We start from the raw sequence: 123869 nt of genomic DNA, 5'->3' as shown, positions 1-123869 counted from the left end.
ATCGGGACGGTGTTTTTTTCCCTGTGCTGTAACAGAATGTTAACGATGATACATACTGGTCTTAGGTTTTGAATACGTAACTGTCAAATATATAAATTAAATAATAAAATTTATCTCTTCTAATCAGCTCAATCTTTTAAGATAAGTGATGATTTTATATAATATAATATCAAAACATAGATCTTAAATTTAAATTCTGACTCTATACTTCATCTAATTTAATTAAATATTTGTTGAGCTACTAATTGAAAGAGAGTTTGCCCACATGTGAGGAGAATTATTAAGATATAAATTAAATAATAAAATTTATTCTTTTAATTTAAATTTTTTTATACAATTGGTGATTTTACATGAACTTAAAAATTGAGAAAGAGGGAGGGAACACAGAGAGAGATGATTTTTTTTTTTTTTTTCACAACATTTGGCCGTTTATGATGGCGAAAGAAGTTTGTTGAGTCGACTAAAAGCTAAAAAAGAATCAACTCCTTCGAGTAATTTGTTGAGTCGACTAAACGAGTAATGATGGTGACAACATGGTCATCGTATTAGGCCATTTGGCAGCCGCAAGGCTCGTCTTATTCTTTTTCTGCCAACTGAAGCTCTGCATGCCAGGTAAAAGATTGAGGCTCTAGTTGTTAATGTCTAATATCGTATAATACATTGGAACGGAGGAAATAATCATTATTGGCTCAAGATAGTAATTTAGATTTTGATATAATACTCTTCACGTTTATTTATAAAATAATAATAAATAAGTAAATAAAAATAAATAAAAAGAAACATATAGATTTACATAGTTTGATATAAAAATTTACGTACATGGGTCGTTTAAGGGAAAAATTTACTATAATTAGTGATTTTACAATCTTTTATGGCCTCACATATTGCTCAATAAAATGAAAAAATTTAGTCTAGGCATAGAGAAGTCATCCCCGGCCTGTGGAGAGTCCCCTCCTTATATAGAGGTTTATTTCCTTGGAGTGATCGAGTCTAACTTGTATTGTGAAGCCTTTTCCTTTTTGAAGTATATGTACAGAACCGGACCGAACTGGACTGATTACACTCCTACTTGACTGCGTAACTCTAGAGATGCAAGTGTAGTGGGAGGATGCCTCTACCGACCGTGTAACTCTAGGGATGCGAGTGTAGCGGGAATATGCCTCGATCACATAACTCTAGTGATGAGAGTGTAGCGGGAAGATGTCTCGACCGCGTAACTTTGGTGATACGAGTGTAGCTGGAGGATGCCTCAACCGCAAAACTTATGGCGACACGAGTGTAGCAGGAGGATGCCTCGACCTTGTGGTGGGAGACAAACCGCTACCACACTTTGTGGCGGGAGCTAGAGCTCGATCGTACCAAAATAAAAACCAATAGGTTAGATTAAATAATCCAAATTACAAGTTTGAGATTTGCAAACCTGAGTCATCTTGCTTGAGTGTGGTGAAGGCTGGTGACACATGAGTGATGCCCGTTGGCGGCTAGGTTTTGGCAACAAAGGAGACACAAGATGCCCGCGACACTGAACGGTCTGTTTTTATGGGATCTAGTGCATTAATGCTGGTATGATAACGAATTAATATGTCCGAGTGGTGCTTGAGAAAGGCATTGCAATTGGTATTTTGCGCCATGCAGGTGATCTCTAGCGAAGTATATTCTTGGGGCATATTGCCACTAGGTTTTTCATTGAACCTTGAGGAGTTTTGCAGGAGAAAATCTTCCAAAAATCAAATTTGTTAGTAAAAATAAAATAGCAAGTTTGAGAAAGACGAACTAGAGCCATTTAGCCGGTGCTCTTGATCCCTCATTGACTAAGATTTTTTATTTTTTATTTTTATGAAATGGAATTCCTGGTTGATATGCGATCAAGTTGCACTGTTCATCAACTCTTCTATCTTCACATTTCTAGTTGTTGGCTCGATGCCCACCATGCTCCATCAGATAATAAATCTCGCATCTGAATTCTTTCTCGCCAAGGTTGGTTGCTCACCACCTTTGCTTGCCATGCAACTAGTGATCTATCCGTGTACATGTCTACATGTGTGTTGTTGCTTGCCACCTTTGCTCTCCATTTGCGTGGTCTCGCCATCTTTGCTCGCTAGGTCGGTTGCTCGCCTTGGAGTTGCTGCTTGAGGTTGTCTCTGTGGGTGATGAAGCATTCATAATATACAAGGTTAGTGAGGGTGGCAATGAAGCATCCAGGATGTGCAAAGTTTTCACGGTGTTAGTGAAAAGCTTCTCCAGTGGGTAAAGTGTCCATGTTGATGGCGAGGGACATCATCATGGTCGGGAACCACCATGCCGGGCAGGAAACTCCGGTGGGTCAGGTAGTGGCTGTCGGCGACTTCATCGACCCAATGTTGTCGTTGGAGGTGCAGAATCTTGAATACCTCCAGCAATGGCACCTAAGTCCTCCGGCGACGAGAAACTGGCCAGCAACTCCTCCGTGGCCTAGGATCTTCTTTGCCGGTGAGGCAAGTGGTGGCTTTTGGTGGTCTTGCTGGAGCACGAACACCTCGCTTATGGGCCTTTGACAACGTGCATGGTGCGATTGAGCTCAACGGCTCCTTGTGGAGTGTCACAACGAGCAGAGCTACCATGGCGAGGATCACTGTGCAGAAAAATCCGATGGGCATGGTCGTGGCTAGTGGTGGTCTTTCAAGGTGCCCAGCAACACGCATCGATCCTCTGCCTGCAGTGTTGTGGCCGACTTGATCGGCTTCCATGGTCAACAAACTACCCTGCCAGCGAAAGAAATTAGCAACAGTTATGGTGGTTGCCGGTGGTGCCCCTACCAACTCACAGACACCTGTGCGTGGGCCTTCGACAGCTTGTTGCTCTTTGCCCACACTTTGCAATGCGTGCACAACACTTTGATTTGATGAGTTGCTGGCGAGAGTCTTCGCTGTGTAGGTTCTGCACGATGAAGGAAGTAGGTGCACACTGTGCACCCCTTCCTTATGTATGCAGTGCATGGCACATGCGCAATGTGTCTGTTTCTTGTGTTCTTCCTCTCTCTCTCTCTATATATATATATTAAATTATTCGTTGTAGTATTAGAGCATAAACAACAAGAAAAATAGCAAAGTTGAGGAGATATTATCTGATTTTTCGGTATGAAAGATTAGTCAATCCCATAGACGATGCCAATTTTTAATACCTAAATTTGCATAATAGACCGGAATAGAGGAAATAATTATCTCCGGCCCACGATGGTGATTCAGGCTTCAATTCGATACAGTACTCTTCACATTCATTCATAAAATAATAATAAATAAGCAAATAGAAATAAATAAAGAAAGACATAGAAGTTTACGTGGTTCGGTATGAAAATCTACATCCACAAGTTGTGGGCCTAAAATCCATTATGATTGGTGATTTTACTATCTCTCATAACCTCACATATCGCTCAATATAATGAAGGAATTTAGTCTAGGTGTAAAGAAATCGTCCCCAGCCTGTGGATAGTCTCTTCATTATATAGAGATCTATTTTCTTGAAGTGATTTAGGGCTGAGCACCGACAATGTCGAAGTCGGAGTGCCTTACCTCCGACTCCGACTCCGACTCCGATTCACATAGCCTCCAATTCGACTCCAGCTTGTCAGAGCAGAGTCGGATTTGAGACTTTTTATTGGATTTTTTTTTCTTAGCCCATTTGAAATTTTAATTCAACAATCTTGGACTCTCACTAATCGGATTTTGGCTTCCAAATTTCATGTTTTTTTAAAAAAAATATTTTTTCAATTTCAATTTTATTAAAACATAACCAAAATTAAAAAAAATAAATCATTGTACAAATTATTATTATTATACATGTACATTAATATTATATATTATTATATGTTAATGTTTATACATTAGTATTACATGTTATTATAAATTTATATATTAGTGTTTATACATAATATATTAGTATTTAATGTTATTATACATTTGTTATTATATAATTAGTATTACATGTTATTATACATTATTTTTTATACATTAGTTGTTATTATACATTAGTGTTACATAGTAATAATAGTTAATAGTATGGTGTTTACATATATTAAACTATTATTAGTGAATTTAATCTATTTATATTATAGTATAAGCATATTATTTTATAATAATTTGCTCATACTAGTATATTATTGAATTTAATTAACTATATAAGTTATAGATATATATAATATATATGATTAATATATAAAAAATACATATATTTTTATAAAATATGTACAATATTGGATTCGGAGCCGGAGTCAATACATCGCCACCTCCGACTCCGTCTCCGACTTTTTTAGTTAAAAAAACTCCGACTCAAGCTTATCTAAGCTGGTGCGGAGTCAAATTTTCACTCAGCTTTAGAGTGATTGAATCCAACTTATCTTGTCAAACATTTTTCTTTTTGGAATATGAGTCAACTTCTTTTTGTTTATCTCTTCCTTAGCTTATATTTTTCATACCTTATATTTTGGATTTATCTATTCTCTTATTATTAGTGATAGGTTTTTAATAGATTGGACCCAGTAGTCCCTAACACTAGTAGTAAGATCGAGCAATGTCATTACATGCTTTAAAAAATGAGTTCTGGTACATACAGTCACTTTTACATATTTCAAGCGCACTCCACTAATGTGATTGACCAAAACAGTTATTTTATATTTTAAAAAAAATGACACAATCAATCACATTAGTAGAGTGCGTAAAAGAGTACGTAAAAGTGACTGCACATAAAATTTTTGTTAAAAAATAAAGTATGTGAAAATATATATGCAATTCTTTGGATAATTAATTATCAGAATGAAACTAACGTATAGATAATAAAGCATAGAATCATTTAAATTTGCGAGGAAAATCTGAAGAGTTTAGTTAGACATCATGGCTTCTGTGGGATATCCATTTTCACTTGAAATAAATAGTTTGCTTTTAATGTAAAATATAAAATATGTTAATTATTGAGTTTCTAAATTGACAAGTGAAATAATTAAAATAATGAATATTATAACTTTCAGGTCTCTGGCATCTGAAATTGAAGTTAATTCTGACAAAAAATAAAGAAGAAAGGAAAATGAAAACAATGGCACGATGCATGAGTCCCATTTTGAATGAACATAATAGAAGTCATTGAATGTCAAGTTCTATATTAGATCCTTTTTAAATAAAACTGAACTTCATAATGATTCTAACTTGCTGAATAAATAGTGAATTGAGATGAAAATAAAATAAAATAATATTAAAATAATATTTTTTAATATTTGAAAAAATTAAATTATTTATTATATTTTGTGTAGAAATTTAAAAAAATTATAATTATGTAATGTGATGAGATGAAATATTTTTACTATTCAAACAGAACCTAAGAAAAACTTTCAGAAACCTATTTTTGGAATGATTACATGTATTGCTTTAATTTTGGAGTTGCCGAATCCGCTAAATGTTGCTCAAATTCCACCCAAGAAAAAGAAAAGAAATGGATCCTATGATATTTGCTGAGAATATTGTAAGAAAAGAGTCTACCTGATTCATGTGTCTGTCTTTCCTCTTTCTTCGAGATTCTCACCGTCGAATAAGAATTAGAAGAAATCTTGATTTGCAGAAAAGAGAGCAATTAATAGTAATGGATGTAAACAACAATGCCGTGATAACCCAAATATTCTCTAAATAAAACAAATATTTGAAAGAATTCACACACTAACAAGAAGCTGAAGACTATCAGAGGAAATTGACTAAGCATGTCATTGCAGAACCTCGGTGCTTAAACGTCATGATAAAGCAAATATCTAACACTAGGCAAGAAGTTCATGATGGGAAGTGGAGATTTTTTTTTTCCCCTGCCTCCAGCTTTATTCATACTATAACTATACAGACAGTCGAGAAAAACGCAATGACACTGGAAAGGGCCCAAAATAAGAGGATTAAAGCAGCTTCTTCCATAGTCTAAATGACGAACACGATATTCCTATAATCTGTACAAGCTGAGTATGTGCAATCAAAAACCCTTCGCAACCCCAAATGCAAAGATGTAACTAATATCACCAAGTACCAAAGCTGCAGCCTACATGTTCTTGGGTGATGACGTGTAGGCGATCTTGCATGATGGCCATAGATGGATATGGTGGGAAACACAGCCGGTAAAAGCATGTGTGGGATGAAGGCAGGTGATCCTGAGGCTCTGTGGACTTGTAGATGTAAAGCCGAGAAGCCAATCCACGGAAACCTTCCACCGGTAAATACTTCACTGAGGTCCAAAAAAAGAGAAGAACCTTTCTCTGCTCTGCCGACATTGCGCCAACGATCTGCAAGTTCCTTAACCATGAGAAAATTCAAACTGGCAATAAATAAATGCTAATGCCTTGTCATCAGGTAGGTTAATTTTTTAATGGTGGAGCATGTAAGTTAGGCTGTCGGTGATTATATGTCCCAGTGGAACTAGACAGCAAAAAAAAGTACAAGATCAGACAACTGTCTACGCAAATTCAAAGTACGCTTATAGGTATTCAAATCAGAGTGGAAGGTAATGCCATGAATTCAAGGCGTATTGGGTGCCTTGTAAATTAGCAATCAAAAACTATTGCTGCACTTATGATTTTTATCTATGGCCATAATTTTTTTTTATTGGCATTGGGTGCCCGAGAACAGCATCTTGACTAATCTCGAGAGTGCACAGGCCCTCGACAAGGAGTTATCTATGGCCATAATTTAATATGGTATTCTAAGCATCCAAAAGAATGCATTAATTCTATAGCACTTATGTCTGTTTAAGTTCGATCATCACATATACCCTGACAAGGCCTTAGGCTTGTGGTATGCTCCCTCCAAGGTCTAAGTATTAAATCCTCTTATGTGCAAACAATCTTTAAGGGCCATCCGACTTGAAGATTTCCCCTTTGAATTAACCCGATGTGCACTTACGGAAAACTCCTTATTGAGAGCTTGTGCACCGCCAGGCCCCAACATTAGTCAGAATGCTGCTCTCGGACACCCAGTGCCAAAAAACTTAATTCTACACCACGTGAAAGCCTTTATTTCACTACTTGCATCAATTCGCAAAATATTAGCATAATGAAAAGGACTTATCTCACACAAATGTACAAAAGAAGCCAGCTTTGTCAATTCCCAACGCGTTCCCATGTCTGTCCTATGTCGATTCCTTATAACTTTCCTCTTTGACCTTTTTTTTTTTTTTTTGTATATATATAAGAATAATTTATTAATCCACATAATTAGGCAAAGACCCAATACACAGGAGGTACAGAAGAGAAAAACCTAATTACAAGCTAAGTAACTTTCTTCTTGACTTGTTAATGTGTACGTTGGTCAAATATGTCATTAGCCACTTAAAAGTAATTCTCGACCTCATGAATCATGTCATTCTTCTATCACATAAATAAAGTATGATCTATATAAGAATGTTGTATTTAAATTAATTTCAAAAGTAACTATCAACCTCAACAGAGGCGCTCTCCCTTGGAAGAGCTACGGTGTCTAGAGGACGAGGAGGCAAGAACTCTCTCTGAATTTGAGAGAACTCGCAAGAGTCATGTAGTCACAGAACTCAAAAGAGTGACATTGATGGAGGAGATCTCTTGGAGACAAAAATCAAGGGTGCTATGGCTCAAGGAGAGAGACAAGTGCATGAAGTTATTCCATCGGGTGGCTAATTCACATAACAACGCTATTGAGATGATGATTGTAGACGGAAAAGTTTCCTCGGATAAGTTAGTCATCAAGAACCACATTGTACAATTCTACGAGCACCTCCTCTCCGAACAATACACATGGAGACTGAAAGTGGATGGATTAACTTTTGCATCATTAGACCAATAAATCATAGGGTGGCTAGTGACAAGGCTCTAGGCCCTAATGGTTTTACCATGGGTTTTTTCCAAGTTTGTTGGGAAGTGATCAAGGATGACCTTATGAGGGTATTTTAAGAATTTCATGCTAATGACATGTTTGAAAAAAATCTAAATGCTGCTTTTTTAGCCCTAATTTCCAAAAACATGGGGTCTGTGGATGTTAGAGACTATCGCCCCACCAATAATCATAGGCTATTGGCTGAGCCTAAACAAGACAAGATGCAATGTCTTGTGAATGGAGTTTACAAGATACTTTCTAAAGTTCTAGCGAATATATTGAGTACAGTGATGGAGAAGTTAATTTTGAAGCCTCAAAATGCATTTGTCAAAGGTAGACAAATTCTAGATTCAGTATTAATTGCAAATGAAGTCTCGAACGGGTGACTCAAATCTAGAGAACCTGGGTTACTTGGCAACTTAGAGATGAAGAAAGCTTATAATCCCGTCAATTGGAATTTCCTATTTTATCTACTTGCAAGAAGTGGCTTTGGGGCGAAATGGTATGCTTGGGAAGCATATTTCTATAGTTTGCTTTTCTATCTTGTTGAATGGTTCATTGTTGGGTTTCTTCTACTCCTCCCGTGGTTTGAGACACGGGGACCCGCTTTCTCCACTAATTTTCATAATCGTCATGGAAACTCTCAGTAGGACGATTTTGGGCCTTGTGGAAGGTGGCTTTCTATATGGCTTCTCGGTGGGGAATGGTGATTATGGCTCTATTGATATTTCTCATTTGCTTTTTGCTAACGATACTCTCATCTTCTATGGAGGAAATCTTGGGCATATACAATCTTTGAGGGCTCTCCTTTGTTTTGAAGTTGTCTCGGATTTGAGAGTTAATCTCTCAAAGTCTGAATTGGTGCCAGTGGAGGTTGTCCCCGATGAGGTGAATCTAGCCTCTCTCTTGGGATGCAAGGTATCTTCTTTACCCAATAAGTATCTTGGCTCACCGTTGGGTAATTCCTTCAAATTTGAGAGGATTTGGAATGTTGTAGTTGAAAATGTGGGGCAAATATTAGCTTCTTGGAAGAGGTTGTACTTGTCTAAAAGGGGTAGGCTCACTTTGATTAAATATACTCTTTCTAATCTATCCACTTATTTTTTGTCCTTGTTCCTGCTCCCCATAAAGGTTGCCAACCATATTAAGAAGCTACAATAAGAAGCTTCAAGTGTTTGTACACCAATTTCTAGGGGTGGATTGGGGATCTATAACTTGATGAAGTTCAACCAAACTCTTTTGGGTAAATAGTTGTGGCGGTACCAACACGAAAGGAGAGCCCTATGGAAGCACGTCATACATTTGAAGTTTGGAGATGATGGTGCTCGAATGATGTTCGCGGTGTATATAGAGTGGGTCTGTGGAAAAACATTAGAAAGGGTTGGGAGATCTTCCTCAGACATGCACGTATGGTGGTGGGTGACAGTTCTCGTGTCAAAGTTTGGTATGACAAATGGTGTGGTGAACAAAACCTCCAAGACACATTCCCTACCATTTTTGAGCTTGTACGAGCGAAGGATGCAGCGATAGCTGATCTCTTGGTCTTCACTAGTAGCTCCCCTCAATGGAATGTAGACTTCATTAGGGTAGCTCAAGATTGGGAGTTGGAGGTTGTCACCGAGTTCTTTGATTTACTGTATTCTATAAGAATGACTAAGGGTACCATAGAAAAGATGAACCAGAGCCCCTCCAAGAAAGGTAGATTGACAGTCAGATCGTTCCACCAAGTTCTAACGAGCCCGGGTATGACCTCCTTTCAATGGAAGAACATATGGCAGACGAAAGCCCCTCTAAAAGCAGTTTTTTTTTTTTAAAAAATTTGGATAGCCTCCTTGGGTAAGATTCTTACCACAGATAATCTGAAGAAACGTTGGGTAATGGTGTTGGACTGGTGTTGCCCGTGTAAGAAGAACGAGATGATTTTTTACATTGCGAGGTGGCCAAGATCCTGTGGGATGATTTTTTTGCGGGACTTGGATTATCATGGGCCATGCCTCTTAGGCTAGTGGATTTCCTAAAAAGCTGGAGAGGACTCCTAGGTAATCCACAAGTGGCAGCAATCTAGAGAATGACTCATATGTATGTGTTGCTGTATTTGGTGGGAGAGAAGTGATAGAAGCTTCAAGAATAGTGAGAGAATAATGGATGAGCTTAAAATCTTGTTCTTTTTTTTTTTTTTTAATAAGTAAAACATTGTTCTTATAAGCAAAGGGTCATTGATTTTAATGGAATAAATGTCCACGATTTTCTATTTTTTGTTGTAAACCCTAGTTAGGTACTTCTCATGTATATTTCCGTACTTGGGCTATGCCTTCTCTTATGAATAAAACTTCCTGTGTACTTTTTGTTGTATACTTCCACTAGAAATGTCTATCTACAGAAAGATCAATCTTATTCCTGGAATAAGAGCAGAACTAATTCACCATTAGCTCTTTTCCAGTGGAAAACTTGCTAGATGGTCTACACCAAAAACTCATGGTGCACCACAGCAAGATTTGCTAAGAAATAGGACATGCATTTTTACTCCACAATAGGATCACATTCTTCAAGTACTCGATGATTATCATCTTCAAAAATTAGTAAATATTGCTAAGCCATAATTGCCCATAACCATTGAGAACTTGACTGAATCCATTATGCCCAGTACTTTAATCCCTATATTTACCCTCACCAAACTCTAACCCCATTTTTAAAGACCATGCAAAGTATTGATGATATTCACATACATTTATCTTCCAACTGTCATTATGCAGCCTTGTAAGTATAAGCATGTTTACACAAGAAAACTCTTTTCTCCTTTCTTCTATTACCAAAAACAAACACACCCTGCCTTGGGTAAGCCATTTGAATAGTCAGAAGGTATTAGAGGCATTCAAAGGTGCCCAGCATACAAAAACTAATTTTTTTAAATTAAGCAAATAATGGAGCAACCAGCCCCCATTCAACATCTCTTATAACGTGTTCTACGCTTTGAAAGCAAGATAAAAAAAAAAATCACATCAATTAAAATTATGGTGAGAATTTTCTATAAGTAACATTATAGTGAGAATTAGCGAAGAGGGAAAAGGATGAGCTAAATAGAACTTTGGAAAAAAAGATATCTAGAAAGGCACAAGAAGGCATGTAGCATACCCAAAAATGAAGACTTCACCCACAAGGCAACCCATATTATAAGACATAGGAAGCGATCTTAAATTTTCCAACAGGAAAAAAAACAGAAAATAAGATAATAAAAAAAGGAAATAACAGAAAATATGGAACTGCAAGAGAAGATACTAATCAGAGCTAGAGAGAATAATAAAAGTAAAATCCTGCAAGCACTTACCTTCCAGAACCAGAATATCTGAGGATCAGTTTCTTTGTAGCCATTGTACTCAGTATGTGCCTTCCAATCATTCACGCAGATGGTAGTTTCACTTCCATAAAGCATCGAATCGAGATCTTCAAGCTCTAAACTTTGGAAAAAGAACTTCTGGAGCCCGGTGTTACAAAGAATATGACCAAAACCTTGAGCAAAATGTGATACCTGTTCTAAGATAGATTTCACAAACTGATGGTCTATGAGAAGTTTAACATATTCCTCCCTGTTCTTGCTATTCACAACAATGCTTTTCCCACCAGGGTAAAGTTCGACGACTTTCCTGGTTCCTAACTCCTCAACTTCTCTAACAAACGTTAGTCCTAAAGCATCTGAATCAATAAAATCAGAATCCATCTCCAGAATCTGCTTGCAGCTACTATACAAGCATGGATCTGCATCCCTTATGTCTTCCAGAGAAATGTCCCTTCCAGCCAATTGTAAGAAAAATACACGATCAAAGACAATGCCTACTTGCACTTTATGCATCAAAGCTAAAGCAATTACCCGGCCAGAGAAGTTGAAATATTCAAGGTGCAAGGGATCCACCTTAGATGCTGCATGCAGAAGAAAATGAATAAATTGATCATGATTGTCTTTGAAAAATGTTTTTTTCTCCATAGAACATTTACTATAACAGAAAATAATTCAGAATGCGGAAGCAGGGAAACTCTGCATGATGATACAACTCCCAAAAGAATGAGGGAAACCCAAAACAGGCTCCAGGCAGCTTCTCTGAAATTGGACTAATATTACAACCTAACACCAAACAATTGTTCCAGAAATAATTCTTTTGTAACTTGAGGAAAGGAGGAAATACCACCTCATTCCTGGAAAATGATTCAGTACTTGGGTTGTTCCAGGCATCTAGGTTATCCACGCCATTGTGATTCTGAAATTGCACGAGAAGTTTCGGTACTTATGTTGAGAAGGAACTGCTCAAGGTGATTATGAGGACCTTCCATTCTACATAGGTTTTCAATTTTTTTTAGGCACCACAATCCAACTTGGTCTGGCCCCCGGTCTTCCCTTTTATATCTATGCATATATCTTAGGTTGGTTTCATGTCACCTATTGTTTATAGATATGTGCATCGAAATATGTCTTCTAGTTTTTTATTGGACTTTTGATGCGTCAGATTTGTATATTACTTCTGATGGATCAGATTTTGTATTGATTACGTCTCGTCTAGCCCAAGTTCACATTAACCATATTCCAGAACCAGAACATGCCATCGCCACTACAGACTGAGAACCACTCTGTCTGTATTATACAAGGAAAGAAGATTTCCACAAGGATCACTTTTCTACGATCTCTACCCTCCACATAATTCTAATCATGCATAGACCTCAACAAATGAAAAATCTAGACCGTAAGGCTCAACAGATCACAAACACACTCGAGTGTAGTGGCTGCAGTACCAGTCATATTCCGACTTCTACATTATGTCAAACATGTATTAACGGAAATCAAGTCATAATGCTCCTAAAATATCGTATAACACTTGAAAAACTATTCTGTTCCTAGTAGGTACCAGTGAGCTAGATGAAGACAGATATTGTGTGCGACTACATTCAGATATTAATAACCCACGCTACAAACTCACAGTTGCATGTACAAATGTTAACTTTGGAAGTCAAACAGTTAACAACGCTACAAACTCACAGTTACGTGTACAAATGTTAATTTTGGGAGTTACAGATTGTAGAAGAACAGATTAATATGACCACAGAAAAACACTCCTCTATTTCAGGAGTTCAACTTACCACAACACACTCCTTGCCTACAGGATTTTCAGAATCAAGATAGTTGGATATGTAATCTATTTGAATTTTGAATCTTACAATATATAGGCTATAAAGTAGGATAGCTGTTATTTTCATACTCTATTTAAAGTCCTTGTCTTACACAACTCAATATATAGAAAATTCAAAGTTTAGCCTTTTCTACATGGTATCACAGAGCCAAACAAAGACCAACGTCTGATCCCAAATGGCCTCCTCCTTCTCATCCACTTCTAATACAGTAGCTGCCCCGCCCACCCTTCCGTCCCTCTCAAATTTGCCACTGTCTATCAAACTAAATAATTCCAACTATCTCGTTTGGAAAGCTCAAGCCCTACCCTACTTCCGTGGCCAAGCTGTTTTTGGCTATCTCGATGGCCCTGTAAAGCCCCCTCCCAAAGAAATCGATGCCCCTCATCCCACCTCAGGTGCTATTGTTAAAATTCCAAACCCTCAATATGACCAGTGGCTTCGTCAGGATTCCTTAATACTTGCCACCATCAACGCTTCTCTCACTGAGGATGTTCTCACTCAAGTCATGACATTTACCACTTCTCGTGATGTATGGCTTGCTCTTGAAAGAAATTTCTCCTCTTTCCCGTGCCAAAGCTATTCAAATTCGCACTCAACTTGCTAATGTGCGGAAAGGCGCTATGTCTGCCAATGATTACTTTCTTTCCATCAAGCACATGGCTGATGAACTTGCACTCGCTGGCCAACCACTCAGTGGTGATGACGTTATCACTTACGTTCTTGCTGGCCTTGGCCAAGAGTATGATTCCTTGGCTTCAACAGTTACCTCTTGGTCTGATGTTGTCACCTTGGAGGAGATGTATTCATTGCTCCTTATCAGTGAGTCGCGGATCAACTAGCATCATCAAACTCTCCAGATTGCTGCTTCCATGAATATGGCCACTAAACAACCTCAGCAACACTATCAGTTTTAGTCTCGGCCTGCTACCAACTTTCAACCCTCAAACCGTGGTCGTGGTGGTGGCTATCGCGGCAGGGGTCGTGGTGGCCTGAAACCAGGTCATAATGCACGTAAGTGCTTTCATCGTTTTGATTTATCTTTCCAGGATCAACAGCCCCAAAATCGCCAGCATCGAGCTTTAGTTGCTGCGAATCATGCACATGTTGATACTGAGTGGCATCCCCACACAGGAGCTACCCATCATCTCACCAATGATCTGAACAACATTCATCTTTGGAATGAGGACTATGATGGTCAAGATCATATTCAGGTGGCAAATGGTGCAGGTTTGAAAATCGTCCAAAGTGGCACTTCCACTCTCTCTTCTACATCAAAATCTTTTGTTCTTAACCAAATCCTACTCATTCCTGATATTCAAAAAAATCTTCTTTCTGTTCAGCATTTCTGTCTTGATAATAACGTCTTTTTTGAGTTTCGCGCTTCTTTCTTCCTTGTGAAGGATTACTTGGGGAACGTCCTGCATCGCGGACCACTTAGTAACGGCTTTTACACATTTTCAGCATTGCTTGCTCATCTTCAGCCGCAAGCTCTCTCTAGTGTTCGAGTCTCTACCAATGTTTGGCATCGACGCCTTGGCCATGTTTCATTTCCTGTTATTAATAATGCACATTCCTTTCCTGTTAAGAATAATGCATGTTCTGTTTGTCCTGAATGTCAGCTGGCCAAGAGCCACACTTTACCCTTCAAAAGTTTGCATGTTTCGGTTTCGAAACCATTGGAATTATTATATTCGGATGTTTGGGGGCCAACTCCCATTCTATCCACTATTGGTGCAAGTTATTACATCAGTTTTTTAGATGATTCCACCAAATTCTTATGTCTCTTCTCATTAAAACTTAAATCTGATGCGTTACAAGTTTTTATAAAATTTCAAGCTACAGTTGAACATCAATTTAACACAAAAATTAAGGCCCTCCAAACCGACTGGAGTGATGAATACCGCAGCCTGAATCAATATCTACAAACTCAAGGTATTACTCACCGTATAACTTGTCCTTATACGCATCAACAAAGCTAGAGCCATTGAAAGGCGCCACCGCCAAATTGTTGAGGTCGGTCTTGCCTTACTTTCACACTCTAATCTACCAAAAGTTTTTTGGGAAGATGCCTTCTTGACCGCTGTTTACACAACAAATCGTTTACCATCTCCTGTCTTAACAGCATATATCACCTTATGAAATGGTTAATCATTCCAAACCTAATTTTTATTTTTTACGTGTGTCTGGATGCACTTGCTCGCCCTATTTATGCCCATATAATAAACATAAAATGGATTTTCGATCCAAAAATTGCATTTTTATCGGGTACAGTGCTGGTCATCGAGATTATAAGTGTTTAGATGTCTCCACTGGCAAAGTTTTTGTCCCTCGTCATGTAGTCTTCGATGAGTCTCTCTTTCCATATAAAACATCACAGTCTAATGATCCTCCTAATCATGAAACTCCTGTTATTCTTCCTGCTAATCTCAAACTGTCACCTGCTAGTTCCACTCCTTCAACAGTTTCTAATTTTCAAATTGCAGCACCACCTCCACAGGATATGCTCAGACTGATCATGCTCTTGCTTTGGAACCTCCTGTCAGGGATATCACTTTGAATCTGCATGAACATAATCCAACGCCTCCCCTTCCACCCCCCTTACCTCAACTGCAACCTTAGAATATCCACTCAATGACTACTCACAGCAAAAACAATATCCATAGGCCTAAATTACCCTCAGACTCACACATCAGATATCCTCTTCCCAAAGCTCTCATGGCCACAATCACAAATACTGATCAGGAAACAACGTGTTATTCGGAAGCAGTCAAACATCACAGTTGGCAAGAGGCTATGAACAAGGAGTTCGATGCCTTAATGACCAATGGTGCTGATCTTGATTCAATTAACCGAGTGATAAATCTGCTGCAGAATGACTTTGTAGTCAAAGACCTTGGTAAACTTAGGCTATGTTTGGCAAGTGAGAGTACCCTCACTTGCCAAACACTCTCACTTACTATTCTTTATTTTATTATTATTTTTTACCTACTTTTCTACTATTCATTACTTTTCACGTACTTTTTACTACTATTCAATATTTTATTATTACTTTTTCATTACTTTTTTACTACTATTCACAAATATTCTCAACACTTCTCACTACCCAAACGTACCCTAAGCTTCTTCCTCGGCATAGAAGCTATCAAAAGTGACAAGGGCCTCTATTTGTCTCAACGCCGTTATATACTCGATCTTCTTCTTCACAGCCACATGGATAAATCTCAGCCTTGTGTTACACCTATGTCTACATCCCAGCCATTGTCAAAATCTGATGGTGCCTCATTTTATGATCCACATCTGTACATAAGTATTGTTGGTGGGCTGCAATATATTTCTTTTACTCAGCCAGAGCTTGCGTTTGCCATACATAAAGTTAGCAAATATATGCACGATCCCAAAGAGCCTCATTGGGCAGCAGTCAAACGAATTTTGAAGTACTTGAAGAATACTATCTCCCATGCTCTACTGATCCAACCTAATAAAAATCGTCAACTTCAGACATTTAGTGATGCAGATTGGGCATCAGATCGTGAAGATAGGCGCTCAATTGGTGCTTATTGTGACTATCTGGGCAAAAATTTGATTTCCTAGAGCTGCAAACAGCAGCCGACTGTTGCTCACAGTAGCACCGAAGCAGAATACAAGTCTCTTGCAAATGTAGCTGCTGAAATTCAGTGGATCAAATCAGTGCTCTCAGATCTTCATGTCTCAGTTGTGCACCCTCCAATTCTTTGGTGTGACAACATTGGAGCAACTTATCTTGCGAGTAATCCACTATTCCATGCACATACAAAACATATTGAAATAGACTTTCATTATGTTCATGATCAAGTTCTATGTGGTCAGCTCCACGTCCGCCTTCTCTCCACCAAGAATCAATATGCTGATGCTCTCACCAAGCTGCTGCCTTCTCTTCGGTTTTAGCTTCTGCGTGACAATCTAAGGGTCCATTCCTTACCCCTTCGATTGAGGGGGCTTGTAGAAGAACAGATTAATATGACCACAGAAAAACACTCCTCTATTTCAGGAGTTCAACTTACCACAACACACTCCTTGCCTACAGGATTTTCAGAATCAAGATAGTTGGATATGTAATCTATTTGAATTTGAATCTTACGATATATAGGTGTACCATACGGGTCAAAATTTAGGGCTTAAAACTAGTATTTTGTTTATTTATTTATTTATTTATTTATTTTATTGTCTTTATATTTTTACTATCATTTTAGAAAATGTGTTATCAGATAGGTTAAATTAGTGATTCCTTCCCTATAAAAAACCTTCGAATACTTAATCCATTAAGTTCCCGTATTAGATTCGGGTTCCAGTTTGAAACTAACTCCAACTCAAACTCTTCAAATCCTCTCAAAATCTGTATCCTCGTAGGAATAGGTTCCTAAAGTCTAGGCAACTTCAAATTTCAGCCAATCTCCTGAAGGTTCACGTTGTTCCCTCCCATCGCCTATAAGAAACCCACAAAGTCTCTGAATTACACACAAAAATTCCTGGAGAAAACTCGTTCACGCAGAGAGAGGAAACTTACTCCCACAAGCACCACCGTAGCCCCTCTCGGCAACCAACAGTCACCTCGACGGACCACCTCCCACACCACCACAGAAAACGCCGGCCAACCTAGTCCCGTCGCACCCACTCCCTTCCGGTAAGCCCATTGCCGTCGGCCACTAACTTCTTTTCCTAGTGTTTTCGGTTTGTTGGTTCTCTCTCTAAACTCTCTCTCTCTCCCTCTCTCGGTGTCGCACCACCATAGGGACCCCCCAGTCACGTCGCCCGTCACTCCCAGGCACCCAGAGCCGCCGTGGCACTCAGCTCTCTCTCGGTGAGCATCGCACAACCCCCCTCCCGTAAGCCTGTTTTCTCTTTTTATTTATTTTGCTTCAGTTTTCCCAAAATACCCTTTCTACTAGGCTGAGTTTTATTGGGGCTGGGCTTAGTTGTAACTTGATTGGTTTATAAATCTGGTTGGACTTGAATTATTTCAGAAACTATAGTACTAGGTTAAGTGGGTTGATTTCATGCAAGCTTGAGGTTTAAACCGGGCTGATAATTAAGTAGGCCGAAGCTTTTAATTGAATAAATATATTAGTCATATACTTATTTTTTTATAGATAAGCATTTAAGGGTTTTTAAAGCATAATTTTAAAGTATCTTTTTTAAAGTATCTTTTGAGTCCATTATTTAGTTAATATTCCAATCGACTTTTAACTAAGATTTTATAAAATTATTAAGTTATAATTTAAATAGAAGTTAAGGAACATGTTACGAGTTTTGAATAATATTATTATATATGATTTTAAGTATTTAGAATGCTATGACACATCTTTTTAGAAAAGTTAGTGACGATTAGTACCTCGTATAGGTAACGAGCTACAAGTTGGAAATCAGGAAGAAGCGCTAAGAGGTAAATAGTATGATCATATAAATGCATGCATACTGTGATTATTATTGTTTTGTATGAAAATATGATGTGCTTATGATGGTTGATTACGCTACGCTAAGAGGCAAGTCAAGGTTAGATTCCTCTTACGATCTTTGATGAAATATGAGATTATGCTTGAATGAATGAATTTGTTGTTCAATTGATTGAATGTTACTAAAATCATATGAAAGCCATGAGATGTTCATGTAGTAATTCTAGTATGCCATGTAATGGAATAGTCGGATTATACAAGCCATGTCCATATAATACATAGATTATGTATGCCTTGTTCATATAGTACTTAAATCATGTATGTCATGTTCATGTAGTACTTAGATCATGTATGCCATGGAATGTCATAAAACGTTCAGAGCATGTTATGTCAGGTCATGTTATGCTATGCCATGTATAAGAAAATGCCATGTTATGATATGTCATGTTATACCATGTACAAGAATACGCCATACTATGCTATGCCATGTACAAGAATATGCCATGTTAGAAATGTTCATGAAGTCTAATAAATTCTCATGCATTAAGAAAGATAAGAAATGTTACGGTGCCACGGACTCAAGCGTGGTTAATCACAAGTTAAGTGAAACACTGACTCAAGTGTATTTCACTCCATGTATTTCAGTTAAGTGAAACACGGACTCAAGCGTGTTTCACTCCATGTTATTCAATTAAGTGAAACACTGACTCAAGCTTGTTTCACTCCATATATTTCAGTTAAGTGAAACACGGACTCAAGCGTGTTTCACTCCATGTTATTCAGTTAAGTGGAACACGAATTCAAGCGTGTTTCACTCCATGTTAAGACAAGATAAACAAGTTATTATGCATTCACGTTACATATTTGCCCTGATTATGTATGCTTCCGCTCATGACGATGAATATATATATGCTACGTGCATATATGACGATATATGTATATATGTGAGGTTTTTCATAAAAATATATTACGTGTATGATTGGGAATTTGTGATGCTATATGTATTTTGTTTAGAGTCTTCAGAAACTAAATCCATGCTAGGCCAGATTAAGTTTTACAGTAAGATGTACTATTTACTGAGCATTCGACTCATTTTTGTTTGTCTTCCTGTTTTCTTTTATGTCTAATTTTTACATATGATGTTTATGACAATGCAGAGCTGGATGGCCAGGAGTAGATTTAGTACAAAGAACTAGGAAGGAATAAGTGATATTCACACAAGAATTAGATCTCTTTTACGTCATTCATAAGATTAGTTTATGTTATTTTATTTTACGTTCAGTTTTCGAGACGATTATGTTCAAATCAGTTTTAACATTTATCGCTTTTCAATAAATGAGGTATTTCAGGATATGAATCTCTTTACCGGACATTATGTTATGAATTTTAGTAACATCTCTATCCTATGGGAACGGGGTGTTACAATAGGCTATAAAGTAGGATAGCTGTTATTTTCATACTCTATTTAAAGTCCTAGTATTACACAGCTCAATGTATAGAAAATTCAAAGTTTAGCCTTTTCTACACTGATCAAGAAAAAACAATTGGGAGGCAAACTCTCGAGTCTACATCCATATCACAGTTGCATGTACAAATGCAATTTTGGAAGCCAAACTCTCAAGTTTACATCCATATCATATTTCAACAGGTATAAAACAAATAACGCAACACGTGTTTTCTGAGTTGAATATAAAAACCAATTGGAACTTACTTGGATTAGGAAAGAACCTTCTGCGATCATTTGGGCATGGCACAAAAAGAGCGTTTTCTGGGTTGAATATAGCTTGGCATACTAAAAAAAACCACTCCCGCACTACACCCGGACCCGTGGCTTCCTCATTTTTGAATTCCATAAAGAGACCAGCATGTAGAGCCTCAGGTTCTGCCTTTGCTATATACTCGAATGATTCTGCCAGCAACTGAGACCTGTCAATAAGCATCTCATGCAGTTCCTCATAATCTTCTTTTACCTCTGGAAACATCATCATCGCCAAATGCCTCCTAGATTCAAAATCAGTCACATCCTTTTGCTCAAGAAGCCACTGATGATCATCGGTACGCTTAGCATATTTAATAAGCGTGCACAGTGAAGACTTTCTAAGTTTCAAAACCATCCAAAAATCTTCTTCAGCACCCAGATAAAGTTTGGAAACGCTATTCAGCTCCTTCAATATGGCAAGATACTGAGACCAACCAGAATAATTAGTTTCACCTTCCCCCTTGTGTTTAACAGCCAAGCACTCCTCCATTTTGTGGAGGCACTCTCCCATTCTCTTCAACAAATCAATAAATAAAAGATGAAGAAACTCAATCTCTTCCCCATACAATGGATGCTTGTATCCTTTCCCATCCAAAGTCACGGGAATGGGACCCTGAAAACCGACTTGTTCGGTGATCTCAGTCCGCAGGAGGAGCAAGAACGCGGCTAGATCCCGAACATCACCCAGAAGCGGCCCCACACTTGTCGGCGATTCCATACTCGAAACTAAATCCTTGGACAGCCTATTCCCCAACTCGCTAACAAATGGGAAAATCTCTTGCATCACAATTACTTTCTTAGAGTTCTCCAACGACCCAGTCGATTCCAGCAATGACCCAAGTGTACTCCGACACGAGAGATACAAAGGGTCCTCAAGCGCAGCTCTTCTAAGCAACTTACAAAACTCGAGAACTATAGGTGCACAATAATTATGATAGGACTTGGGTAACGAGTTACGACTTGAATTCAAGAAATGCCTTATTGAACTATCCGCACAATCTTTGTTACCTTTGATCGGCGACATATATAGCATAACCAATGCGGCCGGGGCCGAACACGACAAAAATATCTGCAGATGCCCGGGGACGCGCTCTTCGTCCTTTGGAGTTTCCGTCAAGAACTCCGACATCCTCGGTTTAATATGTTTCGCCGCGGAAGGGATCGTCTCGCCTCGGCAAAGCCTGCACACCACCGAAACGATGTCGTCAACCACTTGCCACGCGTGAGGGTGTCCGGTGCTACGCATACGGCCCACCAATTCAAGTCCGGCGTCGTTTTGGATGGAGCACTCGGCGAGCGTGCGCTCCCACTGGAGCTGCTTCCCCCGATATATCAGTCTTTGCTCGTGAACCGGAATTCCGGTCACCAGTTGGATTCGGTCGTGAACCGATCTCACGGTGTCGCGAGAGCAAAATTGGAATACCATGGTTTTTCCCTCAGGGATCATCTTTATGAAGAACTGCAGCCGGGACTCGGAACGAGTCGACTCGGCTCGAGTCGAACAAGAATATGAGGTCGATCGGTCATCGGGAACCCTAGGATTGAACTGCGCGGAGGTGATGGAGCGGGGTTGGGCGTCCGATGAAGAGTGGACGGCGTTGGGTTCGTCTTTCCTCATTCTAACTGAAACTAACTCAGCGAAAGCAGCGTCGTTTTCATCCTGGTCCTCGTCGTCGTCGTCGTCGAAGGTGGGGCCACCATAATCGTCCAATTTGCGCTTCGAGGAGAGTCTGGGGTGATCGACTGTGGTGAGGATCGCGTTGGTGGCGGTGCCGACGGTGGTGGGACCACCTAGCTGGGGAACGCAATCGACGGTGGGGGTTTGCACGAGAGACATCTACAGATGGAGCCCCGCCGCCAGTGGTGGAACAATCAACGTTAAGGTGGGGCGGAGAGCATGGAATCGGTAATCGGCAAAACCTAGAGGAGAGAACGATGAAATTGATCGAAATTGATCGAAATTGTCTATTGTTCCACAGCAGTCGTCAACAAAGACTGTCATCTTACGCTATTGCATACATATATATATATATATATATATATATGGTGTGTTTGTATTATTTATTCACATTTAATTTATATTTTCTTAAATTATAAACAAATATAGAAGCTTTGGCCAAGTTGAATGAATGCAGTGAGAGTTGGTTGGATGTGGGCAAAAAACATGAGACTTTCATGCAACTATTCACCATTTTGACGGCTCTGATCTCTCCGCCGAGTTGGTGTTGTGTGCGATTATAGAGCTATATATTCGTGGGCCGCGATCTGGTTCCTTAATTCGGCGCAGAACAAAATAACGCACGACAAGTACGAGAATGATATAAAAAAAAAAAAAACAAACATATACTAATTCAAACCTAATTTCGGAATATAGAAATGTAATATTTTATTTTATAATAAGATGTTACGCAAATTGAATTTATTTTTTTATCAATTTTTTTTTGCACAATATATTATAATTTGGTGACAATACTACGTTATTCATATTTTGATTGTACCTCGCAGAGAGACATAATTTTAATCTAATTATATTCAATGATTTTATCATAATCTAATATACTCGTTATATATAGTTATAGAGTGCGTAATTATTTTAAAAAAATTAAGATTTATTTTTAAAAAAAAATTCATATGGATCCCTTATTTACTCAATTTTTTTAAAAAAGATTATGCGGCACTTGCACACTCTACAACTATAAATATCATTTTTTTTTGAAAAAAACATACATTCGCGATTTCACGAGACAACAAAATTGAAATAAAACATAGAGTTATTATATTCTCAAGTCAGTTTATGGAGCACACTATTCACATTATTTTAATCGTAAGATTTAATTTATAAGATTTAAATTTAAATTTTTTTTTTAAATCAAATTATATCACGTAAGTATTTTACTATATGTGTTATTCACATCGGCTTATAAATAGAATTTTTCATTACTAAATAAGTCGCTTATCAATATTATTCTCTATAATCATCTTATATCTAAGTGTAAGAATCTGAAAAAATTTATGCTGCGTTTGGATGTTCAATTGAGTTGAGTTGAGATAATAAAATATTGTTAGAATATTATTTTTTAATATTATTATTATTTAAAAATTTAAAAAAATTAAAATTATTTATTATATTTTATATTATAATTTAAAAAAATTATTGAGATGAATTGATGATCAAAACATACCTATTTTGTGTGGGATTTTGTTCTTGCAAACGTTTATAGGGCCTTTCCCCACGATAACTCCGGTTACTAGCCATGCAAAATATTTTCAGGGTATTCTGATTTTTTAATATCGATATTTGATTTCTCATTAAATGATAATTATCAGAAAAAGAATGTCACCGCATCAATATTTATTTATTTTAAATTATATGAAATATGATAAATATTTAGTTAGTATGAATACAATTAAATAAATAAAAAAAATAAACCAATATTCTATTATTGTCTCCATCTATTAAGGTGACAGTATTCAATAATTAGATTATTATCTTTTATAATAAGAATTAATTTAACGGCCATTAAATACCATCCCATCAGCAGCAACGTGAATTATAATAATGGAAATTCAGTAAATTTAATTTTAAAGTCCAGGAATTCGGCACCACGCGGACTCACGTTGCTTGCAGAATTTTGAGGTGAGATAGGAAATGGGACATTGTCTTTCCCCTTTGTGGATGAGATGACATCAAATCATCAATGCAAAGTTGTGCTCTTATTTTCTTTTCTTTTCTTCTTCGATTAATGTTAGATACAGTAGTAGACATTTATTTTTTTTTAAATATGAAATTTATAAAAAAAAATTAATTTTTTTTATTTAAATATCAAATTTATTAATTTTTTAAAAATAAAATACGCGAGACTTACAGAACTTATAAATATTATTTCTCTTTTTTTGCAGCATTATTTTCCTAACTAATTGTATAATCTTGTAAATCATGTCAACGTTCTAAAAAATGGGAAAACTACACTTTATCTCATCAGCTGATGACAGCTACCATTTTTTTTTATAATGTTTTAACATGGCTATCAAACCATCAAACTTGTCATTTTATCTGCAAACTATCACTTTTTATAAATCTTGTTCTATCATTTAAAATCCAATTGTTAAGATCGTGTATTGTCACACCTATTAGATGTTTGATCTTAACAGAAAGATAAATCAGAAAACCAATAGTAGTTTAGGAGTATAGGGTAGTTTGAATAGGTATATGCAATTTATTTGGTAAGAAATCATACCCTTTTGATGAAATTAAAAATTCATCTTGTTCTTTTTTAAGGATAATACAAAAGACGGGCTTGTTTGGGTAACGAGATATTTTTAAATATTCTCAAAACTTCTCATAAATTCTTTTTCAAATATCACTCAAATACAAATATTTTTTAATTTCAAATCTTCAACTTTTTCATATAATCATTATCTAATCATTATTCAAACATAAAACCGAATACAAAATTTTTAAACTTCTAAACAAAATAAAAAAAAAATAATATAATTTTTTCAAATTTAAAAAATAAAAATTATATTCAAACAATCTTTTATTTTTATAATACTTTTATTTTTTATTTTTTTCTCTTTTTCAAAACCCAATAAAACACTTTAGTTGATGGAATGCATCCGTGTAATCATTGGAGGCAGGGCATTTGACATAGTTGTGTGCTAGAAATAGGCACTTCGAAGAATTTTGCAAGAGGCGACTGCACAAGTATGGAGCTAATGTGACTGTCCTTCAACACATGAGTACATGTTCCAGTTAGAAACGAGTGAAGGGTTCTAGATAACGATAATGGCATCTTTTTTAACTATCAGCCGGAAGAGCTCGCATCCAAGATCCCAAACAAGATTTTATGGGGCTCTAATCATCAGGACTGATGTAACCTGGAGCTGGATACAGCCTAGTTTTCCACAATGAATACAGAAATCAGCCAGCTTTTCATATGTGAAGGATATACAAACATCATGTTTACCTTGCCGCGGGAGGAAAAGCCCCTGGTTTGAGCGGATTATGTGGATTAATTTCCACTAAAGCAAGTATAAAATTAAGACCAACAACATCAGCGACAGTTCCAATCAAAGCGGCAACAGAGGAGACTTTCTTTGGTGCAGGTCAAAAGTATTGAAGCAATTCATTTAAATGAACCCATTCTAGGCCTCATTTGTTTTCACAAATAGGGATGGGATGAATTAAAATGAAATTTAAAAATTAAATAAAATATTATTAGAATGTATTTTTTTAATATTATTTTTATTTTAAAATTTGAAAAAGTTAAATTATTTATTTTATTTTGTGTGAAAATTTAGAAAAATTATAATGATAAAATGAGATGAGTTGTGAAAATAAATTAAGCCTAAGTCTGTATTTTTTTAATATGTTAAAAACTTATTAATATCAAAAGGTTTAGCAAATAAGATGTATATAAGAGGGTGCATAAAATAGATATAAGGAGATCATGCATACACATTAAGCTCATCTAGAAAGATAATCCTAACAAAGCCCAAGAGGGAGAAATTAAAAACCTATCAAATCTAGACAAAGCCCAAAGACACGCCTACCCCGATCTCTCACTTGAGAATGGTGCAACCACCACCGATACACCAAGGCCTACCCCACCAATCCAGGTTTTGCCCATAAACCCAAATTTTTACAAGCAACTGTAAATTCCCCAACACACTTATCAATACTTGTAAACTCTGAACGATCCTACTAGAATTAGATTTTAGTCCCTAAACATTTCAAGTTAGAATCTTGGGCTTCATATTACAACTGGTTCTGCCCTCCCTCTAGTCCTCCCTTCTCGACTTGGACTACCTCCCTTAGCATCATAGTTGATTGTCCAAGTAAGACACTTTAACTTCTTGTTATTCTTAGATCTTGATTTTGTTCTAAGCAAGTGAATTGCCTCAATTGCAGTGTGAATTGCCGTGAATCGGTCCTCAAATCCTCCACATGTAATCCATTGATGAACCAACTATTGTTGATCAGTGGAAGAGATATCAGGGATACAACATCTTCCACAAACTCAACTCCAAACTGTAGACCAAGCCCTAAACATTCCTCCTTGCAAGGCATCAATAACAACCCCATTACTTCCTCCACACCATCTTCTGCATACAAATCCAACATCTCCTCCACTGCACCACTATTGCTATCACCACTTTGTCCAAAGCTTTGTGTCGACCCACAAGGTGCCTGAAGAGGTACCGAGAAACTGGTTCCCTTCGTCATGGGTGGTGGAGCCATGATCACCATTTGAAGTTCTGGGTTGGAGAAAATCCATAAACTCCCCCAACTCTCGGCAATACCTCAAGTTACTTCACCTCCGGCACCCACGTGGGTGACATCATTTCAACGACGGGAACATTGAAAGGGGGTGTGCCACTTTGATAGACCCTACACCTGCCCCAAGCCTTAGTGTTACACTATTTTCCTTCAACGACAGAGTGAGTGATGTTGTTTCGTCGTAGAGAACACTGACTAGGGGTGTAGCACACATTGGCGAACTTTTTTGTGTCACCCGTGCTGGAAGGCAGTTCGTTTCCACCGAATTTATGTCGATACCCGATTCTCCTTTTGACTCGATTCTACTTTTGACCCGCCACACTATCCTGGGTTTGTATATCAAAACTGTGCCAAACCCAACTGTGATGGGATTTTTCTCCCGATCCATGGAATTTCCTAGGCCCAACTCATTGGGGGGACTCACTAGAAGACAAAATATGAGAGAATGAGAGGGGACAATAAGAGACTAAGGAGTGAGGGTGTCAGGAGAGAAAAATAGGTAATTTGACATAAAGTAAGGGAAAACAATGTATAAGGCGTCAGGATAGAAAAGTAGGGAAGTAACTTAAAGCAAATAGGGGCAAGAGATAAAAGGCAATGAGAACTTACAAATGGTTTTACCATGGGTTTTTTCCAAGTTTGTTGGGAAGTGATCAAGGATGACCTTATGAGGGTATTTTAAGAATTTCATGCTAATGACATGTTTGAAAAAAATCTAAATGCTGCTTTTTTAGCCCTAATTCCCAAAAACATGGGGTCTGTGGATGTTAGAGACTATCGCCCCACCAATAATCATAGGCTATTGGCTGAGCCTAAACAAGACAAGATGCAATGTCTTGTGAATGGAGTTTACAAGATACTTTCTAAAGTTCTAGCGAATATATTGAGTACAGTGATGGAGAAGTTAATTTTGAAGCCTCAAAATGCATTTGTCAAAGGTAGACAAATTCTAGATTCAGTATTAATTGCAAATGAAGTCTCGAACGGGTGACTCAAATCTAGAGAACCTGGGTTACTTGGCAAATTAGAGATAAAGAAAGCTTATAATCCCGTCAATTGGAATTTCCTATTTTATCTACTTGCAAGAAGTGGCTTTGGGGCGAAATGGTATGCTTGGGAAGCATATTTCTATAGTTTGCTTTTCTATCTTGTTGAATGGTTCACTGTTGGGTTTCTTCTACTCCTCCCGTGGTTTGAGACACGGGGACCCGCTTTCTCCACTAATTTTCATAATCGTCATGGAAACTCTCAGTAGGACGATTTTGGGCCTTGTGGAAGGTGGCTTTCTATATGGCTTCTCGGTGGGGAATGGTGATTATGGCTCTATTGATATTTCTCATTTGCTTTTTGCTAACAATACTCTCATCTTCTATGGAGGAAATCTTGGGCATATACAATCTTTGAGGGCTCTCCTTTGTTTTGAAGTTGTCTCGGATTTGAGAGTTAATCTCTCAAAGTCTGAATTGGTGCCAGTGGAGGTTGTCCCCGATGAGGTGAATCTCTTGGGATGCAAGGTATCTTCTTTACCCAATAAGTATCTTGGCTCACCGTTGGGTAATTCCTTCAAATTTGAGAGGATTTGGAATGTTGTAGTTGAAAATGTGGGGCAAATATTAGCTTCTTGGAAGAGGTTGTACTTGTCTAAAAGGGGTAGGCTCACTTTGATTAAATATACTCTTTCTAATCTACCCACTTATTTTTTGTCCTTGTTCCCGCTCCCCATAAAGGTTGCCAACCATATTAAGAAGCTACAATAAGAAGCTTCAAGTGTTTGTACACCAATTTCTGGGGGTGGATTGGGGATCTATAACTTGATGAAGTTCGACCAAACTCTTTTGGGTAAATAGTTGTGGCGGTACCAACACGAAAGGAGAGCCCTATGGAAGCACGTCATACATTTGAAGTTTGGAGATGATGGTGCTCGAATGATGTTCGCGGTGTATATAGAGTGGGTCTGTGGAAAAACATTAGAAAGGGTTGGGAGATCTTCCTCAGACATGCACGTATGGTGGCGGGTGACGGTTCTCGTGTCAAAGTTTGGTATGACAAATGGTGTGGTGAACAAAACCTCCAAGACACATTCCCTACCATTTTTGAGCTTGTACGAGCGAAGGATGCAGCGATAGCTGATCTCTTGGTCTTCACTAGTAGCTCCCCTCAATGGAATGCAGACTTCATTAGGGTAGCTCAAGATTGGGAGTTGGAGGTTATCACCGAGTTCTTTGATTTACTGTATTCTATAAGAATGACTAAGGGTACCATAGAAAAGATGAACCAGAGCCCCTCCAAGAAAGGTAGATTGACAGTCAGATCGTTCCACCAAGTTCTAACGAGCCCGGGTATGACCACCTTTCAATGGAAGAACATATGGCAGACGAAAGCCCCTCTAAAAGCAGTTTTTTTTTTTTTTTTTTTTTTTAAATTTGGATAGCCTCATTGGGTAAGATTCTTACCACAGATAATCTGAAGAAACGTTGGGTAATGGTGTTGGACTGGTGTTGCCCGTGTAAGAAGAACGAGATGATTTTTTACATTGCGAGGTGGCCAAGATCCTGTGGGATGATTTTTTTGCGGGATTTGGATTATCATGGGCCATGCCTCTTAGGCTAGTGGATTTCCTAAAAAGCTGGAGAGGACTCCCAGGTAATCCACAAGTGGCAGCAATCTAGAGAATGACTCATATGTATGTGTTGCTGTATTTGGTGGGAGAGAAGTGATAGAAGCTATAAGGATAGTGAGAGAATAATGGATGAGCTTAAAATCTTGTTCTTTTTTTTTTTTTTTTAATAAGTAAAACATTGTTCTTATAAGCAAAGGGTCATTGATTTTAATGGAATAAATGTCCAGGATTTTCTACTTTTTGTTGTAAACCCTAGTTAGGTACTTCTCATGTATATTTCCGTACTTGGGCTATGCCTTCTCTTATGAATAAAACTTCCTGTGTACTTTTTGTTGTATACTTCCACTAGAAATGTCTATCTACAGAAAGATCAATCTTATTCCTGGAATAAGAGCAGAACTAATTCACCATTAGCTCTTTTCCAGTGGAAAACTTGCTAGATGGTCTACACCAAAAACTCATGGTGCACCACAGCAAGATTTGCTAAGAAATAGGACATGCATTTTTACTCCACAATAGGATCACATTCTTCAAGTACTCGATGATTATCATCTTCAAAAATTAGTAAATATTGCTAAGCCATAATTGCCCATAACCATTGAGAACTTGACTGAATCCATTATGCCCAGTACTTTAATCCCTATATTTACCCTCACCAAACTCTAACCCCATTTTTTTTTAATCGAGACTCTAACCCCATTTTTAAAGACCATGCAAAGTATTGATGATATTCACATACATTTATCTTCCAACTGTCATTATGCAGCCTTGTAAGTATAAGCATGTTTACACAAGAAAACTCTTTTCTCCTTTCTTCTATTACCAAAAACAAACACACCCTGCCTTGGGTAAGCCATTTGAATAGTCAGAAGGTATTAGAGGCATTCAAAGGTGCCCAGCATACAAAAACTAATTTTTTTAAATTAAGCAAATAATGGAGCAACCAGCCCCCATTCAACATCTCTTATAACGTGTTCTACGCTTTGAAAGCAAGATAAAAAAAAAATCACATCAATTAAAATTATGGTGAGAATTTTCTATAAGTAACATTATAGTGAGAATTAGCGAAGAGGGAAAAGGATGAGCTAAATAGAACTTTGGAAAAAAAGATATCTAGAAAGGCACAAGAAGGCATGTAGCATACCCAAAAATGAAGACTTCACCCACAAGGCAACCCATATTATAAGACATAGGAAGCGATCTTAAATTTTCCACCAGGAAAAAAAACAGAAAATAAGATAATAAAAAAAGGAAATAACAGAAAATATGGAACTGCAAGAGAAGATACTAATCAGAGCTAGAGAGAATAATAAAAGTAAAATCCTGCAAGCACTACTCAGTATGTGCCTTCCAATCATTCACGCAGATGGTAGTTTCACTTCCATAAAGCATCGAATCGAGATCTTCAAGCTCTAAACTTTGGAAAAAGAACTTCTGGAGCCAGGAGTTACAAAGAATATGACCAAAACCTTGAGCAAAATGTGATACCTGTTCTGAGATAGATGTCACAAACTGATGGTCTATGAGAAGTTTAACATATTCCTCCCTGTTCTTGCTATTCACAACAATGCTTTTCCCACCAGGGTAAAGTTCGACGACTTTCCTGGTTCCTAACTCCTCAACTTCTCTAACAAACGTTAGTCCTAAAGCATCTGAATCAATAAAATCAGAATCCATCTCCAGAATCTGCTTGCAGCTACTATACAAGCATGGATCTGCATCCCTTATGTCTTCCAGAGAAATGTCCCTTCCAGCCAATTGTAAGAAAAATACACGATCAAAGACAATGCCTACTTGCACTTTATGCATCAAAGCTAAAGCAATTACCCGGCCAGAGAAGTTGAAATATTCAAGGTGCAAGGGATCCACCTTAGATGCTGCATGCAGAAGAAAATGAATAAATTGATCATGATTGTCTTTGAAAAATGTTTTTTTCTCCATAGAACATTTACTATAACAGAAAATAATTCAGAATGCGGAAGCAGGGAAACTCTGCATGATGATACAACTCCCAAAAGAATGAGGGAAACCCAAAACAGGCTCCAGGCAGCTTCTCTGAAATTGGACTAATATTACAACCTAACACCAAACAATTGTTCCAGAAATAATTCTTTTGTAACTTGAGGAAAGGAGGAAATACCACCTCATTCCTGGAAAATGATTCAGTACTTGGGTTGTTCCAGGCATCTAGGTTATCCACGCCATTGTGATTCTGAAATTGCACGAGAAGTTTCGGTACTTATGTTGAGAAGGAACTGCTCAAGGTGATTATGAGGACCTTCCATTCTACATAGGTTTTCAATTTTTTTTAGGCACCACAATCCAACTTGGTCTGGCCCCCGGTCTTCCCTTTTATATCTATGCATATATCTTAGGTTGGTTTCATGTCACCTATTGTTTATAGATATGTGCATCGAAATATGTCTTCTAGTTTTTTATTGGACTTTTGATGCGTCAGATTTGTATATTACTTCTGATGGATCAGATTTTGTATTGATTACGTCTCGTCTAGCCCAAGTTCACATTAACCATATTCCAGAACCAGAACATGCCATCGCCACTACAGACTGAGAACCACTCTGTCTGTATTATACAAGGAAAGAAGATTTCCACAAGGATCACTTTTCTACGATCTCTACCCTCCACATAATTCTAATCATGCATAGACCTCAACAAATGAAAAATCTAGACCGTAAGGCTCAACAGATCACAAACACACTCGAGTGTAGTGGCTGCAGTACCAGTCATATTCCGACTTCTACATTATGTCAAACATGTATTAACGGAAATCAAGTCATAATGCTCCTAAAATATCGTATAACACTTGAAAAACTATTCTGTTCCTAGTAGGTACCAGTGAGCTAGATGAAGACAGATATTGTGTGCGACTACATTCAGATATTAATAACCCACGCTACAAACTCACAGTTGCATGTACAAATGTTAACTTTGGAAGTCAAACAGTTAACAACGCTACAAACTCACAGTTACGTGTACAAATGTTAATTTTGGGAGTTACAGATTGTAGAAGAACAGATTAATATGACCACAGAAAAACACTCCTCTATTTCAGGAGTTCAACTTACCACAACACACTCCTTGCCTACAGGATTTTCAGAATCAAGATAGTTGGATATGTAATCTATTTGAATTTTGAATCTTACAATATATAGGCTATAAAGTAGGATAGCTGTTATTTTCATACTCTATTTAAAGTCCTTGTCTTACACAACTCAATATATAGAAAATTCAAAGTTTAGCCTTTTCTACATGGTATCACAGAGCCAAACAAAGACCAACGTCTGATCCCAAATGGCCTCCTCCTTCTCATCCACTTCTAATACAGTAGCTGCCCCGCCCACCCTTCCGTCCCTCTCAAATTTGCCACTGTCTATCAAACTAAATAATTCCAACTATCTCGTTTGGAAAGCTCAAGCCCTACCCTACTTCCGTGGCCAAGCTGTTTTTGGCTATCTCGATGGCCCTGTAAAGCCCCCTCCCAAAGAAATCGATGCCCCTCATCCCACCTCAGGTGCTATTGTTAAAATTCCAAACCCTCAATATGACCAGTGGCTTCGTCAGGATTCCTTAATACTTGCCACCATCAACGCTTCTCTCACTGAGGATGTTCTCACTCAAGTCATGACATTTACCACTTCTCGTGATGTATGGCTTGCTCTTGAAAGAAATTTCTCCTCTTTCCCGTGCCAAAGCTATTCAAATTCGCACTCAACTTGCTAATGTGCGGAAAGGCGCTATGTCTGCCAATGATTACTTTCTTTCCATCAAGCACATGGCTGATGAACTTGCACTCGCTGGCCAACCACTCAGTGGTGATGACGTTATCACTTACGTTCTTGCTGGCCTTGGCCAAGAGTATGATTCCTTGGCTTCAACAGTTACCTCTTGGTCTGATGTTGTCACCTTGGAGGAGATGTATTCATTGCTCCTTATCAGTGAGTCGCGGATCAACTAGCATCATCAAACTCTCCAGATTGCTGCTTCCATGAATATGGCCACTAAACAACCTCAGCAACACTATCAGTTTTAGTCTCGGCCTGCTACCAACTTTCAACCCTCAAACCGTGGTCGTGGTGGTGGCTATCGCGGCAGGGGTCGTGGTGGCCTGAAACCAGGTCATAATGCACGTAAGTGCTTTCATCGTTTTGATTTATCTTTCCAGGATCAACAGCCCCAAAATCGCCAGCATCGAGCTTTAGTTGCTGCGAATCATGCACATGTTGATACTGAGTGGCATCCCCACACAGGAGCTACCCATCATCTCACCAATGATCTGAACAACATTCATCTTTGGAATGAGGACTATGATGGTCAAGATCATATTCAGGTGGCAAATGGTGCAGGTTTGAAAATCGTCCAAAGTGGCACTTCCACTCTCTCTTCTACATCAAAATCTTTTGTTCTTAACCAAATCCTACTCATTCCTGATATTCAAAAAAATCTTCTTTCTGTTCAGCATTTCTGTCTTGATAATAACGTCTTTTTTGAGTTTCGCGCTTCTTTCTTCCTTGTGAAGGATTACTTGGGGAACGTCCTGCATCGCGGACCACTTAGTAACGGCTTTTACACATTTTCAGCATTGCTTGCTCATCTTCAGCCGCAAGCTCTCTCTAGTGTTCGAGTCTCTACCAATGTTTGGCATCGACGCCTTGGCCATGTTTCATTTCCTGTTATTAATAATGCACATTCCTTTCCTGTTAAGAATAATGCATGTTCTGTTTGTCCTGAATGTCAGCTGGCCAAGAGCCACACTTTACCCTTCAAAAGTTTGCATGTTTCGGTTTCGAAACCATTGGAATTATTATATTCGGATGTTTGGGGGCCAACTCCCATTCTATCCACTATTGGTGCAAGTTATTACATCAGTTTTTTAGATGATTCCACCAAATTCTTATGTCTCTTCTCATTAAAACTTAAATCTGATGCGTTACAAGTTTTTATAAAATTTCAAGCTACAGTTGAACATCAATTTAACACAAAAATTAAGGCCCTCCAAACCGACTGGAGTGATGAATACCGCAGCCTGAATCAATATCTACAAACTCAAGGTATTACTCACCGTATAACTTGTCCTTATACGCATCAACAAAGCTAGAGCCATTGAAAGGCGCCACCGCCAAATTGTTGAGGTCGGTCTTGCCTTACTTTCACACTCTAATCTACCAAAAGTTTTTTGGGAAGATGCCTTCTTGACCGCTGTTTACACAACAAATCGTTTACCATCTCCTGTCTTAACAGCATATATCACCTTATGAAATGGTTAATCATTCCAAACCTAATTTTTATTTTTTACGTGTGTCTGGATGCACTTGCTCGCCCTATTTATGCCCATATAATAAACATAAAATGGATTTTCGATCCAAAAATTGCATTTTTATCGGGTACAGTGCTGGTCATCGAGATTATAAGTGTTTAGATGTCTCCACTGGCAAAGTTTTTGTCCCTCGTCATGTAGTCTTCGATGAGTCTCTCTTTCCATATAAAACATCACAGTCTAATGATCCTCCTAATCATGAAACTCCTGTTATTCTTCCTGCTAATCTCAAACTGTCACCTGCTAGTTCCACTCCTTCAACAGTTTCTAATTTTCAAATTGCAGCACCACCTCCACAGGATATGCTCAGACTGATCATGCTCTTGCTTCGGAACCTCCTGTCAGGGATATCACTTTGAATCTGCATGAACATAATCCAACGCCTCCCCTTCCACCCCCCTTACCTCAACTGCAACCTTAGAATATCCACTCAATGACTACTCACAGCAAAAACAATATCCATAGGCCTAAATTACCCTCAGACTCACACATCAGATATCCTCTTCCCAAAGCTCTCATGGCCACAATCACAAATACTGATCAGGAAACAACGTGTTATTCGGAAGCAGTCAAACATCACAGTTGGCAAGAGGCTATGAACAAGGAGTTCGATGCCTTAATGACCAATGGTGCTGATCTTGATTCAATTAACCGAGTGATAAGTCTGCTGCAGAATGACTTTGTAGTCAAAGACCTTGGTAAACTTAGGCTATGTTTGGCAAGTGAGAGTACACTTACTATTCTTTATTTTATTATTATTTTTTACCTACTTTTCTACTATTCATTACTTTTCACGTACTTTTTACTACTATTCAATATTTTATTATTACTTTTTCATTACTTTTTTACTACTATTCACAAATATTCTCAACACTTCTCACTACCCAAACGTACCCTAAGCTTCTTCCTCGGCATAGAAGCTATCAAAAGTGACAAGGGCCTCTATTTGTCTCAACGCCGTTATATACTCGATCTTCTTCTTCACAGCCACATGGATAAATCTCAGCCTTGTGTTACACCTATGTCTACATCCCAGCCATTGTCAAAATCTGATGGTGCCTCATTTTATGATCCACATCTGTACATAAGTATTGTTGGTGGGCTGCAATATATTTCTTTTACTCAGCCAGAGCTTGCGTTTGCCATACATAAAGTTAGCAAATATATGCACGATCCCAAAGAGCCTCATTGGGCAGCAGTCAAACGAATTTTGAAGTACTTGAAGAATACTATCTCCCATGCTCTACTGATCCAACCTAATAAAAATCGTCAACTTCAGACATTTAGTGATGCAGATTGGGCATCAGATCATGAAGATAGGCGCTCAATTGGTGCTTATTGTGACTATCTGGGCAAAAATTTGATTTCCTAGAGCTGCAAACAGCAGCCGACTGTTGCTCACAGTAGCACCGAAGCAGAATACAAGTCTCTTGCAAATGTAGCTGCTGAAATTCAGTGGATCAAATCAGTGCTCTCAGATCTTCATGTCTCAGTTGTGCACCCTCCAATTCTTTGGTGTGACAACATTGGAGCAACTTATCTTGCGAGTAATCCACTATTCCATGCACATACAAAACATATTGAAATAGACTTTCATTATGTTCATGATCAAGTTCTATGTGGTCAGCTCCACGTCCGCCTTCTCTCCACCAAGAATCAATGTGCTGATGCTCTCACCAAGCTGCTGCCTTCTCTTCGGTTTTAGCTTCTGCGTGACAATCTAAGGGTCCATTCCTTACCCCTTCGATTGAGGGGGCTTGTAGAAGAACAGATTAATATGACCACAGAAAAACACTCCTCTATTTCAGGAGTTCAACTTACCACAACACACTCCTTGCCTACAGGATTTTCAGAATCAAGATAGTTGGATATGTAATCTATTTGAATTTGAATCTTACGATATATAGGTGTACCATACGGGTCAAAATTTAGGGCTTAAAACTAGTATTTTGTTTATTTATTTATTTATTTATTTATTTTATTGTCTTTATATTTTTACTATCATTTTAGAAAATGTGCTATCAGATAGGTTAAATTAGTGATTCCTTCCCTATAAAAAACCTTCGAATACTTAATCCATTAAGTTCCCGTATTAGATTCGGGTTCCAGTTTGAAACTAACTCCAACTCAAACTCTTCAAATCCTCTCAAAATCTGTATCCTCGTAGGAATAGGTTCCTAAAGTCTAGGCAACTTCAAATTTCAGCCAATCTCCTGAAGGTTCACGTTGTTCCCTCCCATCGCCTATAAGAAACCCACAAAGTCTCTGAATTACACACAAAAATTCCTGGAGAAAACTCGTTCACGCAGAGAGAGGAAACTTACTCCCACAAGCACCACCGTAGCCCCTCTCGGCAACCAACAGTCACCTCGACGGACCACCTCCCACACCACCACAGAAAACGCCGGCCAACCTAGTCCCGTCGCACCCACTCCCTTCCGGTAAGCCCATTGCCGTCGGCCACTAACTTCTTTTCCTAGTGTTTTCGGTTTGTTGGTTCTCTCTCTAAACTCTCTCTCTCTCCCTCTCTCGGTGTCGCACCACCATAGGGACCCCCCAGTCACGTCGCCCGTCACTCCCAGGCACCCAGAGCCGCCGTGGCACTCAGCTCTCTCTCGGTGAGCATCGCACAACCCCCCTCCCGTAAGCCTGTTTTCTCTTTTTATTTATTTTGCTTCAGTTTTCCCAAAATACCCTTTCTACTAGGCTGAGTTTTATTGGGGCTGGGCTTAGTTGTAACTTGATTGGTTTATAAATCTGGTTGGACTTGAATTATTTCAGAAACTATAGTACTAGGTTAAGTGGGTTGATTTCATGCAAGCTTGAGGTTTAAACCGGGCTGATAATTAAGTAGGCCGAAGCTTTTAATTGAATAAATATATTAGTCATATACTTATTTTTTTATAGATAAGCATTTAAGGGTTTTTAAAGCATAATTTTAAAGTATCTTTTTTAAAGTATCTTTTGAGTCCATTATTTAGTTAATATTCCAATCGACTTTTAACTAAGATTTTATAAAATTATTAAGTTATAATTTAAATAGAAGTTAAGGAACATGTTACGAGTTTTGAATAATATTATTATATATGATTTTAAGTATTTAGAATGCTATGACACATCTTTTTAGAAAAGTTAGTGACGATTAGTACCTCGTATAGGTAACGAGCTACAAGTTGGAAATCAGGAAGAAGCGCTAAGAGGTAAATAGTATGATCATATAAATGCATGCATACTGTGATTATTATTGTTTTGTATGAAAATATGATGTGCTTATGATGATTAATTACGCTACGCTAAGAGGCAAGTCAAGGTTAGATTCCTCTTACGATCTTTGATGAAATATGAGATTATGCTTGAATGAATGAATTTGTTGTTCAATTGATTGAATGTTACTAAAATCATATGAAAGCCATGAGATGTTCATGTAGTAATTCTAGTATGCCATGTAATGGAATAGTCGGATTATACAAGCCATGTCCATATAATACATAGATTATGTATGCCTTGTTCATATAGTACTTAAATCATGTATGTCATGTTCATGTAGTACTTAGATCATGTATGCCATGGAATGTCATAAAACGTTCAGAGCATGTTATGTCAGGTCATGTTATGCTATGCCATGTATAAGAAAATGCCATGTTATGATATGTCATGTTATACCATGTACAAGAATACGCCATACTATGCTATGCCATGTACAAGAATATGCCATGTTAGAAATGTTCATGAAGTCTAATAAATTCTCATGCATTAAGAAAGATAAGAAATGTTACGGTGCCACGGACTCAAGCGTGGTTAATCACAAGTTAAGTGAAACACTGACTCAAGTGTATTTCACTCCATGTATTTCAGTTAAGTGAAACACGGACTCAAGCGTGTTTCACTCCATGTTATTCAATTAAGTGAAACACTGACTCAAGCGTGTTTCACTCCATATATTTCAGTTAAGTGAAACACGGACTCAAGCGTGTTTCACTCCATGTTATTCAGTTAAGTGGAACACGAATTCAAGCGTGTTTCACTCCATGTTAAGACAAGATAAACAAGTTATTATGCATTCACGTTACATATTTGCCCTGATTATGTATGCTTCCGCTCATGACGATGAATATATATATGCTATGTGCATATATGACGATATATGTATATATGTGAGGTTTTTCATAAAAATATATTACGTGTATGATTGGGAATTTGTGATGCTATATGTATTTTGTTTAGAGTCTTCAGAAACTAAATCCATGCTAGGCCAGATTAAGTTTTACAGTATGATGTACTATTTACTGAGCATTCGACTCATTTTTGTTTGTCTTCCTGTTTTCTTTCATGTCTAATTTTTACATATGATGTTTATGACGATGCAGAGCTGGATGGCCAGGAGTAGATTTAGTACAAAGAACTAGGAAGGAATAAGTGATATTCACACAAGAATTAGATCTCTTTTACGTCATTCATAAGATTAGTTTATGTTATTTTATTTTACGTTCAGTTTTCGAGACGATTATGTTCAAATCAGTTTTAACATTTATCGCTTTTCAATAAATGAGGTATTTCAGGATATGAATCTCTTTACCGGACATTATGTTATGAATTTTAGTAACATCTCTATCCTATGGGAACGGGGTGTTACAATAGGCTATAAAGTAGGATAGCTGTTATTTTCATACTCTATTTAAAGTCCTAGTATTACACAGCTCAATGTATAGAAAATTCAAAGTTTAGCCTTTTCTACACTGATCAAGAAAAAACAATTGGGAGGCAAACTCTCGAGTCTACATCCATATCACAGTTGCATGTACAAATGCAATTTTGGAAGCCAAACTCTCAAGTTTACATCCATATCATATTTCAACAGGTATAAAACAAATAACGCAACACGTGTTTTCTGAGTTGAATATAAAAACCAATTGGAACTTACTTGGATTAGGAAAGAACCTTCTGCGATCATTTGGGCATGGCACAAAAAGAGCGTTTTCTGGGTTGAATATAGCTTGGCATACTAAAAAAAACCACTCCCGCACTACACCCGGACCCGTGGCTTCCTCATTTTTGAATTCCATAAAGAGACCAGCATGTAGAGCCTCAGGTTCTGCCTTTGCTATATACTCGAATGATTCTGCCAGCAACTGAGACCTGTCAATAAGCATCTCATGCAGTTCCTCATAATCTTCTTTTACCTCTGGAAACATCATCATCGCCAAATGCCTCCTAGATTCAAAATCAGTCACATCCTTTTGCTCAAGAAGCCACTGATGATCATCGGTACGCTTAGCATATTTAATAAGCGTGCACAGTGAAGACTTTCTAAGTTTCAAAACCATCCAAAAATCTTCTTCAGCACCCAGATAAAGTTTGGAAACGCTATTCAGCTCCTTCAATATGGCAAGATACTGAGACCAACCAGAATAATTAGTTTCACCTTCCCCCTTGTGTTTAACAGCCAAGCACTCCTCCATTTTGTGGAGGCACTCTCCCATTCTCTTCAACAAATCAATAAATAAAAGATGAAGAAACTCAATCTCTTCCCCATACAATGGATGCTTGTATCCTTTCCCATCCAAAGTCACAGGAATGGGACCCTGAAAACCGACTTGTTCGGTGATCTCAGTCCGCAGGAGGAGCAAGAACGCGGCTAGATCCCGAACATCACCCAGAAGCGGCCCCACACTTGTCGGCGATTCCATACTCGAAACTAAATCCTTGGACAGCCTATTCCCCAACTCGCTAACAAATGGGAAAATCTCTTGCATCACAATTACTTTCTTAGAGTTCTCCAACGACCCAGTCGATTCCAGCAATGACCCAAGTGTACTCCGACACGAGAGATACAAAGGGTCCTCAAGCGCAGCTCTTCTAAGCAACTTACAAAACTCGAGAACTATAGGTGCACAATAATTATGATAGGGCTTGGGTAACGAGTTACGACTTGAATTCAAGAAATGCCTTATTGAACTATCCGCACAATCTTTGTTACCTTTGATCGGCGACATATATAGCATAACCAATGCGGCCGGGGCCGAACACGACAAAAATATCTGCAGATGCCCGGGGACGCGCTCTTCGTCCTTTGGAGTTTCCGTCAAGAACTCCAACATCCTCGGTTTAATATGTTTCGCCGCGGAAGGGATCGTCTCGCCTCGGCAAAGCCTGCACACCACCGAAACGATGTCGTCAACCACTTGCCACGCGTGAGGGTGTCCGGTGCTACGCATACGGCCCACCAATTCAAGTCCGGCGTCGTTTTGGATGGAGCACTCGGCGAGCGTGCGCTCCCACTGGAGCTGCTTCCCCCGATATATCAGTCTTTGCTCGTGAACCGGAATTCCGGTCACCAGTTGGATTCGGTCGTGAACCGATCTCACGGTGTCGCGAGAGCAAAATTGGAATACCATGGTTTTTCCCTCAGGGATCATCTTTATGAAGAACTGCAGCCGGGACTCGGAACGAGTCGACTCGGCTCGAGTCGAACAAGAATATGAGGTCGATCGGTCATCGGGAACCCTAGGATTGAACTGCGCGGCGGTGATGGAGCGGGGTTGGGCGTCCGATGAAGAGTGGACGGCGTTGGGTTCGTCTTTCCTCATTCTAACTGAAACTAACTCAGCGAAAGCAGCGTCGTTTTCATCCTGGTCCTCGTCGTCGTCGTCGTCGAAATTGTGGTATGGGCTATTGTTCCACAGCAGTCGTCAACAAAGACTGTCATCTTACGCTATTGCATATATATCACGCTAATACTTAAAAGCGTGTATATCACGCTAATACTTCAAAGCGTGTATATACATGAACAGTAATAAATAGTAGTAGCCTTTTTTTTTCTCGTTGCTTTTTTTCAGTTGCTTTTTCTCAGTTTTAATTTTATTCTTGTTCTTCTTCTTCGTTCAGTTCCGATTTCCAGTTCCGATTTCCACCCTCAAAATATCTAATCGTTACATACAGATAAATGTAAAATAAATATCTCATCTTTACATATAAGAGATGAAATATCTGATCTACACATTTCATCTCAAATTTACAGAACACAAAATTTACAGAACAATTCTCAAACTCAACTAAGGAAGAAAAAAATTTCCCGTGCTCTTCAGATTTCTTCCCCCCGTTGGTACGATTTTCTCTTCTAATCTCACCTCTAACTTCTCCATTTTGTTTTTCTTTTCTTTTTTTTTTTTTTTTCTGTTTCTCGCATATTTTTTTCTTCTTTCTCCGTGTGGGTTTCGGTGAGGGACACGGAGGCTGCGCGTGGGGGATTCCGAAGGTGGGTGCGATGGTCGGCGCCTTGAAGGGGACTCGTCGGTGGTGGTCGTGAGCTTCGGTGGCCACGTACGGCGGCGTAACGTGAAACAAATGGGTTTCACCCATTTCCGTTCGGTTTTCATGGTGGAGACGGAGATCTGCGCGTGGCCGACTTCGAAGGTAGCTGGGATGGTCGCTGCCTTGAGGAGGACTCCTCGGTGGTGGTTGTGACCTTCGGCGACCGTGTATGGCGGCGGAATCTCACAAAAATCCGAGAAACCCATTTCGGTTCTCCTTCCACGGAGGACATCGATGGCTGCGCGTGGGGAAGAGTGGTAGTGCCAGGGATGCTCGTCGGCGTGAGGGGAACAGGCCGGTGTTGGCGGTGACGATGGCCGGGGCTTGACGGCGGCGGACAGCGCTGGAGGAGAAGGAGCGGTGCTCCCGAATCGCCTAGGAGAGAGAGAGAGTTTACGAATTTGGGATTTTTCTTTAATTTGTCCTATTTATATGTGTTAAATAATAGTAATTTTTTTTTTCTTTACAACTTTACTTTTGTTCTTACTAGAATATTACATTGTTGAATTTTTTACATAAGTTGAGCTCCGTGAAGTTGAAAGTGGAAACAATATATCCCAACAACTAGCCACTCATAAAATTATCAAAAGTATGGATCCTTTAACTTTTTAATTTCATACTGTAAATTAATAACTGAATTAATTTATTTTGCTTCTCTGATTTTAGAATTTTTTAAGTCATTTATTTAATATCATTTATTTAATATTTATTCTGTATGAACTTTGAACTGTTTCAAATTATAATTTTGAGTTTATTCTTTTTAAATTATTTCAAATTTTCTATTTATTATTCATATAATAAATATTTGATAAAAAAAATAATAAAAATTAAAAATAATATGGAATGTAGAGTGTTAGAAGGTTGTGAATATTTTTTTATAATAAATACTACTAACCAGTATAAATAGTAATTAACAATGCTACAGTATGTGATACAATAATAAACAGTACTGAACATTACTCATGAACAATAATAAACAATTACAGTAATAAGCAGTTCTAAACAGTAAAATAAAGCTCCATGAAATTGAAAGTGGAAACAAAATATCTCAACAACTAGCTGCTTATAAAAATATCAAAAATATAGATCTTTTAACTTTTTATTTTCATACTGTGAACTAATAACTGAAATAGTTTATTTTCCTTCTCTGATTTTAGAATCTTTTAAATCAATTATTTAATATCATTTATTCAATATTTATTCTGTTTGAACTTTGAGCTGTATTAAATTATAATTTCAAAGTTACATATGCATGTTTATAGAAAAAAAAAATTAAAAATTGTTATAAAATTACCCATAAAATTCTACAGACAAATTTAGTTCTATATGTAAATACTTACATCAATATTTACAGTTTTACCCATATAATTATACATAATCAATTAGTAAAATATTAAAATTTTTAAAAATCGAAAATTTAATTAAATAATTTGATAAAATAGAATAAACATTCAATAAAATTAATATTGTGCATAAACTTGTATTTTAAAATATGCTCCAAGAACAAAATGAAATAAAAATTTTATGAATATTAATAATAAAGTTTGTAAATAATAGAGATGTACTTTCCGATTAAATAATTAAATATCTCAACAACTAGCTGCTTATAAAAATATCAAAAGTATAGATATTTTAACTTTTTATTTTCATACTGTGAACTAATAACTGAAATAGTTTATTTTCCTTCTCTGATTTTAGAATCTTTTAAATCAATTATTTAATATCATTTATTCAATATTTATTCTGTTTGAACTTTGAGCTGTATTAAATTATAATTTCAAATTAAATGTTATTCCAACATATTTAAATGTTATATCTTATTAGTTACATATGCATGTTTATAGAAAAAAAAATTAAAAATTGTTATAAAATTACCCATAACATTCTACCGAAAAATTTAGTTCTATATGTAAATACTTACATCAATATTTATAGTTTTACCCATATAATTATACATAATCAATTAGTAAAATATTAAAATTTTTAAAAATCGAAAATTTAATTAAATAATTTGATAAAATAGAATAAACATTCAATAAAATTAATATTGTGCATAAACTTGTATTTTAAATAATTATTAGATTTTAAAAAATGAAATATAACAGTTAAATAAAAATTATTATAAAATTGAAATATTTTCAAATTATAATTTTTTAATCATACATCTTCTGCTATTATTTTACTACTAAACAATTTGTTTTCCTTTTACTATTTATATTTGAATTAAAAACTTCAGAATTTATTCTTATTGCAAAATATGAAATTAAATTAATTCAATCAATCAATATAATTATATAATTTAATTAAAAATAAATTTAATTTTATAAATTCATTCAATTTCAAAAAAAAATTTTAAAATTGCTATAAAATTGCTCATAAAATTCTACTGACAAATTTAGTTCTATATGTAAATACTTACATTAATATTTACAGTTTTACCCATATAATTATACATAATCAATTAGTAAAATATTGAAATTTTAAAAAATCCAAAATTTAATTAAATAATTTGATAAAATAGAGTACACATTCAATAAAAATAATATTGTGCACAAACTTGTATTTTTTCAAGAACAAAATGAAATAAAAATTTTATGAATATTAATAATAAAGTTTGTAAATAATAGAGATGTACTTTCCGATTAAATAATTATTAGATTTCAAAAAATGAAAGTTTAGTAGTGGTATTAATGAAAGTTTTTATATATATAAACTTGAGACAAGAAATTCTACCGACAAATTTAGTTCTATATGTAAATACTTACATCAATATTTACATTTTTACTCATATAATTATACATAATCAATTAGTAAAATATTGAAATTTTTAAAAATAAAAAATTTAATTAAATAATTTGATAAAATAGAGTACACATTCAATAAAATTAATATTGTGCATAAACTTGTATTTTAAAATATGCTTCAAGAACATAATGAAATAAAAATTTTATGAATATTAATAATAAAGTTTGTTAAAATATTTTTAAATTATAATTATATAATTATACTTCTTTTACTATTATTTTACTACTAAGCAAATTTTTTTTCCTTTTCCTATTTATATCTAAATTAAAAACCTCATAATTTATCTGTTTGAACTTTGAGCTGTATTAAATTATAATTTCAAATTAAATGTTATTCCAACATATTTAAATGTTATATCTTATTAGTTACATATGCATATTTATAGAAAAAAAAAATTTAAAAATTGTTATAAAATTACCCATAAAATTCTACCGACAAATTTAGTTCTATATGTAAATACTTACATCAATATTTACAGTTTTACCCATATAATTATACATAATCAATTAGTAAAATATTAAAATTTTTAAAAATCGAAAATTTAATTAAATAATTTGATAAAATAGAATAAACATTCAATAAAATTAATATTGTGCATAAACTTGTATTTTAAATAATTATTAGATTTTAAAAAATGAAATATAACAGTTAAATAAAAATTATTATAAAATTGAAATATTTTCAAATTATAATTTTTTAATCATACATCTTCTGCTATTATTTTACTACTAAACAATTTGTTTTCCTTTTACTATTTATATTTGAATTAAAAACTTCAGAATTTATTCTTATTGCAAAATATGAAATTAAATTAATTCAATCAATCAATATAATTATATAATTTAATTAAAAATAAATTTAATTTTATAAATTCATTCAATTTCAAAAAAAAATTTTAAAAATTGCTATAAAATTGCTCATAAAATTCTACTGACAAATTTAGTTCTATATGTAAATACTTACATTAATATTTACAGTTTTACCCATATAATTATACATAATCAATTAGTAAAATATTGAAATTTTAAAAAATCCAAAATTTAATTAAATAATTTGATAAAATAGAGTACACATTCAATAAAAATAATATTGTGCACAAACTTGTATTTCTGAAAGAACAAAATGAAATAAAAATTTTATGAATATTAATAATAAAGTTTGTAAATAATAGAGATGTACTTTCCGATTAAATAATTATTAGATTTCAAAAAATGAAAGTTTAGTAGTGGTATTAATGAAAGTTTTTATATATATAAACTTGAGACAAGAAATTCTACCGACAAATTTAGTTCTATATGTAAATACTTACATCAATATTTACAGTTTTACTCATATAATTATACATAATCAATTAGTAAAATATTGAAATTTTTAAAAATCGAAAATTTAATTAAATAATTTGATAAAATAGAGTACACATTCAATAAAATTAATATTGTGCATAAACTTGTATTTTAAAATATGCTTCAAGAACATAATGAAATAAAAATTTTATGAATATTAATAATAAAGTTTGTTAAAATATTTTTAAATTATAATTATATAATTATACTTCTTTTACTATTATTTTACTACTAAGCAAATTTTTTTTCCTTTTGCTATTTATATCTAAATTAAAAACCTCATAATTTATTCTGAAAAAAAAGTTTTCATACCAAGGATTCCTTTCTTGCCAAATGCAGACGACAATAGTGGTTTTCCATTCAAAAGAACACAATTTCCTATCAGATTAAGTTTTGCAATGACAATAAATAAAGCACAAGGACAGACATTAGATTTTGTTGGTGTATACTTGCCTCAACCTGTATTTTGTCATGGCCAACTCTATGTAGCACTATCAAGAGCCAAGACTTCTGCTTCAGTAAAAGTTCTTATAAGACCAGTATCAACTCAAGATTGTGAAGAAGCTGAAACAAATAATATTGTTTATAAAGAATTACTAACACTAGCATATCCATCATAAACTTCTGTAAGTAATCAAATTTCAATATATACCTCTCAATTGAATACAATTTGTTTTTCCATTATGTAATTTTCAGAACTTCCTGTTTTTCTATTATTGAAATTGTCTTATTTAAATTCAATTGTTTAAACTAATATTTTTTTTCTCTTCATTTATAAGTAGGCTTCAACATGCGGACTATCTATACATCAATCAAAGACATTACTCCAAGTACAAGAAATTGGAGCATCAAGATGATTGTGTCAGACAAATCTCCCAAACGTACTGCACAACATTCACCGACAAAATATCAAAATCTGACATTGATAGACCCTGAGGTAACACATTGATATCATTATCATTCTTGCAAAAATATACTTAATATTTATATTATATTCCTTCACATGATATATCCAAAATAAATATGTTTTCCCCTTACAACATAGATTCATTCTAACTATATTCTCAGATTAAATCTTATATATATTTAATAAATACTATTTTACAATCAATAGAATAGAAATAACTATTCATTTATACAATATTATGCAGGGCAACCGACTACAAGCAACAATTTTCGGCAAAGATATAGACCTACGTAATGACATGTTGCACATCTTCTGGTCTTACTACATCAGTAATGCTTATGTTAAGCCTTTAGATCCCAGGCATAGAATTGAAGCGCATGAATACCAGTGGATCTTAAATTCAAGAACAATCATCGAAAACATTCCAGATTGGAATTACAACCACCAGAATATGATATTATCTCATTCACCAATCTGCATGAGTACAAAGACACTGGAACTGAAATAGGTAAATATCACATCGATATATTTAACGTACATCTTGATACTCTTATTCAGTTTTCACAAATTTTTTTTTAACATAATTGGACAGCTATTCTGGCGATCGCAATATACATGAAACCTCCTAGAGAAATTACCTCAATACATGGGCCAACAAAAATTCAAGAAATATATGTTATCGACCAGAGGTAAAAAAGATTTCTCAACTATATATGTGATATTAATAAATTCTTTAATTAACTTATTTTCAATACTATTTCATCATGCTACACTTTTAAATACTTTCTCCTAAAATTTACAGCCTAATGCCCATATGGTTGACTATGTGGAGTCGATTTGTGGATGGTGAATGCCGAACAATCTCTGATATTATTGAAGCTAAGCCAACTCTACTCGCAACACGTATAAAAGTTGGTTCATACAATGGTATATTACACAACTTATAATATCAGCATTTATTAAAAATAGAATGTTATTATCTACTAACAAATATCTTTTCTTTATAATATAGGTCTCTCTCTTTCGTCTCAACCAACAAGTGTATTTACCTTAAATCCTGTCATCCCTGCTGCAACTCCATTATGTCAATGGTAATTCTTTCTTACTTTATTATATATATATACAATTTGTACCTACTATATCTTTTCCTCCATGATTTCTCTCATTCATTTTAAATTATTCTAAAAATATTTAGGACAATGCTAAACCATGCACTGCTTGAAGAAATCGTCGAAAAAAATCTACATCACACAACGGCATCAGCATCAGCATCGGCATCAAATGTTGACATGAAAGACATAATTAAGCTTGATGATCTTGCTGGTTTTCTTAAATCATTACAGCCAATGACGGTACATTTCTAACCTTATCTTAAGACTACATATTATTTACAACCACTAAAAATATATATCTGTTGCAAAATTAATGCAGAAAGCAAAATTTTGGATTAAAGCAACTATTTGTGTGGTTGATCTCCATCAAATATTCTTCTACATGTCCTGCATTGGATGTAAAAAGGGGACTGGATATGAACAAAATGAAAAATTTCAATGTTATCATTGCAAATACATGAGTAATGCACAACCACGGTATACATCTTATATTCATATTTTACGTCGTAAATGTTCCTTTAATCAATTTTATATTATATTCAAATTATTGCTTAATCATTCAGACTAAAAAATATAGTTTGTTTATATAGCTGTCGAGCTTACATCGACGTTGACGATGGTAATGGACGACTAGGAGCTGTCATGTTTGGTAAAATCGCAGAAGAAGCTCTATGTTGCACAGCAATCGAACTAATGGAACATACAGGAGAGGTAACCAACTTATTCAAATTCCAATTTATATTTTAAAAACATTTAATTTTAGATATTCAAATAGGAAGTTATTAAAAATATATTTTACATTAAATTTATTCACCATACAGGAACATTTACCGTATATCCAAAATATTGTAAAATTATGTTCAACAAAAAAATGGATCATACAATTGGGTGCAGATTTAGATCAACTCCAAAAACAACGTCACAAAAACTTCAACGTTCTCTCCATAAATGCTGCGAATGAGGAGAACACACACACCACTTTGAATCCATTATGTAATATTTAGTTGTTTCAGACTTTACTTTTAGTAGCAAAAGAAACAATTATGTAATATTTAGTCGTTTTAGACTCTACTTTCAGTAACCAAAAAAACAATTATGTAATATTCACTTTCCTGACTTGCTTAAACATATAGTCTGTCTAAATCTATTATCAGAGACTTTAAACAATTATAGTTTACTTAAACAATTAATTATGTTATCTTCATAGACCTTATCATTAAATTTTCTTATTCTACACTAGATGTTTATATTTTAGAATAACCTAATACAGGGCAAACGTGCATCGCACGTACATACACTGCTAGTATATATATATATGGTGTGTTTGTATTATTTATTCACATTTAATTTATATTTTCTTAAATTATAAACAAATATAGAAGCTTTGGCCAAGTTGAATGAATGCAGTGAGAGTTGGTTGGATGTGGGCGAAAAACATGAGACTTTCATGCAACTATTCACCATTTTGACGGCTCTGATCTCTCCGCTGAGTTGGTGTTGTGTGCGATTATAGAGCTATATATTCGTGGGCCGTGATCTGGTTCCTTAATTCGGCGCAGAACAAAATAACGCACGACAAGTACGAGAATGATATAAAAAAAAAAAAAAAAAAAACATATACTAATTCAAACCTAATTTCGGAATATAGAAATGTAATATTTTATTTTATAATAAGATGTTACGCAAATTGAATTTATTTTTTTATCAATTTTTTTTTGCACAATATATTATAATTTGGTGACAGTACTACGTTATTCATATTTTGATTGTACCTCGCAGAGAGACATAATTTTAATCTAATTATATTCAATGATTTTATCATAATCTAATATACTCGTTATATATAGTTATAGAGTGCGTAATTATTTTAAAAAAACTAAAATTTATTATTAAAAAAAAAAAATTCATTTCGACCGTCCGGCCGGTACAGGTACTAGATATATACCGTACCGGCCAAAATACCGGCCGTACCGGCCGGTACCGGCCGTTTCGGCCTAAATTTCGGCCTGTACCGGCCTATATTTCGGCCGATATTTCGGCCTGTTTTTTTTTTTTTTTTTTTTCATTTTTTCAAACTATAAGTTTATTTTTTGACCCCCAATTTAGATTAGACTATTTATAATTTATATGTATGTATGTATTTATATATAATTTATTCATATATAAACTATTATTTTAGAATATAATTGTTATATATATTTATATATATAATTTATTCATATATCGACTATTCCGAAACGGTACACGAAACGGTACCGGTACCGAAATATTTCGTTCCAGTGTCTTGACCGGTACGCCATCCGGTACGGTATTCAAAACATTGATCAAAAGGCTTAGCAAATAAGATGTATATAAGAGGGTGCAGAAAATAGATATAAGGAGATCATGCATGCACATTAAGCTCATCTAGAAAGATAATCCTAACAAAGCCCAAGAGGGAGAAATTAAAAACCTATCAAATCTAGACCAAGCCCAAAGAGATGCCTACCCCGATCTCTCACTTGGGAATGGTGCAACCACCACCAATACACCAAGGCCTATCCCACCAATCCAGGTTTTGCCCATAAACCCAAATTTTTACAAGCAACTGTAAATTCCCCAACACACTTATCAATACTTGTAAACTCTGAACGCTCCTACTAGAATTAGATTTTAGTCCCTAAACATTTCAAGTTAGAATCTTGGGCTTCATATTACAACTGGTTCTGCCCTCCCTCTAGTCCTCCCTTCTCGACTTGGACTACCTCCCTTAGCATCATAGTTGATTGTCCAATTAAGACACTTTAACTTCTTGTTATTCTTAGATCTTGATTTTGTTCAAAGCAAGTGAATTGCCTCAATTGCAGTGTGAATTGCCGTGAATCGGTCCTCAAATCCTCCACATGTAATCCATTGATGAACCAACTATTGTTGATCAGTGGAAAAGATATCAGGGATACAACATCTTCCACAAACTCAACTCCAAACTATAGACCAAGCCCTAAACATTCCTCCTTGCAAGGCATCAATAACAACCCCATTACTTCCTCCACACCATCTTCTGCATACAAATCCAACATCTCCTCCACTGCACCACTATTGCTATCACCACTTTGTCCAAAGCTTTGTGTCGACCCACAAGGTGCCTGAAGAGGTACCGAGAAACTGGTTCCCTTCGTCATGGGTGGTGGAGCCATGATCACCATTTGAAGTTCTGGGTTGGAGAAAATCCATAAACTCCCCCAACTCTTGGCAATACCTCAAGTTACTTCACCTCCGGCACCCACGTGGGTGACATCATTTCAACGAAGGGAACATTGAAAGGGGGTGTGCCACTTTGATAGACCCTACACCTGCCCCAAGCCTTGGTGTTACACTATTTTCCTTCAACGCCAGAGTGAGTGATGTTGTTTCGTCGTAGAGAACACTGACTAGGGGTGTAGCACACATTGGCGAACTTTTTTGTGCCACCCGTGGTGGAAGGCAGTTCGTTTCCACTGAATCTATGTCGATACCCGATTCTCCTTTTGACTCGATTCTACTTTTGACCCGCCACACTATCCTGGGTTTGTATATAAAAAATGTGCCAAACCCAACTGTGATGGGATTTTTCCCCCGATCCATGGAATTTCCTAGGCCCAACTCATTGGGGGGACTCCCTAGAAGACAAAATATGAGAGAATGAGAGGGGACAATAAGAGACTAAGGAGTGAGGGTGTCAGGAGAGAAAAATAGGTAATTTGACATAAAGTAAGGGAAAACAATGTATAAGGCGTCAGGATAGAAAAGTAGGGAAGTAACTTAAAGCAAATAGGGGGCAAGAGATAAAAGGCAAGGAGAACTTACAAATGGGGGACTTTTTGGACTGTTTGAGAGGCTTCTAGGGTTTTTCTTATTCGACTTATTCTTCAACCTTTGGAGAGAGAACATATTCTTGAGCAAGTAGATCTCCATTGTACAGTAAGAACTGAGAGGCTATGGAAGACTGTAAACAAGCATATTATAGTGGAGACTTCCCTCCCCAAACCCCGTGGATGTACGCCTAGTGTATAACCATGTACATCTGTATGTCCATCTCTTTTTATTTTCTCTGCATTTAAATAATGTTCATGGCTATGGATGTATGCAACAACACTATACAACAGCACTGAACCACTGTCGGGGGCTGCACACAACACCGATCAAAGCCTAGCTCTAAAGACCTGAGTTGCTGAAACTTGGCCCAAAGGCATGCGAAACACGACGTTAACAATGGCGCCGTCTATGAGATCGTTATAGATTCTACGTGTACTTCATATGCCAGCAACGACTTGTTCCAGGCAACTCGGAAGTCAAGAACGAGATTTTTTCTTTGTGCACGCCATCGAGATTTTTCTTTGGCACCGGAAGCAAAAGGAGGACGATTTTCCAGCGTGCTAAATGATCTCCGAAGGAGTAGATGGAAATCTTTTTTTTTTTATATAGGTAATCAAGGAGCAGATGGAAATCTTCCAGATAAGTACTTTTGACTCTCTAACCTTTTATTTTTACAGGTATTTTGCAATGAATGGTGCTTGGTTGGTTTTGCTCGGGCACAAAGCCAAATATCCCGACTGCTTAGAATTGTAAAATACTCAGTTTTGAACATACTTTATAAGGAAAGAGAGGAAGGGGTACACCGAACAGCTCGCAAGTAGGGACCAAGTGTGCAATGTGCACAATGGAGGTGGCCGTGCATGGCATGAATAGTGTCATGCACGTACCACGTTGACAACATGCACCCAAGAGTTCGCGGCCTAGACCACCTGCTGATGGCATCCAATCGGACCACCAGTAGTTTCTAAAGGCAGCCCCACCAACGGGGGTCGGCGGGAAGCTATGAGTAATGTTCACGATATGCGCCTCTTCGTATGTGCTAGATTACGACTCTGGCTAGCCGCGGCGTGGCCAGGGAGCAATGCAGGCAGCCACCCTGTGCCCCGCAGGCATTGTCTACCTCTGCTGGAGGGTTCCCCGACCGCCACAGTGGGCAAACGTCCGCCAAAGGACACACACCAACAGCTCGCGACAACGGAGAGAAGAAATGCCACGGCCCCGCTGTGGCGCAACAGGAGAGTGGCACTGGAAGCCACCATCTGGCTCGCCAGCGTCGTCTGTCCGCGCCGGAGTGAACACCTACCATTCTCAACCAGTGGCAACCTTTTTCGCCTAATACACAGCCACATGACCACAGCTAACTCATGGCGGTATCCTCCCCCTCGGCCCACCACTCAACGGCCTAGCATCACGGCATCTTTCTCCTCAGCCATGGCCACTGAACTCCACGGCCTTAACTCCTCGCCCACAGCCTTAACTCCTCGCCCACAGCCACAACTCCTCGCCCACAGACTCTCCACGAGCATGGACTCATCAGTAGCCCCTCCACAGCCCTTGAAGCGTCACTCCTCAGTCGTGCACGATGACACGTCAGCCCATCACTCCTTAGCTACTCTTCCTCCGCCAACAACTCCACGGTTCAAGCCCTTCAGACAACACCTTCCTCGACCACCTCCAGCCGCACAACTCACTCCTCGGCCATGCACATCGGGTAGAGATCCTTAGCCTGCGCACACAACTAGCACCTTAACCCAGTGTTTTTCGAAAGTTCAGCCAGCGCACTTGGCTAGCTCCTCAACCCTGTGTTTGTCGACCAGTGCATGTGATCTCTCTCACCTACCAATAGCTTGGCCATGCACATCGAGCAGAGCCTCCCAACTAAGGATATCATGGTCATGCATGGTCATTCAGGGCAAGCACGTGGCCCACCACCTTACTCGATAGACAACATCATGACAATACACAATCAGAAGAAAATGAACAAATATGACGACAGGTGACTTCCCCAACGATGAAAAAAAAAAGGGAAAATGGAAGCAAAAACAAAAATGAGCGAGGAAGAGAGGAAATGGCAAATAACAGTGGGTAATTTTGGTCAAGCAGCGGGCAAAAATTAGCCGCAGCAGCTAAACACTCCAGTTTGTCCCCCTCAAAACTTATGTGAATTCTATTTTACTAACGTAATTATTTTCTATAGTGCGAAACACCAGTTGTACGACCCGACATGATATCTCCAATTAGAGTAACCTGCAACGACAAAATCAACTAGTTTTCATCAGCAAAGTTAACTCCACTAAACAGGAACTCCATCAATAATTTACATCCCTGCGAGGCAAAAAAGGAAAGGTAAGGCTAAAAAGTTGTCTTATCCCTTTCGCGGAGGAGTGCGGGTCAGTCCTTAGCCACCCGAAGACAAAATGTACCTTCCTCGTAAGCGTTAACAGGCGGGAGTGAGTCCAGTAGCAAACTGCCCAAATGACTTACCTCCCTGCAGGATACCAAGGAGAAATGTATGCCTAAATGTTGCATTGTCCCTTCCGCAGCATTTTTCAAAAGGTAGGACAGGTCTGATAGGAATTGACGGGATAACTGTGAGGGTATTTTTCCCTCGATCTATGGAATTTCCTAAGCCTAGCCCATTGGGAGGACTCACTAGAAGACAAGATATGAGAGAATGAGAGGGGACAAGAAGAGACTAAAGAGTGTGGGTGTCAAAAGTGAGGGTGTTAGGAGAGAAAAAATAGATGATTTGATATAAAATAAGGGAGAATAAGGTGTAAGGTGTCAGGAGAGAAAAGTAGGAAAATGACTTAAAGCAAATGGGAGGCAAAAGATAAAAGACAAGGGGAACCTACGGATGTGGGACTTTTTGGACTGTTTGAAAGGCTTCTGGGGTTTTTCTTATTTGGCTTCTTCTTCAACCTTTGGAGAAAGAACATCTTTTCCAGTAAGTAGATCTTCATTGTACAGTGAGAAATGAGAGGCTATGAAAGACTGTAAACAAGTATATTATAGTAGAGACTCCCCTCCCCAAACCCCCGTGGACGTAGACCTAGTGCCGAACCACGTAAATCTGTGTCCATCTCTCTTTATTTTCTCTGTATTTAAATATTGTTCATGTTCATGTTCATGTTCATGGTCATGAATGTACGCACCAACATCGTATAGCCACACCGGACTACTGCCGAGGCTCCACACAGCACCGATCGAGGCCTAGCTCTGAAAACCCAAGTTACTGGAACTTGACCTAAAAGCGTGCGAAACCCGACGTTAACACCAACTTTCTTTTTCCTTTATCCAATTTTATAGGATTCGATTAGTCACTTATCATGCCCAACCCACTCTTTTGTTTTAATGACTTGTGATTCGACTCCCACTTATTGGGCCTTACAGCCCCATTACCACCTCTTATCACGCCCGGCCCATCAAGTTTCACTGATAAGCTTCATTCAACTCGATGGGCTGGTTTTGCATCTCTTTTAATGTACTGTGAATCTCTCTTTCAGCCATACTACCATTGGGAAGTCCAAAACCATCCATCGTTGCATAAGAAATAGTTCTTAAGCTTTCAGAGGAGTCGGACCCCGTCTGACTTGGGTTTTGTCCATGCATGATCTGCAAAGGCTGCAAACCATTTTGACAGTTTCCCTTCTTGCCCCTATTATCAAACTGAGTCACCGACACATGACCTATATTCAGAGCTTCTTCATATGATTGCCTCACCTTTTTGCTTCAGATCCAAATTGTTGTTCTCATGAGAACATGTGTTCTTTTGGCTTTTTCCCAATGACCCATCTCCATGAATGCAAAAAACAGATCAGCAAATATGCATAACTCGACAACAAGTTTCTCCCAACTTAGGCCTTCATACTCTTTTGGAATGACTAGAAGTCTAGAACACCCCACCGACCTCCTCCACCATATTCGGTTATAGTTAAAAATCTACCATGTATGCTGGAGCATTGTTGAGCCACGAATCCTCTATTTCCTTCGCACATGTGTTTTATGAATTCTTATTGTCTCTCTGCTAGAAACACTGCTTCCATCGTAGCCACCAGCCACCCTATACTGCTACGACCTAGAACTACAGACATCCAAACCCTTATGCTCTTATCCACAATTTTATTGAGGACCTCCATGCCTTTGGTGAAAACTCGAAAGCCTTCGATTTCACACAAAAGCCCATAATAGTTGGTGATCTCAAGTAAGGAAAAAAATGGAATGAAACAGAGAACTATTTATGACAATCATCACCAAAAATAGCCATCTGTGCACTCATTCCATACTAGAGAGAGCGAGAGAGAGAGAGAGAGAGAGAGAGAGAGAGAGAGGATATGAGAACTTCCTCAATCAACCTAAGTCTATATTTAACGTTATTCGTTTTCTTAAGGGATTGCATCAGGAGACTAGCTTCCTTCATTTTGCCATGTCTACCATAGCCAGCGACTCATGATAGTTCCACACATTTTGTGAAAAGCCCTCTAATTAGAGCAGCACTCTCATCACATCAGAGACCCATTTACCAACCAGAAGGTATCAGAAAGTCTAAGGCAGGCAAGGCAGCCTGCAAAATGAGTGGCAAGAAGGGACGCCCATTCATTCGCACATTAAAGCTTTGTTGTACAGTCATTGGGAAGATTTAGGTCGGATATAGGGTGGGCATGATGGGAGAAAAGAAAATGACATGCAAATGGAAAGGTGGGGAAGATGATAGAGAAACAAGAGAGGAATTGGGGTGAAGAAATTCGCAGAGAAGCTCTTTTTTTAATCTTGATAAATATGGACATAATAATTTTATTCTATAATTGAAAAATGGAAAAAAAAATGGAAGATTCTCGTGTCATCCCATATAATATAATGTTAAAAAAATAATAATAGAACTTAAGTTATTGAAGTAAAATAATAATTCAAAATTCAAAAAACAAAACTATTTATCTTGATCTCGAGTGATATGGGAAAACTTTGATCATGAATTGGTGAAGAAGTCAGAAAAAATCCAAGAACCCACTATTTTTATTTATGCACCAAAAGATCGAAAATATATTCTTATTAAGGTCTACTGATCAACGAGAAGTGAATCTCAACAACACAGAACGGTGTACATAGTCATTTGGCATACAAACTTCAAAAAACACAAAAACTACAAGGCTCACAACAACACAGTTATCTCTATACTCACTAAAGTATAAGAACATGTTATTTATCAGGGAGAAAAAACTGAACAAGTATACTCATTTAAGCATATAGGAATATGACACATTTCATAGTAGTAATTGTTTCCTTCCATCTTCAAGCATTCTCAGATTCACAAGTATATCTATTTGCATTCACTTTCCTGCATATAAAGAACAAAGATGCAAAAATAAGCACGAAGTAGAAGAATAGAGATCCTCTCCAATTGCCTATTCGAACTGGTTAGTCTAGAAGAAGGCAAGTGCCCCTAATTCGATGTGGTAATATTTTTAAAGGTAAAAGATAATAATTTGATTAATCAGACCATTCCTTGTAATTAAAATGAACGACGAAACTATTTAAGACCAAATAAGCTACTCAAGCAAGCCTTACAACTAGACGACAAGCTATTTCAATAAATCACCTATTTTCCACGCTTCTTTCATTTTTCTGTTTGCTTATAACACCAATTTGAAGCCCTTTGACAGGAAATCGTCCCTGAGAAGAACAAATGCCAATTCTTCAGGCAATAAGTCACATTGAAAGTAAATGCCACAAAATTGCATAAATTGCTATAGAGATAGGAAAACGAAACTGACCTATCCATTAAAATGTGAACAAAATTACACATATCTCTACTCTGAGTGGGACCATAACCAAAATCATCCAAGCATGTCATCTAATGAATAATCACTACGTCTAATTACCATAATAACGCAAAGAGAAACACATTGACTAGCATAAAGAAACAATGAGAGTTGCATAAACCCAAAAGACAAAAATCTCTTGTAATTTACCTTTTCTTGCTCTTGATCTTCTCTGCTCCTGAATTATGCTGCTTCTCATTGTATTCTCTATTCACCTCAGCCGAGACAAGACTTCCGACACAAATATGAGCCTCAAAAGGAGTAGGCAGACCACCAAGATTCACGTTCTTGATCTTTTTCTTTCTCAAATCGTACCACAGAAGCCTCTCATGGTTCTGTTCCAACAGAACCTCCTCACCACTCTTTGAATAGGCCAAGGGTCTCAAATACGTGAAAGTCCCACAAAAAAATATTACTTCTTGTTCGACCGTAAACAGCTTGGCCCAAGACTCCTTAACCCCATACTCCTTCATCACCCAAACATCAACGCGAATATCATAGTAATTCGCAACCATACAAAAGCACCTACCCAACACTCCTACGTCTATTTGAAACTTCTCCACCGCACATTTCGGCATCGGCACCTCCCGAAAACTCTCAACCGTAAGATCAAACGCGACAATCAGATCAGAATCGTCAAATTTGAACTTCCTGTTCACCACCCAATGCAAACAACCACTAGCAAGTGTCCCGTTTTTCTTCGTGTAACAGAGGACATAAGGCATGTCTTCGGAGTCTCTCAACTCATTCTCTTTCAGACTATAGACCTTAACCTTCAAGACAAACCCATCGTTTTTTAAATTAATAAATTGCAAAATCCTCACCAGCTTGTGATCATCATGAACCGAGTCGTACCCGAACCAGTAAACCCACGCGCCCAGATAGCTCGACCCGCAGTTGTTGTTTGGCTCGGCAGGTTAAAAGGGCAAGACCTTGTGTTGTCTGATGGCTAGGTTCCAAAAAGCGATATCTTCGGCCACGTTAGCGATACAGAGCAATCCGTTGTAGGAGCCCAGAACTTGAATTCGATGGTTGTAGCACATCAAAGGGTGAACGAGCTCGACAGGGTCGTTCAAGAGGTCGAGCTCAATGAAGTAGAGCTCGGAGTCCTTTTGAAGAATGAGGGCGAGGTTGGAGCCGGTTCCCATGGAGTTCTTGAGGTGGAGATCGACAAAGACCGGACTATCAAACAGATGGCGCCAATACTTGTAGACGAAGAGGAACTGAAGGAGTGGTTTGACTGGTAGCTGGCAGAGTATGCATATGAGTAGATCTTTCGGGAGGCTCGCCATGGCTGGATTGATCGGAGGGCAACAAGGGTCAAGGGTTAGGTTAGGATAATGAGGTTGGGTACTTGAAATTAGCAATTAGGAGTAGGACTGAGCAGTCAGTCAGGGGCTCCAAGTCCAGGAAGTTGTTGAAGATAAACGAGACGTGGACGAGGGTGTGAAGTTATTGGATTGGAACTGCCCGCGACGACTGCAAAATGTGGTTGTTAGGGACAGGAGGTCGAGAACTGTACAAACAACAAAACTAACAAAAAAAAAAAAAAAGAGCTGACGAAATTTGAAAAAAAAATTATAGACATAAGCTTCACATCCTGCACACCACTTAAAAATATGTGATATTACTTTTTTATTCTCATATTTCATATTGAATTGAAATATGAAATATAAAGATAAAAAAATAAAATCACATATTTTTAAGTGGTGTGCAGGGTGTGGGGCTTCTGTGTAGCACACAGAAAGTTAAAAAAGTAATTTTACCGACTGACGGAAGGGGAAGACAAAGTGAAAAGGAATGGAGAAAAGAAGCGACAGGCTGGGTTTTGGGAACTGAGAAAGAGGGAAAGGGATGGGACATGGGCTGAAAATGAGATTAAAAAAAAAAAAAAAATTGATGTGGCACAGCACCATGACAGTTTATGGGATCCTTGTGAGATCTAGCATGACTCTTATATATTGTTATAAAAAATGCTGGACACAACCGCGCGGGAGAACTGCTACTTAACCGTGTCCCAGGTGGGGGGAAAAAAAAACGCATCGTTTTCATTCCTCCTGCCCAAAACCAAAAACAAGCCAAATTCATTCGTATCCCCCCAAATCACAGAGCCCCTTCTGTCTTCCCAAGTCTATAGATACGAGATCAAACCCGAAGCAGAGTTCGAGCAACTCTTAGGTAGAATCACTGACACAAACAAAGGAGGAATGGTGTCGTGGTCGAGGAACAAGCCTCCGAGTCCATGGAGGAGGAACAAATTGGAAGGCTCGAATTTGATCCGTATTGGTGTTGTTAGCTGCGATGGGGTCGACTTGGCCACCACCAACCATGCTGGAGAGGGCGTTGAACATGCAGGGGCAGCAACTTCGGTGGTGTTTGGATTTCAGCAGCAACATCAGGTATTTAAAGGAAAGTTGGAGAGAGTGGAGGAGGAAGAAAAAGGAGACAATTGCCTCTGTATAGCCTAAAGGTTGCGATTGAATCTCAGTGCTGCTACAATGTCTCCCAATGAGCTCGCTTGTACCTACGCCTGTTTGATTCTCCACGACAATGGGATCGCAATCACCGCAGAGAAGATTGCGACTTTGGTAAAAGCAGTGGGTGTCTCTGTTGAGTCTTACTAGCCAAGCCTTTTTGCAACGCTTGCAGAGAAGAGAAAAATTGAGGACCTCATTCTAAATGCTGGTGGCGATGCTGCTCCAGTAGCTTTGTCTGCTCCTGCTGCTGGTGCCGCTCCTACCGTCGCCCCTGCAGTTGAAGAAAAGAAGAAAGAAGAGCCGAAGGAAGAGAGTGAGGACGAGGACATGGGATTCAGCTTGTTTGATTAAATTATTCTAGTAGTTTCTTGTTTTCTATTTAGTTAGACAGTTTAAGACTTGAGTGGCGATCTTGTTGAATTTTTGCCTTTTTTTTATTGTTATCCTTAAAAGTGTTGTAAGTTGAGGAAGAAAAAAGAGAAATGGAAAGAGAAGTTGAAGAGCAAGCGAGAATGGAACCAGATTCGGGAAGAGAAAGGGACAGCAACTTCGGTGGTCGTGAGTCTAATTGTGGGAAGAGAGAATTAGTTGGTCGTGACTCGTGAGACAACAATTTCCTTCTTTTTTTTAATAATATATCGACGACGTGTATAATAATATATCAGCCGATTTCTCAACTGTTACTCATGCCGGTTGCACGTAAAAGAACTGTATTGTTATTAGGCTTCGCTATAATCCTAATACGATACGAAGATGATTGATAAAATAATAAAGAAAAAGAATATCCATGAGTGCAAACAAAAGAGAACACCCCTGAAACAAGATGGACAAAGCATTAAAATACATAAAAAAGAGACGTAGATCCCGAGTATTTAATTAGGTCGCCAAGCTGCAAAGTAAACCATTTTCTTAGCATAAAAAACTATAGGCAGCAGCTGATTTCAATACTTTGAATGAGTAATGATACCCACAATATTTTTCACAATATTTTTTATAATATATGATGTAAAATAAAAATATTTTTATAAAATAATATTATATTTATATAATATTTTACAATAATATCTCTCATTTTAAAACATGATTATGAAAAATATTGTGTCTTTTTCATTTTTCATTATCCCTTTTTTTAATTTAAGCTGATACGAATGAGAACAAAATAATGCAGTGAGGAAGTAGATGATCCCAATATTTGATACGCTGATATAATCGAGGAAGAAAAATAATCATATTTGTAATATTTCTTTAAAAGAATAAACGAAAAATACTTTTTATCCTTAAATTATTGTTTTTTCTTTTATAATAAATAGATAAATGTTACTATTCCTCAATTATATTGCTTATTTTGATGTAAAAAAAAAATGATAAATACACATAACTTTTTACAACATATTATACAACCACATTTTAAAATGAAAGAAAATTTAATAAAATACTTTATAAAAATAACATCACTTTATAAAAATATCCTCACTTTTTTCTGAATAGTTTAAACATTTCAATATGTTTTATTTATAAATTATTATTTTTTCTTTCAAAAAAAGGTGATTTGTCAAACAACGGTAGGTTAAACATTTCAAAATATATATTCAGAAAAAAGGAACGCTCCTTGTGAAAAGAAAAATTATATCTGTGAGACAGTTTGAAAGCCATATTAATACAGATGTAGGACTCTTTTGAATAGTAAAATTAGATAAGATAATATTATAAAAAGTAAAACTGAAATCAGATTGATTTTGTAAAATTAGAATCCGATCCACCGATTTTTCGGTTTTTTTTTTTAACCCTGCCCCAAGGTCTCATTTGAAAGTAAAACATCTTTTAATTTAAAAAAAAAATATTTTTACTTGTTATTTGTCTAAATTCATACAAAATCTAAAATTTATAACAATATTTATAACAATTAAAATAAAAACTATTTTAAAAAATTATATTCAAATATATTTTAATCTTATCTATTTATTTTTAAAAATGTTGATGCAAAACGTATTTTCAAAAAAACCCTATTCAGATTTTATTATTTATTCTAACAAACTCGACAAACAATACATCTAAAATATATTTTCAAAAATTTTAAACTTTCCCTTTAAAAATCTCTTCTACCCGTCTAGCAAGGGGATAGCGAGTGAGGATCATCCAAGATTGATCGAGTTGGGTGAACCACTTTTGATTTTTTTTTTTACTGAGTTTTTAAATTCTAAATTATTATTGAGAATGATCAGCTATATTATAAATGATAATTTTCTTTAAAAAAATAAAAATTGTATGAAAGATTGACCTGTCAATCCTCCATTGGCGACCATGGATGCACTCAAATAAAAATTAAAATCCTCTATCTCTGTTAGACTGTTACCATCATCCTCGTGAACAGAAGTCCGGTGACAGAGAGAGAACGGAAACCCCTTAAGTGGGACAGATAAAGATAGAGAGACAAAATAGGGAACTGTGTGTCGAATCGGTCATCGGCGGCGCCGAAGGGGCTCCCTCAGCAGCAGAAGCAGCTGGAGAAGCCGGTGCTTCCTTCGGAGACCGCTAATATGAAGGGCCTCTTCAAGTCTAAGCCTCGCACCCCTCCCGACGTCGTCCGCCAGACCCGCGATCTCCTCCTCTACGCCCAGCGCAGTAGCAGCGGCAGCTCCGATACCCGCGAGAGCAAGCGCGAGGAGAAGGTTCGTCTTTTGCTTCCCTTTCTGTCTCTTTTCCTCTCCATTCGGATCATTAGCTATCGAATTAGTCCGCTTTGATCCGCAGCGGATCGGGATGAATCTAAGATTTTTTTTATTGTTTTTTCTGTTAAAGTTTTAGTTTTAGTCTTTTTTAAAGAAAGTTAGGGGGATTTGGTTTTATGATAGAAACGAAAAAGTGATCTCAATCAAGGTAAATAGTTGCATCTATCTCAGTTACTGAGGTGGCTTATAAATTCTGGTTCTAGAGGAAAGAGTATGTAAAATTGAATACCTGACTTTCGTTCTGCGCTTGCACATTTTATCGGAGAAAGTCAATTTAATCCTTTGAATCATAATTTTTATCTTTAGCAGATGTTTCTCTTATCTTCGTTTGCTTTTATTTATTTATTTTTATTTCCCCAATATGCTTAAAACAAGAATCGGTTAAGCATAGGTAAATTTCACATCAATTTGAGCTTTAAGAGCTTTTCGTGCTTTTCTTGATCACCTATGATAATTTTTTTCATGTTTTATATAACTCTCGAAGAGCCGATGCTTATATTGTTGTTCTATGGAATGAAAAACCCAGTAGCATATAATAGATTAAAAATCTAATGAGTGATCCTTACCTTCTAATTTGTGTATGCCCTTCTTCATACCCCGACCTGTGTTGAAGGTCTTTTGCAAAGCAAGTACCCTGCCATTAATACCCTATCAGAGAACTTATCAAAAATATTCGTGCGTGCAGAATTTTTTACAGCAATGTTTGATGTATATATAGGTTATTTTATGATTGAAGTGTCGAACTGTGTGATTTATATGAGAAATATTTTTATTATCTAAATTTAGTGGGATAGTGAAACTAGGAATATTTTTGTCTCGAAAAAATATATATTTGTGGTGCTAGGGTTTTGTAATTTTTCGACGTTTATATCTATTTGTTAGTTTTCTCAGTTGTGTAAATTTACCTTGCTTTTCAACTTTGCATTTCTTATCAGATGTTGGAGTTGTGTAAAAATTTAAGGGAGCTAAAGTCAATTCTTTATGGAGATAGTGAATCTGAGCCAGTTGCAGAAGCTTGTGCACAATTGACCCAGGAGTTTTTTAAAGAGAACACACTGCGGCTTCTGATTTTATGTCTTCCGAAATTGAATTTGGAGGTAAGTATGACTGGCTCTTGGACTGAGATATGATCAACTAGGATTGTCACCCTTAATTTGAGAGTTTTACTGCATTTTCATGCTCGTCCACCCCCAAAGGACCAAACACACTCGCTTTTTTAGCCTCTAAATATTTGTAAAAATGCTCATTGTCCTATAAACATTCAAACTTCCCAAGTTTCCTTAAAATTTCAAAAGATTGTTATTCTCTAAAACTCAAAATTTTGGTTCTAAAATAAAAATATATATTACACATTTTTAATAACTTAAAATTTGGCCAAAAGGGCTTTGATGTTTATTTTTTTGTAATAAAACTTAATCTTTGTTTGGTTTTATTTTTTGTAGTTGATATTGTCACCATACTACAAGACAATAACTTCCCTAATTTAAAAAATAAATGTGAATTAGATCATTGACTTTATGAGTGTTGGACTTCCTATAAATGTAAAAATATAAGAAGTTTATATTGTTTTTTTATAAGTAGTAAGTTTATATTGTTTTAAGTAAGAAGTTTATATTATTATATTGGTTCAGTGCGGACTGTGTGAATCGAGTCATCTAAACCAAGACCATATCAGTGTAATTGTGTTTTTAAGAAATTGGGACAGGCGACCAACTGGCAACGGTGAATAACGAACCAGTTCTGCCGGTTTTGGCTGGTTCTGGTTCAGTCCCGGTTTCTGTTTGTACAACCCTACTTGTCACCTATTTATTATTTTATTTACGCTTCTAGTTTGAATAATTGATGAGATTATTCATGTCTTGATTATAGTTGCACATAGTTATAGATTCTGGATTGTTTCAATACGCTTCTTCTACATGCAAGAATGAACATAGCCATGTTTTTTCACATTATTATTTCACAAGGACACCATTGAGAGGTCCTCTTATATGCTTTTTCAGCCAGAAAACATAGTGGAGCAACCGTCAACATAGCATTACTAACCAAAAACAACTATCTGACACCTTGTGTTTGTGTCTACAAATCATAGCTTGTATTAATCTTGACACAGATCATTGTTTCCAGGCTCGAAAAGATGCCACTCAAGTTGTTGCAAATTTGCAAAGGCAACAAGTTTATTCAAGACTAATTGCATCTGATTACTTGGAAGCAAACTTAGATCTAATGGATATTCTGATAGCAGGGTAAGCCACTATCAGAAGTGGTTTGGAATTGTTACCGCTTATTATTCCATTCATAATCTCTGGTCGGGTCTTGAAGGCCCATATAATCTTTGAGGCTTAAATATATCATGCATATAATTCTTGGTGTGCTTTCACTTACCTGGAAAGAAAAAAAGTGTCATTTGAGCTAGGCTCATTGGCTGAAGAAAAATCAGTTTGAATTGATAGTGATATCTGGTATGTTCCTATCTGAACTAGGTATAACCGAATCCTTTGGAGAGAATTCTAATGTTATCTTCTTGATCTATTAAGTTCATATTAAAGTTTCTCTTTATGGAAAACCAGGATTTGCTTCAATGTTGTTATGACCCAGCTCTAGAAAATAAATCAACTGAGCTTCAAAGTGGTTTGGGTTCATAAATATTAAGCACTTCTTGTAGACTAGGTAGTAAACTACTTCAGGTCTTTGACCAACCAAGAATTTGGTTTGATTAAAAAAAGTTAATTTCAAGTACAAAACTTGAAGTTAAAGAATTCATATTTTGGAAATTTTTCCAAAGCAAACCTTGTGGTTTGTAATGCATCTCTTTAGGTTAAAATCTTGGCCATTCAGTGCTAGATCTCATACAGCTCTTGAAACATGTAGCGAGATGCTTAAGCCTTTATAATTATTCATTGAACCATTATAATTGTCAGGCATTTACATTGCTGTTATAGCACACCCAACGGATCATGTAAAACACACATTTATCTAAAATAACTCAATATTTATCCAAAAATGAGCTCCAATGGATCTTCTTCTATTTTATCTTCATTTTCCAGTTTGCTACAGTAATCTTGCTAGATCTGGCTTGTACTGTTCATACATGTAAAATCCTTCTTATTTGTTCTCTCTCCTCTGCATTCCTGATTCCCCACTTTTTTATTTGTGAAAACTCTTTTATTTCTTCCTATTTTACTTCCAGCCCCATTGATTTATAAAAAGTATTCGTAAATATATGTTTAATTACAGATATCAGAAGAGACTGGGATTATTGCTTTGGCTGACTATGGTGGTTCTTGAAATTTTTTATTAAACTATAAAACTTGGGCATAAAATTTCATATATATATACACACACACACACACACATATATATATATATATGTTGGTACTTGAACATAAAAGAAATTTATTTATATTTATATTTTGTGTGTATAGGACATAATTATGTCATATTGCATATAGGGAGGTATTGAAAATATCAAAAGATTTGAAGATATTATAAATTCATTAGTAGTTAGAAGAAATATTTGAAATAAATAAAAATAATTAAAAAAGAATAGTTGAATGATATAGAGAAAAAATAGATAAGCTGATGTATGGCAGTATGTAGAAGTCACTTGGTAAAATAGAAAAAAGTGAATATTGGTGACATATTATAGATAACAAGATACAAAATCGTTTGGGAGTGCTCTTAGTTGCTATTAATTCATGATGCCCCTTTTCATAAGTCTTTAGGTTAGACAATTATTTTTAAGTTGTAATCTGTTCCTTTGATGTCAGTTGTTTAGGCTTTTCAAAACTTATTTTCCTCATTGACTCGTATTGATCTTCATCTTCTAATGGTAGAATGTTGTTCTGTTTAGTTATGAAAACACAGACATGGCATTACACTATGGTGCAATGCTGAGGGAGTGCATTCGTCACCAGAGTGTTGCAAGGTGAGTGAAATGGCCTGGTTTTTGGCCTTATGGACAATCATATCAATAAAGTCTTGCGCAATTATGATGCTAGTTGTAGTGTTGGTATCATTTTTGGGCTGGCTACTGCTGCGAATTCAAATGATCAATTAATATGCTTTTTTTCCCTACTTACATCTTATTCCTTATCAATTACAGTCAAATTTCAATTTATTTCTAACTGATTTCTTGATGATGTTTGTCTGGTGTAAGCTTTACAACTTATCAGATTCTTCCTGGTTTAACTGCAGATATGTTTTGGAATCTCAGCACATGAAGAAGTTTTTTGATTATATTCAACTTCCAAATTTTGACATTGCTGCAGATGCTGCCGCAACATTTAAGGTGAGTCTGACTGACACAGATGTACTCATGAGTCGCAATCATCTGTATTATTCTGTCAATTCCAAATAAGGGTATTTTTTGTTTTCAATTTGAGAAACTACCTTTCTGGAAGTAGTCTGGTTTGTGCTTTTGTAAATATGTCCTATTTGAGAAGTTAGAACTGCATGATGTTGTGGCACTTTGCTAAGTTAGACTGTCAATTGTTGCATTCTATTCCGCCAAAGCCATAGTGTTGAATGTATTGAATGCCTGATCTGTTTTCCTATATTGTATCACTGTTTTTTCTATCGGTGCATCTCCTGGCCCATAATTCTATTATATTTTGTCTGTTGAAGATCTATATGCACAAGTCTGCATAAAACGTTTTTTCTCATTATAATATATTATGTATACGTATTCAATTTTCCAATGGCAGTACTGGGGCCTTTTTTCTATCATTTTGTTTAATCCATGCACTTACGGATTCACTATTGCACCAGGATCATTCTGATGCAATTGTTCATTTTTTCTTGCAGGAACTCCTGACAAGGCATAAATCAACTGTTGCAGAGTTTCTTTCTAAGAATTATGACTGGGTAAGTTATCTTTCACTTTCGTTGCTTCTTGTTACAAACACAAGAAGACTAGAAGAAACTTATGTGATGCACACTCAATTTAAAGTGTATCAAGGGTAGTTTAATCTATGTATAGGAGATAAAAATTGAGAAAGAACATTTGTAATGACAACTCAGTGGTGATCCTGTTCTTTTTGTTTCCATTATTATTATTGTTACCACTGTATCTCTCACTAGTGCTTAGTGGTTTTTAGGCATATTCGATGCATACTCCTTGTGTACTTAGGCTATGTCTTTTCCTATCAATAAAATTTTACTTTTAGGCCTAGGTTGTTTTCACAAAACTTCTCAACTCATCTCATCTCATCTCATCATTACAACTTTCCCAAATTTCCACATAAAATGAAATAAACAATTCACCTTTTCAAATCCCAAAACAAAAATAATATTAAAAAAAATATTCTAGCAATATTTTATTCAATTTTCAACTTTCATCTCAATTCATCTCATCTGCGAAAACAAATGATACCTAACTTATAAAAAAAATAAAAATTACTAGCAAGTTTGGAAACTCCTATTGATGAGGCACTCATAAATTACTGCTTGTCAAGAACAGGTGAATCTAATAATTAGATCAAATGTTCTTGTAGTCCCCCTTATATGTGGGTTTAGACTCCAGAAATTAGGCCCCGTTTAGATATTGAGATGATCTCAACTCATCTCAACATCCAAACACCGCAAAAATACAAACACTTTTCAATTTCAAATATCCAATTTTTTAACTTTTTCATCTAATCATTACCTAATCATTACAACTTTCCCAAACTTTCAAACAAAATACAAAAAATAACTCAATTTTTTCAAATTGCAAAACAAAAATAATATTAAAAAATAATATTCTAACAATATTTTAACTTTTATAATCTTTTTATTCAATTTTTTCTATCTCCTTTCCCAAAACCCCATAAAACATCTTGATTAAAACTATTTCACTACTATTCACAAATTATTTCACTACTATTCACAGATTTCTCATCTCATCTCAACATACAAACGAGGCCTAAGTTAATGGAAGCATCAAATGGAGGCAGAGCTTGAAGTCAGGATTATCTGTTCTCATACCATGGCAATAACCACTTAATTAAAAGACTAAGCTAATGGGGAAATGAATCACCAAATATGCTGACAGGAGTTTGTCACCTTGCTGGGCAGTTAACCTAAGGTTTCTGATCGGTCATGACTTGACATTCTCCATTTTTTCAATGTTTGCAGTTCTTTGCTGAGTATAACTCAAAGTTACTGGAATCTACTAATTACATCACCAGACGACAAGCCATCAAGGTATGACCAGTGCTTGACATTTGGCCCAAATATTTAAAAGGAAAAGGGGTGGGGAGTTGCATTAAATGAAGAAAATGTATGGAGGTCAAGACCAAGGAATGATTTTCCCCTGTTGATATAATGCAACTCTGACATTATACTGTTTGCTGAAAAGGATTTAAATAATTCCGACATTCAATTTGCTGAGAAGTTTTTTTTTTTGTTCGGTTTCAGCTGTTGGGAGATATGCTACTGGATCGTTCAAATTCGGCCATAATGACAAGATATGTTAGCTCAAGGGACAACTTGAGGATTCTTATGAATCTTCTCAGAGTATGACACTGTCAGATTGCTTAATATATTCATCTTGAATTTATCTTAAAACAGGATGTGATGTAAAATAGCTTTCTAAACACCCTTCAATCCAACGTTGACACATTATATTTTTACTGATGAACAAAATAGGGTCACCTTCACTGAATAAGATCTATAAAATCATAAAAAGCTTAAACTAGAAAAAAGACAGGGTCGGTGGCCAGCCCCCCATTTTGGGGTGTTTTGGATCTCCGACCACCTCTTGCGACAGCAGCTGGAGTGGTGGGTTTTAGGGTTTGAATATCAGGCCCACCAACCTAGGCATATCTCTGGCCAACTTGAGGAACAGCCGGAGTAATGGCTGGTTCTGGTCCTAAAATGATTTGGGGTTTAAGGATTTAGGGTTTAGATTTTAGAATTAGAATGTGAAAAATAAGCATATATGGTGTGTTCTTTATTTAATTTATTAGACTCCTATGGCCAGGTTTTTTAGTTTTACACCGCATCCTGTTAAGAGGGTCTCTTTCATCTTTTATTTGAATTCTTACCAACCCTCACAACAAGTTTTATGTTAGTTTATGATGCATTTGGTTTTTTCCCCCATCTTTATGCTAGTAAATGACAGTAAACTGCTATACTTTCGGCCTCAGAGGGCAACATTTTCTTCTACTGTGTAGTGTGGACCTCTTGCATAGAGGATACCATCTCCACTCTCGACAAGTGTCAGGTTTTAAACCACAAAGATACCAGTGGATTCTGTGACAAACTAATGATGAACTCTCTGATGATTTAAAATAAGAGCTAGATTATTCATCTTATTTTACTTATTACTGTAATATACATCACCCAAACAGAAAGGTAGAATATCGAATTCAACTGAATATTTGTGTGATAAATAGTGGATTCCCTTGATTGCAGGAGTCCAGCAAGAGCATCCAGATAGAAGCATTTCACGTGTTTAAGGTACTATATTTTGGGTTAGGCTGCATTTTGAACTAATGACCTTTCAAGTGCTCTTTCAAGTATGTTTACATGTTTGAATTTCAACAGCTATTTGCGGCTAATCAAAACAAACCTCCCGACATAGTCAGCATACTTGTTGCAAACAAAAGCAAGCTTCTAAGGCTGTTTGCTGATTTCAAAACCGATAAGGGTAAAACATGTATTGCTATTAACAATATGTAACAATCGACTTTGCAGTCGGCATTGTGTTTACAGTTTAGTTTGCTTTTTTTGCAGAGGATGAAGAGTTTGAGGCTGACAAAGTTCAAGTTGTGAAAGAAATTGCTGCCCTCGAACCTAGGGAATCTTGAGACCAACCAGGAGCCAGCTTTATTTTGTTTCGAAGTTACCGGAGTTTCTGTAACTCAATTTAATTGTTAATTTTTCCAGTCTTGTAGCCCCCAAGCATTACACGCTATTAAGATCCGAGGTGGCCTTTTTTCTTGCTCGATTCCTGTCCTTCAGTTTCCAATGATCCTGTCCTGTAATCTAAATATACTTCTGTAAAGTAGATAAATAAGATGTTTTTCTTCTTGAATTATCCGAGATAATATACTTCTGCAAAGTAGATAAATAAGATGATTTTCTTCTTGAATTATCCGAGATGCATTTATGGAAAATTTTTTGTCGAGGGCGCTTGTCGAGGGCTTGTGTATTTTTGGGATTAGTCGGGACGTTTCCATGGTGCCAATATTTTTGAGATTAGTTGGGACGCTTCCGTGGTGCCAATAAAAAAAATAAAAGTGAATAAATAAGTTGATGAAATTGAAATTGATCATAAACATTTTAATTATTATTTAGTTCATGAATACGGATGACTTTCTTTCGTGACATTGAAATTGTTTATGCTTACTTTTCCAATTGTAGGCTGAAGCCTCTGGATCAGCGGAGATCTTTGGGACAAATGTTCATGTACGAAAGCCATCAAGTCATGTTGGATTCGAAAATGGGACAAAAAAGAAAAAAAATAATATATGCATCCATTGAGAATGTATGGAGATGTCGGTGTGATTGACGAGTGAAAGGAACCAGAACCATTCCAAAAGCATCTCTGTTTGCTTGACAAGGACAGTGGCAGGCAGCATCTGCTATTTGGTATTGCTATTAATAGATGCCTCTTTTCTTGATTATTTCAGGGAGCCCTGTTCGTCTTGTACGTCACACTTCACAGAACTCGAAGGCGTAACTCCAAGCTCGCTGGCTCAGAAGAAGAGTGATCTATTATTAAGGTTATGATCTAATCGCCAGCATATGCATTAGTTGATGATGATAAGCATATCCATAAATCATTATGATCAGCAACGGGGAAGAATGTTAACAAAAACTAAATTAGTAACTTAGATACTTATTATTGGACCAGGAACTCCAATCCAAGGCATTTAAATTTTTAAAGGAAAAACAAAACAAAGAAGATGAATTTTGAGTTGATTTTCTATTTGAACACATGGGATGTGCTGTTGTTTTTGTTGTTTCAGGGTGTGCATAGTGCTACGTGAAGTCGTGAACTGAAAGCTCGGAGACAAATCCTTATAAAATCATCTGGTTTTACCTCACTTCTCTCTCTTCTTCTTCTTCTACAGAGCCTTCAAAAATGGCTGGAAATGGTAGGGACCCATCTCTCTCTCTCTCCCCTTACGTTCCTTTATTTCTTTTTCGGGTCCAAACTCTAAACACATTGTTTTCCTTGATATTGATGAACTCAAGCTTTTTATATATATATTTTTATTTCCTTCCGAATTCTTTGGGTTTCAGATTCTCTCTCAGACTTCCTCGCATCTGCTATCGATGCAGCGAAGAGAGCTGGCGAGGTTTGTTATAATCCGAAGTCCATTTTGTTTTTGGTTTCTTTTAAATACGTTTTCCTTTTGTTTTTCCTGTAATATATTGTATGGGGACTCGAAAATATTTAATTTTCAGGTAATTCGTGAGGGGTTCTATCAGACAAAACATGTGGATTATAAAGGCGAGGTATGCTCTCCCCCTCCTGTTAAGGGTTGCATCATATCTTTCTTTGATATTTGATACGCCACATCCCACGCCTTTCTTTTTGGGTTTTCTTTATCCGATCAATGCCAATCTATGGAATTGTAAATATATCTTGAGCCTCATGCAGCATGCCAATGAATGGTTAGAACTTAGAAGTACAATTGTTAATAGGACTTTAGAGAGCGGAGGCTAGAAGTGTTTATGAATTAAGGTGAAAATTTATGTGCACAGGTTAATTTGATAGATTTTAATACCTTGGCATAAAAGGTGCCAGCTTTTTATGTACCCTGTGCTATTGTTAGATATGCACTTGCCTAGGCTGGCATATTCTATCTTATTTGGGAATTAAAAGTGATAGGAAATGATTAAATTTATCTTTCGGACAGTAAAGAATGAATTTTGGAAGATTCTATCACCCTTTGTGCGATTTTAATACAATTCAACATGAAATTTTAATTCCAAGGCAATGGGAGGTTTTGTATTTTTACAACAGTCAACACATGCAAGATGTGAGAAAGGAAAAAAAAAACTGAGGATGTTGACTCGAATTTAAAGAACAAGCAAGCAACTTTTAATTTTAAAGTTTATTCTGTGCAATGCAGGTGGATTTGGTTACCGAAACTGATAAGGCATGTGAAGATATCATATTCAGGCATCTCACCCAGCTTTACCCCACACACAAGGTTAATACTTATCCCTTATTTCTTAATTTTATGCATCGGAGAGGGTTACAATTATTGCTCAAAATGCAGTCTTTTATCTTCTCAGAATGTTTTTTTTTTTTTTTTGTCAAACAAAAAATTAATCCTTTCCGAATTGGTTCCAACTGCTGTTCTTCTTAGTTCATTGGTGAAGAAACTACTGCTGCCTCTGGTACTGTGGAATTGACTGATGAACCGACGTGGATAGTTGATCCAGTGGATGGAACCACTAACTTTGTTCATGGGTAAATATTAATTTCTTTTATTGTAGGTGATCCTTTCTATTCCTCATATTCAATCGTGTCGATTGTTATTTTCACAACCTTATTATTGTAGGTTTCCTTTCGTGTGTGTTTCCATTGGTCTTACAATTGGAAAGGTTCCTACAGTTGGTGTTGTTTACAATCCAATAATGAATGAGGTGAGAATTCTAATGCCCCATGTATGTTTGACATAAGCTATCAACAATAATTACTATTCTATTTGTGGCATAGAGATAGTATGCAGAATCCTCCAATTAATTTATGGATGGAACCTGTAGTTCCCAAGATATATTTCATCATGTCTTATGTCTAGAAAGAAGCACATAACACAACTGTCAATGAGAAATCAAGTAATCAGTTGTTCCGCCCCGTCATACTTGTTGTCCACGACTGATAGGATTAAACTGACCTGTTGGAGGCCAGAGATTCTATATGGTCCACCTTTTTTTTTTTAATTCTTCTTTTTGCTGTTAAAGTGTACAGGACTCTCTGAGCACCTGCTTTCCTTGGCATGTGTAGAAGCCTCTCTGTCTCGCACATTATTGGATTTGGTAGTCAAAATGCATGTTTTAGTAAGTACTGATGTCTGTGCTACATCTAACTTCGGGTTTATTGTATGTAGCTTTTTACTGGAATCCGTGGAAAAGGTGCTTTTCTGAATGGAAACCCTCTAAGAGGTGAGACTACTTTTCCTAAACTTTCAGTTTTGTGTCTCTCTTACTAATCCTAAGAAACTATAACAGCTACATGGTTATATTTTGCAATGTTGCAGTATCATCTCAAGCTGAACTTGTGAAGTCTCTCCTTGTAACTGAGGTATGTGAATATACAATGGAATAAATCCTTGATGCAAAACTATTCAATGAAAGTTCTTATGCTTTGTCATCTTCTTGTAACATTAGGCTTTCACATGAGCTATAGAGCTTTAGTAACAAAATCATGAGCCCAAATCAAGTTGGTGAAATCTCAGAATAAAATCACGAAAACATTTTTCAAACTGAAATTTTTTTTCCTGAATGAGCAGGTGGGTACCCAACGTGATAAGTCGACATTGGATGCCTCAACAAACCGAATTAATTGGCTACTTTCCAAGGTAAAATATAAACATGCCACCAAAGGTATTGAGCTTTATAACATGCATTGGTGTCTGTCATGAATATTGGTTACATTTTTTATCAGGTGAGATCGATTCGGATGAGTGGCTCTTGTGCATTAGATCTCTGTGAAATTGCATGTGGAAGACTTGACCTATTTTATTTAGTCGGCTTTGGGGGTCCTTGGTAGGATACTGTCACTTCTCAGTGAGGTTCTTCTTTAGATTGAAATGGCCCGATTCTTTGTTTGATATTTTTAATTTGAAATTGGTTGGTTGTGATGCATGACTGAGATGGTCTGCTTTTGTACCCAGGGATGTGGCAGGTGGTGCTGTGATTGTAATTGAAGCTGGAGGACTTGTGTATGACCCGTAAGTGACATGCCTAAATATGTTTCTTCCATGTTTTTTAAACAAAGGGAATATTGGAGGTTTTAGATAGGACTAGCATTCTTCCATGGAAACCTTTGAACAAGGTAGTTAAACAGTCAAACATGCATTGGTCTTCATCCTATGGGCCATCACAAATCAATTCATGAGTTGGCCATGCATTGGGGGTGGTTTTGCAGAGTGCACAATTGGCAGGCCATGATAAGCATTTTGATTTTGAACTTCGAAAGCATTTATAATTACATATGTTTTTAAGTATTTCACCTATGTTAACATTTGATGGTTATCATTACCTATCAGATCTGGTAAAGATTTTGACATCACATCCCAGCGAATAGCAGCTTCGAACCCTTACGTCAAGGATGCATTTGTTGAGGCCTTACAGCAATCAGAATGAGACACATACTTGATCATTGAAATCTGGGATATTGCTAATTCAATATGGTTTAGTTTAATTCCCATGTTCCAAGTGGGATGCATTTTATGTCTTCCTATTTTCCTCACTTTCCTAGTTAGGTGCTCTCTCTTGTATGCACCCTGTGCACTTCGGTTGCACTCCTCTGCCTATTAATAAATTGACCCGACTTATAAAAAATTCCATGTTCCAAAAACCATTAATAGTATGCTTTCTATTATTCTATCATGTTCCATTTGCTGATAGATTTTTTAATGAATATAATGATTACTCTCCTTCTCTTATGCCTTAAGCAGTGCCAAATTATTTCTGGAATCGGTTGAGATGACACCTCAAATGGTTGGATGTACAAACTCGAATCTAATTGTTCATGCATCTTGAATGATTGGTACTAATATTTAGCATCCAGTTCATGAGTTTCTTCATTTATTGTACCAATTGGCTTACAACATGTTCTTACCCTGAAATGGGCTTGAAAAGCTCTTTAAACTTGAGCCTCTTGAGATATAGTACAAGACCGATAATGACTTGGTGGGTGGGTTGAATGGTTTCTTAGTGATAGTGCGAGAATGTGATTCGACCAAGAACAATTCCATCATTGTTAAACATCTCTCTTTGGTTGGATCTGAGATGTAAATGCTATTCATGCCACAGGAATAGGTTCATGTAAAGTGTAAACTGCTACATTTTAAAGATGCTATCGAGCTGGATTCACTGTTTGGAACCAGCTGCCTAAATAGATTGAACAAAGTAGCATGACATGAGATGAAAATATTCAGCAAGTCAATGGAAAACATGGGTGTTACAGTAAATATAATTTGAAATTAGAGAAATGCTTATCTACAAAGCAATTTTACAAAATCATACTTACAAAATGAGTTGATTTGACATGGAACGGCAAATTATAAAGTTTATTTATGCTTATCTAGAACGCGGAACGTCTCATGAAATTAACTGATACATGTACACGAATACAAGTCCAGTCCAGCCAGCCAGACACTAATCTATATGAATCAACTCTGGTATCCAACTCCCTCATTGCATGGGGATATCCTAAATTGCAAATACCCTCGTCCACAAATTTGCAAAAAGGTGGAAACAACAGATAGAATAAATAGGAAAGAAACACAGAAAAGAAAAGGAAATGACCGAGTGAAAGACCCAGAGCCAATCACATCCTATATCCGGTTAGCCATTTTAAACATACTGTGGTGTTCTAGACCCGTACCCATTAGCCCCATTTCGATCATTCACGCCCTGAAGTGTCTTCTCTGCACTTTGTGACCTTCTCCTCTTCAACACAACGTACCAAGTATACGCTTCCAGCCACACAGCATTGAGTACCAAAAACACAATAATGGCAATGTAAGCATTCTTCCACTTCTTCTCCGGCATCAGAATCTCGAATCCTAAGAATATGTTAATGATGCTGAGAAGGATGACAGAATACCCAACTGAATGGTGATAGATATTCCAGTAAAATCTGTATTTGTGATCCTTGTTCGGCCTTAGAAGCAAAGCAAACACCTAGACAGGATGTGCAATTCTTTCTTAGCAATGAAAGATACAAAATTTGGTAGAACATTGATTGTATGTATGAGAAGATGATACCTGAAGTGTTGCAAGGATGAAAAGGAGAATGCCAAGTGTTCTGTGTTTGGTGTATTGGACACCAGCAGAGTCGTTACCGAGCTTTAGACCAGTTGCCCACCCAGAAACTCCAATAATATAAGCTGAAGTTTGGCAAGTGACATGTAGGTAAAACCATGCTGGGTCTGCAGATTTGAATACCCTCAAGTACCTTGCTATTATAACACCAATAGGCATCAAAATACCCCAACTCACTACGTTTAGCACTCCATGAATCTGAAATTTCATTCCAATAACAGTAAGTCTAACAAAATTTATGAGCATCTCGAAGCCTTTGAATTCAAGAACATAATGTGAAATAGAAATACATATGGTCATTTATTACCAAACTGTTAAGAGACTAGAAAGAAAACAAATCTGTCTCAAAGCAAAGAGAGGAAAGAAAGCAATTTGATGAAATAGGACTTTCGATTTGGTGTTGCAGAGCAACCCAAACAGGTTTGTACATGATATATATCAAGATTTCCTATCTTATAGATAGGAAAACTTCATGTAACACAAATTTAGAATCGCATACGATTGCATAGAATTATAGGTCCCACATACTAAATCAAAACAGAGAAAGCTATGAGGAAGAAAACTAAACTCAACAAATAAAACCCAATTTATATAAAAACCTGAGCATTTAAAAGAATAAAGAAGAACAAGGCACGGTGGAGCTAACACCAATATACGCTAAAAACCTTGGAAAAAAAAATCATTATGACAACAAAAAGGAGCATATAAGTTTCCCATACTCACATTTTTGTCTCTGGATCTTGAGCTCCCCCCTCCAGTCGTCGTTGCAGTCTGCCCCGACAGAAGATTCAGGGTTCCCATGGCATTAGTATTAGCAGCAGCAAAAGAATGCGCTCCTGGGTTGCCATTGGAAACCGGACCCATTTGCCAAACCTGGTTGATACTAGTAGTACTGCTATCGTTTGGAAGTGCCAAAGTAGCATAGATTATAGTCTCACTATTTGCATGCGTTGCTTCCAAATTCGAGACATCGAATTTCAGCTTTCCCTCCCCCATGTTGGTTTTATAACCAGTGATCTGCGAGGTGTAAACTCTCATGGTTCCATTGGACTGTTGGTAAGCAACAAGCGCTTGTGCTCCAACCATGCCCGAACCAGTAGGGTTGATCGCCCATGCACTCCATGTCGAGGGCGCGACCCTGGTTTGCCTATACGCGATTTGGAGGCTACCAGAAGATTTTTCGTAGTTCCAATGTACGAAAGAATTCAGATAAGGAAGATCATTACAGGAGCTAAAGACCTGGTTTTTGGGGAATCTGTATTTGGCACATGTCTGAGCCGAGGATGAGGAGAAAAAGATAGAGAAAAGAAGAGAGAAAACCAGCACAACCCTGAACATGTTTGGCCGATTCAGAAAGAGCTAGAGAAACTGGAGAAGATCAGAGATATTCTTCTTTTTAAAGTTGTTAACCAAGCATTTATGAAAAGTTTGTATTTTGGCTATATAAGAGTTCAAAGAACATCAGTGCAGCAGAGAAATAATCGGAAGGATGGGTTGGAACACAGAAACTACCGGTAATTATAAGAGTTTGGTTGGTTTAGGTTGTTGGCCTGTCTGTTGAAGGTGGTTCCGTATCCATACACAACAGAATACAACGTTTTTTTTCTCTTTTTTTTTTTCATTAATTTTTTTATACCTTTACAAATATTTTTCTTTCAAAAATTCATAATATCATTAAAAAAATATTTCCTTTATCGTGACTCAATCGAGGCCCAACTCTAAGGATAGATTTGGAAGAAAATTTTATGTTTTTTTTTAGTGTTTAAAATATTATATTTTAATATTATTATTGTATTAAAATTTAAAAAAATTAAATTGAGATTTAAAAAAATTGAATTGTTTATTATATTTTGTATGAGAATTTGAAAATTATGTAATGATGAGATGAGATGAGATAAAAATTTTGTGTCTCATCCCACCCCCAAACCTATCCTAAGGCCTGTTTGTATATAGAAATGTTCTTAATTTATTTTATCTTATTTTATTTTATTATTATAATTATTTTAAAATTTTATATAAATAAAATAAATAATTTAATTTTTTTTAATTTTAAAATAATAATAATATTAAAAAATAATATTTTATTTACCTAATTTAAATTTATCTCATCTTTAAATATAAGTTTTTTTTTTTTTAATAATTTTTTCTTTTCTTTTTGCGTATTTTAATCCTCCCGAGCTTTTGTTTCCAACAACCAGGCATCCTTCTTCACACCTGCCTTCATCTGCCGAACTTCAACTGCACTTTGAACAACAAGAAGAATTTCCCAAAGTATATTTATGGCAGATGATTGATTGAAGAATCAGGAAACAGTTTGGTCGGCTGTAGCTAGCCATCCAATCTTTCCCTCAATACCTGCATGCCACGTGAACACCATCGAGCTAGAAGATTAAGGACTCGATTGTATTTATAATTCATCTTAATTCATTTTAATTTATCTTATTTTATCATTATAATTTTTTTAAATTTTTACACAAAATATAATAAATAATTTAATTTTTTCAAATTTTAAAATAATTTTTTTTAAATTTTAACACAAAATATAATAAATAATTCAAATTTTATTATACTATTTACAAATCATCTCAACCTATTTTAACTCATCTCTTAATCCAAACCACTCCTAAAGTATGTTTAGACAGTAAATTCAAATAAGTTAAAAGATTAAAATTATAAATTAAATAAAATATTATTATAATATTATTTTTTAATATTATTATTATTTTAAGATTAAAAAATTAAATTATTTATTATATTTTATATGAAAATTTGATAAAATTATAATGACAAAATGAGATGAGATGAATTGAAATGATTTTTCAATTCAAATAAGAAAGTTGCGTTTGAATAATTAGTTGAGAAGTGATGAGTTGAGATAAAATTAAAAATTAAATAAAATATTATTAGAATATTATTTTTTAATATTATTATTATTATGAGATTTAGAAAAATTAAATTATTTATTATATTTTGTGTAGAAATTTAATAAATTATAATGATAAATTGAGATTAAACACTTCTTATATCTAAACTAGACCTAATTGTTACTATTGCTAAGGAAATAAAAAATTAAAAAAAAGCTTGAAGATTCTTATAATCTTTTCTTTTGTAACTTTGTTGTTTTGATTAATCCTATTTTTTAAATTTTGTCCTTTAAATTATATTTGTCACATGATTAAAAATAATGAAAATTAAGATGAATAACAACATTTTACTGTTTGTAGTAAAGTTTTGCCAAAGAAATGGTCATTTGAAAGGTTCTTCCAGTCTGATGTGCATTTATATAAATATATATATATATATATATATATATATTTAGTATATACACATCATCAGGAGTCAGGACAAACAGTTTTACGAACATGTGCAAGCTAGATTGTCATAAAAACAGAATTCTGTCACGCTCTTCTTTGTACACATACTTAAAATTCACGACCATCTTACTAAAAACAGCCGAACCGTTTGGTGGTTAAGGGGTTTTTTTATGATCGGTATTTTAAGAAGTTTTCATCTTCTTTCAAGATAATAAATAGCAAATTCGATCTGGAATTACCAAAAATTTATGATATCACAGGATATCTCTCACACAAGCAGCCTGATCAGTTTATAAACATCATAATATAGTTTATGAATATAATCTGGATCATATATGTATTTTCGATCAAGATCAATGAGATAAGGATAATGCTAGGGATTAATCCTTCTTGAATGCAATTCAAGTCTGATCCAGAATCAATCATAGCAACTACAGAATATTGAAAATCTCGAGAAACAACAATAGTAACTCGTGAAAATCATTTAGGAGGAATAGTACGACGGTTCAAACATATATGATTATCACCAGCCTTATCATTTTGGCTAGAATCAGATTCATTTGTTTATCTATTGTCAGAATGAATATCCTGATAAAGCTGTCTGTCAATCTTAAGACACAAAAATTCTTTATATATATATAGCAACCTATTAATTGGTGCATACAATTTTATTCAGCATGTGTAAGAAATGGCTAAATATTATTTCCCTAAAATTAATGTTCTTCTTCATTTTATATATTGTCATTCTCGATCACATTTGATGATCATGTGACGCATCTTAAGCGGTTTCCATTTAAATGGCTTATGAAAAAAAAAATGAAATGTCTAACATCATCAAGTGTGACAAGAGATCAGAGATCAAAGCAAGATTTGAGATGAAGAGTAACATTGATTTTTGTCGAAACACTTATATTTCATTATATCATCTTATTATTCCTTTCCATTTTATTCATAAGCACATTCTCAAGCTCCCACAGGTAACAATCTCCATTATAGGAACCTGTAGAAATCAAGCAAACCCCAAGACCATGATGCATTTTCTCTCTATGTTTTCTCACGCGGAATATACATGCTACCTTAAGCTATATATTCTGAATTGATATTTTGCCTACTAATTAGTACTTTTTCGGATTTGCCACCCATATGCATATATGTGTGTATGTATGTGTGTGAATATATATATATATTGAGAATTTTTCTCATTAATCACTATTTACCTCCCCACACCCTATAAAAAAATTATAGATGTAGAGTCACGTGAGAGTGAATAGTATCTGATGCATAGCATTCCTCTATATATATATATATATATATATGCCTCAAAACAAGAAGAAGAATGCCTCAAAACAAGCTGATCTTCTTCATTCAAAATAAAGTCTTGTACTTGAAAAAGAAATTATGGCTCCCCAAGAATCTATATTTTGGAACCTGTCATCTTGAGTTTGAATAAAATATTTTATATAATATATATATATATATATAATTTATTAGCACATCAAACATATTTAGAATTTTTATGACTATTTTGGTCCCACAATAAGCAATTAATCTAGCTATTTACACAGACTTGTAAGTAGTAGAATTTGTCACAAAAATACACATAGAAATCACCTAAAATTGGCGCACACACACACACAAAAAAAAAAAAATCTTCCATAAAACTATGTCAATTTATGAATGGTCTCTTCAAACCAACTTTACTTCATGTGCAAGCTCCTTGCTTGACGAAGATTTCAGTTTATCAACCCTAAAACATGCTCTTAATTAGCAGCAATCAACATATCATTCGCATAAAGTAACAGAAAAATATGGAAACCATCCTCAGAATCAAGCAGATCAACTGCTTAACGTTAGGTGATCCTCTACTTGCAACTAGCAGCTAGCAGTGCTTGATCCTTCTCTATGAAAATATTGCCATAGCCATGCATGATCAGTTTAGAAGCCATAAAAAGATGTCCATATACTTACATATATATATATATATATATATATATACCTACCAAACCAACAAATTAAAGTAGTACCCGAGACATCAATTTCGCAAAATGACTAACAGCAGACTTTGAAAAAGAACCACAAAATGATCTGTCAATGTATTAGTATTATTGTTGTCTTTGCCATGTGATCTGTCATGTGTGTAGCTTACGTACTCTTATTTCATTGAACCCTCAATGTTTCCCGTAGTTGGTGAGATTATGACTCTGATAAAACCAGTTAAACTCATTGGTACGAGGCTTTTATTGCATTGGCCTTCATCCACAATTAAGGATCTCTTAGTTCATGGGTTTACGTAAAAGCTTTAACAAGTCTCCCTCCGTTACATACATATATTTGTTCCTAATCTAACAAAGATCTTAACTCCCCAACTACCATTAATTCTACTCTCTTTTGTCACACTTTTTTATTAAGCATAGAGTCTCAAGAGCATTGAGAAATACCCTTACTTTTATTCTTAGGTTGAAGCCCACAAGTAAAATCATCTTCGGCTTATATCATTCTCCAACACTTGCAAAACCCAATTTGTGTGATCCCATTTCCCCCAAAAAAATGAGTGGGAAGGGGGTACTTTTGTGGCTAGCTAGGTCGTTCCAAGGATTAGGCTCGGTCATTGAGCCTGACCGCCAGTCAAAATTTGTTATTGCGGTGATAGACAAATGAGTTTATGTATATGAAATTTTGAAATATACACGTGTTAATGTGAGTATAAGTGATTACGCCTGACACAAATAATAGTGACAGAAATGAATAATTTACATATCATATTGTCCAGCCCCAACTTTAGAGCTTAGAAGTTTCATGTAAGGGTGTCTCAAACAAGTTATTTCCAAACACAACTTACAAACTTTCAATAGATTAGTAAAGCAACATAGATCAAAGAAATCTATAAATAATGACAAAGAAAAAACAGCAGAAGATTGATCAATAAATGCAAGAGAAAGGCCCATGTGATCTACATTGACTTCGACCTTATAAAGTGAAGGGCCTTGAAGCCCAATCTCTTATTGCATTTGAAATAATGACCTGAATTGAATGTCCTCAATTATTACGAAGTGAGGTGGACCATGGGCTAAAGCTCTACTTTAAAGCTCAATATTTAAACGTAGAGTAGTCCAAGATATAAACCCAAGACCCAAGAAGGGCTTGATATGGTGGACAAGGTGGACCCATGGCAGCTATGAGAACACACAATTATTGCTTCCGACAAAAGTTCTAGAAAAAATTGAAAAATATTATGTTTTCCTTCTTGACAAATAATAACCTTAAAAAAAAAAACAGTTGGTGGCAGCCATGGGTGGTAGATTCAGGGAACTTAGCCTTGTCCACCACCAAATAGAGTCATCCTCATGCTATTGCTTATGGTCCTCAACTTAAAAAAAAAAAAAAAAAAATTGGAAAAAAAAAAGCATCTTGAGTGAAATGTAAACTTATAAAAAATTAACAGATTTTGATTGAAGTGTTTGATTTGTTTAATTAAATAGATCGCGATATAGTTAACTTATATACAATTCAAACTCGACTTAATATGTCCAAACACAACACATGACATTTAGAATTAAAAATCTTTGTAACAACAAATAAATCTTATATAAATTAGTAGGTCAAGATTGATGCATGGTCTGACCCACATTGATAAAAGAGAAATTATTTATATTAGCTTGTAGCCGCTGCACACTCAATGTATTGAGTTTAAAAAAAAAAAAAAACATTACGTGAGGTGTGCTGCGGCTACAGGCTGATGCATAGCCTTTCTCTTGTTAAAAACATCATATTAGGATTAACTAATTAATATACTACCAAATTTCAATTTGCATGTTCCAACTTGGCATTGACATGACAACATGAATTTACACTAATTTAGATACTAAGAATACTTTAATTAAAATATAATAAAAAATAAAAGATGAATTGAACAGTCCAAATCTGCTGACAGAGTCGTCCTAAGTGAAACTTGAAAGTTCCCACCTGTTTATAGAAGAAGCCAAGAAGTCCATTTTCATTGGTTTGACAAATGAACACATTCAAAGGCTTTTCATTTTTTTTTTTTTTTATTTTGTCCCATTGTCTTAAAAACTTCAAATTGAGTATCATTTTCTTATAAGAACAAATTACATGTCCAAGGCGGTGTGTCACATAATACAAAGTGAAGGCAAGTCAGCCTTGTGATCACCTTATCCTTATTCAAAAGTCCAAAAAGTTACAGCCAGGTGGCTGATTCCTACCTCCATAAAATTAATTATTTTAGTCAACAAATCTATCAGGTTTTGTCCCCCAAAACTTAATCTTATATATTATGATGACATGGCATGAGCTGTGAGAAACTATAATTAAAGATTCTTAAATTAAGTAAAACTCTTAAAAATATAAGTTACCCTATTTAATTCAAAATATCTCATGAAATTCATAAGCTTTTACATCACTTAATTGGTAATTAATATTTTGTTAGTGTAGGATTAGGTTATCTTAGCTTTAGCCAATAGCCTTTAAGACAATAGACTTAGATAAGTTGGCTAGTATTTTATTTAGATTTCGAAAAATTCTTTTCATCGGTTACTATTTACTATCACATACTTCTCACTTTATGAAAAATATCCAAACATCTTATGAAAAAATATTATAAATATGAGATGTGAAAGTAAATAGTGACTGATGCATAAAATTCCTCCTAAATTTATACATTAAAAACGTAATAAATGAATTGCACAAGAAAAATCTACTCATGATAAAGATTTCATAAATTTTTTCCAAGTCTTATTAAACAGTAAGAGAGATATGTGATATGCTCATTATGCTGACTACTGAGCTATGTTATTTACATGAGCAATACTACTCATCATCTCAACTTCTATAATTTTTTTATCATTTTATGATATGGTATTAGATAACTGGAAATTATTTATTACATTTTATTTATAAACCTATCATTTAATGACACATCATAAGATGATGAGAGAATGATGGAAGTTGAGATGATGAATAGATTTTTTCTATTTAAACATCTATTGACTATTATATTCATAAAAATATATATAAATATCAATACTTTAAATATTTAATTTACACACCCTTGAAAGCCCATTTGATACAATTCCATGCAATATTTAAAATAAAAAACCTCTATCAAATAGATTATGGAATAATAATAATAATAATAATAATAATAATAATCTAATTAAGAGAGAGAGAGAGAGGACATGACTTGTGCACTGATCACCACCATAGCCATAATAGTAAGACCTTTGTTTCTTCTAACTTTTTGTTATTAGTCAAATCCGAGTAATCATGAAGCTGGAAAATTATTTAGCTCAACTAAGATCATCAAACTAACGTTTATAATCATTTTTCAAATTAAATAACCTTAAAGTAACGTTGATAATAATATTCAAGAATAATTTCTATGGCTTTCTGCCCACCACAAGGCCATAAAGCATCCATGCAGCACGCTTGCCTTAATTTAACTAAACAAATAAGAGTAATGTCAATTTCTTTTATAAATCTTATTATCTTTCTTTTAATATGAATAATATCATTTCTCAACAAACAAGTCATTGGTTAAAAATACAAATATATATTCGCTAGGACAACTAATTAGGATCGAATTTTTTAATGCTATTGCTGCCCATTTAAACCGTAGAAAAAAAGAAATGAAGAGGAATACGAGTTTCTTTAAGGCTCATTCGGATTGCAAGATGTTTTTATCTCGTTCACATCTCATTTTAACATTCAAATATCATAAATACAAATATTTTTTAATTTTTAATTTTTAAAATTTTCATTTAATCATTATCTAATCAGAACAACTTTTTTAAAATTTTAAATAAAACACAAAAAAAAAAAATTAACTTTTTTAAATTCTAAAATAAAAATTATATTAAAAATTTATATTCTAATAATATTTTAATTTATAATATCTTATTTCGCATATGATGAAACCCAACAAAATTTCTTGTGTCTATCAAAGTGCCTGATTATTTTAGAATCTTTAGAAGTAAATCATGCAATCAATTATGTGCATTTCTTTTATTTATTTATTTTTTCCTGATTTAACAACAAATTAACTGATAGCAATGAGGATGCCATCAAAAGATTCCATGTGAGCAAAATAAAGGGTTTTAAAAACTTTTTTTCAGCACTATTTTTTTTTTCTTGAAAAAAGTTTAGTAAAATAGAGGTTTTTAAAAAAACTAAAAAAAAAAAAAAAAGCTTTAGTTTTATTTTTATTAAATTTGGATTCAGACACCCGGATTTATTCAAGTATTTGACCTCGATTATAATCGAGTTAATCCGTGCGGATATTCGAAATGCATTACAAATAGATCGCTGTTTAATTTTTTTTAATAAATAAGAAAATAATTATTAGTAAATCTGTGTATTTATTTTCTTAAAAAAATATTTTTTAAAAATTACAAATTTATCTGTCGCTTTCTCTTTAAAGTAACAGCCTCCTCTCCTACTTTTAATAATTGCATTACATCGGTGACAGGTAAATGTATATTCAAAGATGGAGATGGAGACATTCATGACCTAAATGCATACCCACTACTCTTGAAATTCAGCTTAATTCTGGCAAAACTCAAGTCTTTTCCAGTCTGTATTAGCCATTGTAGTTTCGGTGATCAACAACTCAGCATGTTGCCACATGAAAAAAAAAAAAAAAACATCATAGTCCGAAAATATATGTCTTGTTAAGTTATAATTAATTACTTAATTAATTATATTGTATTTACTTAGTATATGTTGTATATTAGCTCTATTTTATGATTAGGTAATATTTGATGTCTGATGTAGATCATGAGTTGAGATGATGTCAGATAAAATTTGAATAAAATATTATTATAATATTATTTTTTAATTTTATTTTTGTTTTATGATTTCAAAAAGTTAAATTATTTATTATATTTTATTTAAAAAATTTTAAAAATTTGTAATCATGAGATAGAACGATTTTACTATTCAAATCAAGCCTAAGGGGTGTGCAAGTCTTGTGTTTTCTTTTTTAAAAAAGTTGAGATTCACTATTAAAAAATAATTTTTTTTATATAAATTTTAAATTTATCTATTTTTATCGAAAAAATTACGCGAGACTTTTATACTGTAAAATTGTAAATATTATTTTCTTTAATGATAAAAAGATATAATATATTTTAATTTTATAAGATTTAATTAGATTTAACATTTCTTACGTTAAAAGTGTATAAAGCACATTAAAGTGAAAAAAAAAAAAGGTAATAAAGCAAGAAGGGACGGCTGAATCCACCGGGAAGTTTCACCCAGAGTTTAGGATTGGGACTTGCGAAGGACGTTTTAGGAATTTCAGATTCTCAAACCCGACGACACTTCTCTGATTGTGAACGATAAATTCTATTTATTATATTCGCATCACATATTATATATATATATATATATATATATATACACATTTTATTAAAGATAAAATATAAATATAAGCCTACTGTTTATTAAAGTTGGCGCACACCCAGTAGATTGAGTGAAAAAAAAAAAAAAATTATACGGTGTGCTGCGGCTTCCGACTGATGCGCAGCACAACCCTTTATTAAATATGTATTATATAAATAATTAGTAACAAGATTCTTTTATTTTTATTTTTATTTCAGTAGAGAAATTAATTACTTTAGGAAGATTAAAACAAAAATTAAAAATAAAAAAATAAAAATAAGTATGATGTATAGGTTGTGAAGATGATGAATAATAATGCTCTTTTAATAATCTTAGATTACTTATTATTCATAAATTATTTATAAGTAGTATTACATTTATTTACAGTTTTATTTATAAAATTTATTTTATTAATTTTTTTTAAATTTAAAATTTAAAATTAAAATTTTATGATTTTTAATATATTAATAACTTATACGTGAAGAAATAATTTTTTTTAAATATATTTAATATTTATTATTATTTATAACCTATTTCACTGTTATTCTATTGAATAATAGTGAGCACAAATTTTAATTAGATATGCTTATGCAAATTTTTGTAAAAAAAATAAATTTTACTACACTTATCGGGATTTTGCTATACACTAGTATCAAATATGTTTTAATTTATTTTAAAATATTATTTCTATTAAACTAATTAAATTTATTTATTCAATATTAATACACTATATTTGTTAAAAAAATAAAAAAAATTAAAATTAAAATAAGTGTATGGTATGAGTAAAAGAAAAATGATAAGCTGACAACTTATATACAAATTTTACACAACTTTGTAATAAAATATTTATTTTTAAGAATTTTTTTTAAATTTATTTTCATCTTATTATTATAATTTTTTTAAAATTTTAAATAAAATAAAATAAAATAAAAATTTAATTTTTTTAATTATAAAATAATAATAAAAAAATAATATTTTATTTAATTTTTAACGTCTAAAATCGTATCCATATCGGTTGTCAGAGTAAAATTTTCTTACCAAACTTCATCACTCTCAGGCTCTCAAGCGCCGACGCCAAACGGTCCCACGTGTTAAAAAGATATCACATACTCGTAGTGTCATCACTGTCACATCAGTCTCCTGCTGCATCTAACCATGTGTAAATTACGTGGTCTGTGACCCTTAAGACCTCACCAAGCCGTCACTCTGTCTTCGCCCGCCCAGATGCCAAAGCCACTAGCCTTTAAAGTCTATTCCCTCATCTTCTTCCCCTACATCTCTGTCTCTCGCTCCCTCTTTCTTCCGCCATGACAATTTCTTCAGAACCTTCTCAAATTCATCCAACAAACTGACATTCGTAAACGTGTCTGAGCTCCCGACCACGATGGTTTCTCTGGGAGATTCTCATTCCAGTTCCAACCGTTTCCCTCTGACCCGAAACCTGTACACTACGAATTCACCCCGAAACCGGAACAACGGCCGCTCCATGCGCACCATACGGTCCAACGTATTCCAAAGAAACGAAGAAGAAAGTTGCACCTTTGTCTTTGATGAGAGATCCGTGTGCGGGTCCGAGAACCTCAACCTCACTGACTCTGGCATCGACATGCGGCTCAGCGAGCTGGCGCTACGTAAAGGCAAGTCTGTGAAGTCCACCTCGTCATCGGAGGAGGAGATAAAGGAGTTTCTAGATCTCTCTCATGCCTTCAGCGACCTGTCAGTGTGCAGCAGCGACATCTCCGGCGAGTTGCAGAGGTTGGCGGGGTTGCCCACGTTGTCCTCGGAAAACGAAAACAATGGAGACGCTGATGCGGCGGAGGCCGAGCCTTGTTTGGGGTTTCTACAGAGGGAGAGCTTCTCCACGGAGATTATCGAGAGCATTTCGCCGGAGGATCTTCAGCCGACGGTCAAGATCTGCGTAGACGCTCTGAAATCGCCGTCGATCGCGGTGAAGCGGTCCGCAGCTGCCAAGTTGAGGCTTTTGGCGAAAAATCGGACCGATAACCGGGCTTTAATTGGCGATTCTGGTGCGGTTCCTGCTCTGATTCCGCTCCTCCGTTGCAGCAGTGACCCATCGACGCAGGAGCACGCTGTCACGGCTCTTCTCAATCTCTCCCTTTACGAAGGCAACAAAGCGTTGATCACAAATGCAGGCGCGGTCAAGTCCCTGGTGTACGTGCTTAAGACCGGGACCGAGAACTCGAAACAGAACGCGGCGTGTGCGTTGATGAGCTTGGCTTTGGTGGAGGAGAACAAGAGCTCCATTGGAGCCTGCGGGGCGATCCCGCCGCTGGTGTCGTTGCTACTGAATGGGTCGAGTAGAGGGAAGAAGGACGCATTAACAACGCTGTACAAGCTCTGCTCAATAAGACCGAACAAGGAGAGAGCGGTGAGCGCGGGGGCGGTGAAGCCGCTGGTGGGGCTGGTGGCGGAGCAGGGAACTGGGATGGCGGAGAAGGCGATGGTGGTCCTGAGTAGCCTAGCAGGAGTCGAGGAGGGGAGGGAGTCCATTGTGGAGGAAGGTGGGATTGCGGTGCTGGTGGAGGCGATCGAGGATGGGTCGGTGAAAGCGAAGGAGTTCGCGGTAGTAACGTTGCTGCAGCTGTGTGCGGACAGCGTAAGGAATAGAGGGTTGCTGGTGAGGGAGGGCGCTATTCCTCCGCTCGTGGCTCTTTCACAGACGGGAAGTGTTAGAGCTAAGCACAAGGTGAGTAGTGTTGAGTTGGGGGCTCTGATTTTGGGCTTTTTATTCTGCACTCTTGTTCTTAAATTTTAACCATTGTTTCAAATTAAGGGGTTCAAGTTTGATAACTCAGCATACACTAAATTGAGGAAAAAATCAAGTCCACATCCATTTTTTGATCGATAATCATATCATGTGCTCTAAATTCTTGTTTCACCTTTGAGAAATAGCTATTCCTGCATGATGCCAGCAATGAAGTCAAAAGTCGAATTGAGTGCTTCGGGTTGTTAGCTAAATGGGATGAAAATTTTTGGCGCAAAGTCACCTTCTGTATATGTGGAGCTACTTGACTGTCTTGATGAGATTGGGGGGTGAGACATGGATTTGGCAGTGGGCAAAGTTTTGGTTTCACGATTCATTTGTTTTGGTCTCCTTGCAAAAAGCAGCAGCTGTTTAAGTCGTGTGGTAAAGGCTATCACTCTAGTATTGATAGAACTCAGTTATTAGGAAGTGAGAAGGATCCAGCATTATAATTTTAGCTAACCAGGGAGAGAGCCCAACTCAAATGTTGGAACTTATCCGTGAAACAAAGTTGGGGGGGGGGGGGGGGGGGGGACCTATTGCTTATGAGATGGTATGATGGCTTTTGTAGATGGTGCCTGACAAAGGTAAAAGACTTTTGAGTATTGCCTTCACGGCTTTGGCATCTCGCGTTTGTTTTGTGCATAATTGTTACCGCATACAAGTTGCATGATGTTTGAATCAGAGCCTATTCAGCGATTATGATTTTGTTTGGATTTATTGTACCAATGCATGGTTCGTTTTTTGTATTTGCAGGCCGAAACACTTCTTGGATATCTGAGAGAACCAAGACAAGAGGCAGCCTCTTGAAGTCCTTAGGCGAAATAACTTTTACTGTTTTAGCAGAGGTAATTACAGTGAGAGAGGTTTTGCTGTTGATGTGTATATATGGAGTGCCTTTTTGTGATATGCTGTGTACAGAATGGTTGAGAAATTTGGGGATATCATTTGTAGAAGGAAGAAAATTAGGGAAAGCTAGTGTGTGACTGACCTTTAGATGTATGTGCTTAACTAGGTTTTTGGATTTCATTTACCCTTTCATTAACAATGTTTTTTTAGGGGTGGAATACAAATTTGCGTTTTGGGTTGTGCTCCTTGAGTCTTGTTTGGGTGACCCAAGTTTTTTGAGAAGGTTTTCTGATGTCTGGGTTTGTGTAAAAACTGAAATAGAGTATGCACCTTGGAACATTTTATTATTTTTTCCATATTTTGTGGCATCTTGCAGCAAAAACTTCAATGATGAAAAACTTAAGTGGATGTGTTGCATTTAGGAAATTGTGGAGATTTGGATTCAAAAATTATCTGAACTAATCTCGTCTCATCTAATCATTACAACTTTTACAAATTTTTATTAAAATACAATAAATAATTTAATTTTTTTAAATCTTAAAATAAAAATAATATTAAAAAATAATATTTTATTTAACTTTCATCTCAACTCTCTATTCAAACATCCAATCCTTGTGAACACTCCAGATCTGTTGGCCCTTTTACATTCTCAGCTTCTTCAATATTTTATTTAATTTTTAATTTTCATCTCAAATCATTTCATTTGAATTCACTATCCAAACTCAACCTAATCTTTTTATGGAATGCTTTGGGCCAGTGAATTTGAAGTTCATGGGGGGGGGGGGGGGACTAAAGGGTTGCAGAGGGTAATTTTGTAGGTCCCCATGAACTGCTCCTCTTGGGGTGTAAAGTAGCACCATATGATGCTTGTGCGCTATTATGAATTATCATCACCTGTCCTTCTTTGCACATTAATCTAGCAAATCCCACCAACTAAGAGCAAGAGCAACCCCACCGCATTTTCAAATTTCTTTGCAGTACTGATCGTTTTCTTCCTTTCCAATCAAGCATTAGCTGGCAGCTTGCAATCTGCAAATCAAATTTAAAGTTTAAACCCAGCTGTTCGACTAGTTTTGAATGTCCAAGTATCATCAATACCTTTCGGTTGCCAACTTTGGCATGATTTGTATTGGGTTGGCAATTACAATTGTTCAACATTTCCTGAGTTTTGAGCATTAATAATCACTCTGCCTTCCGAGAACCAATTTTCCAAATCATTAACTATGACTTCCCCACCTAGAACTAGAAGGATTGCATACAAACGTTGGAGCCAGATCATACTTCAAAGCGACTTGTAAATGACTTTGGTGCGGACCACGATTTCATACCGCTGAAGAGCCTGTGGCTGTGGATAATGAATGAATAGAGAAACTTTCTAGCACAATCGCGATTGATATTGAATATTATGTCCGTCTCTTTCTTCATTAAATATGAAAAGCTCTTGGGGGTGTCCTTCCTTCCGTGTCTAAGAAGGAAAGAAGGATGAAGGATCTATGCCCCCTCAATGCTAAATTGGTAGGCCTAAAAACAGAGGGAAAGCCCACCACTTGCTGAACTCAAAAAAGTTAATTCTCGTATTCACAGCCTACATTTTGTCCGCACACATCTTGGAAACAATGAGCAAAGATCTTTAAAATTAATTCAAACCAATTTCTTAGACAGTGTTTTGATCTGCTGATAATTTCCAAGATCCGAATGGCTCAAGTCCAAGGGAGTTGTCCGCAAGACATCATTTTTCAAACTCGAGCTCACTGACAACAACACAATATTATACGTTCATGGCGTAAATCTTCTTAATCACAAGACGAAAATCGTCGTGGGTATTAACTAAGCTAGAAGCCTAGAACTCTACATAGAGTCTTAGAGACTTGCTTTCCAGCTGTTGCCTGATATAGAAAGCGTTGGCCTCTAGCTGCTTTCAGTGATATTCTGGCAAGGTTATTGCTAGTCTTTCCATCTTGATTTTGGGTTCAAGTGTCTCCCTCAGTTTTTTGTTTCAATTTTTTGAGATCTGCGTCAAAATGATTCTTTAGTGGTATTCCCATAGGCTTAACAAGGTTAGACGGCTTGGGAGAGGAGCCTGAGGTCTTAGGATTCCAATGGGCATGGCCTTCGCAAGTAAACCCAGTCTTTTTCCCTTTTCTTGTTTTCTGGTCTGTTGCACAACATAACAACATACACAAATTCCAAACCGACTTCCCAACCAAAAGGAAGGAAAAACGTGTGGAAGGAGTAAAAGTGAACTAAAGCATAATGCCTAGAAATGAAATTTCAAGTGTAAAATATAATTTTCTTAGTCCCCTTACAGGTCATTTACTCTACCCAATTTCTATTCAACCACCAATGACCCAGAACAAGTGATGCTTAAATAAACATTGCAAGGAAATAAAAAATTTGATCATATGAAGAAAAGTGTGAAACCAGACTTGAAAATTCGGCCCGGGCGACCAGCAAAAAGGATCATATATGGTCGGAGCAAATGCATGTAGCTTTACAATCAGCAGCACCAACCTTTTCTAGTCCCTGCCTCTGCCTCTGTTTCTTGGTTGACACTTTCCTGTAAAACCACCGTCTTTCCATTTCCCATCCAGGTAGAATCCTGTTTTTTGAGCTCTTGAGATTTAATCACTTTCCGACTTAATATATTGTAGATCTCTCTCACAACTGTCTGAAAAGCAGCAGCTACATTGGAGGAATCAAGAGCCGACGTTTCCATGAAATACAAACCCTGTGCTTCTGCCAAGGCTTTGCCTTCAGCAGTGGACACCTCCCTGGCATCCTTGAGATCGGACTTATTGCCAATAAGTATTGTAACAACATTCATGTCGGAGTGAGCTGTTCAATGGTAGAACCACCCAATCAATCCTCAGCTTATCAAATTTTAGAAGGATAGATGTATTTAATATATTGTAGCCACAAGGACGAAAAAACATAATGACAGGAAAACTGCAAGGGAAATGAACCATAATAATAGATTATTAAACTCAATCTATCCTGAATCTAAGCACAAACAAGACATCACAGGAAAAGTGAAAACAAAAAATTAGAATTGCCAGTTCACAGCCTTTGAAAGTCCAGGTTGGTGATGTGAAACACCATCATTAAGCATCAAGTAAAATCACTCTTAACAGCATTAACAGACCTTAAAACCTCAATATAACATGGTTCAATAAAGAGTTTGCCCATGTAAACGCATGATACATTTTAAAATGTACCAATAAAAATGGAAAGTCAAGTACCATTAAAACAAGTCATGCAGATTTTCTGCAGAGAGTACTAACAAAAAGATTTTAGCAGAAAGCATCACAATCATTGCCCTCTTTATGAAAACATTTAATGTACTGAATGGTCGACATAAAACTGACAGCATGTAGGATCCTAACTGGAGTTCCCAACTCAGAAGTAAAGTTCCCACTTTTACAAAACAGGCACCTCTTATTTTCTTTTCCCTTAATTACAGAAAGAAACTAAGAGAGAGAAGACAAAATGAAAGAACGTCAAGCAACATGTGTGGATCTTACTGTGAAGTTCATTAAGCCATCTGCCAATGCTATCAAATGTCTGGTGTCTACTGATATCGTATACCAGAAGAGCTCCAACTGCACCTCTATAATATGCAGATGTAACAGCCCTAAACCGCTCTTGACCTGCTGTGTCCCAGATCTGAGCCTTGATTTCCTTTCCATCGACATCCATCTTTTGGGTTTGGAACTCTACTCCTATAGTTGATTTTGAATTAAGGTAGAACTCACCTCTAGCAAATCTTGCAAGCAAATTCGATTTTCCAACAGCTGAATCACCAATTAAAACAATCTTGAAGAGGTAATCCTCAGATTTTTCTTCCTGAGAATAAAAAGCCATCTTTTGACCTTCAAGCAATTTTCACTTCATAGAGCCATATTAATATGAGTAGCCTTCTAAGTTTTGGATCATTTCGGGACAAAAATATTACCTAATAAATATCAGACCTCCCCCCTATACATCAAGATGAGGAAATGGAATAAGATAATAAAAGGAGAAAGAAAGCGAAACAGGGAAGGCAGGGCAGGAATAAAAAAAAAATAAAAGCTAAAGCTTGCTAATTTCTCAGTAAATACCTATCTTCTGGATCTCACATTGGGTGGGGTCTGAAAAGTTTCACAACTTCTGATCTACTCCCAGCTTCCAATATTCCCCCTTCAAGGAAAGCGAACAGCTTTAAGTTCCAACAGAAGCAAGAAAGCATCAGAATCTACAAGACTTGTAATGAAGGTAACCAATACCAGTTTTTCCAATATGCGCCTTCAAGGAAAGTGAATAGCTCTGAGATTGTGCCTCATGTACGAGTATGCTATTAATATCAATTCAAAGGGAGCAGTAATCATGTGGGCTAGAAGATTGAGTCGTGTGTGCATTATCAATTCAAGGTACACAGCTATCATGTAAACCAGCTGCCACAAGCTAAGCATGCATAAGCAAAGAAACAATAACTGCCTTTAAAAGAAAAAAAATAGAGATTACATTCGAGAAAGTGTTATGCCTGCATGGTGTATTATTTTTTTCTATTTATCCTTTTTGCAAAATAAAAGATGTATGATAAAAAGCAGTTTAGCCTCTTTCAAAAAAGGAAGATGAAGAAGAAATAAATTATCATCACTCATGTCATGTTACGTTGATTCAGGACTCCTTGCTCAGCTCCCTGTTTGGTGATTCTAAGTTCAACCATGAAAATGAATGATAATGGGCAGGGTCAACCTCACAAAAAATATGGTATCTAGAGATGATACATTCTTTCATAATACAAGGGAAGTCGCTTTTTTTATATGGACAGCATCGCTAGGGAACATTTTGATGATTGATAACTTGAGGAAGCGTGGCTTTATTGTTATGGAGTGGTGTTTTATGTGTAAGAAACATGGCAAATCTGTGGATCATCTACTTCTGCACTGCAAGGTGGCAAAGGCTTTGTGGGATGGAGTTTTTAGTAGAGTTGGGTTCGCTTGGGTGACGCCCTTGAGAGTAGTGGATCTGCTTGCGTGTTGGAACGGCTACATAGTTGTCCTCAAGTGGCTGCTGCGTGGAAGATGATTCCTTTGTGTCTTATGTGGTGCATTTGGTGGGAAAGGAACAAGCGGTGTTTTAATAATAAGACCTTGGAGGGAATTCATAATTTCTTTGTGTACTCTTTATTACAATGGCTTTCTGCTATAGTGATTAATGGAGCTTCAGCTCATGATTTTTGTTTTCGCTTTCTACTTTATAGAATGTATTTAGGTGTTTTCTTTTGTATATGTCCTGTATACATGGGCTTCGCCTATTTCATTCGATGAATAAAATTGTCTTTCTTACTTATAAAAAAAAAAATACAAGGGAAAAGCACTTGATATTACTTCCACGGTAAACTTAACTCCCCTTGTCAAAACCATTATATCATCAAAGATAAAGCCTAAACTCATTAGGTGTTTTAATGCAATTAGTATAACCCGGATATTAGTTCTTCTTTTTCCTCTTTGGATTGGTGATAAGAGATTTTAGTTTTAGAAGTTGACGTGGTATGAAATTTCGTATCGAACAATGAAAATGAGTGGTCGATACAACATTGGTGGGGCTTAAGTTTCTGGGTCAAGTTGGCTTTCCAACACGTTATTTCAAAGCCTCGCTTTCAGGACTCCCAGTATTTATTCTCCCCAATATTTAGGGTATCCTACATACAAGTTCTCAACCGGAGTGAGGCCGTCACTAAGAAAGGGCATAATTAGTACGAACAAGCCAATATACTGCAATCACAGCTAAAACGCACACAAAAATTGTATGGGCCTTCAATGTGTACAGGTATACGAAATTTCAAAGAACAGTGCTGAAAGACGAAAAAAATTAGGCCAAATGAAGCTGAAAACAGAGAAGTTTCATCATCAATTTTGATCATTAATGCACAACGTGCCCCTGTAAACCTAAAACTGTAAAGAAGATAGATTTTCCGAATGGGAATTAGGGTTATTGTGACTCACGTACCGGAATCTGAAGATCGAGTACCGCGTTCTATCCTTTCCTCTCCCTCGCTGTCTCCTCTCTCTCTCTCTCAGATTTCTGATCAAATCACACAGGCTAGTATGGAAATACAGAAAATGGGTCTATTGACAAGGGCTGTTCAAATCACCCGACTAAGCGACGGAGCGGTTGGTGTAGCACGAGACGGTCCCGATAAGGCAAAAAAAATAAAAATAAAAATTATTATTATTATTTTCATTTAATTTTTTTTATACTAGTAATATTTAAAAAATAAAAAATAAAAATTTACAACATTTTTAAAAATTATTTTCTTAATTATTAAATTAAAAAAAAATTTGTCCGATCCAATCGCGACAACTGTCCGTGAAGTAGCATTTCTGACGTATCGAAAAGATATTTTAAGGCAAAGAATCATGGATTAGACGGTTTTTCTGGGAAAATATTGCGGCACTACATTGGCTATTACGACTGAAAGGAAAGCTGGAGCGACAACAGACATCTTTTTATTTTATTTTATTGACAAATTGGGTGCAAATGTTACGTTGCTTTTTTTTTTTTGGGTGGGAGGAAGAACGTTGGATCCAATCACATGCTGAATACAATTAAATTATAAAGTAACGTTAAATACAATCATTAATTATTAAAATATTATGTATTTTTTAAAAAAATAATAGAATCTATTATTAAAAATATAATTTTTTGATTTAAATCTCATATTTATTTTATTTTTTAAAAGAAATGCACGGACGCTGATTATCTCATCTAGATGAAGGGCTAATTATTCTTGAGTTATTTCGACTGGTTTAATATTATAAATCAATTAGGTCATAAATTATATTATGGTCACGCTGTGTAGAAGAAAAAAAATACAAAACAAAAAGGCAAAAGCAAAGTAAAGCAAAGTTTCAGATTTTTCTTCTTCCTTCGGTGTAGCAGATCACATGCTTTGAAGCAAATAACATTTCGAATGTAAACAGAGCAGATTCCTTTCCCGTAAGCACTTGCTTTCCCAACTCTGACAAAGTGTTTGTGTTACAACAAACCCCTTAAATATTTTCTATTTTTCTTCTTCTTCGGTCAAGACTTCACAAAAGTTCACAGAAGCCCAAACATCAACTAGACTTCACAAAATTGTGGATAGCAACTTCGTGATTTCTTGAAATCCAACCGCGTCTTTCCCGTTGAAAATGGACAATAGCTTCTCATCACAAAAATTTTTCCTCTTATTGGCAGGGTTCTAGAGGGTGCGATAGGACTTGATCTGTCGCACCATCGAGGAATTTTTCAAGTTGAGGAGAGATTGGAACTATCTTCTGTAGGACCATGTTCGAACGACCGATCATCATCGTTGTCGCTGTGGAAGGCTTCTTCTATTTTATAGTTGAGGTCGAAGCCGTCTTCACAGGTGCTATAAGTGTCTTTTTTCCTTTCTACTCTCTCGACAACTAAACACGAATGAGAAAAAAGTTTTGAAGTGGGCAAGAAACCGGCCACTCGGTTCCATAGATGGCTGGAATAGAATGAGAATAGTGTTTTGAAGTTCTTCGATTCAAGATGACTTTTTTTTTTCCTAAAACAACCGGCCATGTGGGACGCGGTGCCCCCATGGTTCTGCTGGTTGGTTGCAAATAGACTTTTTCAATAAACAAAAAATATATATCTATATATATATATATATCCATCATATTTATATTTATATAATGCTCTCTAAAACTAAAAGAGGTTTGAAGAGGCTTAATTCAGCTACTAAATTCGAGATTTCTTTGAATCTATTGACGAAACAACCTCTGCTTTGCGGCCTGCATCAGTGCATGCCCAAGGGTACTGTGAAGAGGGTAAATCCTTTGGGCCAAACCAGGAGAAAGACCCAAGTCAAAGCCCAAATGGGAGGCCTAGATAAGGTCGAATGGGTTAGGAAAGATTGGGCCGGATCCAGGCTTGCAGCCCTAGCGGGGTCATGCACACGTCAGAAGTCCAGCTAGAAGACATGAGAAAGACTTAAGGAATAAGGGATGCTGCATTCAAGGCAACCCAGGAATATCCAAGACAATTCGGGACAATTCACACTACACATTAATGGAGCATAAGACACTTAAAGAAGAAGGTTTGCTGCATTCAAGGCAAGGAAATGAAGCTTATGGAGAAAGGCACGTTGCATTAATGAGATGGGGAAAACTCAAAAGATAAAAGTGTGCCGCATTCAATGCAGCACGAGCTCGGAACACTTACGTCAAGCCTAACTACCTTATAGCTCGACGAGTAGGCATCATGAACACCCAATCTCCTATAGAGCAACACTCCACTACTATGGAGACCAGGTCGGCAAGTATAAATAAACGCTTCCTGCAACCGACAAGAAGGTTAATTTCTACACTCATTCTTACTATCACTTTCTCTTCATCTCCTACATCAACACTAACTTAAGTATCAGAGGTACAACCCTGGAGTCCCCCTTCTCCACTGTGCAGGTAATAGTCCAAGCATTGTCAGCATAGAGTTACCCAGACTTTTGAAACATGACATCAACAGGTACATATGTTGCAAGCTGGTTATTGACTCGAACAATATATCTTTCATATTTGGAGCTCAACAGATCAGAGACAGTACTACTTGATAAATATAAAAGACTTTCTTTTTTTTCTTGATCAGTTCTTCTAATTTTTTGTTCATGGTTATTATGCCTAAGTTCTGTATGCTAATTCTGATAAATTCTTACACGCTAAAATGATGATCATTAATCATGTGCAGAGGATAGTTGAATCATATAAAACATTATTTAATTAATTTGCTTCTTTAATTGATTTTGTACTTAAGAAGGGCAGCTAATAATTTGTTTCTCGTAAAGGGAAATTTGAATAATTATTTATATATCCATGGAGAAATATTTTAGTTACAAAAGAGATTTTACAAAAATATACTCATAATTTAACGTGATTTGATGTGGTATGTCATATTATTGTAAATTTATTTTTATTATAAAGTAAACCTAACGTATCATATGACGTCACGTTAGTTTATTAATTTACATTTGTAAAATCATTTTGTGAATATAACACTACTCATATCCATATGTTTTGGCTCCGTTTGGATGTTCAGTTGAGTTGAGAACTTGAAATGAGTTGAATTCTTTATGATTAATAGTAGTGAGTTGAGATGGTGAAGTAAGTTTTGTGGAGCCCAACTAAGATGAGTTTATATGTGTTTAAATGTTAAAATGAGTTTAGATGAATTTATGAGAAGTTGAAAAAAGGTTGTGAGTCCCATGTGATAAATATGTGTTGAGTTGAAAAAAATTGTAGATCCCATCTGTAAAGAGGTTTTGAGTTTAGTGATATTTAGTAATTTAGGAGTTGTGTGTTTGGATGTTGGAATAGGTCTAAAACAGAACCTAATTGAAATAAGCTGAGCTCATTCAAAGATCCAAACGAAGCGGTCAATTGCATGGGGATTTTATTTTGATGTAGTACAATTTTTTCAAAGAGAAATGATACTTATAGTCGTGAGTGTGCAAGCGTCGTGCAGTCGTTTTGAAAAAAATAAATAAATATGGAATCCACATAAAAATAAATTAATTTTTTAATAGTGGATCCCACTCTTTTTCAAAGCGATTGCATTTGCGTATTCCAAAACTGTATGTAATATTACTCTTTTTCAAATAACATGTATGCCTGAATTTACGTACGAGGTTGGAGCTCTTACATATTCAAAATGCGTCTAATGCACGTACGTACGCGTGAAATAATATTGCTACAATCTAGAGCCACCGGAGAAACATGCCTTTTGAAATGTTTTTATTGAGGCTTAAATATTTGGATGCTTGAAAGAAAATTTAATTTAGTATCATGAAAGTTATTTTGAATTTATAATTGTAACAAAAATCAAGGCAATTAAGATATTTTGATGATTGAGATTATTTTGTAGAAAATATCTGAATTTGAGAACGATAAAATTCTGAAAAACTTTTGACCTAAACACATGAGATCATGAATCGATAACCTTTGAATTGCCTCGAATTGAAATTTTCGAAACTTAAAACAAAACTGATCTTCAAGCCATATTATAAATATATTTATAAGAAATTATAAAAGAAATGAGTCCTACCGTTATTTTATACTGTTTTGTTTACCTGACAAGAAAAATCGAAATAATCTGCCGCCAAATACAGCAAAGAAAAAAACTTTTTCAATTTGCATGCCCAGCAGCCATTCGCCCTAATGAAAACAATGGTCAAAGACTCAAAACGTGGAGCCGGAGCAGCTATTGGTTTTTTCTTTTTTTTTCATTTTCATAGTATTTACAATTCCATTTTCTTTCAAGTTTTTTTTTATATTACTTTTTCTTTAATTTTTTTTTTTATCCATTTCCTTTCATTTTTTTTTTTTTGTTTCACAGGAATCACTAGCAGACGAAGTCAGCAATCTTTACAAAGTCAGAGATGAGTTACGTCGGTCTACAGTATAAAACGAGTTAAATGCTTTATAGATGTAAACTCAACTCAAAGTGCGTTTAGATGATAGATGAGGTCTCAAAGTGAACTGAGCTAAGTTACTTCTAACATCCAAACGAGCACTAAGTGTGGCTACTAGTGCGCAAGTGAAGGCGATCAACTAAGTTCGATAGTTAATCCTTTGCTAGTTGATCATCGGAGATTTTCTCCAATTATCTTATGGAATTGGATGGTCATATACAGAGAGAAAACGCATCATTAATTGTTCATGTGAAAATGAGTTGAATTCTTTATGAATAGTAATGAGTTGAGATGGTAGAATAAATTTTATGGGTCCACCTAATATGAAATTAGATGTGTTTAGATGTTAACGTGAGTTTAGATGTATTTATGTTGAGTTGAAAAGGATTGGAAGTCCCACGTGTAAATAGATGGCTTCATGTGATCTGTCAGATCTACTTTACAATAAAAATAACTTTACAATCAAACAAATCACATCAGTTTATGAGATTACTTTTATATAATCACTTTTTGGTTAGAGTATTTCTCCTTTAAATAAGAATATCCATCTTCTTTAAAATTAGGTCACAAAAACTATTGACAAGCTAGGCTTTTCTAGGGTCCCTTGCATGCATGATTAATAGTACTACTTGCCAATTTACATTTGTTAATCAATGACATAATCCTAATTTCTGTTTTGTGATCTGTTTTAACCGGTGGCTTGCTTGGCTAATGAAAAGGCAATCGGAAATACATGCCAGGGAAGCAAACGAGTGCGGTACGATAAGGGTTGTCCTATTAGGCTGGGATTCTTGGCCGTGGTGCTCCTCGGATTATACATCATAGTGTACTCTCCGGGTATGGGGACAGTGCCATGGATTGTGAACGCAGAGATCTATCCCCTAAAATACAGAGGCATCGGTGGAGGAATGGCGGCCATGGCCAACTTGACTTCCAATCTGATTGTGAGCATGACATTCTTGTCCCTGACCGAGGCATTGGATTCATGGGCAACTTTCCTTCTTTATGCTGGATGCTCCTTCATCGGCCTCATCGTCATCTTCCTGGTGGTGTCGGAAACAAAAAGCATGCCAGTCGAGGAGATTGAGAATGAGCTTCGCAGTGGCTTCAAGCCATTTGGTAGGAAAAGCGACAACAACTAAAATGGTGGGGGTGGCCTCTTAACTAATGCGACAAGACAATGACAAGATGTCGATTCAACGACGTTAATGTGTGACAGAGTGTCTCTTGGCTGGATTTAATGACAGCCATTTTTTTTTGTACCATTCCACAATTAGTATTGGATTTCTAATTTCCCTGTGATTCCAATAAAAATGAAGAGAAACCAAGCGGGGTGGGGCCATTCATAATAGGGTAGTGCTACCCTCAATTTGTCTGTTAGGTGTGCCTATTAATGTAAATTGTACTTTCTTTAATTTTAAATATTTTAAAAATATATTTAAATATTTTAAAAAAAAAAATCAATACATTAATAGTCACTTTTTTAATCAATAAAAAAAATTAAAAAACTAAATACATGAATAATCAAAATGAAAAAATAAAATAAGAGACATACTAATATTATTCTTCATAATAAGTCTTTTTAAGAGATTGATAGCTATTGAGAAAAAAATTTTGGTCCATAAACAATAAGGAATTGAAACGATGTGATTTTTAATTATTAATATTTCATTTAATTATTTTTGTTCAAGTTTCAACATATCACATTTGAAAGTGCAAATTTTGAAAACATGGGCAATCCAAGAAAAATAGATGAAAGACAAAGACATAGGAATAGATGATACTTTGAGAGAATGGATAGAGAGAGCTAAACGACCACACATTTGGTAAGAGTAATTTAGCCCCATTCACATATTGATATAACCCATGAATGATAGTCGACAAAGAACAGAGTTGTATGCACGCTCTCTCTCATATTATCCATCTGGGGTTTGCAGCAATTGCACTTTGATTTGAGTGGAACAAATAAAGAAACTGATGTCTAGCTTGGCCGGCCACTTTCAATGGAAATACTGTTCCTTTGCACTCTCCGTGTGTTTAGAAATGAAGTAACTGGATATCCACTCATGATATTGAGTGACAACAGTCTTTGTAGATTCTTTTGGATTTTCCTTTCATTCTTTCTTCTATCTTTTATTTAGGCAATGGCTTAACAAAAGCTGCATATGCAGCTTATCCAAAGCCTTTTCTAATGTTGTGAGGTGTTTAGCATATATAGCTTCCACCCTTACTTGAATATAAAAACATGGATCAACTTAAAATGCATTTAGGGGGAACTCAGGTTAATACCTCAACAACTAGTAATTTTCAAGTTTGCACCATTTAGGATGCTACTTATAACACTCCAAAGTATAACACCTGTGTAACAATTTTGAAAGAGCGGTGCTATTCTGCCGCTCAGAATAACCCGCTCCAAATGACTGCTAAGCCAAATTGACCTATTCATTTTTTTCAATTTTTTTTTTCATATTTTTTTATCATTTTAAAACATTTTAAAAAATATAAAAAAAAAATCAACACACTAATAGTCACTTCCTTAATTATTAAGTAAAGAAAAAAATTAAAAAATAATTTAAAATACATAGAGGTCAAAATGAGGGGGCAAGTTGAGTGGACAAAGTAACATTTTTCATTTTGAAATGGTAGGGGTATTAAGCATCAACCATAACAAAATATAGGCTTAGAATTTTCCTAATAGTAAACTGTTAAAATGATATAATGAATAGTTGTGTTCTCCCTTAAGGAAACACCTTTGTTTGATTGTTTCTGTTTTTGAAAGGCAGTAGATAACAATTTCCAACAGATGAAGGAAGCTTAAAATGCCAAGGAAAAACTTGCATGGGGGATTAATCACTATGATGTAAATTATTTTCAGGTAACCCAAAAGACAATCCCTTCAGAGTATCAAACTAGTAAATCATCCAGAGATTACGTACAATCAGCCAAAAAACAAATCCCCCAGAAGGAGTTTACAAGAAAAACAACCTGAGTGACAAGAACTGCCGTAAACTTCACCTGATATTGCAGCAGAAAAAGGGAGGGAGAAAAAAAGGAAGAACTCTTGCTTGTTTCTGTATCCACTGTGAAGCCAGAGATGCGCGGTCCAATAAATCTGGATGTACTCAGCAATCCTTTTATTTTTTGATGTTGGTATACCCAGCAATCTGATTATACATCTCAATCCAATTCCAAGGAAGAAACCTATATTAACTCAAGCTCAGACCTTATAAGAAATTCCTTGTAACTGACCTCTTGATGAGTTCTTTCAAACAGGTAAACCAATTAGCTCTAATCATATTTTTGTATACTGAAGCATCTGAACGACGAAAATGTATGAGGATTAACAGTACTTCACCTTCTTCATCAATTATACTTCACCTACAATAATTTTTGGACATCCATATCATAATCTTCCTACACAGCAATTCCTGAAGCAAATATTGATAAATATTGATCAAGAGCATGTAAATACAACAGAGAAGAGTAACCTAACATAAATAGTTTGTTTCAAGATCAAAAGAATAAATAATTGAAAATGTGGTGTAGAAAGATAACTCAGGCTAGACATTCTGCGAATGCAGAACGCAGGTAATACCTAATCTATTATATGGCCTGTTGACATGATGGAGGGTTGAGAGATTGTAAAATATACTTTTTTCCATCAGTAGACTAAATTTGTTTTGAAGTACTTGTCATACACTCACAACTAAATGACCACCAAGCACACAATTGAACTATATTTAGGACCCAATTGATCGGGTAGTGAATGGCCAACATAGAAAACGTGCATTCTGGTAGCAGATCATCAATTTTTTTTACAACTAATTGAAACATTTATTGATAAAAACGAAAGGCAAAGCCAAGTACACGGAACCTATACAAGAGAGTCATGGTAGCAGATCATCGCTTAACAGAACTAGAGTTAAAATAAATGGTCCCAAACATGGTCATTGAAAATCAAGAGGATAACACAATTAGCCATAATGGTGGTGATGAGATGCTTTGGGAACTCTAGTGCATGATAAAACCAGAAGCCATGACTTATGACTTGGTCAGAGAACGCAGGCTCATGTCCATTCACTACATCAGTTACCTTTGCTAAGGAAACTGACCAAAAAAAAGATGGAACATTAAGGACAGCAGGAGGGAGGGGGGAAGTATAACACTCAGACAAAAAGGAATCTTACCTCTGTTTGATTGTCTGTTGGTAACACCATAAAGACCAACATAATCATCAGAGCTTCTACTCAAAACATCTGAAGCTCCAGGTCCAAGGCCAAGACCAAATGAGCCAGACCCCTCTAGCTCTAGAGGTGATGATCGCCAAGTTGGGTCCCCATAAAATGAACCACCTTCATAAATTTCTTCAAAAGACCCTCTGTAACTGCCATTTGATGCAGCATATGATGATGCCAGTGCAACACCAGTTCCACTATTTCTTCCATACCCTACCCCTCCTGAACCAAAACCGACTTCTCCACTGCCATAACTAAGATTGCCACTACTGTGGGTAGTTCCAGCACCTCCACCTTGACCTGAGTTAGGAGAGGAGCTCCAAAGTGTTCCAAAATTGCCAAAAGAACCAATTCCTGAATTTCCACTTCCCAATCCCATTAAAGTACTAGGGTTTGCAGAGTTAGCAGCATAATTAAGATTCACATTCCCCAACAGGTTACGGCTTGCTGAATTTAAGATTGAACTATTTCCACCATTGCCCACACCATATCCAATGGGGTTAACATTCCTATTTGAATTCCCAGTATATGAAGGGTTCAATCCGCGTCCAAAGCTGAGGTGAGAACTAAGGTTTGCATTTCCTCCATAGCTTGGACTCAACCTGGGCTCATTATTCAATCCAGTCCCATATCCAGGACTGAAGGGATGAAATCCACTGCGACCAACTGTAACTGGACTAAATCTATTATCCACTCTATGTGCATAGCCCCCAACTGAACTTTGATTGTATCCCTGAGTGTAACCATTAAGGAAGCTGCTAACTCTACTCTGACCATAGTTATATCCACCCATTTGGCCCCGACTTGGCCCTGGAGATTGTTCTTTAGGGACAGCTCGTTTAACTTCAACCAGTTTGCCATTGAGTTCATGAAAGGTTTTGTACAACACTTTCTCCACTGCTTCCTCTGAATCATATGTAATGAACCCAAATCCTCTTGGCCTTTGCGTATTATGGTCATACATCACCACCACATCTGTTATTATCCCAAATTGATCGAAGTACTTCTTAAAATCGTTTTCTGTGACTGTGGATGCTAAACCTCCTACAAATATCTTCTTTGTGCGGGCAGGACCAGGAGACCCATGCATGCTGCCATTGTTTCTGCTCAGAATATTCTGATCATCTCTAGGAACTGCTTTTTTTGCTTCAACCTGAGATTGGAAAGCTAAAGGATGAAAAAATGGACTTAATAAACCCTTAAAATACAAATGAGAGTGTCTTAGATGTATAGAAACACCGAAATTTTAAATCAAACAAGAACATTTAGTGCAAGATTGGAAAACACTTTAGTGTCTTCAAATGCCTTCAATGAATAATCTATAAATCATAGGCTCATGAGAGTGAAAGAGAAAGCGTGACAAAATGTATATTATATCTATTTATATAATTTTGTTCTAGACAAATTAAAGCTCATCCTTCTAAGGTTCCAATCTATGATTCAGCAACTCCACAAATTATCCACTGAGCCAGAATGATAGCAAGTGACAATGAAGCATAACATTTGTGAGCATCACTGAACTGTTTCAAGCCGAATTAAACTATCAGCAATTGTCAGACCAAACCTTCTTCTTTTCTTTTCACGATTAGTAATGCCGAACACACTCATGGTCTAAATTTTGTTTAAGACTCCCACAGTTGTCAACAATTTTCCAAGAAATTAAAATCTTCCTGCAAATACTTGTTGTTATTTGCAACATCCAAGTACTGTTTTAAAACTGCCCTTCCAAACAAATTACCTAACCAGTAATCACTCTTAAAATCTCTAGGCATAGTAACTTCTGTCTAAAAGCATCTTTTTGGCATTGCCATTCTAATAATCTGTCATTCCAGAACCCATTGTATAATCAAGTAAACAACTTCTCAAACGTTCCTGAAGTTGCTAAATTTGGAAGTTCATACTGAGAACACTTTGATTGCCATTTTTTTCTCAGGAATTTTGTAATCCTATCTATCTGAAACAATCATACAGACAAATGCAGGGCACATATGGTGAGTAAATAGTGAGACAAGGTCAACAAAATGCAACACCTGGCAAATAAGCCAAGCAAAGAAAAACAACATACATTACATTTTTACGCTTCCACAGTCAACATAGAACATGTCAAGAGTTGTTTCAGAAATCCCTTTCTTATAAAAAAATAAAAATAAAAATCATTGAATCATGATGAACAATAGAATATCCAGGCACACTTAAATTCTCTATTGTAATAATAGATTCACCGACCTAAATCTAAAATGGGCTCTGATTCACGATGTCAGCAGGGAAACAATATAACAGTATTGTTCTAAATTCAAAGAGTCAAAGCGAGCAGAAATGAAAACATGAATTCAAACGTGCAAACTTACAGTTCTACCATCTATCACATGCTTCTCCATAACAACTCTTTCTGCAACAGCAGGGTCTGCAAAAACAACAAAACCGAAACCACGGGCACGACCAGTGGCCCGATCCTTCATTATCACAGCTTCCACTACTGCTCCAAAAGACTGGAAATACTCTTTAAGTCGGTCTTCATTTGTGTCCCAAGATATTCCACCGATGAAAAGCTTGCCAGGCTCCATTTCCATTCTACACATCCATTTACCACGAGCCCATCAGTTTAATTTCCAACAATCATAAATAAAACAAATTGATAAGAAGACAATCACCTTCAATTAATAAAAACATTTTTCTTCGACACCAACCAAACTAGTTTCAGCAAGCTAATGATATAAAAGAGCACCCACCGGATCTAATCAGTTACTCATAATTTACTGAAAACCAAGTAAAATACAATCCAATAGTAGCGTTCCGGGAAATATAGAATTATGTGTATCATAAAAACCATGAAACAAACATGGAAATGCGGATTGGACGAGAAGATGTACCTCATCACAGAATCCATCGAAAACTTGGATGCACTGATTGTTAGATAAGAAATGGGTATTCTTGGATTGAATCCAGGAACCTCGGAGCATCCACCGATCAATCGCCGATCGAGCAACAACCCAGGAATCCTAGAAACCAAAGTGAAAACAATTTAAATTTAACACAGGATGACTAAAAGATCCAAAACAGAACATATGCTTGGAAAGGAAATTGAAAAGGCAAGCATTTTGTAGAAAAAATATTACCAACAAATGAAGACGACCCAGATGGGAAGTTTGAGAGAATCTAAGATCTGAGAAGAGGCATGATATGAAGAAGAGAGCGTGAGGCCCTCCTTTTCTCTTTCTCTTTTCTTCTCCCTTTATTTCTTCTTTCAATTATGGTTGATTTATATATATTATGTAACCAAACCTATGTATGTATATCAGACAGAGAGGATTAGATGTATGAGAAAATAATTTGCATATATATATATATATATATAATAGATTTGGCTATCTATCCTCTCTCGTGTAACAAAGTTTACGAGGTGGAGTGGATGGGGAATACGGTGTCCAAGATCATTTTTTGATATAGATTTAACAAATTGTTTTGAATATTTCCATTTTTACTAGTTTTTGGACTCTCGTTATTCTCATTTGCTCCCTCTTATTTTGGGTTTTTTCTACTTATAGCCATTGACTTTCCAATTCTATATTTTCTGGAGCAAGATATCCAAAATTATTTGCTACTGTTACACTCTCATCTAGAGGCCAATGTTGTAAATGTTTTGAGGAATCCATTCATTTATTCTTCTTCATTCATTTCCATTCAAACAAATTTTGATCCATGTTTCAGCTGAAGAAGAAGAGAAAGAAATAGAGAAAAATAAATGAAAATAAAGAGACTAAACTAGATAGAGCCATAGAGGGAGGGAGGAAAAGAAGAAAGAAATAAGAGGCTAATATATGCTTGTTTGGATACAGAAATCATCTTATCTCATCTTATTATTACAACTTTCTCAAATTTTCATATAAAATATAATAAATAATTTAACTTTTTAAAATTTTAAAATAATAATAATATTAAAAAATAATATTCTAATAATATTTTATTCAATTTATTTAAAATCATCTTATTTTATTTTATCTTATCTTTCTATCCAAACGAGTCCGAAGAGTGGTGTTGCTTGATGAATTGAAAATTAAAATAAAATTCTAAATTGCTTGTTACGTATTTTTTATATATATATATTTTTTCTAAATTTCATCACTTTCAATTACATCTATTGATATTGATATGACCACTCAAATACGCCATATCAGTAAATATGACGATAATGATAAAATCTAAATTGACAAGCGACGTTACTTTTTATAAATAATAGTCTTAGATAAATCTTTACAAAGATTGTCACAACTTTTATGGAATTTCTTATTAAACAAAAATAGTGAAACTCAAATAAGAAATTATCCAAATGGGCTCTTATGAAAGTTATCAACACTGAAATTTGGAAGATATTTTATAACACAGATGAAGAAACTTTCTGGTTTGAGCTAAATTTCAAATTTCAATTCAAGCTTAATTCATCGATCTTCATTGACTTGGTGTAATCAAGAGTGGTCAGATGTATAATAAATAGGGTTAAAAAGGATGGATGATTTACTCACATGCAATGTAATGATTTAGGAGGGTTCACATGTCTGTTTGATTCGCATCAACTTTCTATTGAAAGCATCTTGTGGCCATAAAAACAATCAATTGGAGATCCAAGGGCTGTACTTACAATAGGAGAGTTTGCTGATTTAATCCTATAATAAAATTAGATTATTTAATAGCATCTCAAATGGAAAAGAGTAATTCTACATACAATCGTGAAGTATGTAAACGTTGCATAATCGCTTTAAAAAAGAATGGAATCTACTATTAAAAAATTAATTTTTTTTTACGTGGATCTCATATTTTATTTACTTTTTTTAAATCGATTACACGATGATTATACAATTCACGATTGTAAATATATTTTCTTAATAAAAAATAGTGATGCTAGATACAATTATATCCGTATTCAAGTTTCGAGCACTCTTATTAAAAATTAAGTTTTTTCATCTATTCTCATATCTTTAGAATTGGGCCTGAGATGTGATGATGCACATACTAATATATGTTTAAATAAAATAATAAAAATAACAAATCATATGTTAAATAGTATTTCTCTTTTAAAAATATGCTCCGATCCAAGGCATCAATTTGTAGAACTCATCTGTACAGGTGGCCCAACCAGTTAATTTAATATTTTCATTGTTATTTTATTTTTATGAAATTTATTATAAATTAATGGGCAGTTAGGTAATTTTAACATTATGCAAGGGTATTTTAGAAAAACTAAAACTTGGTGGCCCCTACGGTTACCAATGAGGCCGAGCTCATAGCTGAACTAAGGGAAAAGGTTGTTGGGTGCAAATTTGATAGTTTACGGGACAGTTTGAAAAAATGATAATAAATTGGGGTGTAAAATAAAATTAGTCTTTTTTTTTTTTTTTTTTTGCAATTATGTGGTGGGGAGACTTTTTTGGAACTGTATCAGCCACATTAATTACTAGGACATTGAAAGAGAATAGTTATGGCCCATATTTTTATTTTATTTTATTTATAATTGATAATATAGGCTGTTAATAAGCTTCATTATTACAATAACATAATAGGTAAATATATCATTTGTATCTATATAGCATCGAATTTAATTTTGTCACATATTTATCATCAGTGCATGAGCCCTATAAATTAGTACAATCGCATGTCATATTTGCGTGTTGCCAAAGTTTTGATCAAGATGATGATCATAACCATTCTATCTTCCTACTTAGTTTCGTTTGTCTTTGCAGATGAGATGAGTTGATATGAAAATTAAAAATTGAATAAAATATTAGTAGAATATATATTTTTAAAATTATTATTATTATTTTAAAATTCAGAAAAATAAAATTGTTTACAATTTATGATGTGTGAGAATTTGATAAAATTATAATAATTAGATAGAATGAGATGTTGTGAAAATAAACGAGATCTAATAAATCTTTTAGAGGTAGTAAACATGCAAATCTCCTTTGGAAGTAAAAAAAAACAAACTATAATGTCTTTCCTCCGAATGTGGTTCCAAACCCAACATCCTCGGTCCTTGTGACGGAATACATCAAACCATCTTTTATAGCAATCTCTTCCTAAGCTCATTGCCCTCTTTTTAGTATTTCTGCATTAAGTTTGTTGCAATATCGATACTTTTCTATGCATCCTTGGCTTTACTTTAATTCATCGATGAGCTAATGAAGTTATACTACTTTATTAAAATAAATTTCAATTTTATAAAATTACCCACAATTTCACATAAAATTGTAAAATAATTGTAAATAATATGGTATAATTAACTCTATTTATTTCATGTAATTGTTATTTTTTATAATAAAATTATACTAATTAATCACTTAGAACCACGGTTATTTTAAAATAAATTAGAAATAATTTAAATCGTTGAATTTTAAAAAATGAGAACAAATTATTAATTTGGCGGTCGTATTACAAAAACAACGATAGATGTGTTTGTTAATATCTCGTTTGGTTAGTGAAAATATTTCATCTCATCTAATATCATTTTATATTATCATTACAACTTTCTTAAATTCTCACATGAAATATAATAAATAATTTTAATTTTTTTAAATTTTAAAATAATAATAATATCAATAAATAATATTTAATAATATTTTATTCAACTTTTATATAAAATTATTTTATCTCGTCTTACTATCCAAACAATCCTTAATTCTCCTTCGTGTTAATGTAGCCTACCTTCATTTTGTTTTTTCATACCTACTACGAGTACTTGACTTTCTCTCTCTTTCTTGGAAAAAATAGTTGGTCAAATATTTATTTTTGAAGTTTAGTAAACATGCACTATTTTGTTTTGTTCTATATTTATATTTTGGATTTTTATGAAATGTGTGTATTTTAAAAAATATCATTTTTTTTATATATACCTAGTATTTATTTTATATGTGGGTATATATATATATAATCATAAAAGAAACAATATTTTTTTTTTAATTTTGCATCTCAAAAGGAAGAAGGATGGCATTTAAATAAAAAAAAATATATTTATAATATAATACTAAAAGTATCATTATAAAAAAATTACTTATTTGTGATCAGTTATTTTCAACGAAAATGATTATAATTTCTTGTCAAAATGAGTTTATTATTGTCGCAAATAGTAGTTATCATCACATAAAATTCATCACAAATACTTATTTTTCTTATAGTGTATAAAAATACAAAAGAAAAAATATTAGTTGATTTAAATTTATTGGAGCTTAGACCCAAATTTTGATGGTGCCGGCCATTTATTATTAAAGATTATGTCATGTAGCACGATTGCTTGATGCGGAGGAAAGGGATGAACCCTTCTTCCTACCAAGTATATATGACTTGTTGAATTAATTTTTATTAACCAAGTGGTCATGCATTTAGAGAATCTTTTGAAAATGATGGATAATGGCCTCCTAAAATATCACATGAATCAATGTGGGTACTGCTGCCAATTGTTTGGATAGATATGATCATGCCAAATAAATATTTTCCAAAAAAATATATAGCTTTTAATTAATTAATTTATTTTTTTAAATATCTACAAAAAAAGTGTGAGGGAGGTGTGTGAAAGACAGTTCTGGGATTGCTTGGCACCAACCAACAACGCATCAAAGAATACAAACAACAGGCAGATGCATCAAAATGTAAACATTTTTGGTATTTATTTATTTATTTATTTTTATTAAAAAACGTAGTTGTTGGCATGGACAAAAGCATACCACCGGCCTCTCAATTATGACCGATTTCATGGAATTATTCTCCCACGACAGGCTTACCATCAACTTGATAATTATAATACCTTTGAGACAATCAAATGACTATGGATGGACAGCAGTTATATATAAGGTCAAATATTCTTATGCTAAAAACAACCTAATTAGGAGAAACATTATAAGATTTTAGTAGAAAAATGTTCAGATCTTGAGGAAGGATATGTTATGTTTTTCTTTTCTTTTAATGGCAAACTTTTGACTTATATTTTAGTGTATTTTGGACCGTCACATTATTCGCCATTTTTTTTTATATATAATCCGTCAAAAAATTCAAGATCAAATTATTAATTTAATGAGAAATTCTATTTGCAGTCCCCACTTGGGGACTGCATGTGCAGACCCTTTATTAAATGAAAAAAAACATCATTTCAGAAGGGATAGTATTGTAATTTTTAAAAAAATTAAAGATAAAATTGCCTAGGCTTGTATTGCAGTCCCTCCCTAAATAGGGACTGTATCTAGCATTGCTCTAATTTAATTATACTTCTCATATTTCTCTCTTTATATATATATATATATTTTACAGTGCCAGTAAGTTTCGGGTATGCCAAGAAGGCCTTTAAGCCCAATCTGTGGCCAGCTATTTTTGCTGTACAAATCGTCTTTGATGTTATGTTCACGGTTGTGATCGATTGAGGTACCTGTACTTTACAAGAAATTGACACGAATAGTTTTGTCACGTATTGTCATTTTTATGTATTTTTTTGTGAATTCTATTAATATAATTAATTAAAATAATTATTTTATATTAAAAAAATAATATAATCAATTATATTAATAGAATGTATAAAACTTATGCAAAAATAATTGTCCATAAAATTTTTCTTATAACTGTTATCCCACTAGTTATGTTAGCATCAAAGTTAACGAAGTCATGACAAAGCAAAAGGCTCACTTCTAACATCTTCAAACCTTGTGAAACTGACGATAAGATATTTCCCCAATGAGAACTGAGGGATACTCAATTACGCTACTACACATTGGCTGATTAGATTTTTCTTGATGATGAAATAATTGGAAAGGAGCGGTGCTACTTTTACTGTTGGGAGTTGGGCTCTCGCTAACTGTTTTTGGATGATTTTTTATATACATATATATTTTAATATATTTTAAAAAATAAAAAAAATTAATATTATTAAAAAATACTTACTTAATTATTAAGTAAAAAAATATTAATAAAAAAATAAAAAATCTCATAACAGTAAAAATTAGTGATAAAAATAATATTTTCTAGTTGAAAATAGTCCGAGACACTACTTAAGAATAAAATATGGGTCATTTATCATATAATAATAAAATATTTTCAATAAGAATGCCACGTGGGCAAGCTATGTGATAGACATCGGGGTGTCTCGGAATCTAGTCCTGCACCTTGGGCGGGGCTCCTTTTCTGGACGTGGGGAGACTGAGGAGGGGGATTGGACCCTCTGGCATATATCCACCGCCCACCCACGGTGTAGACAATAAAAAAATCAAGCAAATCGAAAATCTACAATGAAATACAAATTCATGAGAAAATAGTAAAACACACAACAAATTGAAAAACAATCCTAAACTAGTAAAATAGATTTGAGTTTATAAAAAACCACGGAGTCACTCGTGATTGTGAGTTTTCACAGTGGTATGGCCACGAGTGCTTCAAAAAGAAAGAGAAGAAAAAATAGAAGAGAAGTCGAAAAGGAGGATGAGAATAGGAGGATGAGAGGACATGGCAAGAGGGGAAAGAGAGACTGCAAGGGGGAGGGGGGGCTTAGGTTTAACTAAGTTAACCCCAAAACGACTTCACTTCGTTGTTTACTTTTAAACAAAATAAAACATAAGATAAAACAACGTCATTTTGAAGAGAACTCACACAAAATGATGTCGTTTTACTAATGAATTTTCTTTTATATATAAATATATATATGTATGTGTGTGTGCGCATGCGTGTATTTACATATAATTATATACATATTAGGCTAGGCTCTGTTTTAAATTTCGTACCGTACCGGTCGGTACGGCCGAAATTTTTCATTTTGGCCGTCCGGCTGGTACATGTACTATATATGTTCCGTACCGGCTAAAATACCGGCCGTATCGGCCGGTACCGGCCATAACGGACTAAATTTCGGCCTGTACCGGCCTATATTTCAGCCGGTACCGGCCGATATTTTCGGCCTGTGTGTGTGTGTTTTTTTTTTTTTCATTTTTTCAAACTACAAACTTATTTTTTTATCCCTAATTCAAACTAGACTATTTATAATTTATATATATATATGTATTTATATATAATTTATTTATATATAGACTATTATTTTAGAATATAATTTATATATATAATTTATTTATATATCGATTATTCCAAAACGTTATCTCAAAACGCTATCCTGAAACGATACCGGTATCGAAATATTTGGTTCCAGTGCTTTGACCGGTACGACGTCCGGTACGGTATTCAAAACATTGTCAAGACCTCTGGTCGGGGTGTTGGGTTTGGTGGGCAGTTGTGGGATGAGGGCGGGGGGCACCCTGCCCTCGCATCCAATGTGTGGGGCGGAGGCCAAGCAGACGAGGTACGATGCCCCGCCTCCCACCCCTATCGACGTTACCTCCAACTCTGAATTCAATTTTGAGCTCCGACCTCGACTTTAACTTTAATAAAAATATGTATTATTTATCTATTTGTTATAAAAGTCTATAACTTATATAGTTAAATTCAATAATATTAATAGACTAATAATCAATTATATGTACAAACTATACATCATAATATCACTATCATACATATTATATATATTAGGGTATATGAAACTTGACTAGCTAATAGCGTACCGTGTATAATATATATTGTAAGATTATTAATTTATTATCTAGATTATAATACAGTAGTATGTAACAAGATTTTAATATAATGTTTGGCTTGTATTTGAGTGGCTGGTTATGTTTCTTATTTGTAATTATTCAAGAGTAAATGATTGGATGATGGACATTTCCATTGTACCATGATGGCTCATGGTTGTTCTTACTCGTAAGTTGTTATTTGGGGCCTTGGATGTTAGCTTGTGATTTGACTAGATGATTGAAGAATCATTTTATTGTTTTTTTGTTGATTTGGGAGTATGAGATTATAATATGAAACTATGAATGGATAGTATATCAAATATTTTTAGTTATATTTTTGGTTTTTTCATATATAAATCAATTTCTTATTTTTTGTAATATTTTTAGTAAACTTGAAATTTGAAAGCCAAAAAAAAAAAAATCTATTATATGTAAAGTCTTGTTTAAAAATTGGCCAAATATGAATGGAAAAAAAAATTCAACTCTGCTCTGACTTTGGTCCTATAAATCGGAATCAAAGTTGGATTAGAGCCTATGTAAATTGGAATCAGATTTCTTGAACATAAACTCTAACTCAGTCGATACTCAGCCCTAAAGAAAAATAAGATAAGAAATTCGGCTGTGAAAATAATTTCTGAATCATTTCTCAATTGTTGTGAAAAAAAAGTTCAAAAACAACTTTTATGAAGAAAAAAACATTGAGATTTTCAAAGAGAAATGTTACACACCATCCCTTCTTGATAAATTATTTGTTATGTTTTATTTGTGGATAAATTATTTAATATCATATAAAAGGAAGTTGAGAAAACAATGAAAAAAAAATGATAAATATAATTTCTTTTTTTCAAAATACCATAAAATTATAGAAAAAGGCTAAGTTGCCCTTGATTTTGCTCCGACAATTTGACTGCTGTGTGTCTTATTATGTTTCATTTGTGAATAAATTATTTAATGTCATATGACTCATATTAAAGGAAGTTGAGAAAACAATGAATTTTTTTTTTTAAAATACCATAAAATTATAAGAAAATGCTAAGTAGCCCTTGATTTTGCCCTGACAGTTTGACTGCCGTGGGTTTTATTTTTTTTAAATCATTAAGAAAGTAACTAATATATATTTTTAAAAAATATATATTTAAATATATTTTAAAACTATTTAAAAAAAAAAATTAAAAATGAACTAGGGCCACGCCAGCTGGTGCTGGGCGGGCCCTAGCATTGTCCATGTCCAGAATTTGCTGTGTACGTAATGTTGGTGAATCAGTAGCAAATCCCTAAACCCTCTGTCTATCTTCCTCATGCAGCAAAATACATGTTTGCTGTTTCAAGAATCAGGTGTCTTCTAAACCCAACTCTGTCAGCCTTCTTTTCTTACCTCACTAAACCCACTCCTCTTGCTTTCTTCTCCTTAGCCTCCAATCCCTATCCATGCAACTCCACAACTTTCCAAAACCCAAGTTTTCTACCCCTAAAACCCACAATATTTTCTCCCAAATCCTCATTTATTTTAATTCAAAATCGTGGCGTGCACGTAGGGGTGGATCCGCCGTCGTCGACCGGTGAGATTCACGCCATCGTTGGCCCGATGTTCTCCGGAAAAACCGCAAGGCTTCTTCGCAGGATTCAGTCTGAGAGCAGCAATGGCAGGTATTGGACCTCCTTCTTCGTCTTCTTTTTTTTTTTTTTTTTTTTTTTTTTTTTTTTTTTTTTTAATCTTAGCTTCTGTGTGGAATGGTTGAGCATTTTGAGCTTCGGTTTTTGCGGTTTGTTGATAGATGTTGCTCTTTTCGGCGGGTGCCTTTGTTTTGTTCCAAAGATGATGTCTTCAAGTTCAATATTGAATTGGCAAGCTTGAATACCTGACTATTCGAATGAGAAATTGCAATTGTTATTCGCTAATCTGTGCGTATTATTATTATTATTATTATTATTATTATTATTATTATTATTATTATTATTATTATTATTATTATTATTATTATTCTAAAGCTCATTGTTTAAGGGGATTGCCATCTGTTTATTATCCTTTAGAACGGGGAAGGAGTATATTTAGCAATGTACTGGTTCATTTGATAAAATGCGGTTTACTTATAAAAAAAAGAATTGATAACATGCGGTTATCACCAGCTTTCAGGTTGAGCATTACAAAGGTTACCTCCAATTGGATAAAACACTGAAGGGTCTTTGTGTCTCGGGAAGATTAAGGGAAGCTGTTGGTCTCTTGTGGATCACAGGAGTGCAAGTAGAGCCAGGGACCTATTCTCTTCTGTTGCAGGAGTGCATTTTTAGGAAAGAGTATTCAAATGGGAGAAGAATCCATGGGCAAATGGTTGTTGTCGGATATGATCCAAGTGAATATTTGAAGACCAAATTGTTGATTTTGTATGTGAAATCAGGGCATATAGGAACTGCTCACATTCTGTTCGATAAATTGCTGGGGACAAGCTTGGTCTCGTGGAATGCAATGATTGCAGGGTATGTGCAAAGGGGGCTTGAAGAAGTGGGGTTAGATCTTTATTACAAGATGAGACGGACTGGTTTTGTGCCAGACCAATATACCTTTGCATCAGTCTTCAGAGCCTGTGCCACTTTAGCAACACTTGAGCATGGGAAGCGGGCCCATGGTGTAATGATAAAGTGCCAAGTTAGGGAAAATGTAGTGGCCAATAGTGCCCTCATGGACATGTATTTTAAATGCAGTAGTTTATCTGATGGACATCAGGTATTTGAAAAGTCTTCGAATAGGAATGTTATTACGTGGACTGCCTTAATATCTGGTTATGGCCAGCACGGGAAAGTTGTAGAGGTTTTGGAATTCTTTCATAGGATGAAAAATGAAGGTTTCAAACCAAATTATGTTACCTTTCTTGCAGTTATTTCTGCTTGTAGCCATGGAGGTTTGGTTGATCAGGGTTGGGCATATTTTTCATCTATGATCAGAGATTATGGAATTGAGCCAAGAGGGAAACATTATGCTTCTATGATTGATCTTTTAGGTCGTGCTGGTAGGTTACATGAGGCATATGAGTTTGTTCTGAACTCACCTTGTAAGGAGCACTCAGTGATATGGGGTGCTTTACTTGGGGCTTGTAGGATTCATGGGGACATGAACTTGGTTAAGCTTGCAGCAAAGAAATTTTTTGAATTGGAACCAGAAAATCCTGGAAAGTATGTGGTTTTGTCTAATGCTTATGCCACCTCTGGGTTGTGGGACAATGTTGCAGAGGTCAGGGCTGTGATGAGGGAATCAGGGGTCATAAAGGAGCCTGGTCATAGCTGGATAGAGATTCGAAATGGGTCCCATTTTTTCTTTAAGGGTGATAAATCTCATAAACAATCATCAGAAATATATGAGATGATTAGGGATATGACTTGCATCTTAAAGGACACAGGATATGTTCCTGATTCAAGTGATGACTAAATCATGTTGTGGAAAACAGATTTTTCCTGATGGACTTATCTCCCTTGCAAAGCAGATATATTTGGGAAATATAAGAGCTGTACGCCTAAAACCTCAAGTGTTTTGTGAAAGATAAAGAATCTGGAAGATCCAGTACCTGGTAAGGCACAACACATACCATTTATTTCTTATGTGCCAAATATTACCTGGTTAGTTACGACAACCATTATATCTATTACTTTTTTCAGGATTATAAAAAAGCTTTTGACTGCCAATCTACGACAGGTGGCTGCATTTTCCTCAGTTATGATGCAATTTATTGGCTCTCAAAGAGAGAACCGAATGTCTTATGGCCAGATAACAATAAGTAATGTGTAGTTTTCAATTTATGAACCCCATGTACAGCAGCAATACAGCTCAAATCTTTGCAAGTCCGAGCGTATAGATTACCCTGCTTTGTGTCACCATAATTGTTTGCATCTCATGCAAGTTGAGTTCTTCCATGAAATTTCCAAATTTCTTTAGATGTGCCTTCCTATGACAGATGAAGTTTCTAATGAAGATATATATGGTATGGAATCACTTCCTGTAGGCTCCATATTATTTAGGAATTTTTTTAGGCAACTTTCTGGGTTAAAAGCTTCTGCTTACTAGAGGAATGGGAAAAAAACAAGCAATAGCATTTCAGATCTTTGACCCAATTTTCCATGTGTCTTGAACTAAAGATCACAAGTTAAAGGCTAGAGAATTGACAACACGTTTGCAATCTCATTTCTTATTATTGCTTCTGAATCTAGGTTTTTTTTCAATATGCTGCTTCACTTTAGTTGAAGATATTGTTTCTGGGCCAGTCCAAAACCGATATAATTTTTTTTTTACCACAGTAGGATCCTGCTTCACTTTGGTATTTTTCTTTTGTGTGACAAAAAGAACATTGCTTGAAATTTCTCTGATGTTGAATTTATATTTTGTTGGCAGGAGGAGCTTTGGTTCTGTGCTAGATATAATTCCCCATGCTGATTCTGTGACCAGATTAACTGATCATTGTGAACTTTTTCATAGACGTGCTTTCTTCACCTCAAGTGGGGCTGGTAGAGATTTTACTGATACAGCAGGGAATGATGACAATAGATCAGAGTCTGAGACTGAGTGGGAAAGGTTAATTAAACCTTTTGACCTCAAACAGCTTAGGAAGTCACTTAATCAAATCAGCCCCTATCAGCTATGTAAATTGCTTGAGCTACCCCTTGATGTGCCCACATCAATGGAGATATTCAAGTGGGCGGGTGCTCAAAAGAGCTATTGCCATTCGTTTGATGTGTATTATGCGCTGGTAGATAAGCTTGGGGTGGCAGGGGAGTTCAAAGTGATAGATAGGCTGCTGGGGCAGATGAAAGATGAAGGGATTGTTTTTAGAGAGTCCCTTTTCCTCTTAATTATGAAATATTATGGAAGAGCTGGTCTACCGGGGCAAGCAACTAGGTTGCTTCTGGATATGAGGGGTCTTTATTCTTGCGAGCCAACCTTTAGATCTTACAATGTTGTGCTGGATATATTGGTGGCTGGGAATTGTCCTAAAGTTGCACCAAATGTTTTCTATGACATGTTAAGTAAAGGCGTTTCTCCTACTGTGTACACATTTGGGGTGGTGATGAAAGCACTTTGTACGGTTAATGAGGTGGATTCCGCATGCTCTCTTCTTAGGGACATGACAAAGCATGGTTGTGTGCCGAATTCAGTGGTATACCAGACTCTGATACATTCACTCTATAAGAGTGAAAGAGTGAATGAAGCTTTGAAACTTTTGGACGAAATGTTTCTTATGGGCTGTGCACCTGATGTTCAGACCTTCAATGATGTTATTCATGGCCTTTGCAAGCTTAATCGGATTCATGAAGCGGCAAAGTTGGTTGATCGGATGCTTCTTCGGGGGTTTTCTCCTGATAATATAACTTATGGAGTTTTAATGCATGGGTTGTGTAGAATGAGGCAAGTTGATGAAGCGAGGTCATTGTTGAACAAAGTGCCAGTTCCAAATGTTGTGCTCTTCAATACCTTAATCAATGGGTATGTGACCTGTGGAAGGTTTGAAGAAGCCATGGCTGTTGTGAATGATTTTATGCTAAATACCATCTGTGTCCCAGATGTCTTTACGTTTAACATACTGGTTCGGGGACTTTGCAAGAAGGGTTGTTTGGCTTCAGCTCGTGAATTGGTTAATGAGATGACAACTAGGGGTTGTGAGCCTAATGTGGTTACATACACAATATTGATAGATGGTTTCTGCAAAGAAGGCCAACTAGAGGAAGCTGGTGAAGTTTTAAATGAGATGTCAACAAAGGGTCTTAGTCTGAATACAGTGGGATACAATTGCCTTATATGTGCTCTGTGCAAGAATGAAAAAGTTCATGAAGCTTTGGTAATGATTAGTGAAATGTCTAGGAAAGGATGTAAACCCGATATATTTACATTTAATTCTGTAATATTTGGACTGTGCAAGGTCGGTAAGATGGAAGAGGCAATGAGAGTCCACCATGATATGTTACTGGAGGGTGTAATTGCCAACTCTGTGACTTATAACACTTTGATTCATGCTTTCCTAAGAAGAGGTGGGATCCAGGAAGCCCTTAAGCTTGTGGATGAGATGCTGTTTAGAGGGTGCCCTCTTGATGTAATCACCTATAATGGCCTAATGAAGGCACTCTGTAAAGCTGGGGCTCTTGAGAAAGGATTGGGACTGTTTGAAGAAATGATGAGTAAGGGACTGAATATCAATAATGTCTCATGCAATATTTTGATCAATGGTCTTTGTAGAGTTGGAAAAGTACATAATGCACTTGAGTTTCTTAGGAATGTGATTCATCGGGGTTTGACACCAGACATAGTCACATACAATATCCTGATAAATGGTCTATGCAAGATGGGGCGTCTTCGAGAGGCCTTGAATCTCTTTGACAGAATACAAATTGAAGGAATTCGTGCTGATGCTATTACTTATAACACTTTAATCCGTTGGTACTGCAGAGAGGGCATGTTTGATGATGCTTATTTATTCCTGCGTGAGGGTGTGGATAATGGTTTCGTACCTAATGATGTGACTTGGTATTTATTGGTCACCAATTTTGTTAGAGAAAGTGCCATGGAGAGTCAGACCTTTACCTCAGCTTTGTTTTAGTGTCTAGAAGGAAGTGCTGCTCACATAAAATGATCTTTTTTCGGTGTCATGAGTTGAGCTTCTTGTTTTGAATTTTCTGGGACATGCATTTGAGAGATTTGGACCCTTCCTCTCTGGCAGAAATTATTCTGATGGTATGAAGGTGATTCCAACATGGTCTTTTCTGTGAATTTATTTGGGGAAAATGGGTATTTCCCAAAAAAGGGCATTCCAAGCTTCATTTGGTTGCATTTGATTTATCTGGACATGTTCGTACCTGCCTATTGGACTTTGGGTTGGTATGCTGGGAAAAAGTCGGCTAGCTGTTCTCTGTTAGTGCATCAGAGTCTTGCAATGTTGAAGGGAGAAGAAGGTTTAACCATTAGATGTTTATGTCGAAGTGTCGAAGGGGAAATGATCATAGTGAAGCTTGAGGTGATCTTATTATCTTTTACTCGTATGAAAACTATTTTACTGATGCATTTCTTGTACTTCTTTGTTTACTTTTAGAAGCTTTTGTTTACTTGTGGAACTTACATGCACAGTCCAAACCTCATAGCTGCATTTTTTTTTTCAATATCAAATTAGGGAGTCAACTTTTCTCCTGCACTGAAACTTTGTAGGAAATCTTGATTGTCTGAATCGTCTTCCGAAAATCAAAAGTTTGGTTGTGGCACTCAGGGATGACCATTATAATATACATGTGAGGTTTGGAGACATGGAAGGTATTAGCCATTTACCTGTTTTAACCCCCTCCTTTTTGTTTGTTTCAGCGTGCGGCCCTGGCTAGCAGAGCAAACGTTTCAAATCCTTATCATGGAGCAAGAAAACATCTTCTAGTTTGGAACCATGTGCAGAGGCTGCGATGTTTGTGTTGAAAAATCACAAATATCTGTATCTGGCTTCGTTTCTTCCATACATACAGAAACTCAGGAGGAATGC

The 123869-nt window shown here is 35.6% G+C and overlaps 11 protein-coding genes, 2 non-coding genes and 1 pseudogene across 24 annotated transcripts in view; 8 read left to right on the top strand and 6 right to left on the bottom strand.

The window, feature by feature from the left end:
* Window positions 1-5621: 5621 nt before the first annotated feature.
* LOC118348291 (E3 ubiquitin-protein ligase UPL5-like) lies at window positions 5622-41163 on the bottom strand. Of its 2 annotated transcripts, XM_035689672.1 has the most exons (4): window positions 41078-41163; window positions 20160-21873; window positions 11170-11759; window positions 5622-6283 (listed from the first exon to the last, which is right to left on the bottom strand). In XM_035689672.1, the coding sequence occupies exons 2-4, from the start codon at window positions 21823-21825 to the stop codon at window positions 6020-6022; spliced, it is 2520 nt and encodes an 839-aa protein (XP_035545565.1). In that variant the 5' UTR covers window positions 21826-21873; window positions 41078-41163; the 3' UTR covers window positions 5622-6019. The 2 variants fall into 2 exon arrangements, with proteins under 2 accessions (XP_035545565.1, XP_035545564.1); XM_035689671.1 differs by lacking the exon at window positions 41078-41163 and having other exon boundaries at window positions 20160-22218.
* Window positions 13706-13844, top strand: LOC118348380. The gene has a single exon (XR_004801471.1). It is a non-coding gene; the product is annotated as a small nucleolar RNA Z247 (small nucleolar RNA).
* LOC109020790 lies at window positions 27726-28244 on the top strand. Its single transcript, XM_019003313.2, has one exon. It carries the CDS (start codon window positions 27726-27728, stop codon window positions 28242-28244), a length of 519 nt encoding a protein of 172 aa, XP_018858858.2.
* LOC109020789 (E3 ubiquitin-protein ligase UPL5-like) lies at window positions 30218-41146 on the bottom strand. The gene is made up of 2 exons (XM_035689673.1): window positions 39364-41146; window positions 30218-30984 (listed from the first exon to the last, which is right to left on the bottom strand). Exons 1-2 carry the CDS (start codon window positions 41027-41029, stop codon window positions 30440-30442), a joined length of 2211 nt encoding a protein of 736 aa, XP_035545566.1. The 5' UTR covers window positions 41030-41146; the 3' UTR covers window positions 30218-30439.
* LOC118348379 lies at window positions 32931-33069 on the top strand. Its single transcript, XR_004801470.1, has one exon. It is a non-coding gene; the product is annotated as a small nucleolar RNA Z247 (small nucleolar RNA).
* A 15621-nt stretch (window positions 41164-56784) lies between the features above and the next one.
* On the bottom strand, window positions 56785-59120 carry LOC109004550 (F-box protein CPR1-like). Its single transcript, XM_035689670.1, has 3 exons — window positions 57724-59120; window positions 57351-57424; window positions 56785-57089 (listed from the first exon to the last, which is right to left on the bottom strand). Exons 1-2 carry the CDS (start codon window positions 58296-58298, stop codon window positions 57385-57387), a joined length of 615 nt encoding a protein of 204 aa, XP_035545563.1. The 5' UTR covers window positions 58299-59120; the 3' UTR covers window positions 56785-57089; window positions 57351-57384.
* Window positions 59121-60071: 951 nt separating this feature from the next.
* On the top strand, window positions 60072-60401 carry LOC109004551 (annotated as a pseudogene).
* Window positions 60402-62125: 1724 nt separating this feature from the next.
* Window positions 62126-70853, top strand: LOC109004568 (putative MO25-like protein At5g47540). Its single transcript, XM_018983154.2, has 11 exons — window positions 62126-62719; window positions 63715-63876; window positions 64904-65022; window positions 66630-66704; window positions 66974-67067; window positions 67583-67642; window positions 68894-68962; window positions 69176-69274; window positions 70175-70219; window positions 70307-70409; window positions 70496-70853. The coding sequence occupies exons 1-11, from the start codon at window positions 62588-62590 to the stop codon at window positions 70567-70569; spliced, it is 1032 nt and encodes a 343-aa protein (XP_018838699.2). The 5' UTR covers window positions 62126-62587; the 3' UTR covers window positions 70570-70853.
* A 330-nt stretch (window positions 70854-71183) lies between these two features.
* On the top strand, window positions 71184-75334 carry LOC109004567 (inositol-phosphate phosphatase-like). Its single transcript, XM_018983153.2, has 13 exons — window positions 71184-71487; window positions 71734-71862; window positions 72011-72066; window positions 72176-72226; window positions 72847-72927; window positions 73087-73190; window positions 73282-73366; window positions 73831-73885; window positions 73981-74024; window positions 74233-74301; window positions 74388-74488; window positions 74617-74673; window positions 74992-75334. The coding sequence occupies exons 2-13, from the start codon at window positions 71850-71852 to the stop codon at window positions 75086-75088; spliced, it is 813 nt and encodes a 270-aa protein (XP_018838698.1). The 5' UTR covers window positions 71184-71487; window positions 71734-71849; the 3' UTR covers window positions 75089-75334.
* A 664-nt stretch (window positions 75335-75998) lies between these two features.
* Window positions 75999-78304, bottom strand: LOC109004566 (cytochrome b561 and DOMON domain-containing protein At5g47530-like). Its single transcript, XM_018983152.2, has 3 exons — window positions 77498-78304; window positions 76718-76972; window positions 75999-76633 (listed from the first exon to the last, which is right to left on the bottom strand). Exons 1-3 carry the CDS (start codon window positions 78110-78112, stop codon window positions 76304-76306), a joined length of 1200 nt encoding a protein of 399 aa, XP_018838697.1. The 5' UTR covers window positions 78113-78304; the 3' UTR covers window positions 75999-76303.
* Window positions 78305-88680: 10376 nt separating this feature from the next.
* Window positions 88681-91450, top strand: LOC109004565 (U-box domain-containing protein 4-like). The gene is made up of 2 exons (XM_018983151.2): window positions 88681-90190; window positions 91004-91450. Exons 1-2 carry the CDS (start codon window positions 88868-88870, stop codon window positions 91055-91057), a joined length of 1377 nt encoding a protein of 458 aa, XP_018838696.1. The 5' UTR covers window positions 88681-88867; the 3' UTR covers window positions 91058-91450.
* Window positions 91451-93335: 1885 nt separating this feature from the next.
* Window positions 93336-97269, bottom strand: LOC109004563 (ras-related protein RABA5a-like). 7 transcript variants are annotated; one of them, XM_018983140.2, is made up of 5 exons: window positions 97088-97269; window positions 95359-95536; window positions 95194-95272; window positions 94618-95071; window positions 93336-93931 (listed from the first exon to the last, which is right to left on the bottom strand). In XM_018983140.2, the coding sequence occupies exons 4-5, from the start codon at window positions 94955-94957 to the stop codon at window positions 93594-93596; spliced, it is 678 nt and encodes a 225-aa protein (XP_018838685.2). In that variant the 5' UTR covers window positions 94958-95071; window positions 95194-95272; window positions 95359-95536; window positions 97088-97269; the 3' UTR covers window positions 93336-93593. The 7 variants fall into 7 exon arrangements, with proteins under 7 accessions (XP_018838685.2, XP_018838681.2, XP_018838682.2 ...); XM_018983136.2 differs by having other exon boundaries at window positions 95359-95526; XM_018983137.2 differs by having other exon boundaries at window positions 94618-95048; window positions 95359-95526.
* A 7124-nt stretch (window positions 97270-104393) lies between these two features.
* On the bottom strand, window positions 104394-109099 carry LOC108993403 (heterogeneous nuclear ribonucleoprotein 1-like). 3 transcript variants are annotated; one of them, XM_035689669.1, is made up of 6 exons: window positions 108904-109063; window positions 108658-108786; window positions 108439-108492; window positions 108136-108358; window positions 105740-106940; window positions 104394-104980 (listed from the first exon to the last, which is right to left on the bottom strand). In XM_035689669.1, exons 4-6 carry the CDS (start codon window positions 108355-108357, stop codon window positions 104967-104969), a joined length of 1437 nt encoding a protein of 478 aa, XP_035545562.1. In that variant the 5' UTR covers window position 108358; window positions 108439-108492; window positions 108658-108786; window positions 108904-109063; the 3' UTR covers window positions 104394-104966. The 3 variants fall into 3 exon arrangements, with proteins under 3 accessions (XP_035545562.1, XP_018823852.1, XP_018823853.1); XM_018968307.2 differs by lacking the exon at window positions 108439-108492 and having other exon boundaries at window positions 108904-109099; XM_018968308.2 differs by lacking the exon at window positions 108439-108492 and having other exon boundaries at window positions 104394-104930; window positions 108904-109093.
* Window positions 109100-117653: 8554 nt separating this feature from the next.
* LOC108993425 (pentatricopeptide repeat-containing protein At5g64320, mitochondrial-like) overlaps window positions 117654-123869 on the top strand; it is a 9120-nt gene continuing 2904 nt past the window's right edge. For 2 of the 3 annotated variants that reach the window (XM_035689668.1, XM_018968342.2), the window contains exons 1-3: window positions 117654-118020; window positions 120752-123362; window positions 123701-123869. The exon at window positions 123701-123869 is cut by the window's right edge and continues 803 nt beyond it. In XM_035689668.1, the coding sequence (XP_035545561.1) occupies window positions 117686-118020; window positions 120752-122948 (2532 nt within the window). In that variant the 5' untranslated portion in view covers window positions 117654-117685 and the 3' untranslated portion in view covers window positions 122949-123362; window positions 123701-123869. Of the gene's footprint in view, window positions 118021-118500; window positions 119934-120751; window positions 123363-123700 lie in introns of those variants that run through there. The other variant, XM_018968343.1, reaches the window with a different exon arrangement.

This window comes from Juglans regia, chromosome 4, assembly GCF_001411555.2.
Source record: "Juglans regia cultivar Chandler chromosome 4, Walnut 2.0, whole genome shotgun sequence".
Lineage (NCBI taxonomy): Eukaryota > Viridiplantae > Streptophyta > Magnoliopsida > Fagales > Juglandaceae > Juglans > Juglans regia.
The sequence above is the reverse complement of the archived record's forward strand: the minus strand, read 5'-3'. Positions and strand labels throughout refer to the sequence as shown.

Coding starts and splice junctions, on each gene's coding strand:
- LOC108993403 (XM_018968307.2), bottom strand. Junction 106,941..108,135: donor ATGTGATAGATGGTAGAACT/GTAAGTTTGCAC, acceptor TTCCAATCTCAG/GTTGAAGCAAAAAAAGCAGT.
- LOC109020789 (XM_035689673.1), bottom strand. CDS start 41,029: ATGAGGAAAGACGAACCCAACGCCGTCCACTCTTCATCGGACGCCCAA. Junction 30,985..39,363: donor AAGGTTCTTTCCTAATCCAA/GTAAGTTCCAAT, acceptor TTCTGCATGCAG/CATCTAAGGTGGATCCCTTG.
- LOC109004565 (XM_018983151.2), top strand. CDS start 88,868: ATGGTTTCTCTGGGAGATTCTCATTCCAGTTCCAACCGTTTCCCTCTG. Junction 90,191..91,003: donor GTGTTAGAGCTAAGCACAAG/GTGAGTAGTGTT, acceptor TTGTATTTGCAG/GCCGAAACACTTCTTGGATA.
- LOC109004567 (XM_018983153.2), top strand. Junction 73,191..73,281: donor ACCACTAACTTTGTTCATGG/GTAAATATTAAT, acceptor TTATTATTGTAG/GTTTCCTTTCGTGTGTGTTT. Junction 74,302..74,387: donor TTAATTGGCTACTTTCCAAG/GTAAAATATAAA, acceptor ATTTTTTATCAG/GTGAGATCGATTCGGATGAG.
- LOC109020790 (XM_019003313.2), top strand. CDS start 27,726: ATGGAAACTCTCAGTAGGACGATTTTGGGCCTTGTGGAAGGTGGCTTT.
- LOC109004550 (XM_035689670.1), bottom strand. CDS start 58,298: ATGCCTTATGTCCTCTGTTACACGAAGAAAAACGGGACACTTGCTAGT. Junction 57,425..57,723: donor AAGATCAAGAGCAAGAAAAG/GTAAATTACAAG, acceptor TGTTCTTCTCAG/GGACGATTTCCTGTCAAAGG.
- LOC109004566 (XM_018983152.2), bottom strand. CDS start 78,112: ATGTTCAGGGTTGTGCTGGTTTTCTCTCTTCTTTTCTCTATCTTTTTC. Junction 76,973..77,497: donor CAAGATCCAGAGACAAAAAT/GTGAGTATGGGA, acceptor ATGAAATTTCAG/ATTCATGGAGTGCTAAACGT. Junction 76,634..76,717: donor TCATCCTTGCAACACTTCAG/GTATCATCTTCT, acceptor CATCCTGTCTAG/GTGTTTGCTTTGCTTCTAAG.
- LOC109004568 (XM_018983154.2), top strand. CDS start 62,588: ATGAAGGGCCTCTTCAAGTCTAAGCCTCGCACCCCTCCCGACGTCGTC. Junction 66,705..66,973: donor CGTCACCAGAGTGTTGCAAG/GTGAGTGAAATG, acceptor GTTTAACTGCAG/ATATGTTTTGGAATCTCAGC. Junction 68,963..69,175: donor CCAGACGACAAGCCATCAAG/GTATGACCAGTG, acceptor GTTCGGTTTCAG/CTGTTGGGAGATATGCTACT.
- LOC109004563 (XM_018983140.2), bottom strand. CDS start 94,957: ATGGCTTTTTATTCTCAGGAAGAAAAATCTGAGGATTACCTCTTCAAG. Junction 93,932..94,617: donor ATGGCTTAATGAACTTCACA/GTAAGATCCACA, acceptor ACCATTGAACAG/CTCACTCCGACATGAATGTT.
- LOC118348291 (XM_035689671.1), bottom strand. CDS start 22,044: ATGTCTCTCGTGCAAACCCCCACCGTCGATTGCGTTCCCCAGCTAGGT. Junction 11,760..20,159: donor AAGGTTCTTTCCTAATCCAA/GTAAGTTCCAAT, acceptor TTCTGCATGCAG/CATCTAAGGTGGATCCCTTG. Junction 6,284..11,169: donor AGATATTCTGGTTCTGGAAG/GTAAGTGCTTGC, acceptor AGGAACTTGCAG/ATCGTTGGCGCAATGTCGGC.